This window comes from Polypterus senegalus, chromosome 18 (assembly GCF_016835505.1).
Source record: "Polypterus senegalus isolate Bchr_013 chromosome 18, ASM1683550v1, whole genome shotgun sequence".
NCBI lineage: Eukaryota > Metazoa > Chordata > Cladistia > Polypteriformes > Polypteridae > Polypterus > Polypterus senegalus.
Genome location: NC_053171.1, coordinates 24,419,674 through 24,563,852, shown reverse-complemented (window position 1 = coordinate 24,563,852; position 144,179 = coordinate 24,419,674). Strand labels below are relative to the sequence as shown.

Below are 144,179 nucleotides of genomic sequence, written 5' to 3'. Positions count from 1 at the left end.
GACAGTTGGGAAATCAAAGTCAGAGAGGTGAGATTGCACTGGTTTGGACATGTAGAGAGGAGAGATGCTGGGTATATTGGGAAAAGGATGTTAAAGATAGAGCTTCCAGGAAAAGGAAAAGAGGAAGGCTTAAGAGAAGGTTTATGGATGTGGTGAGAAAGGACATGCAGGTGATGGTGAAAGAGAACAAGATGTGGAGGACAGGAAGATATGGAAGAAGATGATCCACTGTGGCAACCCCTAATGGAAGTGGCCAGAAGAAGAAGTGTCTTCCTCCCACATTTCAAAGACATTCATATTTAATCAGTGATGATCACATGAATAAATTTAAACTGGCAAATATGTCCTGTAATGGGCTTGTGCTCCATTCAGGTTTGGTTCCTGCCCAGTGCCCAATACTACTAAAAATGCTGAAGATCTCAGCGCCCATTCTGAATCTGACTCGCCCAGTCAGAGCACAATAGTCAGAGCACAATATGCTGTTTTATAAGGTGACTTCCCTAGTGTTTCCCAAATTACAGTTCCTGTAATGGGTCAGCCTACGATTTTCATCCTTTGCCCACTACTGTTAAGATGGGCATTTCAGCTCCATGTCCCTGGATTAGGAAGAATGAACAGACAGGTCCAATGATTCCTAGCGTGTTTGTGCTCAATAGCTTTTCTTCATGGATTCTGATGTTTCTGACTTTCTGAACTTTTTGTTAGAGGGCCCCAAACCTTTGCTCTGGTGTTCTGGCTCAGGTCCCTTGGGCCCCCTTCATCTTGCTGACTGGACTGTAAGGCGTCCCTTTTATCTTTTGCTTCCTGGTGATGTAAATTACAGAGGGAGGCCTAGTTCTGGCTTACCACAAGGGCACACTGAGAACCTGCCTAGGGGCCATATACTTAGGAGGTCCTCCAGAAGGCAGAAAGTTATTTAGGTAAACATATTATTGAAACAAACGTAATAAGAAATCTATATTTATAAAATGCTGAGGGTTGTCAATCTCTCATATAAAAACTCGCAAACCCCTGGTCCCTCAGTCTGCATCTTGGTCTCAGTCGCCAGCCTATGCCATGAATTGTAACATGACCCATGAACTGGATGTTCTGGCTACCTCAGTCAAAAAATTCAGTCTTGATTCCTTTTCATGAGAGGCAGTGACACGGCCAAGCACAGGGAAAGCAGACCACCGTGCGCGACAGAGGCACTTTGTACATGCCGATCAAGAGTCACACACCACCTAAGAATTCCTACACCACATTTGTCAGGTCCGTCAGGCACGTGGTATGTCTGTCAAGACACAGGAAAACCACAACAGAACCTGTCACTGACAGGAAGAGCACAACAGGGGCTTTGGACCTTCTGACAATAGGCAGGGACACAGCCAAGCAGAGCAGCATGTGTGACGGAGGCACATTGTGCAAATCGACTGAAAGTCATACATAACCAAAGCATTGGAGGTGTGGGCTTCCTATGCCATATTAGTGGGCTTTGGGTCAAACAAGCATGTAGCATGTCCATCAAGAAACAGTGGAAGCACAGTTGAATGCACCATTAATGGAAACAGCGCGATGTGGGCTTTGGGTCTTTCTCACAGAAGGTCGTGACATGAGACACACTGCGTAGGTCGACTAAAAGTCATACATAACCAAATCATTGGAGGTGTGGGCCTCCTACACCATATTAGTGGGTTTCTGGTCTGTCGACCATACGTCATATCTGTTAAGAAACAGGACAAGCACAGAGAAATGCACCGCTGACAGAAAAAGCATGATGGGGGCTTTGGGTCCTTCTTACAGTAGGCAGTGCTGTAGCCACTCACATCACGGCAAGAAATGATGTGGTCATGTTCTGCTGCCAGAGGCACATTGCACAGGCCAACTGGAAGTCATACATGACCAAAGAATTGGAGGTGAGGGCATCGTATGCCATATTAGTGAGCTTTGGGTCAAACAAGCATGTGGCAAACCCGTCAAGAAAGAGTGGACACACAATGGAATGCACCATTAATGGAAATGGCCAAGCACTGCAGCACATGCAATAGAGACACACTGCACAGGTCAACTAAAAGTCATACACGACCAAATCATTGGAGGTGTGGGCCTCCTACGCCATATTAGTGGGTTTCTGGTCTGTCGACCATGCGTCATATCTGTCAAGAAACAGGACAAGCACAGAGAAATGCACCGCTGACAGAAATGGGTCCTTCTTACAGTAGGCAGTGATGTGGCCACTCAAATCACAGCAAGCAATGATGTGGTCACGTTCTGCTGCCAGAGGCACATTGCACAGGCCAACTGAAGGTCTTACACGACCAAAGAATTGAAGGTGCTGGCTTCCTACACCACATTAGTGGGCTTCAGGTCTGTCAGCCATGTGGCATGTCTGTCAAGGAAAAGCACAGCAGAACACATCACTGACAGGAAGAGCACAACAGGGGCTTTGACCCTTCTGACAATAGTGACACAGCCAAGCACAAGGAGAGCAGAGCAGTTTGTGCGACAGAGGCACACTGCACAGATCAACCAAAAGTCATAAACGACCAAGGCATTGGAGTTGTGGGTTTTGGGTCTTTCTCAGAGAAGGCCTCTACATGGCCAAGCACTGCGGCAAGCGCGACAGAGGCACACTGCTCAGGTCTACTAAAAGTCACACACAGCCAAAACATTGGAGCTGCAGCCTTCCTATGCCACATTAGTGGGCTTCCGGTCAAACAAGCTTGTGGCATGTCCGTCAAGAAACAGTGGAAACACAGTGAAATGAGCCATTAATGGAAACAGTGTGACGTGGGCTTTGGGTCTTTCTCACAGAAGACTGTGACATGACCAAGCACTGCAGCACGAGACACACTGCACAGGCCAACTGAAAATCATATACGACCAAAGCATTGGAGGTGTGGGCTTTCTACAACACGTTAGAGGGCTTCATCTCCTTCAAGCACACAGCATGTCAGTCAGGAAAAGACCCACAACAACATGAGATGGCAGCAACCTTGGCAAGGTGACCTGTAGCGCTCTCGTTCATGAGGCACATTCACCACCTTTCCTCAAGGATCAGAGATAGATAGATAGATAGATAGATAGATAGATAGATAGATAGATAGATAGATAGATACTTTATTAATCCCAAGGGGGTGTTGCTAGTAGACTATAGATGAACAAGTAAAATTATCCAAAAAAATAAGAACAGCACTGTAGCAAGAATACCCTAGATAAGTCTACAAGGTATAAATCACATACAAACACGTTTTCTCTTATGAACAGAGCATGTGTGACATGTCAGTTAGCACTGCTGCCCGTAGCTCCAGAGGCCTGGGTTCATTTCTGGTTCAGTCACTGCCTATGCCTTATTGATTAGGATTCTCTTCAGATGCTCCACTGTCCCCCTGAATATGTGCATTGCTTTAATCAGAGGGTGTCAGTGTGCCTTGCGATTCACTGGCATTCAATCTGTGCTCCCCATAATGTACCCATCTTACAACAAGTAGGGTGCTTATTCTATTTTATAAAATCATGCAATGAAGCAAAGCAGATGATGTGTGGAAATGCCACAGCAGACTGTTTTTTGTCATGGATTTGAGACCACAGGAGTTTGACGTACAGACGCAAGGCGTGGGCATGGCGCATCTGAATGAGCGTACAGTTAGAGAGAAGCGTATTGTGCTATAAATATCTTTGCCGTTCTGAATATGGTGTCTTTCAGTGCAAATTCCCCCCACAATACCAAAGAAATAAGATACAGGAAGACCAGTGTGTAGACTCTGGCTCTTAGGATACAGAGGAAGTGCATGATTCATGCTTCTGATGTAAACAACGGCAATGGGAAAAATGCTCTGCGCAGCTTACATAACACAACGCAGTTAGAGTGCATGTCTCACTATGTAAAAACAGGCGCCATGAGCTGCACTGGGGTCTGGCAGGATGGCTGCTGCCTTCACTTTGATTTGTCAGTTTGCAGCGGAGCACCTTGCTTGCCGCCTACTTGCTGCTAATGGTGGTCCATCGGCAATGCGACTGTCATGACCTTGGGTGTACCTTTAGCATAAAGTGTTGCAAAAAGTTCAACAAGAAGGAGGATCTGTCAAGCTCCATCTTGTAAAAACATAAATGGCAGATGAAGAATCTTTACAAATAAAAATATTTTTTTTATACAAAGTGCTCTTTAGCACAAGTTAGCTTGCCTTCCAGAAAACAGCCTATCCAGTGACAAACAAGTCCCAATAAAAACAAGCAGAGAGGTCAAAAGACAGAGCAAAAGGTCAGAAAATCCACAAACACAATAACGATAATGACAAGAACTCACCACGGCAGTACAGTCAAATGAACCCGCAAGGGACTGCTTGTTTTTTCAGCCTTTATAGAGGTGAGGCCCCCATGACAGTACAGGGCGGATGGCCAAGCCTCTTGGGGAACCACCCACAAAATATATGGCACATTGTAGGAAATGCTCAGGCGCATAGATACTAAATGATCGGCAATCCTGACGAAGAATGCATCATTATCCAAATAATAAACATAATCAACAATATTAACATAAACTAAAGAGTCAAAATAAACAAAAAAAAGACATGAAAAAGGATTCTGAACCCCAGCCAGGAGGGAAACACTGTCTAAATAGATAGATAAGTGTATCAGTATACTGCTGCTGGATTATGTGAATTTCCCTTTGGGATTAATAAAGTATCTATCTATCTATCTATCTATCTATCTATCTATCTATCTATCTATCTATCTATCTATCTATTATATAGTGCCTTTCATATCTATCTATCTATCTATCTATCTATCTATCTATCTATCTATCTATCTATTATATAGTGCCTTTCATATCTATCTATCTATCTATCTATCTATCTATCTATCTATCTATCTATCTATCTATTATATAGTGCCTTTCATATCTATCTATCTATCTATCTATCTATCTATCTATCTATCTATCTATCTATCTATCTAAAGCATAACAGTGACATCAACTTTAAGTTTTTGACAAGACTTGTTTATTTGGTGGTGAAAAGGGAGCACAATCCTCAACCACACCACTTTGCTCCCAAATGATGGTCTGAGACAACTTGGGTCACAAGAGAGCTGCACACTCATGATATATCCCTGATGTAGTGGGGTCTTCCCATTTGATAGACAAGGAATGCATGAAATTTACAGAATCTGCCATAATAATAATAATAATAATAATAATAATAATAATAATACATTTTATGTATACAGATATTTATTTATATAAAGATTTCCCATTATCTACAATAATATGATGGATGGCCAGCCGGGACGCCCCGAGAATGAAAGGATGGAGGAAGGCAGCTACTTTTGGGCATTTCCTCCCCCAAGACACTAGAGGGCAGCTCCCCTGCAGTGCCATGAATTACCAGAGGGCATCCTGGGACTTGGAGTTCACTATCTCAGCCCTGTTGAGTGCCGTGGGTGCCGCCAGGGGGTGTTATAGAAGGACCAGGGTAGTTGTGCTTCCCATATAGCTGTCAAGTACTGTTGAGTCATGAGGACGGAAATCCAGAGGCACTTCCAGGCTGGCAAAATGCTTGAATTCTCCGTCTGACCCGGAAATGCTGGCAAATCACATGGGAGAAAGAACAGAAGCATTTTTGGGTCAAGAACTCTATAAAGGACTGTTGAAGACCCAGCAAGCAAGCCTGAGTCAGGAGGAGGTGGACAACACTTGCTGGGAGGTGTGGAGGAGAAGATAAAGAGAGATATGTCTATTGATTGTGTGTATTGCCTGTGATATTGTGGCTGTTGTGCTTTGGGCACTATTAATAAGAAGGAAAAGAATAAAATGCTTCCTATTACTTTTAATTTGTGTCCTGAGCATCTGTCTGTTAGGGTTAAAGGGGCAACAGGAACCCCTAGTGTCTTTACACTGGCTAAACTGTTTCCCATTTACGCCATCTCCTGAGAATGGATATCATAGAGACCCTGATTTCTTGGTATGGACGTGGAAGTCTGGATTTTGCTATCCAGGTACAGGAAATGGTGTAGTGTCAGAAGCAGACACTTTTCAGCCTTCATAGGTGCCAGTTCAGAGAAGGACGTGTCAATTGTATATTCATCCAATGGCATGGCATAATTTTAAAAATTACACTGTAAAGGAGTAACCAGCTCTGGATGGGGCAACAGTCCATCTCATGAACCTCCACTCTCACTCAGCCATTATACAGAAGAGTTAAATGCAGATGCCTAAACGTGGGCTGTGATTCCACAATACAGACTGAGCAGCTGTGGGCCATCTGCCATCTTTAACTTGTAATAGCACAGTTATGCATAGCCTGTCATGAACTTTCCTAGCTGACACAAGAGATCTGAAGGCAAACAAAAAAATGAATGATTAGGAGACGGAAAAATTGAAGAGCAGTCAGAAATCAGGCAAGAAGTTAAACCCAGGCTAAAAACAAATCAAAAATACCAAAGCTTCAAACATCATTCAAAAAAATCTAATGTGTCCCACCAAAGTCCTGACTACTTACAGTATTTTTTTGGCTAATGTAATTGGTGGCAGAGTGGCAAGCGAAAAAGTGTGAAAATTTGGCGTACCACCCCAGTAACCCTTTTGACTTCAGAATTCAACATGGAAACCAAAAAACAGAAATAGTCCCAAAACTAAAACAACTCAGGATCAAAAAATGACAGAAAAGGCATCAAATTAATTTCCAGCAAACTTAAATAACACTCATCTGAGCTCCTCTCTCATCTTTTGGTCCTCTAGCGAACTACGCCACCATCCTGGGGTTTCGCTTTTTATGCACCTGGGACAGGAATTGGTGGGACTTCTGTTGGACCTTAATGTCGGGCTTGGTTGCCCTCACTGGGTGTGTTTTCTGGGCTATGGGAAAAGAAGAGGAATCCATTAGCAACTGGGCACCCTATTGCCTGGGAGCGGTACGGTTTACTTCAGCTGGGCTTGTTGGGGAGCCCTCTGGTGTGCACATGTTACACTAAACGATTGCAAGAAACTTTAGATCCTTTTAAGAAATATCCCAAAACCTGGACAGTAGGTTATCTGAACCACCATCTTTTATAGGGGCATGTCAATCGCTAAAACAATATGACAGCACCCATGCAACTAAATGGCAATGCACAACAAAAGAAAAATTCTTTCAATGTACTGACATCACAATAATAATAAAAATTTTCTACATGCATAGATAGATAGATAGATAGATAGATATGAAAGGCACTATATAATAGATAGATAGATAGATAGATAGATAGATAGATAGATAGATAGATAGATAGATAGATAGATAGATAGATAGATAGATAGATAGATAGATAGATAGATAGATAGATAGATAGATAGATAGATAGATATGAAAGGCACTATATGATCCAGGCTAGTTTGGCCCTCCAAGATCTCGTATCAGAAAAAGAAGGTTTGCAAAAATGAATGAAGTGATGGATGTTTCATTAAGTGATTGAATAATTTGCACTGATTTCCACAAACTGGCCCCTCTAAGCTACTGCTGTGTACTGTAAGTGTGTAAATATGATGGACCAATGACCCATCCTGGATTGGTTCCTGCCTTGTCCTCAGCTCTGAGGTCTCAAAACTTGGAATGAAATGAGAGTGGCAATGCACAACACAAGAAAAATTCTTTCAAAATGTCAATGTACTGACATCACAATAATAATAAAAATTTTCTACATGCATAGATCTAGACAGACAGACAGACAGACAGACAGACAGACAGATAGATAGATAGATAGATAGATAGATAGATAGATAGATAGATAGATAGATAGATAGATAGATAGATAGATAGATAGATAGATCTACCCCAGCCCTGATCTCCATTGCAAGAGTGTTTGTGTTGAATGTTACTTTTATAGTAACGTTAAATGCAATCATAATTGCAAACACTTCAATCATGTCACCGCTCAATCAACATTTACTTAAATTCGAAAAGTTCAGCTCCTTCACTCTCTCCTCAGAGCTCTTACCTCTCAGTCCGGGACTCAGCCTGGTCGCGCTCCTCTTGACTTTCTATAGCACTGCTTTGTCTTTTTTGTAATATGGAGCCCAAAACCTCTCATAATACACCAGGTGAGCCCTCAGTATTGCATTATGTAACATAAGCATAAACTCTGGTGAATTATACTCCACACCTCGTGATACATACCCAACATCCTATTAGCCTTCTTGATCACTTCTATACGCTGTCTAGAAGTGGAAAAAGAAACAGTACCATCAGCAATAGTAGCTACAGGTGTGGTAGTGCTTATGTCTGATGAGCCCAGAAGGTGACCCTCTGACGCACATGTGTGACAATATAAACAGCAAGTGAATTGAACACATTGGCCCTGAAGTAGAAAAACAGCAGCCTTAGCCACTGGGCTGCAATGAATGATCTTCAGGTTACAATGGACCAGAAACAGTCAATGTCTCAAAGACCGATATTCCATATTTTGATAAACACCCAATTGCCCAAAACTGATTTAGATCCCACCACAATAAAAAAAAAAAAAAATAACTCCAAGTCATTCCTAACTAACTCTGGCATGCAGAAGTGTCTGCCTAGACTTCCAGTTTTGTTTCCTTGGATTGTCATAGGATTCAAGCCTCACTTAAGTTAAATAAGCCCATCATTCACTTGTGTGCCTGCATTATTATCATGTTAGATGTTTTCTGCAGAACTTCAACTGAAAGCGTAAAATCTCAGCCAGTTACAATAACAGGGGAAAATAGTGAAACTCGGGCAGCTGTCACTGTACAATCAAAAGAAAAGCTGCACAGTGAACAGTGATTTAACATTTAAGTAAAAATAACATAAGGCAAAAATTACAAAAACATATAACTTGGTTAAAAGAGATGGTGTTGGTGGTGGTCCACAGGTAATGGATTTGCTATGGTGAATATCAGTGGTATGACTTTCTCAGGGTATACCCTTCAGGTTCATATGTACATTCAATACAACTGTTTGTGTCCATGTGCAGCTCTCTCAGGCTGTTTCTATAATTTTGTCAAGTTGCTTTTTTTTATTATCATTTATTGAATTTTTATTATTTTTAACTACCGTGACCTGGAGAGAAGCATAGTGCTGCCTTGAATGTTGGAGGCACCTGCCGGGAGATCTTATTCAATAACTGAAGTAAATAAAAACAGCGCACAATGGCACAGGCACAACAAAAAAGACAGCAATACACCCAATAAAATAGACTCTCCCAGAGTAGGGCAGTGCCAGGACTTCTTAAGAGCTCTGTCCAAGGGGGGGCTTCAGGTCCAAAGTCAGATGTCATCCTCTGGGACCGTATTGTTATATAGTACCCCAGGGTTAGTTGCCCTAACTCAGAAGGTCTCAGAGCTGTGGGGGGGAAAAGGAGAGACTGTTAGCGTGAGCTCCCCCACTCATTCTGGAGTAGTATTGCTTTCCTCAGTAGAGCCAGGAAGGTGGTACCCAGAAGCACATATCATAAATGTGTTCCATTTGTGCAAGATAGTGGCACAATAGTTAGCACTGCTGCTTACTTGCTCCATAGACCTAGTTTCAAATTTTGTGTGGGCTTGACATGTTCTCCACGTGTCCACATGCTTTTACTTTAGGTAGTCGGGTTTCATCTCATGACGTTTTAGCAAATGGGAACTCCATGTTGACTTTGCATGAACATGCTCTATGATACAGTGGCATCACCATCAGGGTTGGCTTCAGCCTTGCTTCTAGGATAATCTCGAGCACCATAGAAATCAGTAATCCCAAAACAATTGAGAAGCCAGCTACGGAGAAAGGATTTTTCAGATTTTGTATATATATTATAAAGAAACAAAAGACAAAGACAGATCCCTGGGGAACCTTGTAGGCAAACCCTGTATATTATAACTATTCAAAAGGCGTAAAAATAAATGCATTGTAGAGCTCAAAGTTGAGTCTTGCGGAAAAATCAATCAGACTGCCCAAGATGGCAATTCTTCTTATTTTGATGTTTTTTGTTCTTTATTTCACCTTGTACAATTTCTTGTATTAGGAATTTGTCAGTTTTCACATACCTCTTGGAGTCAGGGTCAGCTATTGTACAGCACCCCCAGGAGCAATTTCAGGTCAAGGGTCTTGCTCAAGGGCCCAGCAGAGTAAGATCTGTTTTAGCAGTAATGGGGATTCAAAGCGGCAACCTTCCGGATACCAGTGTAGATCCTTAGCCTCGGAGCCACCACTCCACCCTATTTTGATGGTTTCTGGGAAGTAGAGGAGGGTCCAGTTGGTCTGACCCCAGAAGTGGCATCATGGGTAGAAATACGTCAGTCAAGGAAAAGGAGAAGAGATGTTGTTATTTCAGAGCACCCCTCATGTCTCAGCAGAGAATCGTAAACACATAAGCCCTTAAACTGTTCCCCAAGCTCATGCATGTGAATATATAAAGGGTGTCCCAAAATTCACGCAAGAAGTAATTTTGATGGAGAGCACAGGTTTTTAATTGAAAATTGTACATTTTTAATTGATTCATAAAATATACTGTATAGGGTTATGTATGGAATAGCATATTGGGTAAATGGCCTCCACGGCTTTGCTGGCACATACGCACTCTTTTGTCGAAATTTTCCTTGACCATTTTCCATAAATGTGGCTACATTTCGTTGATACAGCACTAAACTTCCTCCTTCAAGGCGTGGGTGGCCTTGGGCTTGATGGCATAAACCTTGGACTTCAAAAAACCCCAAAGAAAAAAGTCCAACGATGTTAAATCGCATGATCTGGGCGGCCAATTCTGATCACCAAAACGAGAAATTACACGACCAGGAAATGACTCATGCAGTAATTGTTTCTTGGGCTGTATGGCATGTGGCACCGTCTTGTTGAAACCACATGTCGTCCACATCCATATCAATTTAGGCACAAAAAGCTGGATTATCATGTCGCAATAGCGAGCACCATTAACTGTTATTGCCTGACTAGCCGCATTTTCGAAGAGGAATGGTCCGATGATGCCTTCAGCCAAAATCTGCACCAAACAGTGACACGTTGTGGATGCATTTGTTTCTCAACAAATACTTGTGGATTTTCGGAACCCCAAAAGCGACAATTTTGATGATTAACGAAGCCATCAAGATGAAAATGAGCCTCATCGCTGAAGATGATTTTGTTCGAAAAAGTTAAATCACTATTCTGACCATATTTTGTTTGACAAAAATTGAGAACTGTAGCTGCCAAACCTTCATTATTTTTAAAATATTGCTCAACAATGAAAGCACATGGTTCTTTCGTGTAGTGCTCCATTTTTAATAACCCTGAACTGTGAGTTGTCACGCTGTCTTTTATTTTTTTCGTTGGCAACACTTTACCGCACAAATGGCGCCAAATTCAAATGCGTGAATTTTGGGACACCTGTTATATACTATGGGGCTTTGCCCCCTGCTTGCTTCGCTCGCCAACCCCCCTGCCTGTGCTACTTACCAGCAACTTCACATCTCTGACGCTCGAGTATGTGGATTTCACTTTCACCAAACAACAAAACTTTTAATTCTCGCGGATACGCCTCTTCATTGGGAAGAAACACTACTTTTCCCTAAAGGCAACACAAATTAGACGATCCACAAGTCTCTGATTTAAAGTTTAAATCCGAACAATATATTCAATCTCTTTTCGCCGTTCTGTTATTTCACCAAGTAATAATTCCGTTTGTTTATGCTAATGCGTTCTTTACTATCATTTTTTTGAGACTTTTGAATTTTCATGCTTCCATTATCTCTGACCTGCTCTGCACGTGTATCGACCAAACATTTTTGAATTCTTTACAACATTCTACTTTGTCATCAATCCTTTGTTTTTTATTTCTGGCCCCGGGCATGGTTGAATTTCTTGCCACATAGTCTAGTCACGGGATGTCTCTCTGAGAAAGTCATGTCTCGTCTCTCTTCCCAAGATTTTGTTATATATAAACTGCTCAAAAAAATTAAAGGAACACTTTGAAAACACACCAGATCTCAATGGGAAAAAGAAATCCTCCTGGATATCTATACTGATATAGACTGGGTAATGTGTTAGGAACGAAAGGATGCCACATCGTTTGATGGAAATGAAAATGATCAACCTACAGAGCCCTGAATTCAAAGGCGCCCCAAAAATCAGAGTGAAAAAATGATGTGGCAGGCTAGTCCATTTTGCCAAAATTTAATTGCAGCAACTCAAAATTGTACGCAGCACTTTGTATGGCCCCTGTGTTCTTGTATACATGCCTGACAACATCAGTGCATGCTTCTAATGAGATGACAGATGGTGTTGTGGGGATCTAGTCCCAGATCTGGACCAGGGCATCACTGAGCTCCTGGACAGTCTGAGGTGCAACCTGGTGGCATTGGATGGACCAAAACATAATGTCCCAGAGGTGTTCTATTGGATTTAGGTCAGGAAAGTGTGGTGGCCAGTCAATGGTATCAATTCCTTCATCCTCCAGGAACTGCCTGCATACTCTCACCACATGAGGCCAGGAATTGTCGTGCACCAGGAGCCACTGTACCAGCATAGGGTCTGACAATGGGTCCAAGGATTTCATCCTGATACCTCATGGCAGCTAAGGTGCCTTTGTCAAGCCTGTAGCGGTCTGTGTGACCCTCCATGGATATGCCTCCCCAGACAATCATTAACCCACCACCAAACTGCTCATGCTGAATGATGTTACAGGCAGCATAATGTTCTCCATGGCTTCTCCAGACCCTTTCACTTCTGTCACGTGCTCAGGGTGAACCTGCTCTCATCTGTAAAAGCACAGGGCACCAGTGGTGCATCTGCCAATTCTGGTATTCTATGGCGAATGCCAATCGAGCTGCATGCTGCTGGGCAGTGAGCTCAGGGCCCATTAGAGGACATGGGGCCATTGGGTCACCCTCATGAAGTCTTTCTGGTTGTTTGGTCAGAGACATTCACACCAGTGGCCTGCTGGAGGTCATTTTGTAGGGCTCTGGCAGTGCTCATCCTGTTCCTCCTTGCCCAAAGGAGCAGATACCAGTCCTGCTGATGGGTTAAGGACCTTCTATGGCCCTCTCCAGCTCTCCTAGAGTAACTGCTTGTCTCCTAGAATCTCCTCCATGCTCTTGAGACTGTGCAGGGAGTCACAGCAAACCTTCTGGCAATGACACGTATTGATGTGCCATCCTGGAGAAGTTGGACTACCTGTGCAACCTCTGTAGGGTCCAGGTATCGCCTCATGCTACCAGTAGTGACACTGACTGTAGCCAAATGCAAAACTAGTGAAGAAACAGTCAGAAAAGATGAGGAGGGAAAAATGTCAGTGGCCTCCACCTGTTAAACCATTCCAGTTTTGGGGGTCATCTCATTGTTGCCCCTCTAGTGCATCTGTTGTTAATTTCATTAACACCACAGCAGCTGAAACTGATTAACAACCCCTCTGCTACTTAACTGACCAGATTAATATCCCATAAGTTTCATTGACTTTATGCTATACTCTGATTAAAAAGTGTTCCTTTAATTCTTTTGAGCAGTATATATATATATATATATATATATATATATATATATATATATATATATCTGCATATATAAAATCCAATGTCTGTCTGTATGTCTGTCTGCTTTTCACGGAAAACTACTTAACAGATTTAGATTGGGTTTTTTCTATAATTTGCTTGAACATTCCGGTTGATTTTGCGACTTCTCTCACGATGCTAAGTTATCATAATTTGCTTGCGGCAGCGATTAATAAAGGCGAATCGAAGAGAGAGGCTGCAGGCTGAAGAGAGGGGGAGGCGGGACCTTAGGAGTAGGGAGTCGGACAGGGCCATCCTCACTCACACACCAGCCTCCATTCGAGTCAGGTCTGTATGTCTGTCTGCTTTTTACGAGAAAACTACTTATCAGATTTAGATCAGGTTATTTTCTATAATTAGTTTCAACATTCTCGTTGATTTTGCAATTTTTCTCATCATACTAAGTATCATAGTTTGCTTTATAAGCGCAAAGCGAATAGACAGACTGTGGGCCAAGGGGAGGGGGAGGCATACAATGAATCAATTGGGGCTCAAATTATTTGACATGATGTCTTGGACATACACTTCAATAAATAACGTTTTAGAACACAACAATTCAGTTCATTATCGTACAGAATTTTTGAATTTGAACTTAGCACTGAAAGTTGGACCACCGATTATCCTTTTGAGAACCTGAGCCTACCCAAACTTTACAATGGTACCTATCTCCAGGTCTGTCAGCTTCAGAACAACATCATAGAGTCGATATTTATCACAGGATGTGACATTGGCGAGAAGGTTTTAATCCCTCACATTCCTCTAATGCCCTTTCAATTGAAGAGATTATAGTTCCCAGTGAAGTTTTGCTTTGCAATGTCAATTAACAAGGCCCATGGATAAACGCTCAAGTTGGCAGGGGATGACCTTAGCTCACTGTGCCCTGATAAAACCAAAAATATTGTATATCAAGAGACCCTAGGATACAAAACCTATCGATATAAATTGTTCTCAATACAAACTGCATTTTTTAAAATAATTTTTTGGATTTTTAAAGTTTGTCTTGTTTAGCTACAATGCGGGAGGAGCCGCAGGGGACAGCTAGTGTATATATATATATATATATATATATTGTGAAATGAACAGCCTCGACACACACAAAAAGGTATGGGCAGGCCACCCATGTATTGCCCCGGCTGCAAATTAGTTTTGATAATGCACTCCTGTGCATGGTTTCATTAGAAAAGATGGCGGCTTTATAAGCCGAAAGGTGGAAGTGATGTCATCAAGAGCCAGAACCGGAAGTGATGTTAGTCTCGGATCCAGAACTTTAAGTGACATCAGTTTGGCTGCCGGGACCGGAAGTGACATCTGTCTGAGCGCCTGGACCGGAAGTGACATCGTCCGTGACACCGGAACCCAGAAGTGACATTATTGGTGGGGTGTCTGGTAGGTTTTCCCATATCTGGCCTACAGAGATAACAGAAGTGGGATTACTGCACCCTGCCACCCCCTGGCCTGGCAGGTATTTACCTTGACTTGGTCTATTCAGCTTCCTCCTATTTGCACATGTGTGACAATAAAATATATATATATATATATATATATATATATATATATATATATATATATATATATATATATATTGCCTTTTATAGAAACCACAACACAGTGGTCACCATCCTTCAAATTTCTCCTTGTTATAATTCCCCCATTTGGAGTCTCATATTGAATGTAGCAGATTGTGATTGTCAACACCCTGCAGACCTTGGTAATAATTTAGGAGCACAAGCTGTCTTCTATTGGTGGCAGCCTAATGGAGCCACCTGGATGTTGTCTATGTGTACTCTACATGGTCTCTCAATTTCTGCATGAGTTTTCCCTCCCAAACCCCCAAAGATATGAAAGTTAGCTTGACTGGCGATTCTGATGGCTGCTGTTCCTTTGGTTTGTATGCCGATTTGGAAGTCTTTTGTTTTGCACCTTGAAGGCTTAGACACAAAGTATGTGTGGGAAGAGAATCTCTAAAACAGATCTGTGTCTTTCATTCATTGTCCCATTGTCACGCATGCCCGTCTGAGGTTCGCCTTCCAGGTTCATCTGAGTAAGCACTATCACAAGACGAATCCACACTGACAAGCAGGCACAGGACAGCACATACATTCAGACAAAACTGTAATCCAAGGAAGTTGCAGTTTTAATCGAATGGTGTGTGTGAGGTGTGGAAACAAAACAGAAAGATGATTGCAATCTCCTCTGCATCTGTTTGGCTTTTTTTTTGTATTAATCTTGGTCTCCGGGACACAAAGGGGCGCTGCCACTGATGGTATTATCTCCTTTTTCTGCCATAGCCCTGAGAAACCACCACCAACCGAAGGAAACTGGCTCTGCCCCTACCAGTCCCGCCACTATAAAATCAAGACTGTCTCATGCTACGTCTCACTCTGAAGAGAGTTGACTGTTGAAGGAAGGTAGCGTTATCTGGTGGGGTTCAGACATTTATAGTATGACAAACCCTTACTTGACACTGATGTGAAACCAAGAAAGGGTATAAATCACCATTACCTGTCAGGGTAGAAGATCAGAATACATGAAGAAAACCCCGATGGGCACTGAGAGAAAATGAAAACTCCATGGAGAGAGTGGCATGGCCTTTGGGGCTATGAGGCAGCTACGTTTCAGGTCCCCCACAGGACAATCATTCAATGATTCATTAAAACTTCTTGAATTGAATTGGTATATTTTAACTGTTTCTTTTCCCTCTGACTACAGATTAGTCTCAGTCTGTGACCTGCCTTGCCGTGAATAAGACATTGAGGGCACACGGTTTCAAACTGTGTCCTAACGTGCCCAATAGTATGTAACGCAACTTGTATACTCTATTGAACGTGCAGCACCATACGTTTAGAGAATACTGAAGGCGAAGTAAAGCATCTTTAAGTATGGAAACAACTGAAGTTTAACAAGAAAAGTTAAGTTTGGAGAAGAGACATTTTTTTCACATTTTTTGCCTTTTATTCTGTTATTCTAACAGCATTTTTACTTTATTATGTGGACTGTTTACTTTGAATTTTCATTTAATCTTTTAAAAAGAAAAAAACCTTCAGTTACTATAAGACAAATTTTGCTTTGTACAGTTATTTTAGAAACAGCTAAAATACTGTTTTAAGTTTTTAGGAAATTGTAATTTTTTGGACATTTTCAGCCATTCAGTTTAAAAAGAAACAGGAGAAACAGTAAAGTGAAGGGATAAAGTGACACACTATTTTGTTGACTTGTTGCATCCATCCAGGTTTGGAACTTTGCAATAACCAAAACAGCTTCTCCATTTCAGACAATAATAATAGAAATAGTAGCCATAATATAATTCTGGCTGACCTTGCTTTATTTGGTTTTATTAAGTGTTGGTTGTGCATTTCTGTCTCTGGTCTAAAGAAAAGAAGAAAATGAAAGAAGCTAAAGACAATTTTTAAATTATGTCACAGTCATTTTAATTTAAAAGCTAGCAGGTCTAGTTGAGTGCAAATGAAATGCTACAAACGTGTAAATTCAGTGACTTGAGATGTCACACGTAGTGAAGGTGACAGAGCTGGGCACAGGCCACAGGTTGGACTTGAGAGCACAGAATGATGTGGCAGAGCTCACAGCCTGGCTTAGTAGCTGCCATCCTGCTTTGATGCACTCTCACTTCATTCATATTTATGAGACCTCAGAGCTGAGGACAAGGCAGAAACCAATCCAGGATGGGTCATTGGTCCATCATACTTACACACTTACAGTACACAGCAGTAGCTTACTCACTTAATGAAACATCCATCACTTCATTCATTTTTGCAAACCTTCTTTTTGTCATACGAGATCTTAGAGGGCCAAACTAGCCTGGATCATATAGTGCCTTTCATATCTATCTATCTATCTATCTATCTATCTATCTATCTATCTATCTATCTATCTATCTATCTATCTATCTATCTATCTATCTATCATTATATAGTGCCTTTCATATCTATCTATCTATCTATCTATCTATCTATCTATCTATCTATCTATCTATCTATCATATATGCCTTTCATATCTATCTATCTATCTATTGTGGCAGTAAGGGGCGCCAGTGCTCCCTTGAACCCTCAGGTACAACTCCAGACACCAGGTAAAAGTCCAAGACTCTTTATTTTGATTCACAGTGCACCAAGCACCTTCCACACTACTCATAAACTCGGCTAATTCCCACACAGTACACTAATCACTCCTCCACGCCCAGACACTTGCTCCTCTCCCTCCCAGCACAGCTCAGTGTCTGGACTGAGGCATCGTCCTTTTATAGCCCCGTATAGTTAATAGTTCCTTATTCCTTCCGGGTCAGGGCAATCAGTCCTTTTCTTCAACCCGGGAGCACGTCATTCCTTCCCGTCACATGACCGTGACGTAATCCCGGGTCATATGGCACAAAAGAGCCCATAAGCCCCCCCACAGCGACTCCTGGTGGCCCCCAAGGTATCCAGCAGGGCTGTGAATAAACACTACAAAGTCCATAAGGCCCTGCTGGACCTCGGGGCACGATCCTGCTGTCGGGAGAGCTCCTCCTGGCGGCCTGGGGGTGAAGACCGGCATGGGAAGCCGGCAGTCCTCCACACTATCTATCTATCTATCTATCTATCTATCTATCTATCTATCTATCTATCTATCTATCTATCTATCTATCTATCTATCTATCTATCTATCTATCTATCTATCTATCTATCTATCTATCTATTTATGCATGTAAAACATTTTTATTATTATTGTGATGTGAGTATATTGACATTTTGAGAGAATTTTTCTTGTGTTGGGCATTGCCATTTGGTTACATGAGTGCCATCATGTTGTTTTTAGATGTCTTTGACCAGCCCCTATAAAAACCTTGAAACCTTGACAACCTTTAAGAAGAATCTTGATGAGATATTGGGACATCTTAGCTATTAGCTAAACAAACAGGCCTGATGGACTGAATGGTCTTCTTTCGTTTGGCAAATTCCTTATGTTCTTATGTTCTGTGTTCTTATGGTTGTATCAAGAGAAATGCGGAAGTCCCTAATCCTTGCGCTGTGGTCTCCTACAATAGCACAAGGGACACTCTGATCGTGCAGTTCAGGCATTGACATTCTACCCTCTCATGCATAAGCTACAGAAAAAAATATTTGAAAAGTGTGCAAAGAGCCACGCTTGTACTGTCTCAATTGAAACGTTGGGCTGTGTGTTGGTGACATGTTTCAAAGCATGTCACACAAAGGTCATGCACTAAATCTTCATCAGTACACCAGTGGACACTAGACATACCTACCCTACTGCATTTATGTTGACATTTTTGTGTTTACATATTTCTGTTACCGATGATAACATTTTCTCTTGTTGAAAAAAATTCAAAAATTTTGGCTTGTTTCCCCGGGAGTAAACATAACCCAAAAGAGGTTAATGGAGGTGAGAATGTGAAAAATGAAGACAAATGATGGAGAGCTTGAGAGGCAAGTTTATTAGTGAGTTTTACTGGTTTTTGAATCATTTTTAATCATAGTGCTGAGAAACAAAACACTTTGACCTTCCACTATAGCTCACTTCCAGCTAGCTCTCTGCTGTGATCCCACCCTGTGATCACATTTTGCTAAATTAACTGTTGTGGTGGAAAGGCAGGACCCTTACCCGACTGGGATGCCTTCATAATGGAAGGACCAGGGGGGAGAGAGCGTACACAGGGCATTATCTGACTGAAACACTTGGTGGCAGCCCCCCGGATTGCTGTGACACCATGGATTCCCACAGAGCACACTGGGAATTTGTGTCCAAAGACGTGTTGAGTTCCAGGGGTGTCACCAAAGGGTCTGGAGAGCCCTACTTTATCTGGCTCCCACCTCTTCTGGACCATGCTTACAAGACACCTGAAGTACTGCCGGGAGTTACATAAAAGAAGTCTGTTGCTTCAACTTGGGAAGGCAGTGTCAGGATGAAAGAGACGAAGCCTGCATGAGGAGTGACTGAGAGAAAGAGAGAGGCAGAAAGAGGAAGACAAAGACAAAGAGCTGTTGTGTGCTTTGTACTGTACTGTGACTGTGGTGGGAAATGCTTACCAGTGAAGAATTTCCCACAATAAATCCTCTTGTTTATTTTATATTTGGGTCTGAGTTTGTCTGTGTTGGGTGCTTGCGGAGCTGGAGTACCCGCTACAGTCTACACTGTCCTCCAAAAATACCTCACTCAAACTCAGTAAAGCGGGAGCTAAAAAAACAAAACAGGGTACTATTAAATCGGAAAACAAAAGCAGAAAACAAAACTCTGACAACAGTAAGGCTGAGGACAATATCTAATTCCACAACACATAACCCCAGGTTCAACATGACATAATGTCCACTTGTCACACACTTACTTTAATACTGCATGGATGATGGAAACCAGAACCCACATGGCAGAGGACTCTAAGCAAACCAAATCGTTGATAAGATCAAGCAGAGTTTGTGGAAATCAACAGCAGCTGAAGTTATTTCAGGATAATCTTTATGTTGGCTATTAGGGATAACTTTGCTTTAAAAACCCCTTAAAGTATGGCTCTCACTAGGAAAGGGTTTTCCCTATATTCAGAAACCGAACTGATCATATCTTACAAGGCAAATCCCAAGTTTTTGGGAAGTGAAAATTAATTCAATAAAAATAAATTTTTTTACTCAACGTTTCCCTTTAAATTTAACGTCATCTGTTTCAAGGAAAGGAACTGATAGCAAGCTGATTTCTTTTCTTGAAACTGCTCAAAATGTGGACTCTTACATTGATTTACAACAAAAAATAGATAATGATGGCTACCATGTCTTATGCTTAACAAATGTTTATTGCGGGCTTCACGCTGGTTGGGCTGTAAAGGCCCCAAAGCTCATTCATCTAAACAATGAATCTCTGTAGAGCCATCCATTTTCTAAGCCTGGATGTACAAATGCTGGTCAAGGTGCCCACTCATTGCAGGGTGAATTCCAGGAGACAGTTTACCATCATCAGTCTACCTAACCTGAGCGTCTTTGGACTTTTGGAGGAAAACTACACAGACGTGGGGAGAACACGCAGGGAAAACCCAGAACGTGAACCCCGGTCTCCTTGTCACAAGGCAGCAGAGCTACCACTACACCACTGTGCGGCCCTTCAATGGCTTTACAACTTCAATTCAATTATTTGTCTGGCTCTTCCAACAAACGAAATGTAATTTGTTTTTTTGTCATATCTTATTGCTCTTTCTTTGCTGTAAAGTAAGAAAACAGATAGCACATAAGGAGGTACTGTGGTGGCTAACTGCGATTATTTGCCTTTAGATTTGCAGTAGTACAGAAAAAGTGAAAAAAAATACCAGATTAAAACCACAGCAACGTCCCTATCTCCTATCCTCCAAAATTAATGCCATTATCTGCCTGAAGGGAAGGGTTGGAGTACAAAGCCAATGCTGGAGCAAGTTGACTTCTTCCAGGTCATGGGCTTTTTTGTCTTAACGTGGAATCCTAAAAGAGTCTACAGCTCTGCTCTGGTAATGAGCCAATGAAACCACACACATCGCATAAAATCTATGTTATGGATTGGTTCAAAGTTATGCACAGTTTATGTTAAATTGCTGTTTTTGTTGTTTTTTAATTTAATATATGATTTTATAATTGTTTATTATGACTTTAAATGTTATTATGGCCCTTGTTCTTTGTGGTGGAACCCCAGAAAGCAAGGCTACTCTGATGTCACCAAACCTGAGCCCTCCCTTGGGATGTTTAAATTGGCTGAGAAGGACCAGGAGTTGGGAATCATTCATTTGCGGGAGTTTTCTGTAAGCATCGCTGTTTCTGTGTTGGATTATCTAGATATCTGAATATATCTCACTTTGTTTTAGGGACCTGAATTTTGCATATCATAATAAGACTGCTTTGCTATGGATTACCATTACTTTCTGCTCTTTTGAACCTTTCTTTGTATTTTTAATATTTCTAATAATAAATCTTTCATTTATACAGATTCTTCATTTGCCCATTTACTATAAACAAAGGGTTTACAGGCATCCATCCTCATGGCATAGTCTTCTTGGCATTAGATAGATAGATAGATAGATACTATTCTGGATTCTCAGAAGTTATCAGAGCATGCTTCTTCTTTACTAATTTTACAACCATGATTGTGGTTAATTAGTCATATGACCCGATAATGCTGGGATGGTATCCTATCCTATCATTGTGCCAAGAGGCTGAAGTCCTAGGTGTTGATGCCGCAGTTCATGCATCCCAAGGTCCTCTGCTGACATACATACAATGGGAGAAAGAGAAAGATCTCATAGATGAAATTGTGTTTATTATATTATGGTAAGGATCCAAACAGCAGGCTAAAAGGGTGCTACACAGTAATACCACCACATCTTCCAGTTTGTAAATAGAGTACCAGCACCTGTTCTTAGCATACAGGTGAGTACTGGCACAGAGCTCAAAGCTTCACAGGGGTAACATACATGCTATTCGATCGAATTTAGTTGAATCCCCCTGCTCCACAGGGGTAACATACCTGCTATTCGATCGAATGTTGTTGAATCTCCCTGCTCCACAGGGGTAACATACCTGCTATTCGATCGAATTTTGTTGAATCCCCCTGCTCCACAGGGGTAACATACCTGCTATTTGATTGAATGTTGTTGAATTCACTTGCTCCACAGGGGTAACATACCTGCTATTTGATCGAATTTAGTTGAATCCCCCTGCTCCACAGGGGTAACATAGCTGCTATTATCCCCCGCTCCACAGGGGTCACATACCTGCTATTATCCCCCGCTCCACAGGGGTCACATACCTGCTATTCAATCAAATGTGTGATCAAATTTCAGTATCTCATGATGACCAAAGTTTCACAGGGTACCTGCCTTGAGTACAGACACCTTTTCTAAACTAACCAATTAGAACTCTTTTTTAGCATATTTCTATAGTGCTCAAAGCTTCACAATTCTACTCGCCCATCAAATGTTATTGTATCGCCATAAACAGAGTACCATCAGTAATCCTGGTGCTACAGGAGAGGGGTACAGCTTTACAAGGTCTTAACAATAAGGTAAAAGCAATTACAGTATATATGGGCCTGTATTTATGCATTTGGATTTTATGTTTTATTATCAGTTTGAATTATTGTGCTTCATATTTTTTTCTCATATGCTTATAGTTATGTACTGCCTCTGTAAATGTTCCGATTCTCTAAATTGTTTGTGGGTGGAGCCCCAGAAGGCAGGGCCAAACTGACATACCCGCCACTAAATTCTGCTTCTCTCTGTAAAGGGCAGAGAAAAGGAGCAGACCATTGAGTTGTATTACTTTTTTCTGACGTTCTGTTCTTGTGTTTGGATTTTGCTTTCAGATTGTTTTTTTTTAGGACTTGTTCACTTGCATTTAGACAACTCTTTTTTACCGTTTTGTGTATGTTGATTTTTTTTTTTTCTTTTTGGTTTTTGTTAAATAAATCCTAAATCATAAAGATTCTTTGTTTGTCCAAGCAGGGGATTTACCATTGTCAACCTCATCCTTGTGAACCTTTTTTTTTAATTTTCATTTGGTACTTTTCTAGTTATTTTGCCAGCTCTCCTTGTATGAGGCCTGCTAGAGCAGAAGCCAGCACGTAGCAGTGATGAGTACCTGAATTGGTGTGAACCTCTTCTGGGCTAGCCAGTGGCTATATTTTGGTGACCTCACATCCATCTTGTTATGTTTGGGACTCCATATCACAAAAAAAAAAAACAGGTTCTGTCAGGAGTGATACATGTTTTAGGCGGAGTGGTGGCTCTGAGGCTAGGGATCTGCACTGGCAATCGGAAGGAAGGTCACTGCTATGTGCTGGCTTCTGCTCTAGCAGGCCTCACACAAGGAGAGCTGGCAAAATAACTAGAACAGTAACAAAAGTGCCAGTTCAAATCCCGTAAATGCCAAAAGGGACTCTGCTCTGTTGGGCCCTTGAGCAAGGCCCTTAACCTGCAATTGCTGAGCGCTTTGAGTAGTGAGAAAAGCGCTATATAAATGCAAAGAATTATTATTACCATGCCAATAAAATTAACAGAGTAGATCAGGGATTGATAGCTCATTTATTCTAACAGAATGTCCCAGAAGAAATGGCTCCAACAGCAACAACAATATTTATTTCTATAGCACAATTTCATACAAAGATGTACCCCACAGAGCTTTACAAGATGTCAAAGAAATAGATGCAAGAAGAGAAAAAATGAATATTAAATAAATAATCAAAAAAATAAATCAATGCATATTTACATAAAATAGATACAGGGGGTCCTCGGGTTACGACACAGTTCCGTTCCTACAACAGTGATGTAACCCGAATTTTGGTGTAAGTTGAAACACACTCTAGCCTAAGTCACTTACCTATCTTAACACATTTGCAAAATCATAAATCTAGAACATTAAAACACAAAATCTAAGCCTCAGAAAAAGGAAAAGGACATAAATATACTGTACTGTACACTGTACTGTAGTAACAGAAGAAACGAGTGAAAAAATAATCCTTACCTTTATTCCTTCTCATGTCTCAATTTTTTTAAGCTTTTATGGGAGTGAGTGTTGTAAACTCGAAACGTTGTAACCCGATGACCCCCGTATATAATTCATAGGAAAATAGAATCCTTATATATAGTATTGATTTTTAAGTCTTTAAAGTTGAGTCCAATGATCAGATCAGAAGATTGGGGGGACAGAAAAAAAAAACTCAAAATAAGTTGGAGAAAAAGAAAAACAAAACAAAATCTGTAGGGGTTCAAGGCCAAAAGACCAACCAGCTCCCACTGGACAATCTATGTAACAGAAATGTACTTAAGTCGTCCCTCATATTTTTTAAAAGATCTTTGACTAAGCAGAGTCGATGCACTGGGTCTTGTGGACAGCTGGGGTATTCACTTTCATTCAAACATGACAGGTGGCTGCACAGGACTCTGTTCAGGTGATGGTGGTGTGTAATGCTACGACAGAAAAAATGGAAAAGAAAGAAGAGAACAGTAAATCTGTTTAGGATATGATAATTCTGTACCTGTATAGCCTAACATGTGTAGAGCTAAAATGCAGCTACAAAAAAGGTCAATTCAAATATTAGGTTTTAAATGTCCCAAGGTGTTAGACTGGCATATCTCTATTGGTGATGTCTTGTAGATTTTTGTTGCAAAATATCAAAAGGCTGCCTCACCCCTTCTTTCATACTTAGGATGTGATTGGGGATGTAGCAGGACAGGCATTCCAAAATATACAAAGGAGCAAGATTATTGGAAGCTTTATGTACCATTCGTAGTATTTTAAAGTCATTTCTAAATGACAAAGGGGTAACCGATGTAATGAAGCCAAAACGTGTGAGATGTGCTCAGACTGGTTTTTATCTGGTTAGGATTCTTGCTGCTGAACTCTGGACTTAGTACAAACGATTGACATCTTTCTTGGGTAGTCCAGTTAGAAGTGAATTACAGTAATCTGGTCGACTAAAAACAAAAGCATGAATTCATTTCTCAGCATCTTGCAATGAAATAATACAGTCCTAGTCAGTCGGTTAATGTGCAATTTAAACTTTAGGTCAGCATCCATGGCTACATTTAAATTCTTCACTTTCACCTTGAGTTTCAATGCTGAGGGATCAAGTTTATTTCTAAGACGTTCACTATTTCCATCTTTCCCAGCCAATAAGATTTCTGTGTTTTTCTTCTTTAGCTTGAGGACATTACAACTCGTCCATTTTAGAAATACAAGTAAGACATTGGCTCAGAGAGCCCAGAGTGTCAGGGTCATCAGGTGCTATAGATAAGTAAAGCTGCAGGTCAGTTACATAGCTGTGGTAGCTCACCTTGTGTTTCAAGATAATCTGGCCTAATGGGAGCATGTAGATTGTAAAAACAGCAGGCCCAGAATAGATTTTGATACTTGTGTTCAATATTATGAACCTGCAAACTACAATCATCACGACCACCTCAATAAACTATTCTTGATACATTTCAGCCAGGCTTCAGAACAAATCACAGTACAGAAACTGCACTTGTTAAAGTAGTAAATGACTTGCGGGTAAATGCAGACAGAGGCCATTTATCTGTTCTCATCCTCTTAGATCTGAGTGCTGCATTTAACACCATTGATCACAACATTCTTAGAAATCGCCTTAGTCAATGGGTGGGCCTCTCTGGCAGTGTCTTAAATTGGTTTGAATCCTACCTGACAGGGAGAAAATTCTTTGTTAGTTGTGGGAATTACAACTCGAAGACACATGATATCCAATATGGTGTTCCACAAGGCTCTATCCTGGGTCCGCTGTTATTCTCAATCTACATGCTTCCGTTAGGTCAGATTATCTCAGGCTACAACGTGAGCTACCACAGCTATGCTGATGACACACAGCTGTACTTATCAATAGCACCTGATGACTCCGATTCTCTCGATTCACTAACACAATGTCTTACTGGTATTTCTGAATGGATGAATAGTAATTTTCTCAAACTAAATAAAGAGAAAACTGAAATTTTAGTGATTGGCAATAATGGAATCAGTGAGGTTATCAGAAATAAACTTGATGCACTAGGATTAAGAGTTAAGACGGAAGTAAAAAATTTAGGGGTAACCGTTGACTGTAATCTGAATTTTAAATCGCATATTCATCAGACCACTAGGACAGCATTTTTTCACTTAAGAAACATAGCAAAAGTTAGACCTCTTATATCATTGAAAGATGCTGAGAAATTAATTCACGCTTTTGTTTTCAGTAGACTAGATTACTGTAACGCACTCCTCTCAGGACTACCCAAAAAAGACATAAATCACTTGCAACGAGTGCAGAATGCAGCTGCTAGAATCCTAACTAGGAAAAGAAAATCCGAACACATTTCTCCAGTTTTGATGTCACTACACTGGTTACCTGTGTCATTCAGGATTGACTTTAAAATTCTGCTTATGGTTTATAAAGCCCTAAATAATGTCGCTCCATCTTATATATCGGAATGCCTGACACGTTATATTCCAAATCGTAACCTTAGATCTTCAAATGAGTGTCTCCTTATAATTCCAAAAGCTAAACTTAAAAGAAGTGGTGAGGCAGGCGGCCTTCTGCTGTTATGCACCTAAAATCTGGAATAGCCTGCCAATAGGAATTCGCCAGGCAAATACCGTAGAGCAATTTAAAACACTGCTGAAAACACATTACTTTAACATGGCCTTTTTATAACTTCACTTTAACTTAATCCTGATACTCTGTATGTTCAATTCTTCATAATAACTATTCATAGTGGCTCTAAAATCCGTACTGACCCCTACTCTCTGTTCTGTTTCTTTTTCCGGTTTCTTTGTGGTGGCGGCCTGCGCCACCACCACCTACTCAAAGCTTCATGATGCACCAACAATGATGGACTGAAAGCCAGAAGTCTACGTGACCATCATCATCAGGTCCTTCCATGATAACCCTAAATACAAAGAGGACTGTTTGACTTATGTTAGGTAGATTGCCCAGAGGGGACTGGGCGGTCTCTTGGTCTGGAACCCCTACAGATTTTATTTTTTTCTCCAACCTTTGGAGTTTTTTTTGTTTTTTCTGTCCACCCTGGCCATCGGACCTTACTCTTATTCTGTGTTAATTAATGTTGACTTATGTTTATTTTTTATTGTGTCTTCTATTTTTCTATTCATTTTGTAAAGCACTTTGAGCTACATATTTTGTATGAATATGTGCTATATAGATAAATGTTGATTGATTGATTGATTGATTGATTGATTGACGACTAACAATGAGTAAAGGCATCCATGCAGGTGGAGCAGTGGCAGTAAGGAAATTGTGGGTTCACTTCAAGGGTCCTCCCTGAGTGGAGAGCGCTTTAAACACTGAGAAAAACCCTATATAAATGTAAAGAATTACTATTATATTAAAGATACCAGAGAATGGCATAGGTAAACGCTAGGCAAATTAATATTAGTCCTCCTGTCAGCCAGGTGGCAGCAAGGAGGAAGCTTGGTCCCATATCGAGTGTTAAGGGGAACAAGCTGTCTGGGGGAGTAACCTGCAGCTTTAAAGATTAGTTGGAGTTCAAGAATGAATGAGCATCTGTGGCTATTTTGAGGAAATTCATAACACCAGGAGTTCCAGAAGGCATTCTTGATTCCTTAAATGGTTCGGAGGATTACCAGGATGTGAACCTTGGCTGAGGTTTAGAATTCTTTCTCATCAAATGCCTAGCAAACTAGGAGTCAGGAGGTTAGTTTGAACAAGGGTTTAAATGGGGGTAGAAGGAGAGGCCAGAGGTGTGAGGAAATAGGAATGGAGGATGAATTAAAATAGAGTTTGGTAAAGTACTGAGGCGGGAACTCCATCTAGCCACGGAGAATTCATTTTTGTTAAATTTGTACTTTTTGTTGTGACTACTGTTACTTGCCTCCCTTGTGTCCTTTACTTTTAATAAAGACATCAGTTTGGCCTCCTTGGCATTCACTTGGGGTTCTGGGACAGCTCCAGAGCACCTCCCATTGCTGACAGTGTGTATTATTATAGGACAAGGCAGAGACAAAAATTTGCAGGGAGTTTAAAGCTGAAGTGGAAGTTGAACTTTTCCATCAGATGGCTGTTCCTGAAAACCTGAAACAAACTGCTCTCACACATCTTGAGTTGTATATTTCATCCATACTGTAGGTGCAGAATGTGCCGACATCCCTTGTCTTTTTAGAGTACTAGCAAAAGTGTCACACATTTTGACATTTAAGGGATTCTTCAGGGCATCACGAATTACAACATATGACGTCTGCTTGTGAGGATCACTTTGATGCAAAACATGATCTTAATTATAGCACTTGAGTATGGAAAGCTGAGGTGAACAGCAAGCCTCCTGGCCATAAAAAAGGAGCACAAAAGAGTGAAAAACTACAAGCAATTCTGAATATCACGGAACTGAGAGGGACCTACCAAAGAATTTTATGACAATTATGAATCATAGTGAGCAGGTGAGCTCCTTCCCGTTTTTACTTGACTCCCTGAATGTAAAAATTACCCGTGACCACAGTCGGCGGTACTGCAGAGTGTTTGGAAACTCCACGGCATGTGTATGCAGCCATTTTAATCTGAGATCTCTTCCTCTTTTGACTTCCTGTTTTTTTTTTTCTCATCAACAAAATAATCTTGAGTATTCAGAAGCTGATTAACAGTTGTTGGCACAAGTACAGATTTAGAACTGAAACTGACTGAGGAAAATACATTTCCGGTTTTTATCACATTTCTTGTGTGGTTTACCAGCTGCCCTGGGACTCATTATCAGTTTCATTTTGTTATTAAGGTGGACTGCTCAAATATTTTATGCTTGTAACTCATTTTATCGTGAACTGTGTTGATGTTGTAGTGCATAGTGACAATAAATGAAGCCATGGAGAATCTCTGTGCCTAAGAAGTACAATACTTACAGTCTCAAGGATTACAGACCAGTGGTGCTGACCTCTGTAATACTGAAGTTATCTGAATATCTGATTCTCCGGCATTTCAAGTCTGTCACTTATTCTCTCCTTGACCCACTACAATTTGCTTACCATGCTTACAGGTCAGTTGAGGATGCAGCAAAAATGGCTCTCCACTACATCTTGCAGTAAGTAGACTCTTCAACTACTAGCATTTCATTTGTGGATTTCATTAGTGCATCTAACACCATCATACAAGAGCTTCTCCATGGCAAACTTCTCAGTATGAATGTGTACTATGCCATATGTCGCTGGATCGTTGACATTTTGAGCAACAGACATCACACCGTGAGGATGGGCAAATATCAATGAGGGCCCATATTTTTAAGCATAGGGTCCCCTCCGAGCTGTGTTCTGTCTCCTCTCCTTGTCTTTTGTCTCTCTGCACTAGTGACTACACCTCCAGTCACCCATCTGATAAACTGCGGTCCGGTGCCGCTAACATTCACACTGTCGAAGATTGTAATTTTTTTGGTGGCGATTCCAGGGACCCAGCCAGCCTTGGCCCGACCCGCACACACTCACAAGCAGAGGCAAAAAATAACAGGTAATAAAACAATTAAGAATGTATTAAACACTAATAAACGAAATATAACTACACGCTAAATATTCCCACCCCATTCCCCCTACGGCGATGTACAATAAACACAAACAGACCACAACAACAAACACTTAAGACAATGTCCTTATACAGTCCAATACAACAAAAGCAGGTGAAATGGTATGGTGTGAAGATGAGAATCCCGAGAACAGCTTCCGTAGAAAATGAATGAAACAGTCCTACTGGTAGTCCTGAGTGCCGAAGGGTGAGATTTCCAGGAGCGCTCCTTTTGAAGACACACAACAATTAATTCACCAGTGTAGCGCACCAGGCAGGCACGAGACAGTCCATTCATCTAACGTGAAACAATCCAGGGCACAATTTACTTTTTAGATCACATGTTGGACAGGAAACACAAGACACTACTTCCATTCCCAGCATCCTATGTAGGCAACCCCCTTGGGCTGCTGGGAAGTGAAGTGACAAGAGTCATAAAAAAGTTTGGGGCAGCCACCCATATAATATTCCCTGTCTGACAACGGGTAAATTTATAGCACTGATGTGCACAGATCAGAGTTAAAGATCGAACTGATGACTTAGTTGAACATGGCGGCTTTAAAGGCCAGAAAGGGAAATGACGTCATCAAGGGTGGAAGCAGAAGGGTCCTCTTCCATAGGCTTGGATCCGGACATGACGTCATCAGGACCAGGCGGAATTTCCCATGAACGGTCTGCAGGAAAGTGAAACAAAGAGTCAGCACACTCTGCCACCCCCTGCTCTGGCATGGAATTATTGCCATTTAGACCCTTTAGTTGCCTCCCATGCGAGTGTGTGTGACAGGTGCCATATTGGAAGGAGGTGGATCGGTTGGCCACTTGCTGCACCCTTAACAATCTTAACTTGAATTCCCTGTAAACAGTAAAAAAGAATGTGGATTTTAGGAGACGCTCCTAGCCTCCAACACCCCTAGTCATAAACGGTGTCACACAAAATCAGGGTAAGGTGAGCAACCTGGTTAAGACAAAAACCTGTTTTCATGCGCTAGTCCACTTATGGAATTCTCCTTTGGAAAAATGCCCAGGCACCATGAATTTGCCTAAAAAAAGAGTCAAACGTCATTGTCAGCTGCCATGAATCTGAAAATAAGCAGGGAGCATTTGTGTCGGAGAGCTTAGCACTATACATTTATATGAGGGGCGTTCAAAAAGTTTCTGCACTTTTAAATTTTCGTTGGAAATGGTGAATTGCAGGAGGAGTAGCAATTGGTCGTGTCTGAGAGAGTCATGTGACTAGTTCTGTCTGTCAAGCAGGCTGCCCTTGCAGTTTAGTATAAGAGTTGTCACCCTGTGGTGAAGATGGCTGCGAAATTTATCAATTGCATCAAAGTTCTGTCATGCGCTTTTTGTGGGCAGAAGGTGTGCCGGGAGCACAAATTTATCTCTGCATGTGTGCTCCGTATGGGGATAAAGTTCTGTCTCGTAGAGTCGTCGATGAGTGGATTGAAATGTTCGAAAAAGGCCCTACTAGTGTTACGGATGCAGAGTGCTCCGGACGTCAAGCTACAGCCATGTGATGATGATGTGAAAGAAGCGGTGCATCAGTGGCTATGCACTCAACCAAAACCATTTTTTGCCTATGCCATTTAAAAGTTGATAAGACGCTGGGAAAATTACATCATAAAGGAAGGTGACTATGTATAAAAATGATGTAATTTGTTTTTTAAATTCTTAATAAACAGAGTTAAAAAAAATCCATATTAAGATGAATTATTTCAATTTGAAGAAGAGAAAAAATTGATCACATCACACAGGCTCACAGAGTGCAAAGGATACGCCCAGACTACATTCTTAACTGTAACCCGGTTAAGGGTTTACATGGCCACATAAGCGGGTTACTCGCAAAGAAATCAACAGGCGTTAACCTGGAGTCTCAGAGAACAATGACCCAGATTCTCTAACCAGAATAAGGGTTAACATGACATTTTAGAATCTTTGTTTCCGTGAACAACTGAGTTATTAAAACGCATGTAAACACACTCACTTGTGAATCGGATGGAATCTTTAAAATTTCTTAGCATAACTATCACTCACAGTCTTAGCTGGGATGAAAACAGAACTGATATTTTCAAAAAGGCTCAGCACCCTAATCAACATAAAAACAACTTTTAACCTGTGCCAATCAAGGCTGGTCCAGTTTTATAGACCCGTTTTTAAAGCGTCTTCACTTTCTCCATAACTTTCTGGTATGGCAATGCATCTGCTCACTCAAAACATAAACCGCAGCATGTTATTCGGACAGCAGAAAAGATTGTAGACCTGCAACTGGACTCTACTGAGGTTCTGTACACATTAGGGGTCAGGAAACAAGCTGGACATGTGATCAAAGAGTACACTCACCCAGCCTGGCACCTCTTTCAGTTATTACCGTCAAGGAAACGGAACTGGAAACTAAAGGCAAGGACTACTGGACATCTGAACAGTTTCTTGTCACCCTGGTTAAACACGGTCTCTGGTTCACCCCTGTCATTTTCTGATTTCTAGACTCTGTCATCCAATCTAAATTATGTTTCTTTTATAATGCTTTACTTATTTACTTTGTAAGAGTGCAATACTTGAGCATTTGAAAGACACTATATAACTAAAATGTAATATTATTATTAATAACACTTTACTGCACTGTGTATATGTTTGTGGTTTGTGCAATATATTTTTCAATACTTCCATATGTAATGTTGTGATGGTTCCATGTATTATACAGTATACTGTATTGTGTTTTTTAATTACATTTACATTATTATGTGAGTGGATGTAACACAAACATAGACATTATGTTGACAGGCAGTAAAAAATTAACCTAAAGCTAAACCAAAATCCAAAAGGGTCTTGTGCTGACCATCACTTTATTTTGCCTCCTTCTCTTTTCTTTTTGGATGGCTCAGCTTTTGATGTTACATCCTCACAGTTCCAGGGACCAGAATTCACATTATAGCCAAATCTGTGTGTCATTTGCACATATCCACTGCCATTCTCTTTATGAAAGTGTGTTAACATCTTAACATGGTTATTGATTTTCACAATGCCAAAGAGCCCCTATGTCTGATCACTATTCAAGGAGTGGATGTGGAGTTGGTCCACTCCTACAAGTACTTGGGTGTCTGCATCAATGACAGGTTGGATTGGTCTCATAACACAGAGGAACTATAGAAGAAAGGGCAGAGCGGGCTCTTCTACTACAGGAGACTGTGGTCCTTAAATGTGGTTAGTGACAGCCATCACATCTTCTACAACTCTGATAGCCAGTGGGATTTTCTACGCTATGGTGTGCTGGGTGGATCACATCACTTCATGAGAGGCCCACCGTATCAACAAGCTAGTTAAATGGACAGGCTCAGTTATGAGACACACTCCGGACCCCCTGAAGGTCATATAGAACTGAGTGACATTATGAACACAAAGCTGCACATCCTCTCTGTGACACACCAACACTGAGAACATTCTGACAACAAATTATTCAGCAGATGTGTGTTAAGAAACACTAAGGGGGCTCCTTTATACCAACAGCAATGCACCTGCTTAATGTCTTACTTTAACAGGGACTATGAGGTCAGAAATTTTCTTTGTTTTTAATTTTCTTCTTTGTTCAGACCAAAGGGTATGTGTATGTGTGTGTGGGTCTATCCATCTATCTATCTATCTATCATATGTGCCTTTCATATCTATCTATCTATCTATCTATCTATCTATCGTGGCCTGCATGGGGCGCACCAGTCACTGAAACCCGAGCACAACACACGTTAATTAAGTGGGAAACGCTTCCCTATCGCTCCCCACAGCAGCACAATACAATAAAGCACTTTACAGAACACATTACTTTCTTTGCCTTCTTCTTCTTCATCATTTTCTTCTTCTCTATCTCTATCTCTTTCTCTCAGTCGCCTCCACTCCTTCCTCCGGCAATCACTGTCCTCTCCCTCCTGATTCTGGCTCTCTGAGTTGTGGCAGGTGGCTCCTTTTAAGTCGCACCAGGGAGCACTCCAGGTGGCTTGTTAGAGGGGTCTGGAATCATAACTGACATAGTGGGGCTCTGCAGTCTCTGCATGTCCCTCCTGGCAGCACCCACAGAACCCAACAGGGCTGCAGAGAATGCCAACTACCAGTGTGCCCTGCAGGAATCCTTTGTGCCCCCAGCATCCCAGGGGAGAAAATGCCCTGAACACACTCTCTCCCCCAATCCTTCCATCCAACTTGTGTCCCAGTCGTGCAGGGCCCCTGGTCATCTATCTATCTATCTATCTATCTATCTATCTATCTATCTATCTATCTATCTATCTATTATATAACAACAGCAACAACAACAACATTTATTTATATAGCACATTTTCATACACAAAGTAGCTCAAAGTGCTTTACATAATAAAGAATAGAAAAATAAAAGACACAATAAGAAAACAAAATAAATCAACATTAATTAACATCGAATAAGAGTAAGGTTCAATGGCCAGGGGGGACAGAAAAAACAAAAAACTCCAGACGGCTGGAGAAAAAATAAAATCTGTAGGGATTCCAGACCATGAGACCGCCCAGTCCCGTCTGGGCAATAGTACCTCATAATCTATCTATCTATCTATCTATCTATTATATAGTACCTCATAACCTATCTATCTATCTGTTATACAGTGCCTTTTTTATATATCTATTTTGTAATGGTACAACGTGCCTTTTCCATGGAAGGCTACTGACTTGTACTTGCTGCTGTCAGGACCAGCTTTACTCACCATGAATGAATTTATATATCTAGTTAACACATGGACACAGTGTTCAATGATTTTGCCACTTGGTTTCATAGAGTTGAGTTCAAAAATAGCCAGGTCAGTATCTGTGTAGCACTTCCTTGCTCTCTTGGGGTCTCCATTAGTTTTCTCCAGGTGTTCTAGCATTTGTACATATGCAGAAATATGCCTGTTATGTAAAACAGCCGGTCTATGTGAGCTAATATGAGTGAGCATGGGAGTGTATGACTGTGCCAAAGTCAGAGCTGGCTGGCTGGCTGGCTGGATGTCTAGGGGGATGGACGAATGGACGACTCCTTTAATGGCTTCAGCAGCTTTTAAAAGTAAAGCTAGTGCCTTTTGTGCCAGATGTAACACAAATAGGTAGTGCAGTCAATTTAAAGTATTTTTGTAGGTAAGTAAAACAAAAGAGTATAAGCCGTTTTTGTCACTTTTTATTGCTTCTGAACAGAAAGGATAAAGTGATTACTTCTCAGTCATTGTCTTCTGCGTGTAAAAGGAATTCATGCATAGATAGAAAAATTAATGAATGAATGTTTGACAGTGCATTGCATTGTATGAATGAATGACTGAATGAATTATCTTTGCACAACTGCACATCTTAATGCTGGCAGAGTGTGTGACTCCTCATGACTTTATTATAAAGATAAATATAAGGATAAAAAAATAGTGGATGGATTTTTTTTTAATTGACTAACTATCCAGATGTAAAAATCTTACACTCTTTACATCAGTAGTTTATTTGAATATATTTTTGTTATTGTACAGATAGGCACAGATCAACCAGTCAAAGTTTAACAATAGCAACAAGATACCACATATGATTGATCCATGTTCAACCTTTTTTCCTTAAGAAACAAAATGGTTGTGTCTGCCTGAGGCAAAATAAATCACTGTGCTGTCAAAAGTAAAATAAAAAAGCATTCAGGTATTCTTTTGTTGTCACCACTCAAGAAAGAGTGTTGAAGCTTACTGAAAACATGCGTTTGTACAGGCTGGAGAGAGCAGGAAAAATGTAGTTTTCTATTTACCTTTACCCCACATCTGATTTTAATCTTAAATGAGATTACCTTTGTGTTTTACGCATTTCCTGAAAATATTTTGAGTATTTTCCTACAACTTTACCTTCAGTACACGCAATGTTTTTGTTTGGCACAGCAGCCTGGTTTAGAGGTGCAGGCTTGATTACCTCGTATTATTCCTTAAGCCTTAATCTGTAAAACCACAACTTCAGGAACTTCACTGAATCACCAGTCGTCCAGTTCAACTATGGTAAATAAAAAGTAGAATTTATAATTTAGGGAGGGGAGCTGGCACAGGGTTAAAATCAACATGTTGGCCTTAAGTGATGTTGGGTAAAAATGTAGGCTGGAAGACTGCAACAACTAACATGCTGAGAAATAAATACTAAAAGGAAAAATAAAACATAAACTTAATAGACTCTTAACAACATTATACAATATACATTACGTTCAGACACAGAGAACTATTAACTAGATAAATATGAAACTATTAGTCTGTGTGTGCTTATTGATAGATAGATGTGGATGGCACTATATAATAGATAGATAGATAGATAGATTATGAGGTACTATATACTAGATAGATAGATAGATAGATAGATAGATAGATAGATAGATAGATAGATAGGAGAGCTGGACAACAACCGCTTGGATGTAAGAAGGAAGGAAAGCAGAAAAAGAGAAAATAAAGAATTGTGTCTGGGTTTTTGATTTTGAATAACCCATAAAGATATTTTGTACAATAAATCAATTGTTTGAACACAGGACTTGTGTTTGTGAGATTGCGCTTGGGGTTTGGGGTTCAGTAACGCCCCCTAGTGGTCACAACAGATTGATAGATAGATAGATAGATAGATAGATAGATAGATAGATAGATAGATAGATAGATAGATAGATTAGATAGATAGATAGATAGGAGAGCTGGACAACAACCGCTTGGATGTAAGAAGGAAGGAAAGCAGAAAAAGAGAAAAGAAAGAATTGTGTCTGGGTTTTTGATTTTGAATAACCCATAAAGATATTTTGTACAATAAATCAATTGTTTGAACACAGGACTTGTGTTTGTGAGATTGCGCTTGGGGTTTGGGGTTCTGTAAAGCCCCCTAGTGGTCACAACAGATTGATAGATAGATAGATAGATAGATAGATAGATAGATAGATAGATAGATAGATAGATAGATAGATAGATAGATAGATAGACAGATAGATAGATAGATAGATAGATAGATAGATAGATAGATAGATAGATAGATAGATTAAAGTTCAGTAACCAAACAAATTTAAAGGTGCATGCAGGTTTGCATGCATCAAAAATCAAAAACTGTGTACTGTGTAATCCACTCTCAAGGTCGAAGGGAGATGTGAAGTATTCCAGCAGTTGCAGATACACAGCAGAAATCAACCCTGACTGGTGGTCCACTTTATTTGCTCAAACTGGGCATGTCTTTAGTATGAAAGAGGGAAACAAAGTTAAGTAAAGAAAGTGCACAAAGATTGAGTGGAATATATTAACTAGAAACGGGCATTAACCAGGCCTGGATTTTGAGCCCACTCCCAAAGATGTCACCCCAAAAGCAGTTGTCACTATTAAAACTGATGAAACGTCCTTGCTGAAAATGGGGTCAATTAACACTAGAAGACGATCCAGCAAGCTAAGGCTGACCAGAGACTGGATCTCAGATGTTTGTTTAAAAACCCACCTCTTATAAGCAGACAACTGACCAAAAATTAGAGCTGGAATGTGAGACGTGGCCAGAAGACTTAAGGCGTGGTCAAGGGCGTGTCCCGGAAAGTGGCATCATAGTTCACCCTGTGTTTGAATGAGGCTACTATAGTGACTGCAGTTTCTTCCTACAAGCCACTGATGCCTGTGATTGTGTCCTTTGTGAGTGAGTCTGTGTGGCTGTGTTTCTATGTGGCTGCCCCACCCATGGCTGCTGGGACAAGGTCCTGTTCCCGGTCAAAATGGGCCAGGAATCCAATGAAAGGAATCAACATTGAAAAGCACAGTGACAGAAAATTTCATAACAGGTATAAGACTAAGAAACTTCTAGCCAAGAACACTTGTGTCTCTATGACAACCAAGAGGATTCTCTGGTCTTTAATTTTGCAAATACAAAAAATAACATGCAGCTCTTACATAATCCTGATGGTTTTAAAATAAAGGTAGCTGGAAACGATTTCATAAGAAGGTGGTGTTCGTTTTAATCATCAGGAGGTCGATTGATTCTACTGGATTGAGAAGAAAGACCAAAACAAGTGCATCTTTTGAATACTGGGAGAAGAATAAAGCCAGAGAATGGTTTTATAATTTAAAAAGGAAAAGGGATTTTAGAGGTCTTTGTGTCTGACACTATACTTGCACATGAATATGACAGTCCAGCCATACTGATAATTCTGATTCATTGCCTTCAAAGCTTTTAAAAGAATGAAAGCTGCTGTTTGTGTTTTTAATATTGAAGTGCACATTCTAAATATTGTTCTCTCATTAGTCTGACTGTAAGTCACATATACTATATACAGCTTCATACAAATTAAAAATTACAAGGGCCCAACAGATTTTGAAGAACAGTTAGAATGCAAGGTTCATTACCCTTACAAAGCCAGATTTTTTGTATATGCCATGGATTGTTCATCTCTTCAGTCTTCAAGGCATTTTCTAGGCTCCTTGCTCAAGTAAAAATGCTCTCTTCTTGAATCACGTCTCTCTAACAGCCTTGAAGTGTTGTCTCCTCAGGTTCTCCCTGTCATGAACCAAAGGGTAAACAGGCATGATGCCTCCAAAAAGGCCAGGAGCTGCTCAGAAGAGGCTCACCTCAAGACAGTCAATCCCCAACTACCACCTGCAGGCTTCAGCCTAAGCAGGCCCCAAAAATGGAGAGCTGGCTTTTAAAGTTTTAAAATTACCAGATAACATCAAAATATTTCAAAATGTCTCACAGGGGAGAGAAAAAAATTGTGAAACTCTGGCTTGTAGAGACAGCTCTCACAAGAATCTTTATAAATGAAGATATTTAATCAAAAGATCAAACATTAGAAAAGGGCAAAAAATAAGGCAAACTGGATTTGATTAAAAAGGCAATCTAAGGTGAACTACAATCCATAATCTGAAAGCAAGATCTAAAGACAGAAGAAATATAAATAAACCAGAAAATCAACAATAAAAAAAAAACTTACATTAAACTCCTACTTAATGTGAATGATCCACTGCTGGGTCTCTCTTTCTGACTCAAACATAAACTCAGAAGGAGGACCCAGCAGCAGTAACTTCAGGGTGGCTCCGCCTCTTGAGGATCCACCCACAAAGTAAAGAGAATGAACATCACTTTAAAGAGACACTATACATAATTAAAAAATAATAAACAAAACTTACTGGGATAACATAAAAATAATAATTCAAAATAATTAATAAAATAATAACATTGAAAATAAAAACAATTGGCTGTAATACTGCACAACACTCCATCCCTGATTTCACTCTCTCTTTCCCTCTCCCTCTCTTAAACAAAGGGCCAGAAATCCTTTACCACTATTGCAAAAACAGCCATCTAGCATCCCATGGTGCACTGCACGCTGACTGTACATCTAGGCCACCTTTCTCTCATACTTGTGCTGCTGATCTGCCTGACATCCTTCTAAGTCACACTGTACTACACACTGTCAGACACACAGGGTGTATTTTCAGGCCTCAGAGATTGTTATAGTATTCCCGACCAACAGAGGGTGCAATAGCTGACTCTATTTTCTTGCCTACAGACAGAACAAAGAATCACAATAAGAGCATTGATATCACTTCCTGTCCAAAGTCCTGAAGCCCCTCCTCCACCACCTCCTCCAATAAAGAATGACACAACCGGTAAGTGGCTCTCCATTGGAGAACTTGTGACTATGAGAGACGTAGCTCCTGAACAGAATCAACCATCTGATCGATGGACCCTGATAGCCCTCAGATAAAGGTGGTTTAAATAGAGAAAGCACCATTTCCATTTCCATTCACTTGTTTTCAGTATGAAAGGATACCATGTGAGTGGAAGTTATGAATATTTGACTATCTCCATGTTTGTCAGCATTCATTTCTCTGTAGATGTTGTTCTTGCATTCTGTGTCATGGAGTACGTGTGGCACGTTGACGAGCCAAAGTATTAGCAGACACTTGGCTCTCTTTGTCGCATGTACATTCTGTTTCCTGTACTTTACATTCAGCAAATGCAGGGCCTGTTCACATACACAACTGCACTAACATTCACTCAGGCCCAATTAAGAATCACAGGCTTTAACTCCTTTTCACATATTGGGTTCACCAGAGAAGGGTCTCTAGTTCATTTATACTTGTCACTTCTACCTGCCGTAAACCACTGATATATTAAATCACAAGAAGGGTCAAAATGTCCACAAAGGTGCACTGGTCAGCACAGATGTAAAATACAGAGAGCAATTGTAGGTGAAGAAAAAGAAAAATATCGTGAGCTTCTCTATGCACCGATACTAATTTAAAATGTAAATACACTTTTTTCTCAGATAAAGTGAAGAGCCAAAATTGAATCAGCCAACAGTATTTTTATGAAACAGGCAGAAGATGTCCTAACTTCAGCTTTCTAGGAGGCAACTTGAACTGCTTGAAACTACATACTACATTCAAATGGCATAACTGTCTCAATTAAAAGTTCCATCAAAAACAAACACTACAAGGTCTGATGGATTACATATTAACCAAAAGTTGACAACAAAAAAAAAGTAGTGTATGATACCGCAGATAAGGCTTTAGACTTCAGGCCACGAGGATCTGAATTTAATTTGTGCTTCTGACACTGTGTGACCATGAACAAGTTACTTAACCTGCCCGTGTTCAAGCTGGAAAAACATAAAAAATTTGACAAATGAGAGGAGACCATTCAGTCCATCATGTTCATTTGTGCAGCTAATAGCTAAACTGTCCCAATATCTCACCCAGATACTACTTATAGGTTCTCAAGGTTTCTGCTTCAAATACACATCTTGGCAGTTTATTCCAGATTCCCAAAACTCTATAACTAAAGAAGTGCTTTCTGGCTTCAGTCCTAAATGCACTTCCCCTTAATTTCCACTGGTGTTCTCAAATACATGATTTATCATTAAGCTAAAAGAATTCTGCCATATCTGCTCTATCAATGCCTTTCAGGATTTGGAAGACCTGGATTAGGACCTCACTCCGTCTCCTCTGCTTGAGATTAAACAATCTGTCACAGTAGGCCATGTCTTTAAATTCTGGGATGCACCTAGTTGCTCTCTTTTGCACAGCTTCAAGTGCTGCTATGTCTGTTTCGTAGTGTGGTGACCAGCATTACACACAATACTCCAGATATGGTCTCACTTTTGATTTACATTCAACAGTTTTCATTACATAACCCAATACGAGGGTAAATCAAAAAGTAAGGACAATTTGAAAATTATGAGGCAACCGCAATGGAATGGAAGCTAATGCAATGCAACATGTTCATGATGGCCTAGCTCAGCGCTCTGCTATTTGTCTAGTTGAAGGCAAGGTCAAATGAACATGGACACTCCACTGCTGGATTGCACCATTGTTGAACAACTTGCAATAGTGAGATTTCTTTGGGCAGAGGGAGTGAAACCTGCTGAAATTCAGAGAGGAATGTGGTGTCACTACAGAAGTGAAAACAGCAGGACTCATTGAAAAGTTTATAAATGGGTAGAAAGGTTTAACGCAGGAAGAACAGATGCAACCGATGAAATTCGATCTGGTCAACCATCAATATCACTCACAAAGGCCCACATCAACATGGCAATTGTATTCATCAGATGGCATTCAGATTATGTTGTCTGCTGTTGTTGCACATTTGGATATCAGTTTTGGATTTTCACATGCCATAGTGTATGATGGCTTGGGGTACCATAATGTTTGCACCAGACTGGTACCCCAAGAGTTTACTGATCCACAAGCCAACATCCTTCAGTGAATTACTGCAGGTTTCACACCCTCTAACTATGGCTCATTGTTCAACAGTGGTGCAAATCCCACAGCTTAGTGTCCATGTTCATTTGACCAACTAGACTGACGGCTGTGTGTGTTCGAACTGCCCATAAGCCATTGCGAATGAGTTGTATCGAGTAAGCTTCTATCATAATAATTTTCAAATTGCCTTTACTTCTTAGATTTACCCTCATGTTTTATTTGCCATTTCAATCACTTTTGCACATTGATTTTGGATGATGCAAAAATTATGTCAATATAAACCCCTACATTTTTTCAGGGGTTGCTTCCATGCCTCCATCCTTGTATTTATAATTGACGAATCACTTGCTCTCATGTGGCACTTTTCTACAGTAAATTGCATATTCCAAAGGTTGGCTAAGTTCTGAAGTTTGTCCAAATCTTTAGGAATTGTTTTGCTGCATCCTCAGCATCTGCCATTTCTCTGATTTTAGTGCCCTATGTGAATTTCACAAACTTACTAATTATATACAGATCTGTGTCATTTATATAAAGCACAAAAAGTAACAGACTTTTACTAATTAAAAACAAAAGAAATGTTACCAATTGTATCTCAAATGTTGCAATGTTGTAAGTCACCTTGGATAAAGGCACCAGCCAAATAACAATATAAGTTCTGCTACAAAATCCACTTTAGGATTGCAGGGACCCCAGTGGCTTTACTAGTAGGAACTGACCCTATACAGGATGCCAACCTATCAAAAGATGTGCCATTAAAGTGACCACCATAAGGCCTCTGAGATGAACTAAAATTGTTTAACTAGATGGGTTACTTTCTTTTTACCATTTTACAGGAAAGAATGACATTTTATGGCTCTTCATCCGATGGTAATTTCCAATGTCACTTTTAAATGTTAGAACAAATAAAACAATACCACAAATTCCCCTGCCATGCTTTTACTAGATCTGTAGCCTTACTGCTTAAAAATAGTTGTCATGGAAACAAATGTAGGGGCAACATAAATCGACTCATTTTCAGTTCATTTTAAAAGAAATACTTTTGGCTAGATTTTATTTCCAACTAATGAGTACCATAATATTGAGTAATGCAATCTAGGCAGCCAGCTTATTTTAGTTTAAAAAATGCACACAGCAGTTTCTATACATGTCATGTGATTAAACGTTTTCAGCCTGAATTATTAAGAGAAACACTGGGAAAACCTACCAGGTTTTATCTTTCAAGATACTCCCTGTGAACACCGCTATACTTGTTATATTTAGGAAGCTCACTTACGCCACTTTGTAACGCTTCATCTTGCATGTTCAATCGCTCCTCGATAGCCTTCACAGTTGGTATGATTGGAAGTAGAACTTCCAATTGGGGAACAGGTGGAGGTCACGCAGAGCCAGGTCTGGAGAAATGGCGAATGACTCGCTGCCGTCCTCGCCACTTTCGCTAACTGACGGACACAAACAGGAAAATGTAGTATGAACTTGTTATGTGGACCTTTTGAGGTATTGAATTAAAATGGTCCACACCCTGAATATCATAAAGAATTGTGCGTGCACTGGCTTGGACTTTGAATTTCTTTGGTGTTAGCCATTCCCTTTGCTTCCATTGTTTCAATTGCTGTTTTCATTCTGGTTATCAGGAAATGTATCCCAGTTTTCTTGGTCAGTTTTGAAATTCTACTTAGTTTTCTTTCACTTCAAATTCATTCATTGTGAGAGATTCTCCTTGAGATACTGGATGCATTAATTAGTGTTGTGCAAGTTCACAGCAACAAACACGTAAAACCATATATGCCAATATCCTCCAGGTCAAAAAAGAAATGAAGTAGATGGAAGTATACATATAAATGACCGCTTTATTTCAAACTGTGTGACCCAAATGGTGACTGCGGAACCAGCGTGTAGGTGAACTAACTGATTAGGCTACCGGTCAAAATTCACATCACATATTGCATATCCAATGATGAAAAATATAAAGTGGACTCGCGAAGTACAACGTTTTCCTAAAGGCGAAAGCGGAGCTTCACCGCATGCTCGTGTCAGCGGAGGTGCAGCTTAAGCACAAGCAGGCAGACACAGACAGTACCTACAGTATTTGATTTTACGTTATTTTTATCCGAATACATATAAATGGCAAAAAAATTCATACGAAATAAATATTTGTAAAAATCTACAATTTGTGTTTATCTGAATACCATAATTGAATTCAACTCCGCCCCTACATTAGCCTACAAAGTAAGGCAAAAGGTGTAATCTGGATCTAAACCAGATCCAGAAGGCCCCTTAAAACTGAACTAGCTCACGTTCAAGTTCTTCACTTGCAAATACGTTACGTTAAGCTCACCGATCTTAGAAAAATGAGCTGGTTCAATGAACGCGCTCTTTTGAACTAGTTCATGCATAACACAGGCAGTAATACTCCATTTCAACATGGGTACTCAACATGCACAAATTTTGCTCAGGTTTAATTGTTCATGAAACATGACCCATAATCCCTATAAACACCTGTTTATCTCATTATCAGCACCTAAAAGAAAATCCACCTAGATCTAGAGACAAGTTCAGATTCCAGGATTTTAACCCATGGACTCGAGAACAGATAGATAGATAGATAGATAGATAGATAGATAGATAGATAGATAGATAGATAGATAGATAGATAGATAGATAGATAGATAGATAGATAGATAGATAGATAGATAGATAGATAGATAGATAGATAGATAGATAGATAGATAGATACTTTATTAATCCCAAAGGTAAAGTCACATAATCCAGCAGCAGTATACTGTTACAAAAAACAATACTAAAGAGTAATAAAAATGCATGTAAAAACAGACAATAACTTTGAATAATGTTAGCGTTTACCCCCCGGATGGAATTGAAGAGTCGCATAGTGTGGGGGAGGAACGATCTCCTCAGTCTGTCAGTGGAGCAGAACAGTGATAAAAGTCTATCACTGAAGCTGCTCCTCTGTCTGGAGATGACACTTTTAGTGGATGAAGTGGATTCTTCATGATTGACAGGAGTTTGCTTAGCGCCCGTTGCTCTGCCACGTATGTCAAACTGTCCAACTTAACTCCTACAATAGAGCCTGCCTTCCTAACAAGTTTGTCCAGGTGTGAGGCGTCCTTAATCTTTATGCTGCCTCCCCAGCACATCACCACGTAGAAGAGGGCACTCGCCACAACCGTCTGGTAGAACATCTGCAGCATCTTATTACAGATGTTGAAGGATGCCAACCTTCTAAGGAAGTATATTTGGCACTGACCTTTCTTACACAGAGCATCAGTATTGGCAGTCCAGTCCAATTTATCATCCAGCTGCATTCCCAAGTATTTATATGTCTGCACCCTCAAAACCCCCAGCCGCGTGCCATTTTATTTATATACATATACAGTATACATATATATACATATATATATATATACATACATATATATATACATACATATATATACATATATATATATATATATATAGAGAGAGAGAGAGAGAGAGAGAGAGAGAGAGAGAGAGAGAGTGACAGATAGGGGGCACTGTCGTCCCCTTGAACCCTCAGATCAGACAGCAGATAAAAGTCCAATTATTATTTATTTTATAATAATGTGCACCAAGTACCCTCCACTCCACAATACTCATTAATATACAATACTCCAATAACAAATCAATAATCCTCCACTCTCCCAGACGCGTTGCCACCCTTCCTCCCAACTCAGCTCTCCGTCTGGGATTTCCCAGAGTCCTTTATAGTCCTTGACCCAGAAGTGCTTTAGAACCATCAGTCCATGTGACTTCCTAGCACTTACGGGTCAGAAAAAAGCTCTTCTTTTTCATCCCGAAAGTACATTTCCTCTATCCCTGTGACCAGGACGCACTTCCGGGTTATAGGGCACATAAGAGTCTCTGAGCCTCTCTGTAGTGCCCCCTTGCAGCCCCTATGGTATCCAGCAGGGCTGTGAAGGAAAACTCCAATATCCATGATGCCCTGCTGGAATTCGGGGCACCTCCTTGCTGCCGGAAGGGCTCCATCTAGCGGTGTGGGAGTACTGGCCAGGTTGAACGGCAGGCCGTATCTCACAATATATATATAAATGAAGCAACTGAAACCAAGACCAGAGGCAAAATGGAGGCAAGAAGTCAAAACCAGTCAATACATGAAGATCAATACCACAGATTGGAAAAAAATTGGTGCATTTACTGACATTTTATCCCATCCTGCCAATAAACTCAAGGTCATGACCCCTGGAGAACATGTCCCTAGAAACATTGGACATGACCCTAACAACAGTTACACAAAATATCTTCTAGTACAGGAAAAGCGGTAGAACCCTAAAATTCAGCCCTAATCATGACACCCAGGCGACAGCAGCATTGAAAAACACACTGGCTACTGCAGACTGATAGAACATTCACAGCTGAATGCTGCACATATCAAAAGACCTGAATCTCCGTAGGAAGTACAGTCTGCTCTGGACCTTCTTAGAAAGTGCCATTGTGTTATCAGACAAGTCCAGTTTGTTACCGTTTCATTCAGTAACAGACAGTGCTGGAACTACACATGTGACCTTAGACTTTATAGGTACTCTCTATAGCCACTATGGGGGTGACACAGATATACTTCATAACCAGAGCTGAAGGTGCAGACCCAAACTCCTGCTACCATGATAAACTTGCACTGATCTCCGTGTTCAATCTTTCATTGCCTTAAAGCACAGAGACTAAATAATGATGTCTTTCATCTTTTCCCCTCTCACAAAGATTGCCTATTGCTTTTCCCAAACTGAGACAGACAGAAATTCTGCAAGCATTTTGGATAGATAGATAGATAGATAGATAGATAGATAGATAGATAGATAGATAGATAGATAGATAGATAGATAGATAGATAGATAGATAGATAGATAGATAGATAGATATCCACAAGTTTCAATAATAAAAAAAGAACTGCAAAGACAGAGAAGACTTGAGGTGTTTGGTTTCCAGCAGGTATGTAACATCCTACCACAGAAGAGTTATTTTTAAACCACAAGCCACATAAACATGTTTTTGCATAATCCAAACAAACCTCATAACTAATTGCTTTTTAAAAGATACTGAACTTTTTACAGTGTGAAGTAATAAGCAATGTCTAAATTGCTGATGCCTAAAATGTAGTAAGTGTTGAATCTTTTTTCTTATCAGGCTTCCATGCCAACATGTATAGTGTATATCCTCACACTTATCGTCTGTGTTGTTATGTTGCTTATTCCAGATTACATTATAACAAAGGATTCCTGCGAGATGGCCGCTTACAAGCGCACTCATGTTGATATGTCACTAAGCTGTGTTGTTATCCGGTGGAAAGTGTGCATAGTGTATGCAGCATGATGTTTTTCGTAGTGGGCAGACACTTCCTGGGTGGTTAAGATCTAAGCATTAGTCCCAGAGTTCTTGACTAGATCTTGTATAAGCAACTATTCACAGTAACTAACATTCTTAAAAATAAAGGTGCCAGAGCAGTTCTTCAGAGCAATGCCATATAAAGAACCATTTTTGGCTCCTAAAAGACCCCTCCATCTGAAGATTCAAGAAAGAACATGAATAGATGGAAACTGATTTGTGAAATACCAATGGGTCGTGATTTTAAAAGGACTCTTGCTGCATACAGTAACACATGCTAAGTCCAGGTTTTCTTTATCTGTTCGTGTCCTGCTAAGCAGCCTACCATACCTTAAAGATTTCAGTTTTTTTTTTCTACATATTAGGAATTTATTAAAAGCACAAAGAACCAGCTTCATATGCAAAGAACCCGTCCCCCAATGAAATTATGTTTTGTCAAGCAATGATTCTATGAGGAACCACACAACCCAATAAAGAACCATACAATGTCATTAAAGAACCATTACTTTTGAACTTTAGTTAAACTATCTCAATTTTAAAAATACTGACACATTATGGTTCTTTAATGGATTGTGTGGTTCCTTGTACCTTCATTGCTTGACCAAGCGCCATTTCTTTCTGGGATGGGTTCTTTGCACTTTGCACTGTGAAAAACCTAGTTTTTAGAAAAAAAAAAGAAAATCTTTAATGTATGGCAGGCTAAAAGACAGTAACAGGTTAAGAAAAGGTTAGCTTGTGTCACTGGACATATACATTAGGAGTTATTTTAAACTCATGAACCATTGGTATTTCACAAATTTGTTATCATCTATTTGCGGTCATTCCCTGTATGGATCTTGCTATGGATCTAAATAAATAAATGGATGGAAATGGGTGTGCTGGGAACCAAAAATTGTTCCCCTATGACATTGCTCTGAGGAACCACTTTGGCCCCTTTATTTTTATCAGTACTAGAAAATGAATTTTAAAAGCAAAAGTTATAAAGTGTTTGGCAGAAATCAATAACTGACTTCTGTACCATACTGCAATATCCAAAATTCTTCCTCTGTACTGAAACATCAAGTCCTGTTTTCTTTAACTTTGGTTTAAGTGGTTTAGTAAGTGGATGGATGAATAGTTGAAAGGAGCAGCTTTGTGCTTTAAAGTCTGAGAAGGCAGACATTTCAGATAATTTTAAAAAAAAAATCCAGATTTTATATTTCCTGCCGATTCGGATAGCTTTTGATGTCTACTAAACGCCGTCAGAGACCTCCAGCAAGATAACCGGCTGTATATTTAATTGTCACGCCCTAGGCCATAAGGAAATTAAAAGTACAACTTTTATGCCGTCCACTGGTTTCTTTGAACTTAAAAACTAGCACTTTTGTGTCTTCCTGTTCACTGAAACGTATCAGAGCAAAAAGGGAAGTGAAATCCTTTGTTCAGACAATCAACAAAAGAACAGCTCAGCCAAGTAGCTCCAACAGATCAACACGTGTGAAGTCTGATTACGTGGTGGCTCTTCCTTGGGAATGGACGCTGCAGTACGCCTCGGTGCGTCTGTAACATTCCTGAGAATCGACCTCCGTTGGTAATACAGAAGACGACCGGCTAGGATTGCAGCCACTTTGCTCGGCACGCTTGCAAACACTTGTTTTGATATTTATTTATTTATCTGCATTATGTAATGCCACGTGCCAACGCAAGCAAGTCTGCTTAGCAGATGAACAGCACCGTGTGCGCCCACTTGCAGTCGAACCGGCACCCCCGGTCGCGCTGGCCAAGCCTTGGATATTCTCGATTCCTTTAAATCCAGCCCACACAAAAAGCTCAAAAACAGCGCTAGATTGAATGAGTCTTTACTTAACTATCCAGCCATATAGTTGCGAGCGGATGTTTATGTGTGCCTATCAATACATTTATACGGTAGGAGATGGAGATCTAAGCAAATATGCACACACATTTGATAAAAAAAAATAACCAAATAGATGAGCCTAGACCTTTTTTCACCTTGGTATTTTGTTGAATAAACAATGCGGGTGTCAGATTCTCTAAGGAGGAGTTTCATATATCCTAAGGTGGTAAGACTTCTCAATCAGGACATGGCCCGCAACAGCTTTCGAGCATTACCTACACCTACACACTAGCTGGTCTCGTGTAATCACACTCCTGACTCATATTTTTTTAATTGATTTATATATAGATATACTAGTAGCAGCAACCGTCTTTGCCCAGGTAAGTAATTTTAAAGCAGAACAATACAACTTTTACAAATGGATTTTCTTAACGTTTATCCACTCAGAGAGAAATTAAAATAATTTAAATTTATTTCAGGGCTCAAAAACCAGGAAATGGCACTGTCCTTAAAATTTCCTGTAGTAAAAATGACAACCCCTCAATGACAGGGCTCAAAATCAAAGGTTGTATGGTTCTTCATTACTAAACAAAGAATCGTTGCTTTCTGCTAAGGGTTATTTGTGTATAAAGCTGGTTCTTTCTGCTTTGAAAAACTGTATAATATTTAGAAGAAATTACATATTTTAATATATGGTAGGCAACCTAGCAGGACACAAACAGATAAAGAAAACCTGGACTTAGCCTGTGTTACTGTAGATAGAGCCATTTTAAAATGATGACCATTGGGTATTTCACAAATCTTTTACCATCTATTCATGGTTATTTACTATATTGAGCCTAAATCTAAATAAATAAAGGGTTCTTTTTGGACCCCTAATGCGGATGGGTGTTTTGGGAACCAAAAATGGTTCCCCAATGACATCACTCTGAAAAAACACTGGCACTTTTATTTTTAAGAGACTACTAGAAAAAGAGTTTTAAAAATAAAAGATATAAAGTGCCAGACAGAAACCAATAACCAAGTTCTATGGCATACTGCAAAATCCAACATTCTTCCTCAGTGCTCAACCTTATGGTCCTGTTTTCTTAAACACTAGGTTATGTCTCTGGCACCTTTATTTTTAACTGTGCACCCCCAAAGATGCCTCATGACTCAACATTCATGGATCCCAAAGTAGTCTAGTGTCTCTTTCTGGGATATGTGTCCAAAATGTTGTTGAGACTGGACCAAAGGTGTAGAAAAGAATAAAGCACAAACACACACACACACACACTGAGCTTTATTTATCTGATTATTTAATGAACACCTTCGTCTTGAACAATGGTTGTATGTATATTGTATCATGATATAATAACTGCACATTGTGCATGTATGACTGTGTATGTGATAATGAAATTTGCACAAAAAGTACACATGGAAATTGGCTAGTGCGCAGCTCTTAATCTGTAGGCATTCACACATAAATCATCATAACCATTTACATCAGTCTAGGGTCATGCCTTCTCCAAGACCAATACCAAATCCAGATGGATGCTCACACGCACTTATACTGTGCCAGGCTTTGGTAACCAAACACATAATTCTTTGGTGTGTGGGAGGAAAATCAGAGAAGAGGTAGACAATCCCACAGGCACACTGGGAGAACATATAAAAAAATCATACAAGTAGTATACTGAGGACTTCAGAGAGGTGGGGCTGCACTACATACACTCTGTCACCGTGCTGCCTCGAAAAGAAGCAGTGCTGATGTTGTCACACGCACTGAAAGAAGATTTGAGTGATCAGACAGACCGTTTTCAAGCTGCGTCCCGATTATTAACTGAAATATAAGAGAACATCCGATTGTAAACGGGTTTACCAGTTAATTAAAATATACTGTGACCCATGAATAGTTCCTCCTTCCTTTATCGAGGCGCAAGAAACTGTCATCCCCTCCCCGTTATTCGATTTAATCAATAATTGCGAGCTCAAAACTACGAGTGGGACATGGCCGTTACATCGCTTAGTTAATATGAAAATCTCCACCAAATGAAGATTCACATGTGTTCCATGGAAACGGATGAAGATGTTCTATGTGAACCATTTGTAGACTAGAGAAATGCAGACATTTGACGAAAATTAGCCTTAAACAAACTTAAACGAACTATTTTCCCCTGCGGCATGGGCTGAAAACTAACACAGGGGCGTCATATTTACTGCATGCAAATAAACACATTCTCCTTTAAACTACTGTGAACATGAATGTCATTCAAAAAAAAAAAAAAAACGAATAAAAGTAAACATTGCATTAATGAAATAAGGGTCGTTTCCCTCTCGACGGTCCATTTCAATCTAGCCATTCTAAATGTGGCTCCGCTTCTCTAGGCACGCAGTGTGACCAGACAAGTTTTGGTTTGCCTGGGGCACGCGCTCGTGCCCGCGCTCGTACCCTCTTCTCTCTCTCGCTCGCTCGCGCACTCACTTACATACACACACAAACGGCCGCGTCCCATTTCCTACGTATCACTGAGCGCCTGGTAGCGTGCGCTGAGACGCCACTTCTTTTGGGAAGTACGCGGACTATTTGCAGACAACTTCGGAACAAAATCTCTGTGGACACCCGCTCTCTGGAATGGGCCTTTGGAGGCTTTTAAAAGACTACCATTATTGAAATGCACGTTAGATAGGAACGTGCTCCTGGGAAGTGCAGTCGTCGATTTGTTAAAATATGTGTGTATATATATATATATTTATAAACACAAAACTGCGATGCATTGGAGTGTTTAGATGAAGGGACGCGGAGGGATCCGGACCCCAGCACTGAGGTCACGCTTCCGCCCAGTTTCTCTATCTCTCTCTCTTACTGTGTTCACTGTCGAGTGTAAAATGGAGAGTAAAAACGGTACTTACGTCGCCACTTTTTGCTGAGAGTAGACGCCACGCAAAAGAAGAAAACAACTTTTACATGTTAAAAAAAAGAAACAAACTCCGATATCTGAATAATTCCCCACACCCACGAAGCGACCACCGCTAGCTAGCTAGCTACCTCCTAGACACACACACACACCACGCACACGCAAAAATACACTTCGAGCTGCGGACAGAGGTTGCCGTGGGAACTGCTGCGATTCGAAGTGCTACAAATTTCTGCGAGTATTTTTTTAAAATATTATTTTTGCTATTGTCTTTTTTCCCTTTTATTTCCTCAAAACGCCGGCCGGATTGTACAAGAAGCTGCTTCTAAAAGGCGACGTTGAGGATGGTCACTCGGCAGTGCGGGGGAAGAAAGACGGATCTCTGGATTGTATTTCGTGCTTGTGCATTGGTTTAGGTTCTCCTGTCTTTTTTTCCTTCGGGGCGTACAAAAAATAAAAAAAGAAGAGAGAAAGAACAAAAATCCAGCAGCAGCAAATACAATTTGCTGGCGACGAGATGGTTTTCTTTTCGCCGATCCTTTTTTTCAAGTAAAACTGATTGTTGTGTCGTGGGTAGAAAAATGTTGATCTCTGGGGTGAATTTCCCGGCTGTGGCTGCATCGTCGGTGCTACTCCAAGGACTCGGATCCCGGTGAGAAAAGATGAGCGAAGAGTCGGCAAATCCTACCAACGAGTAAGTGCATTCTCTTACACTGTTGCATCTGTATGCCCCGTGCTTTGTTCGTAATATTTTAATCTTTGACATTTGGTGCTTAGGAAGTTACGACGTTTTGTGATGCGCAAGTTGTCTGTTTAAATCGAAGACGGGTTCAGATAACTGCTGTTGTGTGTTTTACGTAACCATCGGCATTGGAATTCTTATGTTGCAATGATTATTGGCTGCATACTTTATTGGCCAAACTGTATGATCATCAGGATGTAATCTGAAGTGGTCTCCAGTGTGTGCTTTGCGGTGTCCGCTTTCTCAATCGGGATGAATGCTTGTGATGAAGCGAAGTGATGGGTGTTGCAGAACAGATAACTATTCAGAAGTATTTTTATGGAGGGTCGAGTATGGAGTATACACGTCCAAAACTCTAACATGATATCAGTGCGCTTTATCTAACACGAGGAATTGCCCATTTCGGTTAAACAGAGCCACGTTAACAAAAGGCATCTCGATTCATTCTGTTAACCGTTGGGCCAATGTGAAAGCGCTCGACTGCTGCAATGTCATGTAACTCGGAGGCGCTAGGGACGCCATGTTTTTTCTCAATCACCCTCATTTGCATACCCTGGTCTCCATTCATAAAAAAGAACACCAAGAAGAAACTGCATATTTTCACATACACAGTTCAATCACCGATGGAAATGTTATTGCGGTGTGTATTAAAATCCACAACTGGCACGTCCCGATGTGCGGATAAGGACTGGAGAAAGAAGGGGGGACGGGGCTGCGGGCCGCGCGTGCTTGTTGACAGAGTCGGTGAGAAATATCAGCTCGGGGAGGTGCGGCGGTCACGTGACCGCCTCCATTCATAAAGTACCTGGCTGCCCATTCACACCAGGCTCTTCAGTGCCGAGCGTCGCGCTGGCGACCGCACGCAGATTGCATCTGCATTTAGAGACCGGCGATTGCATTTCTTTTTGTTGTTATTGTTTTTACTGTGCAGGTTTTTAAAATTGTGCGACGGCCAGTCTTTGTCAAACGAATGTATTACTTGCGAACCCCATGCTGTATTTGCTTTTATGAATCCCCCCTCGCTCATTTATTTATGTATGTATTTATTCACGCGTATGCTTGTTAAGATTATGATGTAGTTTCATAATGGCATTCACTATTAGTACCCCGCATTGTAGGGCCGGGAGCATCATCGCGGTGACGCTTAGTTCAGCATATAGAGGGGTATCTTATGGAAGTGTACAGTCAGGCAGTGGTACTGGTTCTTTAAGCCTGTCGGCGATCTTGCATAGTGAAATGTCCTTCAGCTTTGTATCAAGCACAGATAAAACCCGCACCTAGCTCAGTATCTTACATTGGAGAAAGATAAGGCCTCTCTTTGATGCTGGATAATCAGGAGTGGATGCCATTTTGATTCATTTCAGTATAAGAACATAAGAAATTTGACAAAGGAGAGGAGACCATCAAGCTCGTTTTGGTTAACAGCTAAGCTGTCCCAATAGCTCATCCAGATGAAGTATGTCTTAAAGGTTGTCAAGGTTTCTGCTTTAACTACATTGTTCTTGGTAGTTTATTCCAGATTTCCACTTTATGTAAAGAAGTGCTTCCTGGCTTCGGTCCGAAATACACTACTCATAAATTTCCACTGGTGTCTGCAAGTATGTGATTCATCCTTAAGATGGAAGAATTCTGCTGGATCTACAATATCAATGCCTTTGAGAATTTTCAAGATCTGGATTAGGTCACCACACAGTCTCCTCTGCTCAAGATTAAACTGATTTAATTCTGTGAATCTGTCAGAGTATGAAGTTCTTAAAGGAATACTCCACCCTAAAACGATTATTATTTTTTACTTGCCCATGCAGTTTGTAGTGGTGGCCAAGAAAAAGTTTTTAACTTGTGTTATTGTGAAGCAGGGACATAACAAAGATTCAATTTGATTGTGACCCAGCAGTGATCAACTCTGGACAACAGCAAACAATGTGAACATTTTGTGCTAAAAGACTATTAATATTTCCATAGAAAAGAGAGTAAATCATAATGAGGAGAAGCACATTCACATAATATTGTGCTTTTTGCATCAGTTCACTTTTCCCCCCTCATTCATTGGTGTCTGGAAGTGCATTAATAGTATTTTAGCAAAAAATGCACACATTTTATATGTTCTAAGCATAAGCATGGATAACGGACATGTGGATTAGTTAATATGAATTACGTGAGCATTCTTTTTCTTTTCTCCATGGATGTTTTTCACATTGCTTGCTGTTGTCCAATGTTGGTCACTTCAAATTGAATCTTCATGGTGTTCTTTCTGTTTGAAAACATTTGATAAAATTTTTTTCTTGTTAGCGACATAAACTGCATGAAGTATGTGGCATATAAAAAAATACATATATATATATATATATATAATTTTTTTTTTTGGTGAAGTATTCTTTTGTCCAGGGACTACACCTGGTTGCTGTCCTCTACACGTCTTCAAGGGCCGCAGTGTTGTTCTTGTAACACAGTGACCACCTCTGCACACAATACTCTAAACGTGGCCTGACCTAATACATTACAGTAATCCCTCCTCGATCACGGGGGTTGCGTTCCAGAACCCCCTGCGATAGTTGAAAATCCACGAAGTAGAAACCATATGTTTGTATTGTTATTTTTATATATTTTAAGCCCTTATAAACTCTCCCACACTGTTTATAAATGTTCCCCGCACAATTATACAGCATAAACCCTTTGTATTCTCTTAGCTATTAGGTAGGATTCATTGAAATTATGTATGTAAACACACTGTTTATATACCGTAAAACCTAAATATTATTTTAAAGATATCGAGTGTCTCCGATATCACATATGTTACAGCCATTACGATAGTCAGGCCACCAGCAATAAATACGTACAATGCAAGAAAAATTGTATACAGTAAATGTGTGTATAGTGACACTAAACATACGTACATGTACGAAGTACTGTAAGTAAAAAATTAATTATGGTTACTCACCAACAATGACACGATGACTTGTCCGATAACGATGAGTTTAGTTTTACTGCACAACAAAGGAGAGCGTTACAGCTCTTCTTAAGGAGCCTCTTCAAGCAATTGTGTAGCACCGCCATTGTTCTTCTTCTGGCAGTCTTCAATCCAAATCCCTAAAGCAGATTCCATCCAGACTACTGCCTTATTACATCCACTTACAACTCGTTTTGCACCCTGGTTAAAAGGACACTGCGGCCGTAGAACTTATATTCCTTTCCTACCTTTTAAATAAAAAGAATCGTAGCCTCATTGATACCGTAATGGCGTCCTACAGCGGTGTAGCTTTTCCCTTCCTTCAACATATCCAAAACTTTTACCTTTTCTGCAATCGTTAACATCTTCTATTGGCGCTTGGGCACGGCCCCTGAAGCAGTAGCAGATCGTTTTGGAGCCATAATGAAGGGCTTGACTATGCACAAAGATGAACACAAAAGAGCACAAAAGTTAACTCTTTACACAGCAAAACACGTTGATGCTGAATGAGTAAGACGAGACTTCCTGGTTAACGCCGCAGAATCGAATTCAGCGCTCCGTCGCTGAGCCATTCAACACACAGGAACTTAACTGCGCGCTCTGATTGGTTAGCTTCTCAGCCATCCGCCAATAGCGTCCCTTGTATGAAATCAACTGGGCAAACCAACTGAGGAAGCATGTACAGGAAGTAAAAAGATCCATTGTCCACAGAACCCGCAAAGCAGCAAAAAATCCGCGTTATATATTTAGATATGCTTACATATAAAATCCGCGATAGAGTGAAGCCGCAAATGTCGAAGTGCAATATAGCGAGGGATTACTGTATTCTAAGCATTGTGTCCCTCAAGTTATATAAAGCATGTTTTATGATATATTTTTATTTGCCTTTTTAGTTGCTTCTGCACATTGCTTAGACAGTAAAAACATAATGTCAACATAAACTCCTAACTCTTTTTAAGATTTTCCGTTCTTTAGGGTGGGGTCTCCCATCTTTTATGTATTATTGATGTGCTCATTTTGCCCTTGTGTAGTACTTGGTACTTTTCAATGTTAAACTACATTTTCCAAGTGTTTGTTCAGTTCACCTGGTGGTCTTGAGTTGTTTTTGCTGTCTCTTTAGAGTCTGCCGTTCCTCCAGTTTTAGTGTCATCTGCAAATTTCACAAGTTTACTAACAATACTGGAATCTGTAAAAGTAATGGTAGACCCCCAAGGGATTCGACTGATGACCCCACTCCATGTGGAGCATTCTCCACTTATCTGTAGTCTTTTGTCTCATGTCGATTAACCAATTTGAGACCCGATTTTGATGATTACCTCTGTTGCCTACAGCTTCTAGTTTCAGAATTAATCTTCCGCAGGAGACTGTATCAAAGGCTACGATGAGCATGATGAGACCACAGACAGACCTTTATGTTAAATGTGTGGTACATCTGTTTTATATAGAACCATAAAAACATGTGCCAGCTGCTTTGCACAGCAAGTAGTAGTAAAGCATCAAACTAACAAACTTGTCTCTCTCATGAACATTAAAACTCATGTATAAGTGCAATTAAAAATTTAGCATACACAAATGTTGAAACAACCTGCTTTGAATAACAGAGAACCATGAACACTAGAACCAGAGAGCCAAGTTGTTCATTTAATTTTCTGAGCAAGAGACTATTTAAGCAGATTTGATCACAGTGCATAAGCAATTCCTGAATGGGACACCAATACATCACGGGGGTACACATGAATACACTCAAATTGTGAAAAATCAAAAGCCCCAATTATCCTACCTTTACTTTAGTACCCTTATAAAAATTCTCCTGGAGACAGAGGGAATGTGCAATTTGCACTCCTTTCATAACTAATACCCACATTCCCAGCAGCAGAGCTAACCACTGCACCTCAATGTCACCCCAACAAGACGCCTTCAAGATAGTGTGAATTAGGAGCTGTGTACTTTTACGTAAACTGATCCTTTAATATACTGTATACAAATTGTGGCATATATGACAAAAGTACTACATTAAAAATGTAGACAGTCATGTTTTTATACTAAATAAGCATAGTAAAACCATTTTTTTTATAAATACTTGTCATTTCATATAAGTACCTAAAGACTGTAGTCTAATTTGTATAGTAATATTTATAAATAATTGTTAGTTTTCTTTTTAAGTCAGAGTTAAAAAAATAAGAACTTTGCAGAGAGAGTGCCCCAAGTATAAATTCTAAGACCCCACTGCTCAGCACCCAGTATGCTAAGATGCAAATCAACTTGGATTTTGCATCGCAGCTGAATTGAAATAGTTGTCTTAAGCTCTTGACAAGAAGTTTTAACTCCATTTCTGTATCAAAGTAGATTCCCTGCTTTGTAGTGATGTATATCATGCCTTTCCCTGCATTGTAGTGATGTATATCATGCCTTTGTTTTTACCATCACAATGAAAACGTGCAATATACTGTATATTAAAGTGGCATACTTTACCAATACTAACAGAGTAATAATTTAGTGTATTTCACCCATGCAATATCGAGTTCACCCCCAAATTAGTTTCTTGCATGGTGTTTCAACCTATTAATAAAAGCAAGACAGGAGAGTACAAAGCAACTAACAGACTAGCAAAAAATTCTTTTTAAATTGTATGTCTTTGTGGTGGGTCAATAGAACATGCTGGTTAAGTGGTATACATCCTCAAAACAGAATTAAGGTGCATTTCACCATCTGCAGTCAGCCCTAACTAGTAGTAGGGCTTCTCTTTGTCATGATAAGCTACTGACTTTTTGGTTTGATTGGCAAGGATGAGTTTCATGGAAGCGATCACACATGTCCCTACTACCGTATGTTCTCTTGTTGTTGTTATTGCCACCGAGTGTTTGACACCATCAATTTTCTCTACCTAAACTTGGTTTAGACTTTGTAACATTAAAGAAGAAAATCAAATGCAATAGACAGTGTTTTAGTGCTAAACTTCACGTTTCTTTTTCAGTTTTATGGATATAAAATTGTCAGAATAATGAAGAGAGGGTGGACCAGTGCAGAGAGTACAGGGCGTCAGTAGTTTCAGCTTGGTTTCGCATAAATACACTGTCAAATTTATAGCCTGTAAATTCAGCATAAATATTTAAGTCAAAAGGACAGATATGTGTTACTGAGCTTAGAAATCAAAATATTTATATATATGTATTAAGTCAGTCCTTCCTAGGGTTCAAAATGAAATAAACCATTAGAGCCAGACATATTCTTAGTATTGTCTACAGCTAACGTCTTCAAATGAATATATATTATATTCAGTGGTAAATTTGCTCTATAATTCTTCAATTTAAATTTCTTAATTTTTAGTAGCTTAAGAAGAAATGTCATTTGTTCCCTTTTTTTTTATTTTAAATTCTACATTCCTACCTTTGCTTTATGATTAATATACTATACATCCAATTAATGCTGCATTGGCAAGCAGCACTTATTAACCTTTTTAGTAGCCTTTTTTTTGCTTTGAAGGTTTCTTTGTTGAAATTCAAATTAAATTCTGACATCAAACAATCATTCCACCATCTGAAGCGATGTCCTATAACCACCCCAAAGTACTTAACACAACTTGCATTTGGTCTTGCAATTGAGACCTTTAGAAACGGGCAAGTTCACTTCATCTTCTGTGTGGTTTCTGTTTGCATAGTGTTCTCTTTAGGTACCATATGTTATATCTGAAAAGGAGCAATTCATAAATGAAGATAAGGTTTTTTAGGTTTTCTCCTAATGCCCATTATAGGATGACTTTCACCTGGTTTTGAACCTGGCTATGACCAGATACGTATTTGAGATAACTGAATGAGTTACTTAGCAAGGAATCATTTCAGTAAAGAACAATTCTAGAATTTGAGAGTGAAGATGTGGGCTTTTAGCCCTGACTTAAGTCTTAGATTGATAAAACCACTAAAGCAGACCTGAGGTTGATGTAGAGTGTAGCAACCACTAAACTAAATGAACATTTAAACAATAATATGGCTTTGGGACCACAAGACAACAAATAACAGAAAGTTGTGGTTGTTTCATTAGTAGAAATGAGGTAAGCAATGTACAAAGCCGTTCTTGTGTGATGGTGTTCACAGTTTTGTAAGTTGATTAAAAAAAAAATTCCTGGGATGATTTTGTTTCTGGAAAGAAGGTGATACGAGCCAAATGAGATGTAATTTAGTGGAATCATTGTCAGTGACTACATTTTGAATATACTATAGTCTAACTTGTGAAGGAGAACATGTCAGAATCATAGTAATCTGGGCAAGAGTGATAAAGGCATGACAAAGGACTTGTGCATCACACTGAGAAAGAAAGACAAGTATTACAACATTTTTGACCAGCAGAGCTGTGACTACAAAATTAAGGTTACTTTGGAGTCAAGCGAAAAACCATTTTCGACAGTTTGTCTGTATGATTAAATGGGGTCTACTATTCAGTTGGAGAGTCGTCATGCACTGATGTAGAAAGTATCATCTTTGACAGTCACATGCTTAGAATTGGTGGGTCACACAAAGAAATGATTTGTAATCCCTGAGATGGCAGAATGTGAATCAAGAACTGGGGGATGGCAATTAATCAGGCTGTTCTGCTTCCAATACAAAGTAATATTTGCTGTTATACAGCTAGCATTGACACAAAAGATTTTCCCCCACAAAGTGATATTTTAGAACATCATAAAAAGTAGTTTAATTGTAAGTGATGATTGTTATTATTTTACATGTATGGTAATCCTTTCAGCATAAAGGAAAGCTATAACTTTACTGTGAATGTATGCTATTTGTTTAAGATTAACATAAAACACATAAATGTCTTTTAGTCAGTTTTGCAGATTTTAACTTCTTTTTGTGACTTATCCTGCTAAACATTCATTTAAGCATTTTCCAAACATACTTTTCCCAGTACTGGAAAATGGGGAGCCAGGTTATATTCTAGGAGCATCAGGCACGACAGTAGTGAAGTAACCATAACCATGATGTCCATCTATTACAGAGCCAGTTTGATGTTCTTAATAAACTTGTAAGGGGTGTCCTCACAAACACCAAGAGAATGCCTAAACTCCACACAGAAGGCAATTCAAACAGGGTTCAAGCTTAGTGAATGACAATGCTGAGAGATTGCCTCCATGCTGTCCTTGCTTGACATATTCCTGTTTATATTTCAGTCTATTGACCATATGGGACCTCTTGATTTACAAATCTAGAATATAAAAGTTTAGTCCAAGCACACTACTTTTTTGCGATCTGCTTGTTCATCGTACTATGCGAGTTATTCTAACTGATTTTCTGTTATTACAGAAGCATATTAGGGATTAGGAAGAAACAAGATTAAACAAGTTGCAATTTTGACTTTAATCTCAATTTTCACTTTAATCTCGTAGTTTGTCATGATTAAGGATGAAAGTTCAACTTTAAACTCATAGTTTGTCATTAAAGTAGAACATTGTAAACTTCATCTTAAAATCAATGTTTCATTTACTAGAGTTTCTTAAACCTCATCGTAATTAAAGTAGCATGTTAAATGCTTCATTTTCGAAGTGTTCCCCGACCCAGTCGTTAATCGCTACGTGCTTCTTAAACGACTTCATCTTGCACCGAGAACAGCTGCAGGCAGCGATCATCTCACAGAATACATTAACTTTGTGACATTATAGCTCTCTGAACATTTAGAATCCTAAGATTTATACTTGATATCATTTTAATGATGAAATGCATTACAGCTTGCACATTACATTTTACAGATAAATTGTTAACTTCATTGACATAACGTATACTATTAATAATTGAACGTTTGCGGGCACTGCTGAAGCGGTGCTGCCTTGCAGTAAGGGGGTTACGTCCCCGGGTGTTCCCTGCCTAGAGTTTGCATGGTTTCCTGGTGTGCTTTGGTTTCCTATCCAAAGACATGCAGGTTCGGGGATTTGGTGATGCTAAATTGATGCTAGTGTATGTGTTTGCTCATATTCACTTTGCAATGAGCTAGAGCCTCATCCAGAGCTTGTTCCTGCCTCGTGCCCAATGCTTGCCGAGAATTAATGACTGTGTCGGGAAACCCACAGAATATGAAGCTTTCAACATGCTACTTTAGTTACAATGGGGTTTGAGAAACTAATAAATTAAACTTTTTCTTAAAATGGATGTTTACGATGTTCTACTTTATCAACAAAATAAATCACTAGATTAAAGTCAAAATCACGAAATCAAATATGAGATTAAAGGAAACGTTTTGACTTTAATCTTGAAATAGATGGTTTTTTTTCTTCACTCTGTCCCTATTTTTATTTATTTATTTTCTCTGTGGCCCTAATATGCTTCTGTAAGTTGCTGAACTTACCAGTACTGCTCACTTTCAATGAGTACAGGACCAGTACAGTGTCTTCTGTATGATATCTAAGCTGCATTAATTACAATTGTAGTCAAAATTATGTTAGTAACCTTTTGCACATGTAATTCCGGCCACTGTGACCTCATTTAATTATCTTATCTCTGAAATCTAGTATACACCAGACGTTTAAATCATTTTAGGTTCATTAAGTTCTCTTGCTTGTTTATATTCTGAATTCTAACTTCCTTTTTTTTGTTTTTCTTTTCTCAAAAAATTGCCAATTAACAGTGAGGTATAAATAGCAAGGTAGTGGGTCTCTAACCAGCCAACATGCTATAATTGATATGTGTGCACATTTTGTTTAGAGCTATATAAAATAAATATTTATTTATATATTTAAAAATATATATTTATAAATATATAAATTCCCATCAAGAAATGATGGCCAATACAGAATACATTAAAAAGTAAATTTGATGAGTTTTTAATTCAAACTTGTTTGATGTTGACCGACATGGGTGACTTTATGGTTTAATAAGGTGTTCCTTTGACCTTAATATTACAGGTTTTTAAACTTTCCTGTTCTAATCTTAATGAAAGTTCTTACATTTTCACACAACAGCAACTCTGCACCTCTGAAGTGTGAAATACAAGGTAACACACAAACATAACGAAACAAATTATATGCTGTATGTTGATTTAGAAGGAAATAGCAGAAAGGAAAAAGAAGTGTCTGCTCCAAAAAGTGTTTTTGGCTCCTTTGTCAGAAAAGTAAAGCTTGCACTGATAGGACCTTTTGACATGGCTGAATGAGATGAAATGGGTATAGCACATTAACAGAAAAAAGGGTCCACTTTTTAAGAAACTGAACATTTGAGTTCGTCAACATACAAAATGCAGACAAGCATAAGCTAGTTAAGAAAAGATGTTGTGACTGGATTGTTTGATATTTTCCCTCTTGCTTGTAATTGTGAATAAAAATGTTTTAAAGCGTCCGTTCTAACTTGTGTTTGCTGCATGTGATTTGATGACGCTTACTATCAAGATTAAAACTGAGCCACTTCAGTTTGAGGGAGACGGAGAGAAGCCCTTCAGCTTACACTGGGTTTGCAGTGTGTCTCCTTCCAGTCCTTTGTGAATCTCGTGGGAAGTGTAGTCAGTGAGCATCATTACTAGGCTCAGCAAGTCAGCTTCGGGATAGATCTGCGGATAACATCCTGTAGGTCTTCATATCCATTGGGCACGCATTCTCTTTGCTTATACCAGAGTCGTAATTCTAGCCTGTATAAAGATTTAACATGTTCCAGAAAATGGTTTTCCCTAGGTTTTTTTTAATAATTGAAAAGTACTTGTTAATTTAATATAATTGAAATTGGGTCATGTGGCACATACAGCCTAATTTATACTTAACTTCAGACACAGATCTACAGTATATATTACCTTGTTTATTACAGCATCATAAATGTATGACAAGATGTGCCTGGTTCAAATTTTGGTTGGGACGCTTCTGATGTGGATTTTTCATGTTTTTATATGTCCTTACGTGTATTTATTCCAAATACTCCAACAAAGGCTACATTCATGCCTAGCAATTCATGGTTAAACCCTAGTGGGTGGCCCAGAATATGCATTAAATATGAAAGGCATAATAAATCATTGCATACAGGACTATAAAGATTTCAATTTATGCGTTCAACTTTAAATAATTTCTCATTTTTGTTAACAACACGGTAATTCTGCATACTGTGATTTGAAGAAGATAAATAATTACAGTGTATACAGGCAGCTTTTGCTTCAAAAAACCAACCAGTTAAAAATAAATAAATAAAACAAAACCTCCTAAGTCTGCATGCGTTCCTCCCTTCCTTTAGGCTTTGCATGAAGTTTACATTTAGACTTCATTTGCAAATCATTAGTGACTTTTTAGAAAATGTTATTATTTTCCTTTGTCAGGAAAGAATTCATGCAGCTTTACAGCATTGTATAATACACTAAAAATTATACCTACAATTTTAAAATTTGAGCCTTGCAGTTAGGGCGTAGATTTGTGTATAAAAAACAAAACAAAACAAAAAAAAAATACAGAATAATTACCTAAAAATAATGAAATGACAATTTTATATTTCCACCAGTTTTATAAATATTAAAAACAATGCTATAAAATATTCTTCAGTCTTAGATTAAATAATCTATTATTTTTCCTAACTTTGTTAACAAATACATGGTTGAGGGAATCTAAAGCTTATATTGGCAGTACCTGATACAAGGCAGAAAATCCCCCTAGACTGATGTTGTGCCCACTCACTTACTTCAAATTAGCCTTGTTGGTTAATCTTACAATGTTCTTTAGATGTAAGAGGAGAATGAAGCATAAGGTGCATATATAAGCTATTTTGAATTGACGTAGGGTACCTGGAGCGATGTGACAGTGTTGCTTCAGGTACCCAATTACAAATGAACTGGCACGTGAATCAAATTTAGGAATGTGGAAAATGAATACTTCTTTTTAAATGATAAAATCATACAGAAGGCATATTTGGCATTTCACATTCATTAAAATGGATTTTTTGTTAACATTTTTTATCCTAAATCCTTAAGCACTTCTTTGCCCCTTATTAGTCTGACTCTGAAAATTGTTTAAAATAATGTAAGAAATAACATTGTATCAGATCTTGGAAGGTAATATGATTATTATTTGCCTGACAGTTTAACATCACTCATATACAAATTCTTATTGATCCCATATGTACCTCCAGGCTTCAAGTGTTACAATGCTTATGCTGAATGCAAAATGCACTTTCCAAAATAAGATCTGACACCATTTAATGTGTTAATACGTTAAGTGCTTGAAACTTTAAATAGCTTTTTTAAATATGGCTTAAAGTTGTGTGAATATTTCTCCAGCTTTTTTAAACTAATTTTGAAGGATATCTAATTTTGCATTGGCATTTGAATAGTAGCAGTTGCATTAAGAGTTATTTTACAGATTTATCCTTACAAGCTTAATGACCATCCTTTAACAGCAAAATTTTGTAGCATGCCATTTATTTAATTATTTATTAATTAATTCCTAAGAGTGAGAAGTGCAGTTACCACCCACATCTTGCCATGAGTCAATGTAAAGAGCACAAATAATTGAGGCCATGTAGGCTGCACATATTGTATGAATAGCTTCTAAAACTGTGAAATAAGATGGAAGTGTTTATTAAATTGCATAAAACCAAAAATCGATATTAGGTAAATTGTACTATATAACTGACGCCGGCTGCTTGGTTTTAAAAGTTCCAAGCTGAATTCTTTAATTTATACTGTTCTTTGTCACTATGTTGTCGTCATTGTTAAATCCTTTTCTCTTTTATACTTCAATAACTATTGCATTGTATTCAGCCTTGTGATGGTACCCACTCTTAAACATCTGATGGACTTTGTTTATGTCAGCCACTGCTACGTTTTTTGTCAATTACCAGTTATTTTATTTTTTAAATCAAGTTAAATTTTGTATTCAGTTGTATATTGTTTGCTCTGTAAAGCATTTGGGATCGTGCATGCTGTTAATGATCCTGTGTAAAATGACTCACGATGATGCAAAGCTCTCTTGCGGATGCAGGATATGTTGCCCAATACAAGATTAAAAAAAAAAGATTTTTATGTTATCAAAGTTCTTCAATTCAGAACTAAAAATAACTCATCTGCTAGTATCTTTTAACACTGACAGAAATACTGTGGTGTAAATATTAGGCTGTGAAATTATCATTATGTTTAAATTTAGTTGTTTTTTGCATTCCTTATGTTCTTCTTACGCACTTAGATTATTACTGTTCACTTTTTTTAGCCGCTGATGCTAGCTTTAGCTGGAGGAGATAAGCAGCCTCTAGAATTATGAGTGACTGCAGTTTGAGTTGCTCAGGATGAGCCAACGTTTAGTCATCACTTAGCATCCCACATTGCCGTTGACAGATTCTGAATCATAGGTTTGGTTACTGTACTGAGATTCACAAGGTTTGCAATTTTATGAAACATTTCATTTGTTATAGTTGGAACATTTAGATACATTACAAAATAAGTTTAATTTCCATGTGAAAAATAAATACAGTGGTGGGCATACCAGTAGGTATTCAGATAAAATGTTTCAGGCATTTTGTACAAATCACTTTTTTAATTTTATTAGTCAAACTCTTCTGCTTAAATTATGCAGGGTTTTATATTGGCTACTGTACCAACAGACCCTTAATTTAACATGAGTGTCATATTCATTTTGTGGCAGTGAATTAAAAATTCCTGTTTTTGCTATATTCTTAAGCAATATGTTATTGATAGTGAAAAAACTAATTCATTTTGGATAATTTGTATTTATTTTTGGTCCCACTTTTCTTGTTTAATTGGTTATGCACTCAGTAGACTTTGCTCATCCTCATGCCCACGTTTTTGGTATGTGGGAGGCATGCGGGTATGAGATGAGCCGTGCACTTCAGAAGAAGCAGTACTAACCACTCTGCCAGCGCTATGTTAAATAGTGTTTAGACCAGTACCAGCAATCATTCAGTAAGGCACTATGCATATAGTTTTTTGTTTCTGTTCTTACCAATTTCATTGTGTCAGCCGGTGCAGCTAGTTTGTGCTGCTAGTAGCTAGGACAATTTGAAACTCATTAGTTACCATTCGGTCAACTATCAAGTTTTTTAAACTCCACTGTAGAAAAAAATTGAAGCCAAATGTGTAATTACAGCATAGCTTGGAGGGAGGGATTTCTGCCTGCATGGAAGTACTTGTTTGTTCATCAGCTCTATTGGATCTTTTTACATCCTTAGCTTGAGTTAAAGTTTTAACTGCTGACTCTCCGTTATGGGTTGCTATAGAGCTTGTAAACTGTAAGAGACATTGCTTAAGGGAGTTTGTAAGAATGTTAAAATGTATTGTGCAATTTACTTTTAACACCACCTCCATTAGAATGGCTATTCAACATTTGACATACTGCATGGATATATATTTTCAGTGCCTTCAGAAAGGATTCAGACCCCTTCACTTTTTACACATTTTGCTATGTTGCCAGCTTCCGTTAATATCCTTTAAATGTATTTATTTTTTTCATCAAACAACATTCAGTACCCCAGAATAACAAAATTAAAACAGGATTTTAAGACTTTTTACAAATTTTAGATAGCTAAATAAATAAATGTATTTATTAGTGACCAATTGGCCTCTCCCTTTAATTCATTGGTCAAGAATCCTTTGGTTCAAAAGCAGAGTGTTCTGGGAAAGTGCCTTTCCAATTTATATTGTACATTAAACTTTCCAGTAGTAAGTACTATTATTCTTTTAGCAAGAAATGCATGTATTTTAATATTTATAATAATAATATTTATAATATATTTAATGCACATTTTAAGTCTACAATTTGGGTTGGGATGTTGGACATGTGGATTATGCAGCATGAATTATATCAGATTTTGTTTTCACTGGATGTTTTTCACATTGTTGTTGTCCACTGTCAGTCGCGATTTGCTCGTATTCTATTAGAATCTTTTTTTTTTTTTTATGTCATATTCCCAAGAAAACATGAGATTAACAATTATTCTTGGCCACCACTACAATCTACATGTGCTAACATATAAGTAAAATAATTTTTGGGTTTAATATTCTTTTAACTATTAAGATTCCTCCAACTAGTAGTAAGTAATATTGTACATTGACAATTGTCACAGACATGACTTTATACTAACAGGATCTAAATTTGTGCTTTATACTACACCTCTGTTCAATGTAACTATATTTTTAGCTCAAAGTCTGTGTAGTGGACAGGGCAATAAAATACATAATTCATTATTATTTTACAGCTTAGAAATGACATTTAAACAAAATGTTTACCAATAATGTGCACATGTTATAAATTGTTTAACTAACTATAACAAGAAGCGTAAGCACGTAGTTTGTTACAATATAATTGGTTAGGCAGTGCAGCAAAATGACTATTAAGTATTGAATGTAATATAAATTTTTAAAATCCAGATAAGAAGAGAATTTTCTGCTTATATTGATTTTGCTAATCAAATAGCCATATCACATGCACTTCAGAAGAGGCCATCCACCTGAAGCTGTTTGGGCCTGGCCATTATTTAAATGGGAGACCATCTGGGAAAAGCTTTGGTTGCTGCTAGAAGATATGTTGCTGAGGACAGCATGGAGTGTTTACCCTGTGGTCTGAATGTGGATCCCAATTCTCTAGTCCAGTGATGGGGACTCCATGCTGTTAAAAAAAAAAAAAATGGTGAGATGTAAACCGAGGTCCTGACTCTCTGTGGTCATAAAAGATCCCTGGGCATCCTTTATAAAGAGTTGGTATATCCTGATGTCCAGGCTTAATTGCCCTCCATGGCCTAGTCATTCTAGTCCGGTACTCATCCCCTGTCTGTAATTAGCTATCTCTCTCAGCACTTCACCACCTAACAACTCATGTGTGGTGAGTGTATTGGTGCAAAAATGGCTGCCGGTGCATCATCCTGTGGTTGCTACACATTAGTGGTGGTTGAAGTAGCTCCCCACTCTCTATGAAAAGCGCTTCGAGTAGTGAGAAAAGCACTATATAAAATGTAAAGAATTACTATTGTTATGGGCAGCACAGACTAAATACCCAGTCCATGGTTTCACCTCAATGATGTAGTAGATAATCAACTGTAGTTTTACATAAAACTTGAAATGTTATCCAGCATGAATGGTTCAGTGTTAATGTATTTGAGAAGCCTGATGTTTGATATATTGCAGAAGAATTTGATGATTAATTTGGGACCAGTTTTTGTTGCATATTGGACATTTGATGAGGCCCCTTATTTAGAACAGACCAGTAGAACACTGATGTTTAGGGGTTTTGTTTGCTTCTTTTGTATGGACTTTTTCTGTTTTATGCAATGTAAAGAGTGTGCTGAATAATTTTGTGAAAAGGGACATAATGGGCAAGTACGTTGTCAATTGTTCTTTTCAGTATGTACTGGAAGTTCTTGAAAAATAATTGAGCGGCAAAAAATTACCAAAGTATGCAATGTGTGAGTGCTTAATCATGCAATTTAAAACCTATTATGTGCAGCTTATTTTTCAATTTTGCTTTTCCATTTGGAAATGGATGTCATCAATATATGACAATTCGAAATGATTCCTACTTTTGATACAACTCTTTTAAGGTTTGCCTTAGCCAGAGGTTTTCATCTAATAATTGATACTTGTTCTAATCTTACACAGTGAGTAGGGACTAGTGATTACAAAAGTTTAGACGCTTGAAATGACATGGACTGTTACCTTAATTTAAGTCTGATTCATTTCAAATTTAATGTTACATTTTCCCAAGTTGTTAACAATATTTGCTATGATTTATTTTGTACAGAAATACCCAGTTTGCTTCATACTGAAATGAAAAATCTGTGAAATGTCTGCTCCTTATAACGAAAGTCCTTCATGTGTATCATTTGTTCAACTTTTGTCTGTCAAATCATCTTTTTAGGTGGACTTGGTGGAGTATTACCAATTATTTTATTATTTTATTTTTTTTTGTAGTAGTTGACCTGTTGTTATATTTTTCAGATCTCTACTCTCAATTACATTATATTTTATTCTTCATAAATAACTCTTTGGTAATACAGCTGTTCATACTGGTAGTGAAAACAGCAATTCTTTATTCTACCAATCTGGCAAAAATGCAAAATCATCCATCCGCTGTGCTTAAAAATTCATAAAGACAGTTTGGGATACATTATAGAGCAAGGAAGCCAAAAACACTCTGAAAGAAGTGTAGGTGGAAAATGATAAATCTCTCTTGCAGTTCAGTATATGGCAAAGATTAACTCCTAGTCAACCAAAAACTGTGCTTAGTTCTGGCTTTCATGTCTGTATATACATCTTCATTTTCTGTTATATTTTTGTTTGCAGGTTTAATCTTGTTCAGTTTTTAAATTTATTTCTAATTCTTGATGATGATGTTGCAACTGGGACAGCAGCAGCATGTTTCTGTGCACAGTTTTCTTATATATTTTATTTCTGTTGCTTGCACATGTGAAGGGTAGAAGATCAATAACTGATCCACACGATCAGTGCACCCCTTCTGCTGTTGTAGGCTATCACAGTGTAAGGCTCCGTGACTTCCACATTTCTCCTGATAACGGGGGCAGTACGGTGGCGCAGTGGTAGTGCTGCTGCCTCGCAACAAGGAGTGTAAATTTTGCTTGTTTTCCACGTGTCCATGTGGGTTTCTTTTCCGTGCTTCAGTTTCTTTGCATACTCCAGAGACATGCACATTAGGTGGACTGGCAGTACTACATTGGCCCGTGTGTTTGTTTGTCTGTGTGTTCACTTTGCGATGGACTGCTGATCTGTTCAGGGATTGCCTCTGCCTTCTTCCCAAGGCTTCAGCTTTCTCATGACCCTGCTCATGGTAAAGCAAGTTTTGAAAATGAATGGATAGATGTTATTTTTCAATTGGTAGGGAGAAAACATCAGTGAATACATTTTCCAACCTACTTAATTAAGATAATTTAAGTTGGTCTATAATGATTAGTCTTCATAAATCTTAACATGGAAGCCCCCAAAAGCCTGTTGTTGTTGTTCCCTCTGTCATGCATGAAAATGAAAACCTGAATACCTAATGTTCCAAGTTAATTAACCACATCATAAGCCAATTGGGACAGCAGCAAACAAGGACTTGGGAGGATCTTGTGAATATGTGGAGGTGTCTTTCTTCTCTGCTGTGTTGCTGATTACTTTAGCTTATCAATTCTAAAGTCAATTTAAATCAGCTTTCAAGTGCTCCTGTTAACAAAGTGGAAGAATGCATGATTTTATTGTGATAGTGCTTTCATACTGTATGTTTCATATATGAGCTTATTCTTGGCTGAAACATTAAAATGCACAATGCAAATGTGGACAGAGCATTTGGCACAGAATCCTCCAAGTATACCTCTGGGCAGTAGTGCTAACATTTACACTGTGCCATCTGTAAGAACGAAAAAGGTAGTGCTCCTGCTTATGTCTGTGAAACACCATCTTTTCTGTTAGAATATATTTTGTTATGATGTTAATAGTGAAGTGCATTGCAGTGTTTTTTTTTTTTAACTCGAGCAGATGTTGTGCCACAAATAGAACTGCTACACAGATTCTGTTCTTGATTCTTGTCCTTAGTGAATCAATGGTATATTGTGATGAAAAGTTCAATTGCACCTGCAAAGTTGATATTTTTAATGAGAAAAGCTGATTTTTCATATGTAGGTTCTAAATCCATCCATCCATTTTCCAACTCGTTGAATCTGAACACAGGGTCACGGGGGTCTGCTGGAGCCAATCCCAACCAACACAGGGCGCAAGGCAGGAACCAATCCCGGGCAGGGTGCCAACCCACCGCAGAGGTTCTAAATGATTCTGTGTTTTACATTGCAGGATATTGTTTTTAAATACTATGGATGGACTACACAATAACTAACTGGCAGTGTTTGTGTTTTGATCCCTATTGAGATTAATTTTTATATTAGTATATGGATGCAAGTCTTAAATATATAAACAGGCAATTAATGGTAAAGAATTTTACTTTAGTTTTGCAATACGTTTTGTAGTAATTTAGTTATTGAATGCTTCAACATGATACTTTTATTAAAAGACTTCACTTCACCTGCACTAAAAGAAGAGCTGAGCTGCCTGACCATATTTTATTTAAACACAGGAAGTGTATAACTGAATGCAGATTCTTTGTGTGATGGTGCTTATGGCCAGAGATTTTTGCAGTTCAAAAAAAACGTTGTAGACAATTTTAATCATTTTGTTGAAAATGTTAAATGGTTTCCAAAATTGTAAGTGCAAACTGAATTGTCATTGCATGCCGCGCAGCTGTTTGATATTGTAATACCTGAATATATGTGTAGGGATCATAAGTATTTGGTTTGCAGGAGAAATAATAGAACAGGAATGCAGAAATAGTTTGGTAGTGCAGATATTGTGATTATTGTATGAGTCAAAAAGAAAATATTAAAATTATATATTCAAATACATAATATGCAAAATATAGTGCCTTTCTGGAGTTGTAATGTAGGATGTTAATTATTACCAATTACCAGGCATTACCAATTTGCCTAAAAGATTTGTAGCATGTGTAGTGTCTACCTTTATACATTTTTTTTTTTAATTTGTGAGTTGAAGATTATTATGGCTTAATCATATATCTGACTGTTTGAGGATAGGCTGTTATGTTGGTAGGTGAATAGGGATACATTTGGGACAATGGTTGCTTCTTCTTAATTATATTCATTGGATCATATTACAAACTAGCGATTTTGCTTTAGAGTAGTAATATATATCCCATTTACCTACATAGGTGATGTGAAAGCACTCTTTTCATATGCCATAAGCACCTTCATCTGTTCCCCAGCTAGCTCCTGCATTGTGCCTATTTCTCAATCTCTCTTTTACATTTCAGGAGCCTTGTGTTACCATGATTGCAAAGTGTGATTGTGGAAAAGAATGCTTTGTGCTACTTTTTTTATTTAATTTGCATATTGCATCTAAGTGATAACATTCGCCGCAGTCTTTTAAAGATGAGTGAAACATAGATCTTTACAGATGTTTCACCCCTGCTTTTAATACAGACAGTTAATATTTACGCTTGTTTATATAAAAAATAAAAATGTTGCCATGTTGTGTGACTAATAGACAAATAGTTTACACTAGGGATGGGCATGCATAAAGAGTTCATGTAATCGATTGACTGTCTGTAAGGATCATCTACAGCAGTTACTCCTGTTTCTCTAAACCAACTCAAAAAGTGAAATATATATCCTTATTGACCCCTTTGTAAAGCACCTTTATATTAGAAAGGTAATGACACTGGTTGTGAAGAGTTTATACAGAAATTTTCCAACGATTCTTCAAACAATTTATTGATTCATCAAAGGAAATATATCTATATTACTGAAAATTGTGATTTGAATCAGCCTGTTTATTTATATTGCTTTAATTGCTTGTAAAGTATGATTATAGTTTAGTTTAATCATTTATAATAGCAAAATCCAAAATAAATTCTGTCTGTGAAGTCTTTTTTTTTCTATATTATAAAGTGAGAGAAATTTATTTATTTTAGGTTATTGATATTTAGGTTGAAAAAAGTTATGCTTGACGGTAATATACTTTCTTGGAGCTTTGCCTGGCTGCTTTCAACGTCTAGCTAAACTTTGTAATATTGTTTGCAGCACTTTGGCCGTGGGGTGAGGGCCTGTTTTTTTGAGCACTTGTCTGGTGGGCTCTAGAAGCAGGTGGCTAATTTACATAACATTCTGCCTATTTCATATATTGGGCACTCTCATCTTCTGTGGCACACACACCACTGCCATTGTACTTGCTGCTAGTACTACTGACAATTCCCCTTATAGTATGATTCTCATTGTTTACCCGCAAAGTGTTTTCCCATTACTGTACCGTTACAGAAACAAGAAAAAAAAAATTAACATCACGCTCACCAAACAAAGTGAGGAAAAAAGAGGTTGGGTGATAGCAGCATCTTTGCTGTGGGCTAGGTGGTGATTGTGGCAGTGAACAAGAGTGTTATAAAGAAGGAAAAGATGAAGAAGAAGTGAGTTCTTCAGATTCCATTTCTGGATCGATCATCTTATGTCTTTTTCTTGAATTGGGAGGAGTTTAGTGGTAATGCTAAGTGGCATCTGTGCCCAAATGAGAACAGAATAGTATACAGTACTGCATATACAGTGTATACACAAAGAAGACTGGTGCTGTCATGCACCCAGACCACACTAATGCTATCCAAAAATGCCACATTGATTCTCATAACTGCAAAGTAAATGCCTTGTAACTCATTAAATAAAAACTCCTGTAAAAGTAAAAACTTGTAAGTTGAAGCATCTTATCTCAAGCGTAGTCCTCTAGCGAAAATAGCAAAGCACCAGAACTGCAAAACTTATTTTCATCATAACTTGCAAAGTGTGCTTGGTCCATAGCAGTAATCTAAGATCTTATGTCCTAGTTGCTTGTGTTTGTCTGTACCTTTTTGAAGCACTTTGTGTATTCATTAAGAAATCACAATGCAAGAAGAAAAAAAAAATGAATAAATTCAGAATAAATGTTTGATGTTTTTGTGATATTGAATAAACAAAAGCGGTGCATGTCTTCCATAAAATAATCTTGAATGTATGCTTCCATTTTTAGATATTCCAGTAATGTTGAATCTCACATTAACTATGGTGTGACTTTGTAGGTTGAGTTGCACTTTATCACATTTATCCTAATGTTATTTTATTAATTTGAAAAGGTTTGTTCTGAAACTGACAGTTAGGTCTACATGAAATCTCAAAATCGCTCACTGTTGACTTAATGTGGCTTAATTCTGTATGATGTAACTGGAAAATACTGCCCTTATATGTCATCTTTTGAGTGATATTCAGCCACATATTTTAGCTTTAAATGTGTGCACCCATTGGTACACTGCCAAGACTACTATTTTTTTTGTGTCACACTTTTCTAGTTGTATTTTCTGTGCAAATTTCAGAAACAAGTTTATAGATAAGAATTGGTGCTTGACTTTTTTTTTTTTTTTGGATGATTTACCTGTTGGATGTTTTGTTTTGACATATTTTACAGTTCATCAACCCAGTTCTCAACCCAATCACACTTATTCACTGTCTTTAATATAATCAATATCTGCATGATCTTATTAAGATATGATTTATTTATTTATTTTTTTAACTCAGGCTCTATAGTGTTTATCCATTTTGCTCTACATAGTGCTGTGTATCCTGTATACAGTACGTACAGTATGTAGGTGTGTGTGTGTGTGTGTATATATATATATATATATTAATATATGTAAATATAGATATAGACACATATATAACGTTTTTATAGCTTGATATCTGTAGTTTAAATATGTGCACATTGCAACATGTTCAGACATTAAGTGAATGGTGATATGATAGTGTAGTTCAGAATGACTGCTCTGTAGAAAAAAACAGAAAAAGAGAAAACCGATTCTTCAATATAAGTAAAATTAGATGCCAACACAAAATATTATAAAAACCCACTCGGCTCTCTAGAGACAGGTGTCATTTAGCAATGATCTTGGCAGTGAACACTGAAGTTCATTGTGGTTTTAAATGAAACTCAGACCAGCTCATTTCTCACCTCTGACTCACTATAAACCCAAGCAAGTCATTTTTGCCAGTGTTTAATTGTTTAATTTATTTCAAGCAAAACTTTGTAACACATCCTGATGTTTTTAGTCATCTTGGGTAGAGTATGCAGTAAATAATAATTGTTATAACAAGATCATTACTTGCCTGTCCTTTGGAAAGTGTGTGCCAGGCATCACCCAAGTGTAGAAGAACCCAGGAGTGCCTGGCAATTTCGTAGCAGGAGCAGAAAACGATTGCTTTCTAATGAAGGAGTTGAGTACTGCTACTGAGGAATGGAAAAGTCAAACTTTCCTTTGTAGTCACAAAACAAATTTTCTAATTCAATTTTAAAATATTCCTGGCACCAAAATTTTCACATTGTTACCTCATTTTTAACAGTTGTGCATGCGTTATACTTTAATCCTGAGAAAAGCATGTCTTGTCTTTTTTTTTTTTAAAAAAAAATCATATTAATTTCAGTTATTTTCTGAATAATTTATGAGAGCATTTTAATGTTTTAAAAATGATTTCCTACTGAAACGTATTTCCATATTTCTGTAGTTTTCTTTCCACCGTTTGCTGTTAATTTGTTTGGTTAAGATGGTTTGTTGTAGTAGCTCATACTTGTTTCTCTTGTATGCATCTCAACATAGAAGCCTCTGCTTTACCACTTGACTTGTCTTATTTGTGTCAGACTTCGATAACTGAACTTGGTCTAATCCTGTCTTTAAGTTTTGTCTTTATTTATTTTTTTCTTTAAAACAAATTTTCATATTCAAGGAATCAGCTCTGATCTGATCAAATTATTGTAGTTCATGTACTGATCAACTTGGGGTAATAATTTTAATATGCTTAGTTGGTTTATGATAGAAGAATGCCGTTTTTGCTGATTAAACACAAATATAATGGTGAATTATAGTTGTGAATAGGACACTAGACAAATCATTTCTTTATTTTAATCTAACAGAGGAGAGCAGAGATTCTAATATAAAGGTACTTGAATGTTAGTTTTGAGCCTCTCTTGTCTAATTCTTTGTTCATTTATAAATTTCTACTTGTTTCATTAGCGTTGCTGTTTAACTTTGGTCTCACAGGAATGGTTTAAACATCAAAGCATCCTTAGACTGTAATGCAGTCCAAAATTGTGGTCGACGTTTTCTGTAATCGTAGCTCAAGTTTTTAATTTGCCAAATACTTGTGGTTTAAATTAAGATCACTTTATTATGTGGTTTAGTTGATGTTTCAGAATACGCTTCTTTTGATACACATATGGGATGCTTTAGTTTATAATTCATCTACATCAGAAGTACGGGAATATTTCATTGATTAATACATTTCTCAATTTACAATCGTATGCAATAGCAGGGAAAATATGGAATTATAATTCCAACCTCAACTGAACATATTTTTTCTCTTTTTTCTTGTTTTACAGAGTCGCTTTGTGAAACTCTGCCTCAGTTCAATAAACAAGGAAAAAAAATGCCATAGGGTCTCGGTTAAACTCATTTGCATTATTTTCATAATATATGCAGCCATCCAGCACTGGTATTTACTCAGGATATTTAGCAAGGAAATTATTCACTTATTTTTGTGCAAATTGATACTGCCTGTGAGGCATTTTTAATGCATGGTTAAAGTGCTTATATATTTCTGCATGTTATTTTCACATTTACTGCGCCAGTCAGAATCCGCATGCTTTATAGATTTGGGTTGAAGACGCATTTCTTCCACAGTTCATTTTCTTTTGTCTTTCATACTAAGTTAATTTTTTCCTTTAGAGTACAGGTTTCTATTAATCTGTAAAATTGAGTGGCCCGTTTTATGAGGTGCGTCTGTGTACTGTACCATCTAGCAGATATCCAATTAGATTTCTGAACATCCACAATTGGGCCCAACCTCAAAAAGGCACCAAAAGTGTGGTACAGTAATACAGAACCATGTTGACTTCAGCATGTCATTTATTAGCTTAAGGTAGATTCATCTCACTGGTGCTTTGTAATAGGAAGGCCATTGCATTAAACTGAATTCACTGTTGGGTTGCATGTGAGCCCTTTTTGGACTTCATGCATGATTTATTGTCTTTTTACACTTACAAATGGGTGTACTTCTGCTATGAAGAAACTCATCTGATCACCAAAAAATATCCAACAACCCTGTGGCATCAGCTGTTAGCTCTGCTGATATTATGAGGTCATATATATTTAACAAACGCACTACACCATTACAACTCCACCACTATTCTGCATTATTGACACCTGAGTGTTTCCCTATGTTGTGTGTAGTGCTTGTTTCTTAGACCTCTGTGACCATGTTTTCTTTTTCTTTTCTTTTCTTTCTTTTTTTTTTTTTTTACTGTAAGGGGTGAAAACTGCCACCCCCAACCTCTGATATGTCTAGCATTTTCAGAACTAGTGTTGTATAAGATGTTAGCTGATAGACTTTAGCCTTCCTGTTACTCTGCCCAAGTCACGTCTGTCTCCATTAGCCTATGTCATCCATGATGTGTGTTAAATAACATTAGTAGTATGCTTAAAGCTGGCATCTTAAAATGGATACACATTTTTCACTTTACAAATCAACATCCATTATCACAAAAATACTGAATGTATGACCATATGATCAAAGTAGTCAGTGCATCTGTGAGTTAGGGTTGAAAAAAAGAGGGACTTTGTCACATTCCAGACAGTGGCAGTTTCACACAACAGTACAGTTGAGCTGTGTAATGATGTGTACACATTTTGGAATAACAAGAATTCCATAGGCATATGATTGGAAACAGTTCCTAGAACAGGGTAGTGAAACATCAGTTTAGTTTATGCTAGAGGAGCTCTAATGTATTGTGGTCTCATTCAGAGTTAGCTGAAATGAGTTAGAAAGATTTAAGACGTACAAAGAATTCAATAATCAACGGTTATTTTCTCATGATGTCTATTAGCTGTCAAGTTTCAAACATTGTCCATTTTCTCTGCTACTTCCGCTTGGTCATCAGATTTCTTCTGTATGTGACACTCTGATGATGATTGCATTGTTGCCTGCATTCTTATTAGATTGCACACCTGCCTGGTGGCCTTAGTGTTTGCAATAGGTTAAAAAGTAAAAAGACGATTCCCATAAATAGGAAGGTAACAAATGACTTGCATATCCTTAATGCCAGAACAGTGAATGCCTAAACCAATCTACAGACTAATATTGTGGTGAAAAATATCACTGTATACAGTATTCTGTAGAAACCCCAAAAGGATCACTGATTGCAGTGAATTACGGAAATCCTCTCAAGTTTTTGAAAGGACTTCATGTTATTTCTGTTTTGAGTAAGAGAAAGAATGAGAAAGTGGTTCTGGAGACATTGTGTTGTTTTTATGGATAAGTTTTAAGAGTTCTGGGAACCCATGATTTATGTTTAGCTGTATAAAGATTTCCATTTTTAAGCAGTGGAAGGTACTGGCAGTAAACAGATCTTAAGTTGAGGTGCATGTAGAGGTGTCCTTTTATGTTTAGCAAGCTAACAGTGTATGAGTAGAATATGTATATGTTCGATAAATGTTGGCTGCATTTAACCTTATGCTTCAAGAAAGGGGATGAAGATATGTAAGAAATGCCTTTTTTTTTTTAAAGTAAAAATGCAGTAACAACCAAGGTACCTGTTTGGCCAGATTGCTGGTGGTGTCACCTTACTGATAAATCTTGATTGCAATCTTTGAATAACATATTGTTTATGACTTTTAAAAATAGTTTTAAAAGTATTGTTCTAAAATACTTGAGACTGAGGACACCAGAAACACAAACTCAGCTGCAGTATTTGTCTCTGGTGGCTTACATTTGGCATTTGGAATCATTACTGTGTTCTGTGAGTATGTAGTTAATTTGCTATTTATGGTTATTCTCGTGTCACTATAGGTTTGTCAATGTAATTTTGATAATAACCTCTTTACCATGTGCTAGCACTATAAACTGTTTATATAGCAGTTAGGAAAGAGGAATCGTCATTGTAAGTTATTTGGTCAAGTGTCACCATGTCACTAATGCTACTATGAAACATTTTTGCTTCTTTAGCCAGCTTTAGTTTCCTTAGGGAGTGATTTTCCATGCTTTCATTCCTTTATTCTGATAACAGAATAACTTTTTGAAAAGAAAGTCAAACAGGGTTGGACTTGTGCCAAAAAATGGGGGAAAAAAAGTTAACATAATTTGAAGTCAGCCCACTCATCCTTCTGGCCGAAGACCGCCCAAGATACCAAAATATGCCTAGTCACACACTGTGGAGATTACATGACATATGCAGCCATCCAACACTGGTATTTACTCTGGATATTTCCCTTTTTGTGTGCAATTAGGAAAGCAATTACTGAAAGTACATGCAGCAAAAACATTTGAAAATGTGATGGCAATTGGCAAGTGCTTACTTTAGACGTTTGTATTTTTGAGTCTTTCCAACATTTTTTTTTGTCTTTTTAAGCATGTATATTGTGTGCTCATTACTGTATGAAGAGAGTCTACTCCCTGTCATACAGTACAATGAACTGCAAAAACAAAATGCAAAGCTTGCCTTGTACCTGGCTTGAAACATAAAGCAATGAGAGGCACTGTAAAAGATGAGTTGACTCGAACAGATGATTACAAAACATGTAAAACTGAACAGCAGTTAAATCACATAGTATTGTTTCTGAATAGACAGTTTCCAATGACACAAAGATTGGGTTAATAAAAATGAAGGCATAAAGGTGGATCATTTATGTACTTTCTCATCCCTTGGGGTCTGTATTGTGTATTCATGTTGCTGCAGTTAAAGGGGTCAGCCCAGTTTTGAGTGCTGTAGAATAAAGTATCATTTTCCATTGTAGGTTTGTGTGTTGACTCATTATGGTGAAAATGTAAACCCCATTAAAATGATCTTTAAAAAAAAAAGAGAGAACAAAACTAATTAGGTTACAATGGAGGCCTTCACAAAGTCAAATTACTTATTTCTTTGAAGAGCCCACGTGCTTTTCTAGAATATACAGTATAAAATATACTAGAGATGCAATGCAATACAATACTTCCTTTGCTTTAGTATTGTCCTTTTCATGTTATGGAGAAGTGATGCCAAAAATGAAAAAAGGGAAAATTTTGCTCTAATTGTTTTACAGTGGTTCTAAAACTATGCCTTTCCATTTTTTGGAGACCAATAACTGTTTCTTTATCAGGTTCTTTATCCAAACTCTCTTTTGGTGTTGCCAAGGTTGCTACCTGCAAAATTTTCAAGTCGGGAAGGATGTCATCATATGCATCTTACACTGTTGCTGTTCCAGACACAGACGTGTGTATGAACACTTGAGGAAATGCTTCAGTGGTTCATTTATTTTTGCTGTCTTTAAGCTGCCAGTGTCTCAGAAGACAACCAGCGGTTAAGTTTAAAATCGGGAACTGCTTATTTGCCCTTACTGGTTTGTTTTTCCTTCTTGTGTGTCCTTACGGAGGGTTTAGGTGTCTGCATCATGTGCAGCTGGGCAAAGTCAGGTATCAAGGAGGTGCCGTTCTAAGTGTCTCAGTGGGTCTTAGGGCACAGATTAGGATCTACTGCCTGTAATTTTCATTTTTTTGGGGTTCAGTTGCTGGATTTGGGAATTTATCTGAAGTGGGTGCTTGCAGTGGTGATGTTTGTGCTCTTGGTGCGCAGCAGACTATCTGTATCTGAGCGGACAGGAACATATGCACACTGATATTAGGATAGCCATAGACTGGTGTTTGCATGTGATCAGGTAGTGTCTAGTAATTGTAAACATCGTAATAAGACCACACTTAGATTAGATAGGAGCCACGGTGCACAGCATGAAGTGGGTAGTTGCCACATTTTGCAGTTGAGGATGGAGTAAATTAGAACCCACAGCAGACTTGTGTGGTCACAGGGTAAATTATGTGGAATGTGAGGTTTTGGGCTGCTGTTCCTGGATTTGAAGAGGAAGGAGCCACATCTCTCCCTGTAAAAAAGTAGACCATATGAGAGAGCTTGAAATAAGACGAAGGGCTACACATAAATAATTTACAGCCCTAGAAAATGGACTGCACTGCTAGTATTATTTTTGCACGGAAAGAGGAATTGGATATGTGCTATATAGGCTGATTGAATTATTTATTTATTTATTGTGCTTTTAAGGGGCACATCATTATTTATGAACACTTTTTTTTTTTGCGCAAAAGTGCACTTTGAATTTTTTTTGAATTTTTGCAGAGACTCTCCTACACAGTAAGGCGTTTTTTGTAAGTAATTGCGTCTCTGCTGTTTGCCTCATTTATTGATATATAGGCCCTCTTTGGAGGGGGATACACACTTGTCTGAAACCCACTTCACACCATATCTTCAGCATGAGTTAAACCCATTTTTTTTTTTTTTTGCTAGGAGCGAAAACCTTTTACAAAACATTGGTAATGGTCAACAAACACCATGTGCAAATATCACTAAGAGAGGTGTGTTTTGGAAACTTTACAAAAGAACGTTGAATTTGTTATCAAGGTAAAGTGATGCTTATAAACTTTGGTGTGATAAATAAATAATAAAACATCTATCTGGCCTGCAACCCGAGTTTAAAAATGTTGAATTATAATGATTACTGAAGTATTTTTTTATGGAAAAAGATGATCCGCTGTGGCAACCCTTAATGGGAGCAAGAAGAAGACTGAAGTACTAATGAAAAAGCAATTTAAGATGGGTCTTCATCCATCCAGCATAAGCAAACAGATATATGGCAATAAAATGAATGTTAGTGTACACTAGTGGAACAGACGGACCTCCGCTTCTCATATAAAAGGGAACTGATAGGGGAGAAGTCCACTAATACAACTATTAACTTCATAATGAATTTTGAACTCGTAAGCTCCATGTCCTGTGGGATTATCAATAGAGGCTACCATGAATGCAAAAGATAACAAGCTCTTGATGCTGCTGTTAACAGTTTGTTACATATTTTCTGTGGTAGTTATATGATTTGAGTGCATGTGGTGGTTTTATATGCGGCAAGTACTACCTTTCCTTTTTGGCAACACAGTGTTTTGTTTTTCTCCTGAAAAAGTACTGGTCTACAGTGAGCACGTAGTTGATCCAACTTTCCCAAGTAGTGTTCTTCAAACAAACATAGAGGTAAGAAAGGAAGTAAAATCAGTTCTTACATATGGGTAGGACTTCTGAGCACTTGAAAATCTGTTAGTTTGTCTGCAGACATTTCTCTTTGGTTGTCTTGTGACCAGTATTTATAGGCCAGTATGTATGGGATTGTCAGAACGCCACACAGTGGCTCTATATTCAGTCCTACCTCTAGCTTTGGCATGTGTGCCGTTGTTTTGTCGTCTTATGGTTTCTCACTGCTTTTGGCTTGGTGTGTATCACTTCCTTTTGCGAGGAAGTGCCTAACTTACAGTTGACAGTCAGCGGATGCCGCTTCTTTTCTTGTTGTTTGGTCGGTCAACAACTGTCACCATGCTTCCTTTCCTTTCAATTATGTTGTGTGAATGCATGTCAGTCGGGTAGTGCATGCACCTCTCACAAACTGCAGCACCTCAGGTCACTCAGCTTTGGTTACCATAATGTCCTTCCATTGCTGTGAATATCTTCATGCCAGACATTCAACATGATCACTTCGCTGTTGGTTTTCATTTTAGCTATCTTGCCTGATGCACACTTTTTTTTTGGTTTGAGGGTGTCTGGCTTAAGTGTGCAATGAATCTGTTCAGCTGGCTTGCACAACGCTGGCCACTATCGGCATCTGTCACATTTATTTTCTTCTCAGGTATGTCGTGCAGATGTATGTCAGATAAGGTGGTGCATGCATTACTCAGTAACTCCACCAAGGCTACTGTCATGTTTTTATGCCTGGCATATAAGGTGATCACTCGGCAGTTGTTCCCATACATTTTCTGTCATTTGATGTGTGCTACTGTATCTTTGCATGCTGTGGGAAGGAGTCGAAGCCACAATTTGGGGCTGCACTGGCCTATACATCCAATTCATAGGTTGTGTAGCACATGTCAAGGCACAAGTTGTCGCTGAGACAAAGATCAAGCTTTGATGGCAAGAGGGTGCAACTGGTGTGTGAACCTGTGCATTTCCTGCCACCCAGTTCTCTCACAGGCATGATAAACTGTCTGTTTCCTCAGGAACAAAATATAAAGTAAAACAGAGAAGTCCTGGGTCATCCAATGGAAGAGGAATACTCCCTTCAGGCCAGGACAACACACCTGTGACAAACTTAGATTCCTCCCTGTGAACATACAGTATCTCCAAATGAATGACTTGGGAAGTGAATGGGACAGATTCTACTAAAGAGAGACAAATACATTTCAAGACACCATGACAACTGTATTCCCTTTCATTATGGAGAAACACTGTTTATCAAATTATGAAAAGAAAGAAGACCTAGCAGCTTTCCAAACTTTCTTCTGGTTTTGAAAGTGTCACTTGCTCAGAGCACATACATCCTAAATAATGTAATCACTGATACATACTATTTAGTCTCAAAACAAATTATTATGGAAGGCAGTATATCCTACTAGCCAAGACAGTGAATAGATTATAACCCAAAAGGCTGACTGACCAATTCCCACTAATGACTTATTTGTGTGATTCTGAGCATGTCCCTTAATCCATTAATAATCCAGCTGCGAAGCATGTGATATATTCACGTATGTATACATGTATACTAAATATATCATGATATATTAAATATATTCTGTCATGACTTGTGTCATCATCCTTAAGCTTGTTCGGGAAATATCTAATGAATACATTTTGTCCTTGTGTTTTTCTGGTAATATCATGAGCAATCACAGTATGTGTTTACAGGGCACAGAGTAGAAATTCATTGCCCAACTGAAAGTCATGTTTACATTAAAAAGTAAAATTGTAATATAAGGAGATTGACAGACAAAGCTATTTGATGGTAACAGATACATTATTACCTTAATGCGAAAGTGCTGATGTGGAAATTTGAGTGATTAGGCTTAAGACCTGATTTGACAGAGTATTGTTTTAAGATACAATTGAGATAGGTATTGGTGTCCCTTACCTGAAATTAACTTGTTTGTATACAACAGGGGCGATTTAACATTCAGCTCATTATCATATAGGATTACTTAAAGTACAGTAGTGCAACACATCCCACCTTACATGTGTAACCCTTGGTTGTTGTACAGACTGAGTCTGTTCTGGCAGCACTGGGTACAGGGCAATAGCCTCCAAGGTAAATGACTTCTTGTGATCTAATGCATTGTTGGTTAAGAAAGTCATTGCACATATAAATTTTACCTTAGGAGTAAGGTTTTGGCTTTATAAGTTACAGAGCAAAGCTTGTCTGGGTATAAGTTAAGTGCATCTGCAACTGGCATTTTGTTCCATGCAGTTAACACAGGTTAGTACAAAGGAGCTCTAGGAATTGGCAAGATTAACCAGATGTTTTTGTGTCAGGTCCATCCAAATTATGATATTTTATTATGAGTGGTTACACAATAAATCTTTTTGAGTCAAATGCTTTTGGTAGGACATAATTCAGATTAGAATTTGTAGTTTGAATATAATATAAACCAACATCATGAATAAATAATAATCCATGGTGGAAACTGGGAAAATAAAAATAATTTCTCAAGCCCTTATTTAAATGATACAGCTGCTGTACCCTCAAGGAGAGTTGTTTTAAATGTATGGACAATAGACAATAAGTATTTTGGATTGTCAGTGTGGACAATATTGTAAGTTATCATTAGAGTTTTGTTAAGCAGATGATTTTATATCTGCCATGAAAACAACGTACATGGGCCAAATGTGGTGTGTGTTCTCACTCAAGTAGTTGCAAATTTGACATTGTAGTCTTTCTGGATACTTAATAATGGAAGAGATGAAGGCAAAACAAACCCCATCTGAAGCTGATTAGTAGAGCTAGGATTGGACTCTGAAAATGTTAAGTTTCAAAAGAAGACTCTGCTGTAGTTGACATGTGTGGCTCAGATTGTGATTTACTGCCAAGTATAACAAAGGCATTTCACACAGGAGGATGGGAATGTTTGAATGACTCCAGGATTCAACAAGAAACATTTAGACTTTCATGATGTAGTGAAGATCTGTCTAGTTAGCATTGCAATGACAGAGGTTTGCATTTCTTGAGTTCTGATGTCATTGAGGCATTTGTTAAGTTATTCAGTTACATGTGCGTTGAGAGGTGATTTTTTTTTCTTTTAAGCTGGACAGTGTTAAGTGAAGCAAAATGACACCTTTTATTGGCTAACTGAACGTATTATAATATGCAGCCTTTTGAGGAGCAGAAAGAAAAACAAAGAAAAGGTGTCATTTTGCTTCACTTCTCATTGCATCTCTAAGGGCTAACTTGGCACATCACCCTACTACTGTAAGCTGGACAGTGGAATATGATAAAGCTATGCAGGCCATAAATACATAATATTGAGCCTTGCTTCAATTCAGAAGCATAAATGTTTAATACATGTTTAAAGCAAGGCATTCAGCATGTGGGCAGAGAGCTAGAAACATAACCAAGTATTGCAGGTTATACAGGGTGGCCCACGAAAAAGTAGCCTGCCTTCCTGTCAGGAAACGTGTGTGTTACTGCACGTGGCTATTTGAAACAATTGCTAGTGGGTTGATGGATCCGCTGCTGTATTTCATGAGTGACGAAGCCTGGTTCCATCTGTCAGGATATGTGAACTCGCAGAATAGCAGATATTGGTCAGTAGTCAATCCGCATGCGATTCATGAGCAACCTCTTCACGATCAGAAAGTCAGAGTCTGGTGTGCTGTGTCTGCAACTCGGATTGTGGGTCCCGTATTTTTTTGAGACAATGGTGAACACCAACGTGTATATGGGAATTTTTGAGGAATTTTACGGAATGTTGACGCTGGCAGAACGCGAGTACGCCTTTTTCCAAAAGGACGGCGCGACTTGTCACACGTGTCACTGTCACAAATTCGGGAGACATTTACAGAAGACAGGATTGTCACCAAAGGATTGTGGCCGCCGAGATCGCCGGACTTAAGCACTTGTGACTTTTATCTGTGGGGCAATTTGAAGGGAAAATTGTACGCTAATAACCCAAGAACTTTACACCAGTTGAAAGACAATATTCGTAATGCAATTCGGAGCATTGGCGCCCCAGAGTTGTGTCATGTATATGACAACATGTTAAGGCGCTCCCAAACATGCATTGACGCACAAGGAGATCATTTTCAGAACTTTCTGTAAAGAGTGAGTAAAGATTTTTTCATTTCAAGTTCTTTCTTTCTTTATGGAAGGGCACCTTTTTTCGCCAGGGAGGCTGGCTATTTTTTCGTGGGCCACCCTGTAGTTAGTCCAGCATAGTTCAACATATTGTGATGTAGAGTTTTGTGGCCGGTCTTGCAAATGAAAGAGATGAGGTCCAAAGACATGCAGAGCCAAGTTAAGCTCAGTTATTAGTGATAAAGAATAGGTTATTTATTCATGGTGTGTGCCATTTCTGTTCTGTGGTGTCATCGAAGAACAGACTGGAAAGGATAATGGTTGGGGACAAACCTGGAGAAACTATTCATTCTTGGCTTCTGAACAAGAAAGGCAAAATAGAGATGGAGTAAAAATAAAGAGCTCTGATGAGTTGAGTTTGGCTCCTTCATTCCAGGGAGCACTTGAAGATTCCTTGGTAGTTGTAGTGTAGTTTCCCTTGCTTTCAAATTATACTTTTCTAAATACCAAAAAGAACTCCTTAAAACTTTTAAGGATCAGGAGTTTAGCCTTTGTGAGTATCCTGAGAATGTAACGGCACATTTACAGCAAACAAAATGTTTTGGAACAGCTTGTTCTTCATCAGCTAGTCTAGACTAAATTAGTACACCCCTTTGTTCTCAATTATTGGAAAACTAAAGTTTTAAGATAGTTTCCAGCTGTGACCTATGATGTTCCTGGTTTTAATGAAAAACTAGTGGTTGCACCCTTCTTGCAACATTATTTGGTAACTCATGTCCAAAAATATTTTTATATTCAGATTATGTAAGGATTGCATTTTACAATGAGCAAATATGAAAATTAATTTACAGAAACTTGGAAATATATTGTGACATGCCTTAAACATAGCTTTATTTATTGAAGTGATTGTTAAATCATGTCTCTTGGGTAGTAATTTCATGTTTAGAACATAAGTCACCTTTTTTGGTACCATTTCCAATTTAGTGTAGGGAAATGTTCTTGGTATAGAATGGGTAAAATGACACAAGGTCTATGTATTGTTGCAAAATTAACTGTCAGGCATGTTATTGAAAATTATTAGATTCACTGTTGCTTCAGTTTGATACTAATAGGAAAATGATATTGTCGTTTTCCTACAAAATTACTGCTAGGAATTCTGTGATAGGTTTGTCTGGATTAAGAACACTAGTTTGGCTTGGATATGGGTGGGCATGACAGTCCCTTAAGTTCTTATCGACAGGCATCAGTTCTTAGGGTTGGATCCAGCATTGCTATTGTTGGAAGGACAGAACCACATCCCCATACCATTTTGCTCCATTCCCAAGATGCTTGGGTTTGTTGGAGCAGTAAACTCAACGTATACTACGATGTTAAATATTTCATTTGTTGTATATATTGTAATTTGTTTTTGGTCATGGAGTTGTGTTATAGTTCTTGTTTCTTGGTTTTAATTGAGCTAGGTCCAAAGTGGTTTTGAAGAATATGGCTACAAATAATCTGAGAGGATGGATAAAATGTTTATCATTTGCCATTTGATATGCAGGTTATGTGGTCACACCCAAGTATGTTCCAAGTCCATAATGTGATTAATGTGGAAAATTACATTAACCAACAGTAATCTGTCTAGGTCACTGTTTGTGTTACGTCTGCACTTTTTTCTTGTTTTCTGAGTACACCCCAAAGACACGTATGCTAGGTTGATAGATTACTCTGACCTGATAATGTATAAACGAGGAAGAATGTGTGCAACTCGGAAGACGTCATGCACAGATGTGACGATTAGTTGGAATTGAAACTGTTTTCAAACACAGATATTAGTAATATAATATGGTTCAGGGCTTCTAGTCATATAAACATTTATGTCCAGTGTGTTCCATCAATTGGACCTCCTTACTCAGACATTGTCTTTTATTTGATTCATATATTTTTTTTTGAATGACAGCTTAAAATTGTCCCACATCAACATCTTGTTTAAAGTAAAATTTACTTTCTTATTAATAATGCAATAAGTCAGGGTGATCCATTATCATAGTTATAAGTAGTTGTAAAGACACTGTTTGTGCAACCTTGAAATATAACTTTTATCTTTTTAATAATGTGTTTCAAGAGTGAAGTAAGCATCATGAGGTGCCAATGTATTGTATATATGAGGGCTTTTTTTGCAAGCATATGTATGATAAACACAGAAGAGGAATCTAAACTCATTAGCAATGGGGAATGAAGTCTGTTTTTTGTTTAACATAAAAGACCTTTGAATCATTTAGTAATTATTTAAACTCTATTTGTTTTTATGAAAGTGGAATTAAGGATTCAGAAGTTTAAAAAAACAAATGCTTCTTTTTTGTCATGATGCATGAAATAGTTTGCTCAACATCATCCTCAGATTCTTTTTCATTTTATTATTTCATTTTTCGAAGATTTCCCCATGGGATAAATAAAGTTTATCAATCTGATCTATAATTGGAGCTGTCATGCTCTGTGTCATATGTTCATGTTCCTAACTGTTCTTTTGCAAATGATTTTGCTCTGAAGTCTGTTCTGATGTATTGCTGATTATATTTACGCAAGCAAATTGCACTTGAACATTGAAGCACCATCTTTGAATTTTCAAGTTGTCAATGTTATGTTTTTTCTTCTTGCTTATGACCTGTGCCTTTTCTCTGCATTCATTTTTGCTTAGTTAGCTTTTCTGTGTTTTTGCCAGATCAGTGTTTTGACTCTTGCTTGCTCCTGATTATGTCATATACTGTTCTTCTTTCTCAGTCTTTGCTAGTTTGGTAGCTTACCTTTTCTTTCATATCTGTTCCTACATTCTCAATATTTTCAAATTTGTCTCTAAATAATCGTGCTCGTGATAGTGTGTGCTGAATAGAGGATGAAGACTAAGCACTGGGAGAGTGTGAAAAATGATTATTTTGTGAAAAATGACAGGTGCTGTGGCTTATTGAGCTATACAGTTTGTTCAGGGACAGTGATGAGCTGGCCATATTGATGGCTTAATGTAGTGGGCATTAAACAACACTCTTCGCATTCAATCTACTATTGTTTAAGCTTTAGTTGTGTTTAGGCAAAATTTGAAAAAGATCATTGATGGAAGATGATATATTTTGGAAATTGGACATTTTAATCTCTCTGCAGTTTCTTATTACTTGAAAATTTTTTTTTTTTATCTGATAATTCTGTTTTTGAAACAGCATGTGAATTTTGTTACCTGTGAATAAATTGTAAAACTTGTGCATGAAGTGGTTTGTATTTTATTTTACCAGTTTTGGTTACAATTGAATTGTACAATTATACAAAAACCAGTAACTGTGCACTGCACAATAAAGTGGAGTGAATACACTTGAGCATTTGTAGTTTTCATACTCTATCTCTGTACGTTTAGTATTCATTTGCTCAGAGTTTGATGCGCTTGTTTTTCCCCACCTCTTATTTCATCGGCATCTTTTCGCATTAAAACTGATTAAGTCAATATTTGTGTTGCAATTACTTAGTATGTTTTCCTTAATTTTTCAGTTAAGCTGGCACTTCAGTCTTCAATCTGCCTCAAGAATGATTTAAGATATGACGAGGTAGGGGAAGTGACGGCAAAGATGGTAGGGATGAGAAAGGTGCCCGTACGCATGCGCCACATGGCTGCTTCCGAGAGTTGATTCTAAAATAAAATAAAATAAAAATAAAAAGAGGAATAACCTTGGAGGTCAATCATCACCCCGAAAGTGGATAGTAGACGTCATGTAGTATACATTTACCAAATTCCAGGTCATTAGGTCAAATGGTTTGCGAGCTACAGGTGATTTAAAATCCTGGACAAACAAACCGACAGCCGCGGTAGCGTATTATATATAAAGATAGTGTTCATATACAGATGGAAGTTGTTTGTTTAGTTAGTTCAATTTAAAATTCTTCCTTTTTTTGTTTTGGTCTTTTGCATAGTTGTCAGAAAAGTTTGTTTGGTTAAAAAAAAAAAAAAAGGTAACAATTTACTATTTAAATTTTGTTCATCACATGATTATCTATGGATCTTTCCATTTCAAACCAAATGTAAAATATATGAACCTGCTAATTAGCCGTCAATCTGATACGGAGGCAGACCTTCAACTTTTTGTATTTTATTTAATGTGTTTAAAGTCTAGATTTCAAGAGGAATGTTTCAAGCAGTTTTCAACAGTAAACCAGAGAGAGAAAGAGAGAGAAATGCTAGCAAAGTGTACAGTGTCTTCCCTCATTGTGTCCTTCTTCATTCAGGCTCACATACATTTGGTAAAAATGTAATAAATTTAAGCCATGATCGTGCTGCTATATGGTGCCAGATTAAACGTCTTATTGGAGCGGTCAGATTTTCTGCTTGGAGGCACCAAATCATTGCAAATGACAGGCTGTGCCTGGTTTGTTCTATTATTTCTACTGTAGCAGAGGAATATTAATTTATATGTTTATTTTTGAGTTGGCTGTTGTACAGTGTTGCAGCATATTTGTTTTACTCAGTGTATGAGAAAATGGAAAGTCTGTTTCAAGTGCACAGGAAGCCTCTGGGTGTGTTGTAGGTTTTTTTTTTTTCCCTTGGGTTCATAAGTTAAAGATAATGAATGTGACTGACTGGAGTTGTAAAAATGACTTATTTTTACTCACAGACATGTAGTCTTAATTCAACCTTGTTAGGCAAACATATCTACTAGTCGATACAAACCTAATTGTTCTTTCATTTATAGTAAATGGCAATACTAAATTAAATCCAATGAGTTTTAATTATATATATATATATATATATATAATATTTTTTTTAATCTTTTAATTTTTAGTCCTGTGCAAAATAAAATAGAAATGCTATTCTAAAGGAGTACCTACCATATAAAAATTAAAGATAAACTTTTGTTTTATTCATTGCAAAGTAAATTCCTCTCTTGAGTAAATACTGTAAATCATCTAGAAATTAGTTGTTTTAGTTGCAATATTTTTTTCGTTTATATAGTAAATTCAATAATGAATGTACAGTACTTATTATCTTTAATGAATACATTACCAAGATTTACCATGTCTTTCTGGTTGCTCAATTTTTACTTAAGACCAAGAACGTGAAAAGAGTACAGCTGGGTGGAACTGGAGGACTGCGGTGATTGCAGGTTTTTGTTCCAGTCCGATTTCTTAATTAGAAGCCAATCCTTGCCAATAAGCGATCTTATTTAATTTAAAATTTTGTTCGTGTTTTTAGTCTGTCATGTCAGGTCATTCTCTTATATCATGGATTTGTTCCTTTCCAAGAAAATCATTCAAATGATTTGAAGCCTGAAGTGGATGAGTAATTTCCAGTCCTCTATTTTTTTCTCTTCAGTTTCCTTCCAAATATTTTATTAAACCATATGGTTCATGATGAATATACACAGGTGTAAAGGGAAACAGTTTAGATAGAGAGCTGCTAGTTGTTTTGTCATTTGTATCTTATTGCTAATAAAGTGCAAAGAAGCAGTGAATGTAGCTGTTTAAGAATGAAATGTGCAGTTATGGGTAGATAATCTTAAATTCCTTAGCATTACGTTTACCCTTGGAAAAATGGGCCAAAAGCATTGCATTTTCTTCCCAATAGCAAGAAAAAATTTAATGTAGCAGGAATATATAAATACAAAATGTCAATATAATCACAGTAGGAAAGGTTATGTCTACTGTAGTGTCCACTGCTGCAGTGATGCATATTTAGTATGCATTATTCATGTGATATGTTTTAAAAAACTCACAAACACATGTGTGATGTTCGAGTGATGTCAGTAGATTTTTTTTTTGTGTAATATTTTTTCTTCTGCTTGAACATGACAGGAAGACGTGCATGATCAGCATCTCCCAGAATAAAGTCAACATGTTGGCAGTCTATTACACAGCACCCAGGTACATTACACAGTATTGAAAAAAAATAAAACAAGTACAACTTGGCTTGCAGTATTATCCAGTAGTATAGAAACAGTATTCACAGATTTGAACATAATGGTCCACATCCAACCTTTTAAAACCAAAGTATCTGCAGGCATCTGATTCCTTTTTTCGGCAAAAGTTCTTCTGTGTCATCATGTTCAACTTTATTGTCTGCTACAGCTTCAGTTTCAGAATGTTTTCTGTCCATTTTCACTGCGCAAAACCTCCACTACCGCATATACTCCGTTGCATATGTGTTTAGCGGTGTAGCAACAAAAAAGAGCTCCCGCGCAATACCTCCCTATTGCATGTACTACGTTTCTTGCATTTGTAGCGGTGTAGCAATGAAAAAGGACCCCCCTTATACAGTGTTCTGCTGCGCCATGAAAAAGGACCCCCCTTATACAGTGTTCTGCTGCGCCACGGTCCAAACGTTGTTTAGGCAATTTAAACCGGTGTTGCGGTATAAGAAAAATCCATATCATAACAAAAATCAAAAAACATTTTCGGTATGAACTGGTATACCTCCCAGTGCTATATATCATAATGAGTGAAAAATGACACTTATACGTTTGCTGAAAATGGGAGTCTGCAGTACTAGTACCATCTCTGGACTGGTATAACCACTATGTTCTGCAGTATGAGGGGACTAAAACACTCGCATGTAGTCTGCAGCTACAGACAGCCAGCAACCATGATAAGCAAATAGCTTGTTACTTTTCCAGCACTTCTCAACATAGTGGCTCATTTCAATAACTATTTTGTCCACCAATCTATCATCATCAAAGTTTAAATAGTTCAGATGAGCATGATCAGCATACTGGGTTACACAGGGGTTGGTTGTCTGTAAATTGGGAACGAGTTGGTGCAAGATTGTGAGCAGTAGTATAAAGCCAACACCAAACACGGACATCACTGAATCTTGGCAGTTTGGAATCTACCAAATCACATTGTCATCAGTATCACTTGATTCGAACAATACAGTTTCAGTTTGTTCTAAAACTGTTTTTTCTAGCTTTTTGTTTCCTATTGTTTTTGGTTAAAGGCTCCACCTCCTCATGAATATTGATAAGTTACCATTAAGTGGCAGAATGCATAGACATATTCATGATTTTTTTGCAACATATTTAATCCTCTAGAAGGTCCAGAAAGTTGTTCAAGCTTAACACTGTAAAGTGGATCATTTCACATCACCCTGAGTCTGACTATTTCTTAACTGTATTCACATAGAATTCTGAGCCCAAGTCTCAATCAGGGTTAATCCCAAGGAGGTTAACAAGCAAGACAACCAAAATGAAGCATAAAATTGTATCTTGAGCAGCAAGTCCTTCAACAGTAATAATTAACTACTCGTCTAGATATTGGAACAAATTTTGGTCACATGAAAAACAAGGATTAAAGTTCTGCTTTTTTATTAAGTTAGTTTTTTTTTTTTCCCAACCACTTTTATGTTGCACAGCAGGCATTAATAGATGCTGCTTTGAAACTTGCCTGCATAAGTTCTCAATAAGAATCAGTTTTCCTGTTCCGATGAGCAATGTTATCAACCTAAAACATTCAGTATATGCTTTCAGTTCATATGCAGTCTGATGTAGTTGTGCTCTGTTTTGCACTAGGAACTATGTGTTGATTATAGTTTGATTGCCTACTTAAGAGCACATGCAGAAAAAAATAATTCATTAGTCATAACATTATCATAGGCTTGTTAAAATTGCTCCTCTTAATTACGTTTTCTTAGAAGAAACTGGAACCATTCTCCTAGGGTGAGAGATACAGTATATGAAGCACTATGCAATTGTTGCTGTATGCCCCATTTTTCTATGTTAAAAATACAAGACAGTATTATTTTTTTTTTTTTATGAATTGATTTAGCCGCCTTGGAGGTCTCAGAAATTATTCCACTTCCTGTCCGTGTATTTTTGAAGTAACAAAGGTGCACAAAGATCATGTCAGACATTTTGTTGAGTAGCTCTTTTCAGTAATCTCAGAGATTTGCATCAAGTGTTCTTTATTATTTATTTATTAAATAACCAGCTTTTGGGTCGACCACAGTTTGGCACAGGTAACTCTTTTGTTGCATACAATTTAAGAGCAAACACTGTATTATTTCCTATCACCCAGACACTATTTAGGTAATTCTGTATAAAAGGGCAGAGTGCTGAAGGAGTTTGTTATTTTGTAATTTTATTTTTAATTAAATTGGAAGAACCTCTAGAATATAACATAATAACTTTGACAAACAATTGTAGACCATTAAGCGTGTATGTTTAGCTAATAACTAAGCCGTAACTAGTATCTCATCCAGATACTTCTTAAAGGTTGCCAAGGTTTCTACTTCAACTGCATGTCCTGGTAGTTTGTTCCAGAGACCCACAACTCTTTGCATAAAGAAATGCTTTCTGGTTTTATTCCCAAATATACTTACTAAGTTGTAAGAATCCTGCTGGATCTACTTTATCAATGCCTTTGAGGATTTTGAAGACTTTGATTAGATTTCCATGCAGTCTCCTCTGTTTGAGAATAAATGGATTTAATTCTCTGAGTCCGTCAAAGTACAACATTTTCTTAAGTTCTGAGATGCTCTTGTTTGCTCTCCTTTGCACATCTTCTGTCTGTCTTTTACGGTCAAGTGTTTATTCCTAGTAGAATTTTGTTTTCTCTGTAAAGTGTTTTTTGAGTTGACAAAAATGGCAATTTAAGTGCAATAAAATCTTATTTTTTTCACAAGCACTATGCTTGCAAAACATTTTTAATGCATTGATTTACAGTAAAGAATACAGATGTTCAAAGTCACACTCCATAGCACAGCTTTTAAAGATTATACATTTCTATATATTTACACACCGTATTTTGCTGCTCTAAAGAGTGCAAACCAATAAACTGTTTAGAATTTTAAGGGTTTGAAGATGATGTAATTGAAATGTATTTTGTTTCCTGTTGGACCTGTTTTGGCAGTCAGAAAATGGCTACTAGTAGACAGCAATGCAGAGCCGATGTGTTTTGTCACATTTTTAAGAAAATGATAAATTGTGAAGCAGTTTATAAATCGAGAGGTTACATTGATTTTAACTATGAAAATAGATTTAAATTCCTAGTAAAATATTTATTGACTTGTCATTGATGCTTTGCTTTAAAAAATCACATACAAATGTCGTCAATTACCAACTGGCTTTTATTGGTGGTGTTTGCACTGCTTTCACCCCCCAAATCCCAACCCCAACCCCACAACAGTGACCAAAGTTTAAATTCTATCCATTTACTGTCTGCATGGTTTTATTTATACATTTTGCCCATTTCTAAGCAGGTTTTATATGTGTGCTTTGTCTTCCTCCCACTTTCCGTCAATCTGCGTTTTAGCTTAACTACTAAAGCTAAACTGGCCTTGTATAAGTGAATGTGCCCTGGAATTTAGTAGGATCCCAGCCAGGCTAAGTTCCTTCCTAACTTTCTTATCATGTCACAATAGGATTTGAAATTGAATGGAAAAGAACAAGGGAAAAAAAGATATATTTTTACTTTTCTCAGTTTAGCAGAAGATTTATGGTTTTTCAGCTCCAGTAGCTGGTATTCCACCTTCTGAGGGTTGACCACAGTGCTAACATCTTCAGTACTGATAAATCCTAAACTTCCTCTTTTCATTTTTTTTATCCCCACTGTTAGAAAAAAAAAAAAAAAACTTGAGCCATGCATTTTTTTAAAACATATTTTAAGAATAACCCTAATTTGGGGAACTTAAATAACAGAATCAGCACAAAGCAGCTGCTTGTCATTACAAAGTCTTTATTTCTTACATTTGCTTGTTAGGTAATTGAAGGAGAAAATTTCTAGTCTTGACTTGTATAGCATGTTTCTTGTGTCATATGCTTCGGTGGAGGTATTGTGTGAGGATAAAAACTAAAGGTTGAGATCTAATAACATGAAATTCCACCAGAGAAGGAACTTTTGAGTGGGAAAGAAAGAACAAGATGGACCTTGGCCTGGTGCCAAAGCTGGAACTGCTTCCTTAAGAGAGGCAAAGCATGGAGAAAACACACTGAATTCCCTTTTTATTCAATCAGTAGAAGGTCTGGTAGATACACCCAGCATTTTTATTTTTTTAAACCACTGATTTTAGAGTGCCAGTTCCGTTCTCCCATCTGCTATTGTAGCAGACACACAGGGACACCAAAATAAGCTTTTGGTAAGGTCTGTCTTGTTACTTAAAAGTAAATGAGTACCTTAAATAAAGTGTTTCCTGTTAGTCATATTTTATAAAAAAAAAAACAGTTTTTAAATAAACAGATGTGTCTGTCTATCCTCTGAGCATGTTCTTTCCAGGACCGTGTGTTAGAAATCTGAAGCTTCTCTCAAGCAGCAGTAGATATAAATCTGGAATGATCCAAATTATTGCAGTAGTCAGTTAAGAATTTGCAAGTCAACTCCCCTCTGGAGTAACACCACACTGTTCTGTATGGTGTATTTCTTAAGTGAACGTTTTCCTTGGATACAATACAAATAAAGAACTGCTGTACAATTGTGTGTGTTTTTTTTTAATTAACACATGTATATTCTAGATTTTTGTTTTTAATGATAATTTCACAAAACATTTTGTTGTCAAGAAATACAGAAGCATTGGTAACTCTTAGGATTTTGAAGTCAAACGTGCTTCAGTATTTCTACTGTGAGCACAAAAAATGAATGTGTGATAACATAAATACAAGGAATGACTACATACTGATACTTTTTGTTACTCCATATGTTTATGTAAAGGTGTTTCAGATTTTCAGAATTACGACTTTGCTTTCCATTTTAGTTAAACATCAGTACTGAGGAAAATTTAAGTTAAAATAAGTGAATGTTGTGTTAAACCTCTATTCATCCATCTTCCTAACCTGCTTATCTTAAATGTATTGACTGACAATCTTCTGCTCACAGTGAACTTGTATCCCATTCATATCACAAGCCTCCATCATTTGTTTTGCAATCATTTTCATTTGTTATTTGTTGTTCTTTTGTCTTTAATGTCCTTAACAACAGACATAATTCATAAATAATCGAGTTTAAATCATGAGACTGTTTTGGCCATTACCTGCTTAGTAGCATTTGAGTGTGTTTCAGATTACTGACCAAGCAATTCATTAGGCAGAAATACAAAAATTCTTGTTCATAGGCAGACAGGATGTTTCTAAGTACTCTTGTAGTGGTTCTGCTGCTTCAGTTATTAGTTGCTTTATCAATAAAGATAAGTTAGCTATGTAGGCCTGGGCCGGATCTATTATATCTTCTCTCAGAAGTAAAGCTTTCATAGTGAGCTGATAGGAATGACATGGCATTTGTAGCATCAAAATTCACTGAAAGCCAATACAAACACTGAAAACATAACAGGATTTTAACAAGAATATAAATACTAATTAAGTAGTGTTGTGTGTAGGGACATGCATCAGATGCTGAAATACAGTTCGTCTTGTAGCTCTTCTCTTAAATGTACAGTGATACATTGTATAGTATACAGTCATTTCAAAAGTTACATATCTTCATTAACAATGCCCCAGTTGTGCTGAATGGTCACAAGTGCCATCAACATATATTTTTCCTTTTATATTTAAACACTGAGCTTGGTTAGATTATAAGGTTTATTTGTTCTGCCCTGTTTTGCATAGAGGATGACATCACTCCTCTAATCTTGTTGCAAGCCATTTTACATTCAACATTATGTTGAGAATCACCAGAACAACAAATATTGGGTTCAGAACAATCTTATGCCTAGGCTGTCACATTATTGTAGTTACAAATAATAACAGTTACACAAGTGAGTGAGTAAATTTATTGGGTAAGAGATGTGCTTAGTTCCCTGAGGAAACTTCTTTTCATTTATCATACATTATTCCCAAGTGTAGCTATTTTGCAAAATATGAAACAAAACAGGTTTGTGTAGCCTTTCATTTGCTTTTTAATTCATACAAATATTTTGGATGCAGTTTCTAATTGTGTACTCCCCTTTTTTTATCCGTCAGGGTTACAGAGTTGGTTCATTTTTTGTAACAACAATTATGTCCACTTTTTATACATTTAAAAAGATTAAATAAAATTGCTTGCTGAGATGAATTGAACTTAATCATGATCTTTCAGCACCACATTGTGCACCTAATTTTACAAACATCATTTAAATGGAAACTGTTTATATATATATATATATATATATATATATATATATATATATATATACACACATACATATACATCTTTATATATATGTATATGTATGTGTGTATATATGTATATGTGTATGTATATGTATGTGTATATATGTATATGTATATGTATATATACGTATATATGTATATATATATGTATATATGTGTATGTGTATATATATTATATGTGTGTGTGTGTGTATATAATATATATATATATATATATATATATATATATGTATATATGCAAGTTTAGCATAGTGTTGTTTGTAAAATGAGTCAGTGTGGCAACATGATACTCCTGTTTGTTGAGACAGAAAAAGACAGCCATGGCTTGAATGACAGTGTAGGCACACAAGCACTATTCTTTACTGTCATTTCCTGAAACTCGTTCCTTATCTGCATCAAGGACAGATTACTTACTTAGTGTGAAGAGGAAATTGACGTGATGCAACTTCACGTACTATAAAGTCAAAATGATATTATTCAATATTAAAGTGAAATTCAACATGGCAGCTGGACGAAAAGCAACTAATAGGCATCAAACAATTAAACAGAATACTTTTTAGATTGATCCTTCTACTTTTAGAAGTGTATGATGGAGATTGTACCATACCAGCATTACTAACTGCCTCTCTGTCTAGTGTTGTTTTTTTCTTTTGCAGTTGCTGCTGCACTGATAAGCTCCAGTTCCTAGACACTAGAACCTGGTAGCTGTACAGTATGCTGCAGGAGTGGATTTAGAAAATCACAGAATATTCCTCCATTACAAAATAGACTGTGTGCTGCTTTGTACATTCCCATCTGTATGTTGCTGTAAGCCAATATAGCAGAGCTGAAGTGAGTGAGACTTTTACACATGTTATACATTTCATAAAGTGCCATCACTCTCTCACAGTCAAAGGCTCAAATAGTCTCTCTGAATAATAGCTAAATGAGCTCAATGAAACTTCTATGAAGGCTTTATTTACACCAGTCAAAGAAAATGTTAGGACCCAAGTTAACATCCTAAAGATAAAAATTCTCAAAAGTCCACTGTGACTGTTTACCTCAACAGTATGCTGTGAAGAATGCATATAAAAATATGTTAAATAAGAGCTGAATAGGGACAGTTTATCAATCAATAGTAATGAGAAAAGAGTCATTTAATCTAATGTAGCATTAAATATAGTATTCCTGGTGCATAAAACTGTAGTTATATTTTAATATCCAAGGTTTTTTTTACATTAAATGTAGTAGTAATGCAGTTACCGAGATCAAAGACTACCTCTAATGTTTTTGCTAACTGCACACTAAACTTGTAGTGCAAAGTTAATTGAGGGGATGTGAGGAGTCTGAAAAAAAATATAAAATTATATCCATAAACTGTGTGCTTCTTTGCCACTGTAACTAGCTAGTGATGTCTTGGGTGGGGAGTTATATGGTTAGTCCTGCTACCTGACAGCTTGAGAGTGTTGGATTTGGCTCATTGCAAGGTCACTGGTTTAGGGGAACCTGTACATTCTCCCTGTGTCTGCATGGGTTTTGTTTGGGTGAATTTCATTACACATCCCATAGGCATGCTTGTTAAGTTAATTGGCACCACATGAGTGGATGAATGTGTCCTGAGATGGACTGTGTGTTCAAGACGTTCCTTCTAATTATACCCACTGGCTCCCTATGACCCTGAATTAGAAAATGGTTTCCAACCTGCCATGGATAAACAGATTAAGAAAATGGATAGATGGATTTTACTGACATAGTTTAGAAGTGCTGTACAGAAAAATGTTTTAGGAGTGAGTTGATGATTAACCTGGTCACTAGCTCATTCTTGGGAGTCATTAGTCTATATTAACAAGTAATAAAATGTTCAGGGAATCGGGGTAAGGAACTGGACCTAGCATGTGACCCCAATCAAAAACTGTATATGGGTACACTCATGAATTAAGACATTATTTCTTTGAGTACATCCGAGTTGTAATACTTGGGCTTAGGAAATTTATTTTTGTGGGTCGACTTATGATATTACTGAAAGAAATCCTTTTTATAAATTTTAAATGTTTGAAGTGTTTTTATACTGACATGTTGCCAATTACATATTGATCTTTCTGTGACACTGACCAACAAAAAAGCTGGTATCGATAATGGATGAATATTTATGACAAAAAACATTATTTTATTTTCCTGAGGTTTTTGCTGTTGGGTGTTTTTTGCTGAGTCCACTGTGAAAATGTATTATTAGATATTATTGCTATGGCTACTAGTAAATTCAGCAAAGGTTTAAAAAACTACTTACTGTGGCCGTCTTAGCTTGGGAGATCTAAAGATTGGCAAAGATGCAGATGCATCCATTTTCTTAAAGGTTTTATAGGTCATGTGATACTATTGTTGGAATAATGTTAAGGGGCAGTTTTTGCCAACACTTACTACAAGTCAGGGGCATTCGGGACATTTTACGTTTTTAGAATGGTAAAAATCTACTACTTAGTCTCATCTATTACAGGAAAATTACAAAATAAGCAATATAAATAGTTCATTTTTGTAACAGTTTTGCAACCCCTAAGCAAATACATTGATCCAATCAAAGGAAAATGTGCTTCATGAAAGTCAAAGGTACTTGGAAATGTTTCACACTGAGGAAAGATTTGCTAAAGGCAAGGATACAGCCTACCTCAACCCTAACATTGCTCTAGAGGTGCTGTACAGTTGTGAAAAGAGAATTTCTCCTTATGGACTAATAAAATATATTAAAATAAAAAAATAAAAAAATAAAAACAAACCCCAAGGTCAACAATCACTTCAGTGTTGCCATTACTACATCTATTTTACTAAAGGTATTTGTGTAAAAAAAAAAAAACACCAAAAATGTATTACATTGTTGAAGAATTTACATTTCAAAGCTCCTGATTCAGCCATTATCCATAATAACCACTCAGCCATGATGATAGTATAACATTTGGCAGCCTGACAGCAGTGATGCAGCACATGTCACTGGACACATGAAATTAAAGGATTGCAGTGGCCGCAGGTGGGCTTTCCAGGTTGATATCAAAGTGAATTAAAAAGAGGGACCTGCTGTGTGATAAATAAAGGCTGGACTGGAGAGAGACTGAGTTTGAAAGTGTCAAAGGAGATGAGTGTGGGTTCATCACAAACAGTGAACAGGAGTGGATCAGGAAAGAACAACACTGAAGTAAAAGTTGTTACTGTACTGTAGTACAGTGTTAGCAAGTTCCAACCTGGAAAGTTATAGTAGTCAAGGATTCTGATATGAGAAATCTCATAATGGAACTTATTTTGTTTTATGCCTTGATAGTGCTTTTATTGTGCCACGTTAAATTCTTCTATTGTAGACTCCCAAGGTTATAATTAAAATGATTCTTGGCAATTTGTCCCATGGGCTAACATTCATTTCACAAAACAGTGCACCGCTGAATTTTTAGAGAAATCTGTTCTAGTCACTTGAAGGTGTTTTTGTATGGACATCTTTCATTTTATTGTAAAGGACATTTACTATAGTATCGTTTACATGATTTTCTCACTTCTTTGATGCTATTGTGACCATCATCTTAAACAGATATTATCTAGTCCCGAGTTCATGTACTAGTAAAAACTGTGATAATTTATTTTTAATGTATTTAATCTAGACATTCTGGTGCTATAAGAACATTCTAGTATTTTTGGGCATTTACATTTTAAAATGCAGAGGAGTAACATTGCACATTGCCATGGATGAAAATAAGCCTACACAGAAGTGAAAATCATAAGGGTGACTTCTCCAATTTGAATGTATTCATGTTGCTATTGCACATATTAAAAGAGAATCTCAGCTGGAAAGGGTTAACAACTGCCTAAAGTTTTATTTACTTAGAATAATTTAGAGAATATTCCTGAGGACTCCTGACAGTTTAATGAATGCTTCAAACAATTTCCCAAATAATAATTATGTTTACTTAGGCTTCTCCATGGTAATCTGGCATCATTCACTTGGACTGCCTAAGAAGAGGGAAAACTTTATTTATTTATTTATATATATATATATATATATATATATATATATATATATATATATATATATATATATATATATATATATATATATATATATATATATATATAATATCGTTTGTGCATGTATGAATAATCTCTTCCCCCTAATGTGTACAACCCCTCGGCTGTATATACTTTGTGAATGCACAGTTTTATTAGTGCAGATGAAATTAATTTTAAAAAAATGTGCATCACTTTAGGGATCTATATAATAGTGACATCTAATGGAGTACAGTGGAAACATGGAGTAAGTGAGAGTTATGTATTTTGAGTTCTTCAGGATAAATGGGAAACCTCCAAGTATTACAAACAGCAAACTTAAAAATATTTGGAATTTTAAAATCCTAATGTGGCTTTTGATTAACAGAACCCAGTCATAGAGTGGTTAGTGTTGATGTTTTTGTTTTAAAAAGTCTAGGCCCAATATTTCTGGAGTTAACCCTGAGGCTTTCTCAATGTATTGATTGGTGACTCTAAACTGCCCTGATTGAGAAAGTGTGCGTGTGTATACAAATGTACTCTGTGATGGTTTTCTTCCTTTTTTGCATACAGAGAATTATATTGGTCAATTTAAATATAATAGTTTTAAATTTTAAAACAGGTTTTAAAACAGGTAAAATTGCAATTGGTTCACATGTATCTAGTGTAAAGATTATACTGTCTAGGATTTTATCACTAGCACACTCTGCTCAAATTTGCATTGATTGGGAGATTATTTTTTTTTATTGTCTTTTTATTTGAACTTTTAGGCTATTTTTAATTCACTTTGTATTTAACATAAAATAACACAGTATCCAAGTAGTTGAATGGATTGTGCACAACTGCTCAACTATTCACAGTTGTTTTCAAAAATGCACACTTTATAGGATAGACAGACCATTATATAACTGTAGACATGATCATTTGCTTGTGGTAATATAGCTAATTTAAAACCTGTGGACATTACAGCAGTTAATTTTATCAGCAAAGTTTAATTGCCTATTTATCAGGACCAATTTCTACTTCAGCAAGTAAAGTACATAAGTACCCTGTTTCTTTTTAAGAAGGTTTGAATGAAGAATTGTATTTTTCTTTGTGTATGCATACAAGAGATCTAGGAAATGTGCAGACTTCTTCCTGAATGATAAGAGGCTCTTCTGTACATACAATACAGATTCTTTTTGACATGCAAAAAAATCTGCTGTTAAAGAAGATAAAATTTCTAATGGCATTTAAATCCAGGAGGGTTAGACATTGTAAAAAAAAAAAAATAATAATAAAATAGAAACATGGGTGTAATTTTGCTCTCCTAATCATTATTAATAGCCTGGACGTTTACTTTTTTGGTTGACACCTTTGACCAATTTGACTTACGTTACTTTTACTTTTGGTTACATTTCTTTTTCCACTTGGAGCTCATGCAGGTTCAAAGACTTGCTCATGGTCACACAGTGTCAAGTAGTGAGATTTAAACCCACAACCTCAGTGTTTGAAGTCCAAAGCCTTAACACTATGCAACAGTGCCTGCTTATAACATTTGTAATTGCCACGAAAATTACCCTAGACAAAAAAAAAAATTTTGATTTAAATTTTTAATCTTGGTTGGGATAAACTGGACTCTGACACTTTGAGGAATTGTTACTATTAATAGAGTTTAAAATTGAGCATACTTTATTCTGTAGAAGAATAGCATTGACAAACTAGATAGCAGAAAAAGAGGGTAGGAGGATTATTATTTAAATTACACACAGGACTGAAGTTATTATAATAGAGAATACTGTTGTTTTGGAATAGTCCTGGAGGGTACTCGGTCATTTCCCAAAGACAATCATCAATTTACCCACAGTTATATGCACAAGATAAAAAAACTAAAAAACTTCTCTCCTACTTATGAGTTATTGTAAAAACAGTATTTAAAGGAAAGAAAACTTAGCTTTACCACAAGACTACTTATATTGTTCTAATATAGAAAAAAAAATGAATACCTAGTAGGCCTAATAAAGGTACTGTATTTTGAAAATTAGTCTTTTGTGTCTAGTTCATCACACCTAAACAAATAGTGTCTCTGTTCTGACTTCACTTAAATTATGTGTCTGTAGCGGTCCTATATTTTAAGGTAATAACTGTAGACTTGGATATATAGGCAGTGTGGCTGCTTTAGAGAGTGTATACAAAGATCATGCAAGTTGTGTGAGGTTCTAATTTGCATTGGACTAAGAGCCAATATAGAGGAAATAAAAAAGCCAAGCTGGAAAAGACTAATATGACAATAGCCAACTGGATGAAAAGGCTTAGTATAGATACAATAAATTATCTGCTTATGAGAAACTTAATGATATAATTTGTGTAGAACAAATGGTAAAAAATGACCAGGTGAAGTGGTGCCCTGTGGCGCAAGTAGAGGAACAGAGCCCAGCCTGGCAACAGGATATAAAATAGCTAGACATGATGAAGAAGGAGGGTCTCACTGGCCAATACCATAACAAAGAAGGAAATCTAGGATCAGTCCAACTCTAAATAGATAATTGACAAATTGGTGGTGATTGTCCACATCCTGTTTAGACTGTAATTGGTGTCATTAATTTTTTTAAATACGTGTTATGTGTAGTAGAATAAGCAATAAATTACATGTACATAGATAAGATTTATGGTACTGTTGATTTTTTTCATCATATCTTGTCTATTATGATTCATGACAAGAGGAAATATTGACTGTTTTATAATTGTAGTCTTATTTGTACCCTTAATTTTTTTGTTTAGTTGTTTTTTTTTTAATACTAGCCACCTCTTGGATAAAGAATTAGGATTAGTTTTAATTTTCCAGTGTAATTTGTTTCTGTTAATGTATCTTGTGTTACATATTTACCTTCACTCCACCTATAATGCTTTCTCTGGTTACTTTAGTCCTTTTGTAAGTGTAATATAGAACATAGGCCTTGTTTGTCACAGTATTTTGATTTATGGGGAAGGGGTGGGTTCTGCTTGAGGATATCCTCTTAGTGGTTTTGGCAATATAATGTTCATGCAGTATTGGCTACAGAGCAGTTTGGTTGGTTGTGTATTTTTTTTGGTATCCTCCCTGCATGAACAGGGAGACAGTAACTGGATCAAAATAACAACTCTTGCAACCTAAAATGTTTGTATTGTGACATCTCCTCAAACAGTGAACTGTAATAACACATTGATTTTCATGAAGATTACCATACCCATATGCTCATTAAATATGACTTAAAATACAGTCCAAAATGGAATTTATAAAGATAATGCAAAATGCCTTTCTCCCTATAATCAGACATTGTACTGTAACATATACACATCAAAGAAGAAGTGATTATAAACCTGTGCAAAGCCATATGTGGATCCTGAACTTCAATATATTTTGCCATGAATTCTGCTGAAAGGATAGACTGCCTCAAATGAACTGGAATGTTTGTACAAAGAACTTCTTTGATTTCTTCACTTTAAACTATTATATAGGTTGTTTGATGAGCTCTTATCACTGCTTTTGCCTGCTTTGTTTATTGGCTTCCCACTATACTGTACATGAAAAGCTTTTTGCAAATTTATCTGTGGTCCATTGTCATCACCGGTTTAACAGCAGTTTTTTGGGGTTACCCAGGTTAGTCATTTGCTCCCAGATCATTTTCCTGTAGATAGATAGATACTTTATTAATCCCAAGGGGAAATTCACATTGAAGTAGTAAAAATTGTCCAGGGAACGAGTCTACATAAAAGAAAGTGGTAGGAGTGATCAGTGAAATAGAGAAAAGTGTAGAAAGATAAAGTCGTACACGGAGCTGCTGGAAAGGCTGCCACTCGCCTTTAGTCATTATTCCACAGACCTGGGCATGTTGTTAGGTGAGACCATTTTTTTATGTCTACCATATCTACCACCATCCATTTACTTTGGTCTGTCTCTTGGCCTCATCCCCTTCATGTCCATCACTGTGCACTTCTTCACCAATTTGCCCTTGGCCTTTGCTCCATATGCCCAATTCAGCTTAGTTATTTTCTCCTCAGCACAGTACCAATTGTTTCCACACCATGTTTTTCTCTTAACTCGGCATTCATATTACTTTCACATGGTGGCAATTCACACATCCACCTAATCATTCTCATTTTTCTTTCTTCGGCATTGCTTCATGTTCTGCCTTCATTGACCTCATGTCACTCCTATAGAATATACTACTCCAGATACATCCATCCATCATCCAACACAGGGTCAAGGGGATTTGCTGGAGCCAATCCCAGCCAACACTGGGTGCAAGGCAGGAAAAAATCCCGGGCAGGGTGCCAGCAAACCGCAGGGCACACACACACAAAGCACAAACTTGAGTCAATTTAGGATCACCAATGCACCTAACCTGCATATCTGTGGACTGTGGGAGGAAACCGGAGCACCCGGAGGAAACCCACGCAAACCCAGGTCTCCTTACTGTGAGGCAGCAGTGCTACCACTGCACCACCGTGCTGCTTATACTCCAGATACAGCTTTCATAAATTTTTTCTTTCAGCGCCAAAGTGGCTCCCAAAGAAGTCAGAGTTTGAGATACCTCCTGGAATTTCTTCCATGTACCTTTGAGTCTTGCAATCATTGCAATCATTGCAGTCTCTGCACTCAATATGCCACCTCAATAAAATCAAGAACTACTTTGTCCAAAATCGCTATATTGGAGATATTTAAATTTACACCTGTTAGTTCAGCACTCGGCACCCCACACACACACACACTTTTACCAAAGATGGTCACACCCACTTCTGGCAGCATATGCATTGAGTTGAGTTTCTCTCAGCACCTACTGCACACATCACATAACCATACACCCACCTCTACACCTCCTGCCCCTTACCATCAAGCCATCACCTTGACCTTTCCTGAATTTACCTCGAGGCCAAGATACCTTTCCACTTAAGTTATATTCTCCTTCAATTCCACTTCATTGTTTGGTGTTGATGAGGGATCATCAGCATAGAAGAGCTCCTCTAGTACTACTTCTTACACATATATGGTCACCACATCCATTACAAAAAGAAACTGCATCAGAACAGATCCATGGTGCAGCTCCACCTTCACCTTTAAATTTTCACTTGGCCCTTTTCTATCCTGAGTACTTTTTTTTCCTTTATACATTGGTTAGTGTCTATGGTGATGTAATTCGTCCACACCTAGTTTTCTCAATACCCACCTCGCCACATCTTGTAGCACCATATCACCAGCTTCTTTCCTTTTGCCAGATGCCTTTACTGAATGTGGCTGATATCAAAGATGACATCTGTTGTTTCTTTCCCTGGCATGAAATGAAACTTCATTTTGATAACTTTCTCCAGACTTAATCTTTTTCAGAGTTTTTCCAACATCCTCTTTTGAATATGTAAACCTCTGTTTTTCTATTTCCTCACAACAAATATCATCCAACTTCTCCATGTCATTTTCCAGGTTTCTTAATCGAATTATCAATCTTAATTTTTCCCTTCAACATTTTTCAAGCTATTTAAACTTAACTATATCGTGCCTTTGTTTTGCTATTTGCTTTGCAATACCCCACATTCCTCATTCTGCAGCTCACATGAAAATTGTCTCTTAGCTTTTTGCACACTCGCAAGTGCCTTTCTAGTATTTCACTTTGCTTCCTTGTACCTTGTCCGTGTCACCATCTGCCTTTGTTTTCTGACACTCCTTATAGTATCTCCTTTCTGTCTTTTCGTGAGCACTCCACCAGCATATTTCCTTGTGTCATCACGGCCAGTCCCTTTGTTCAACTGCAGACCTTTTTTATTTATTTGTTTGTTTGTTTTAACTAGTCATTCTTCATTGCTTTTCTCATATGCATTTTCCTATTACTTTTCTTCATCCCTTTGATTGAAATATCTCCTACATCCAAGCATTGTTATGCACAGCCCTTTTCAAGGGCCACCTCTTTTCCACCATGCCTCAATCATCCTTTCTCTCCAACAAATGTATTCAGTAAACCACCAGATTCCCATGCCGCGACTTGTTTTTCTCCTTTGTAAACGTGGTGTTACACACAGCCATTTACATCACATTAAAAAGTTTGTGGTGCCGAAGCTAAAGTCCTGTGGACTTCCTCATAACCATTTGCACTGGTTCCAACATGCCTTATCAATTCATCACCGATTACAATCACTTCCCTAATGCACTTCAGAAATCCAGTCCATTAACCTGTACTAAAACTAATCTTTCTCATTAGCAGTTCATCACTTCTGCCAAGCTGTGATGCATATGGCAAGACTATATTCATGAGGCTTTACCAACTATTGTCTCAACAACTACAACACTCTTACTTACCCTTTTCACCTCCACTTTGTCCATCCATTTTCCTGACACAGGAACACTAACCCCCAACACTGTCATTAATGCTTCCTCCAGGAAAACATGTACCTTTCACTGTTCCCACTAAACGTTATCTCACCTTTACCATTCCTATCTCATCTTCTTTATGCTGCACATATCTATTCTTCTTCTGTGTTCAGCAATTCAACCGACTTTTAAATTTCCCTGTCATACTTGCATTATTCCAATTTGCAATCCTTATTTTTTTTTCTTCACACCTCTTACTGACTTCTTCTCAAGAACAAACAAACTGGCCTTTCCACAGTGCATTAAGTTTGAGACCATCACAAATTGGGATTCCATCGTCTTTTGTTTAGCCAAGGTTCCTCGACTTTTTGTTTGATGTAGACTGGTGGGGGCACCCACTGGTTACTATGGGGTGTGTTCTTCCCATGCTTTCTAACTCTCATCTTTGTATCTCATCGTCAAAGGGTATTGGAGCAGAAAGTTTTAATGCTGGATGATTTTCCATGACATCAACATCCTTTCGCCGTCTTTTATGATACACAGGAGGGATAATGTCTGTATTCTAACTCTTTGTCATGGGGTAAATTTATCAGTAGAGCTATACATTTCAGGGCATACCCATTATACTGAAATAATTTGAAAACATTGTATGAAAATGTTTCTCTAGTTATATAACAATCACATTTAACTTTACTATAGGTTGGACACCACACTAAAGAAAATCATTTTATCAAAATCTATTTATTAGCCAGAGATTATATTTTTATATTGTCACAAAACTATGGCTTAATTAGTTTAACTACTACAATTATGACAGTATATTGCAAGCTATTTCAGAAATTGGAATAATTTGAATACCAAAAATAGCATGACACCGCAATTTCTATAGCAAATATTTTAGTAGATTTATCTTTGTACAAGTTCATAGTGCTTCATATTTTTTTCTAATAAAGAGACATAGGAAGGCAGACACAGTAAGTAAACTACAGTTTAAAAAATCAGTTTGTACTGCTATGAAAGGATTTATTTAGAATTTTATTTGTGAAATTTATAAATTAGTTATAGCAAAATCAAAGTGATTCGACGAGTAAATATCTGGTTTTGGATGACCTAATGCTTATAATTATATAATTCTTAATGCTCAACTTATAGAAAATAATTTATCTCCATCACTACATACTGTATACATGTCAACAGCTTATTAGATTCAAATATTGTGTGTTTTTAATTCACTTATTTTTTGAGTGTTAATTTTTGATTGCCACATTAGAAGCTGACCAGTCTTGCACTATATGTTCCCACATTGTTTCTTTTTTATTGCTACAAATGGTTAAAAAAAGAGGGTTGACAACATATTTTAAGGATTTCATGATGTTACATCTTTTGCAATATGAAATATCAGTTGTATTTTTTAAGAAATTTTCAGAGGATCTCAAAATGTAATGTAATACCTTAATTGTTTTCAATGTGAACACTTACTTGGAGATACTGGGTATTTAGATACCACATCTCACCTGACCGCTCACTCTTTTTAAAGAGATTCCATACATTGTTTCAGTGTTCTCTTTATCTTGTGATTAATATTGAGGGCCTGACCGCAACATGAACTTAATGTCTCAAGTGAATGACAGGACCTGTGATCTAGAACATAACTGAAGTAAATGGAAGTTCTTAAAACCAAAAACAATAATGGGCAGGATTTGCAAACTGTCATGCTGTCAAAGTATGTAGCAGTTAATATATTAAAAATACAGTATATGTTGTATCATTTTACTTTTTACATTTAGTTTTTGTAATTGTGACAAACCCCAGCAGGAGAAACACATTATTTCTGAAGAATATTTATTTTTAACTATGTGATCAGTTCAGCTGGTAAGAAAGCCTGCTCTTTTGCCTAAAATGTAAAAAAAAAATGAACAATTAAAATTAAAAATGGGCTTATTATTCAGTTGATTTATCAGCTAATTTATTGAATAACTGTTGAATGCAAAATTGTCTGTTTTGAGGACTGCCAGGTACAAACACCTTTACTTAGTCAATTGTCTAGATCCTCATGAGACATCATTGACCATTAAAAATAGCTTTATAGATATGGTAGCTAAAACCGTGTTCTTTTTTATCATGAAAAGTATCTCAGCCTCAGGCAGTAAATTACAGTTCAGTAACAATGCTACCACCACCATGCTCATCGCAGATGATGTTTAACTAGGTGGTGGTATGATATGTGTCTGACTGACACGTAGGTGTTCTGGTGACACTTGAGCAAGATGCCATGCCATATACTGTATTTCTTCTTGAATTTATTATTATTATTAAACTGTAAGCGCCATGCAGTCTCATTTTTTAGCTTGTACTAAACTTTGCGTTATTTTATTTATTTTTTTTATTGGTAATCTACTGAACAAGCATACTTCAAGAGCATTTTGTCTTGACCCCCACATGGACCTTGTCACCGTCTTCTTTGCAGTTGTTAATCTCGCTGTGACGTCTCCTTTTAGATGCACAGTCAGGTCAGCTCTTGCTCATTTTTCCAGTGAACCACCTTTCACATTGTGTTATGTATAACATTATCTCACGTGAACCTTGCATTTTTCGTTTCTTCACATTTTTGATATAATATTTATAGACAGAAATCCACAAAAAGAGAAAATAAATCATGTATCTTAAAATAGTCTTTTGTTCTAGAACCTTTGACTCTGGTCAGGTGTCATCATCACATGAAAATGATTAGACATACAGGAATCAAGGCAATATATAGCAACTAGGGGAGGTGGGTGAAATAGTAATGTGGAGTTCATGGGGGTGTTAGTCTTAAAGTCTTTTTCATTGTTTGGACAATGTTCTTTTTAAACCTGCATATGCTGTGTTCATGTCCAAATGTCTGTTAATGGCGCTTTCATTTGATAGCCACAATTTTGCCAGCTCTTTGGCACGCTTAGTATTTGCCCTGAATCTCACTTGCACTGTGTCCCAGTTAAACGTGTGCCCAGTTGACTTCAAACTACATCATAGACCTTTGCACTTTTCTGTGTGTGTGTATACAAAATACATTTTTTAAAACTTTTATAAAAGGTATTAGCTAGATTGCAAGCTGCTTAATCTTCATATGTTTTTAAAATACTTCCAATTCTGACAGATTATAAATAAATGTTGTATTATTAAATTTAAATACTCTGGTAGTTCAGCTAAATGTGTCTTGAGACTGAATTTTGTAGTAATTAAAAAAAAAAAAAGTGCTAGCCTTTAAATTGCATTACCTTTTCCAGAGACTCAAATCTAAGAATTATGTTTCAGTTCTTTTGTAGAAGTATGCCAAGATATCATTTCTTAGTCATCCAAGATCAAATAACCTTTGAAGAGCAGTTTTTCTTGATGTGTAAAATGTACACAAGGCTTTATTTTGAAACTCTCCTTAAAGTAAAGGTAAATATGTGACATGATACATCTTTGATTGATCCCCACATCAAATTTAAACCTTAAATATACCCATATACTGTATTTTGTGTACAAAGGGGAGGATACCTATAGTGAAGTTAAAACATAATAATAATTAAACAATCTTTATGGTTTTGTACTTCTGGACATAACAAATACTCATCCAGTTGTTACCAAATCCTAGAAATAAATAAATCTGTCCTTCAGTAGTAAGTAAAAAGTTTAACTTTGTCTTTTTGTCAAAAGAAAATATTAAAAAAATAGGCTTAATGGCTTCTTCCCCATCAATTATGCAGATAATTTGAGTTAAGTGAAAGTTCCCGTCCCACCTGCACTGATTAACCCAAGGCTAATAAGCTTAAAGCAGGCCTCAGTGTTCCAGAGCTATTAGTAGACAGTACCAGGGATCTGACATAATAGAATCTGACCACTCTCAAGTATCGATTTCTTTTGACATGTTTCAGAGTTGTGAATTGATTACTTTGACAACTTTGCATGGATTATTTCAGTGCTAGATGGTCCTAAAATGAATATGCAGTGATTAAAACCTGAACACTTTAAAGACACTTTCTGGTGTCCTTCACCCTACATCTGCATGCTTTGTACATACAGAGGGCTGTATAAATACAGAAAAGACCTAATTGGTACACTGAAAATCATTTTTATTTTTCCTTTAATATTTGGAGGAAATACAGGGGCATGTCATCAAAATTTGCTTTACATGGTGTTTACTACTAAATCAAAAGACAGCAGTAATGAAGATTTCTTGAAATGGCTCCAAAAATATTAGAATTTCATGCATAAGAAGCAATTCTTCAGTCCATCAGGTTTTAACGTTTAGCTAGTGGTTTAATTGTCCCAGTAACTCATTTGCATATTTCATATATTTTCTTTAACCATTTTGTGGTAACACTAACACATAAATGTTTGCTTTAGTTTACTCTGGTACATAGCTCAATTGATTTAATTTAAAGTTATTCTTATTGATGACACTTCCTTTTATGAATTGATTGCACTGTATGATAAATACAGTTATAATACGTAAAGAAAGTATGATTTGCAGCATAACATATCAACAGGGTGATGTTAAATCTAAATTCCTACATTAGCCACATGCTTAGAGAGTCACTCCATAGGCAAGCAATGATGATTTAATTTGTATATTACACATCTGAAAATAGGTCCATCAAATGTGATAACATACCCAGACAAAGTGCAACCACAGATTTTATTTTTTCTGTCCTCTAAATAAACATCTCAAGATCACAATGTGCTCCCTGAAGTGTAGGATCTGGAGGTGTTAATCCTTTTGTGACTTTATATGCGAGAAGGCTTTTAAATGCAGCTCTAAACTTAATTGGATGTCAGTGAAGTGATTTAAGAACTGGAGTTGTATGTGTCACACTCCTTAGTTCAAGTTGTGATCCTTTCTGCATGTTTTGATCTAACTGAAGAGTACTAAGTGAATATTGGTAAAACACTGACCACAAAGCTTTAGGAGAGTATTTTCTACTTGAGACAAGTAAATGAACACATTTCTGAAGAACACCGCTTCAGAAACCTTTATTTTGCAGTATTTTTACGCTAAAGAAACCATATTTTTAGAAAACACAGAAATTGTGTTTGGATTCACTTGAATCATTTGTTTTAAATCCTACAAAGAGAGTCAGTATTATTTTTGGAATTTTCTTTTTGGACAGTTACGTGGAAATTAGTGATAAAGTATATGGAATGTTTTTACTCTGTAGATTAAGTATAAAGTGTAACTATCTCTAATTATTTGATATGTAATAATTATCGTTTAGATTCATGGAAGTTTCCCAAAGTTTATGCAGGTTGAGAGGAGTACAGGACTGTGTTGAACAGAAGTACTCTTTGAAGCTGGTTCATTTACAGTGTACTAAACCAGTTTTACAGTTTATGTAATTGGGAAAATGCAGGGTCATTCTGGTGCCTGATTTTAAAAATCTTATTTTGAGGTTCATGGCCATATAATAACCAAACAGAATCAAAGCCGTGCTGTATCAGCTTCCTCATCTCGAGGATGCAATGCTTTTGAAATATCTGAAAGACTTAGCTGCGATAGTGAAGTACAGTCAGAAATCATAGGCATTTTAAGCCTGTCAAGATATTTTCTTGTGCTATCTGTTTGATGGTTTGAAACTTTAATAATTTGAAATAACCAAAGATGTACTGTCATTCCAGCACTTAACTGAATTTTAAAAGATGTATTTAATGTGATATTTCCTTAAGGCACAAAGATAGCTTGCAGTATATGCATTTTTCTAGTATGGACAGAGCCAGGACCGGGAATAATTACAATAGGTCAAGACTAAAGGAAGTTTAAAATGCAACGTTTCATTTAATTTCTAAAATATGTAGCTATATTGGAGATTGGCGAGTGGTTTAATTTCTCTATTTAATATTTTTTTTTTAGATTTCAGGTACTGCAAAGTGTTGTAACAAGCCTTGTAAGATTTTTTAGAAACAACACTGACAAAGATGTAGCCTTATAAGTAACATTTGAAGTTAATTGATGTCATTGGTTATTTTAAAGTATTGCAATATTTGGTTGAAGGGAAGATCAGATGTGCCTTTCTAAGCGCAATGAACGCTCTGTGCATTCTTTGAAATAATAATGAGTGCTCATTTACAAGGATGAAAATTATAAAAGCCTATTTGAAATCAGCAATGTCTTGAGAAAGACTCCCAGCGCTTATTCTGCATTCAATTAAAAATACTTTTTGCAGGATAATTGGAGTTTCTAAAAGTTATTTGTGAATTTTCAACTAAGAAAGTGTGTCTGTGAATCTTTAAAAGACATAAGCCCAAATCATTTTGTAATGTTTGTATGTATAATAGTCATCATGAACCTTGTATGGATTCTTTTACTGAGGTGGTGGACAGGGAAGAAGCAAAAAAGAATATGGCAGTTAGTTATCTTGTGTTAGTACACTGCGCTAATCTTGTTTGTAAGAGTAAAAATTTACCTTCAAATATCTTAATGTGTAGTTATTACATGTTTTCTTTTTCAGTAGGGTAAAAAGCCATAGCCCTTTGTCATTTACAATACTGTATGTTGAACCTGTCTTAGAAGATTCCTAAATGTGGTTTTAAGCCTGCATTTTGTACATATTCTTGTGAGGGATTTCGATTAAAATAAAAGCATTGAGATCTCATTTTCAAGTTGTCTCTTACAAAAAAAAAATGTTTTAGGTAGGCATATATAGTGTCTTATATTCCTTTGTTTGCTTTTATTAATAACATGAAATTTGAGACTAGATTGGAATAGCAGCTCAGTCACAGACTCTGTAAGTTCTTTTTCTTCCCACATCCTAATTATGCAAATGTTAGTTTAATTGGCAACACTAAAATGTCCTGATTTTGAATGAACATGTGTTTACACGGTTCTGCACAGATGTGAACTAGCATCATGTCCAGGGTGGGTCTTGCTTTTCACTCATTACTCCCAGGGTAGATTGTGTCTCCCTGCAATTCTGAAATAGAATATGCTGCTTTAGAAAATTAATTGATGACTATATAGTAGCACTGCAGATTTTGGTTAGTGTTACACTTTTGTCTGTGTAAAGAATGCATCCTACATATTGCACTTTGACATTGTTTAGATAAAATATCATTTTTATGTATATTTCAAACTTCTGGTGCAAGCAAGGACTGCATTTTCAGCGTTATAATACCTTATTATTACAGCCATTTCACATTTCTGTTTGCAAAATGGAAGCTTTCGGGTGCCTCATTACAGTAGTCTTAAACTTGGTCATGACTACCTTAAGAGTTTTTATGGTCTATAAAATTTGACTTTTTTAGTCATTCCTTGTAAGTATTACTGTATCCTGAAGCAGACCATATTTTATATTTAGGATTTAAAAAAACTTTAAAGCTATTTACTACTTTCAAGACTGAAATATAAACTTTTAAATGTATTCATCTTTTACACAAATTTACCTTCCCATTTTTAATTTTTTTTTTTTTTGTTATTGCACGGTATACAAATACAGTTTTATATTAAAACATGATGACTTCCATCCATCCATTTTCCAACCCGCTGAATCCAAACACAGGGTCACGGGGTCTGCTGGAGCCAATCCCAGCCAACAAAGAGCACAAGGCAGGAACCAGTCCTGGGCAGGGTGCCAACCCACCGCAGGACACACACAAACACACCCACACACCAAACACACACCAGGGCCAATTTAGAATCGCCAATCCACCTAACCTGCATGTCTTTGGACTGGGGGAGGAAACCGGAGCGCCCGAAGGAAAGCCACGCAGACACGGGGAGAACATGCAAACTCCATGCAGGGAGGACCCGGGAAGTGAACCCGGGTTTCCTAACTGCGAGGCAGCAGCGCTACCACTGCGCCACCGTGCCGCCCTCATGTTGACTTTCCAGTGTTAAAATATGGAACTTAAAGACTGTGCTACCTCACCATTTGTTTCTTTTCACTTTCTCCTAAACATGTTCTTCCATACTTTACAGGAATGGTTCAAAAATATTAAGTGTTTGATGTCAAGTAGGTTCTGTAAGTTATATGACTAACAGGGGTCAGATAAAGTGTGCCAGTGTAGTCACTTTGTATGCATGTTGGCTTAGATGGCGCAGATTTGTACTTTCTATTGCGTTTGTTGTTTAAGCTTCAGAGTAGTAGAAATGGTTAATGATTACCTGTTATGCAACAAAAAGCAAGCATACTGTTATTTAACAGCTTTTTATCAATAACCTTTGATGTACATTTGAATTGGAGTAATCTGTTTTTCTATTAATTGCAGAAGGTTTGGTTAAAACAATGCAGAAGGCTCTTAAACTAGAGCAGTATCTTAGTAACAGTTTACATTGAAACCATTATATGAAATGTAGTGAATAGTTTTTAAACAGCCAATTTATGTATACACTTTAACTCTGTAATTACTCAAAAGACTATTTTTTTTAATGTCTGATTTGTGCACAGTTTTCCTGATGTCAGTCAGTGTATATGTGCTGGAGTGTACAGAGGTATCCATGGCTACTGCATTGCTGCACCATAATGACTGTTTTGTGAGTCATCTGGAAAGAGTTTTCTGTGCTATCTCTTCCCTTTAACTGTATGCTTTGTTTGGGAAATGAACAGAGTTATGCTTATAAAAATCCTAAGAGAACATCATTTTTTGGCAAATGAGTGATTATATGAGATGCACAGCATTATTATGCATTCTTGAGGAAAGTTAGGGAAGTATGAATGAATAGAGATTAATATTGTGCAATATGTACTTAGCTTGTAAAGATTTTAAAATTAAATTAAAATGCTAGACAATTTTGCACACAATGCTGTAAGCACTGAGCTAAATTTTTAACAAGGCTGGTGATACAGTTCGCATCACTTTCCAAACTGTATTTTATTTAAAGATCTTCTTTCCAAATGGAGAAAGTTGTTTTTGTCAACTGGAATTCATTGTCTAATCTGATAAACTGGCATACCAGCTGTAGCTTCTGTTTCTTAAAATATGGGGTGGCATATATGAATTTAATTGCAGCTGTAAATTTGTATTACTGTGTAGGATATATCTAATAATGTTCATCTAGTAGAATGGAAATTGTAGATGCATAGTGATTTCCCCTGATTTTAAAAAAAAATATATTTGGTAAAAACTATTTTGATAGTATACTTGACTGTCAAATGGCCCTTATTTAAGTGCTTTTGTATCTAGGTAAATTTAAAAAGCATTCTGTTTTTAAATTTGCTTTAAAAAGATGATATAAAGCCACACCATATTAAAAGGTAAACATTTTATTTCGTAAAAACTTTTCAGAGGAGGTACTTCATTAAAAGTGTTTTTTTCATGTTGATGACTAGCAAAAGGTCTTTTCAGTAAAACCCCTCCCAGATAACATAGCAGATGTGCATTTTTGATTACTACTATCTAGTGGACAAATAAAATGTTTGCGGTGTTTGTTAACTTGTATGGTATTTTGTGTCATATATTTAGAAACAAAAAGAAAACACCTGTCAACAAATGATATTTTTGAACAAAACTGCATTTTTTTTAATATGCTGAGGTCCACAAAGTTGAAATTGAGTTTACAAAAATAATTTCCTTACTGCCTTGCTGTAAGTAAAAATGACTATTACTTTCAGTAATAAAATGTACAAAAAATTCTGTTCTACAATGTGTGTGCTTCCTGCAAGCAAGGACCTTGACTTATGAAAACCAAACACACTTATCTCTCGTCTGAATTGTTAACTAAACTTTTTGTTTGGTTTTTTAATGAATCTTTTTCTCTCTTGCTCTCTCCTTCTCTTTCTCTATGGCAGTGATAGTTATGCACGAGTGCGAGCAGTGGTGATGACCCGAGATGACTCTAGTGGTGGATGGCTGCCGATGGGAGGAGGTGGACTCAGTTGTGTAACAGTGTACAAAATCAAACATCAAGATGAAAACGGCTGCGGTGATTTTCTTATTCATGGAGAGAAACTTAAAGATAAATCAGTAAGGAACTATTCACTAAAATAAACTGTGTCTTTTCATGTACATCTAGTGATATTCACAAGATCATGTATATAAAATCCTAGAATACAAAATTGATATTCTCTGAAGGTTGAAAGAAGTATAAATATCTAAAAAGATAATTTTAGTGTGTTTAGTCTTGTATTGAAAAACAAACCGTGATCCTTTAGTAATTGATTATGTATTGGTAAGTAAAGGCTGCAGAATAGACAGTAGTAAAGACAATTGTATTTATACCAATTATATATAATTTTTTTTTTTTTAAACTTTGCATGTGCCTTAAACAGTAAAAACTAAATAAGAGTCAAATGTAAATGCACAAAGTGTCAGTTGTCTCATTTACCACCCAGTGAATTTTTAAATTGTTATAGTTGAGGAATATTTTTTTAATGTATTTATTTATTTAACTACTGAAATGTACAGCCGTCCCCAGGGAACTTTACATATCTTAAGCAATGCATCATGTTTCTGTGTAGGAGTGTCTACTTTTTTTTTTTAAATTAATTATAACCATTCTAAAAAGACAATTAAAACATTTAGGGGCTCAACAGAGTTAGTCTTACAAGGTAAAGAGACTTTAAAAGTCTTCCTATACACACTACATTTTAACATTTAGCTTGACTGTTTGTGATTTGCACCAAAGCTGGGCGTTTGTTTTGAGTTTTTAGTATTGAACATAATTAATGGGGTAAATGTTAAAAAAAAAAAAAAAGAGTAAAATTTGGTTCCTTTTTATTTCAATATTGGCTAATTAATAGCTGACATACAGTAGGTAACACCAAACTAAATATAGAGCAGCATCTGCTGTGCTTGTAATTTTATTTTTTTTATGTCCTTCACCAAGTGGAAGTTGAAATGAAAAATAGAACTTTGTCAACACCCTTGACAATTTTTTTTTTTATGTTTCATTTTTATTCTTTTCCTTTCTTTAGGTTGTTTTAGAATGTATTCTAAAGAAGGACTTGATATACAACAGGGTTAACCCAATATTTCACCACTGGAGAATCGATGAAAAGAAGTTTGGATTAACCTTTCAGAGTCCTGCTGATGCAAGAGCGTTTGATCGTGGCATCCGCAGAGCCATTGAAGATATCAAGCAAGGTATATTTTTATTCACTGGGTGAAGGTTAACCTAATTTATTATTTACGATGTTTATAGATAACTCAATTGATACATTAACAAAACATATTTTTTAGGATTTGTGTTAAACAAATACGTAAATATAAAATAGGGAATCTTGCATTGTTAACAAAAAGCAAAACGTTCAAATGTAATGTTTTTTAGTACAAATGTCATAACAAACTTTTAAATACACATTAAAATAATTTTGAACTTGTTCGACTGTGTGACACCATGAAATTCAGCATAGCATGACTAATACTTCATTTCACTTCAGCTATTAATTTTAGTTTTGTATAGACCCTGACAGAGCATGTTGTGCTGGTTTTGACTGTTATAAAAAGATTTTGCTTGCTGATTAGCTTTTTCTTTCTTTACTTGTTAACCGTGTTAAAAAAAGGAGCAAAGAATCCAATGTGTTTTGTTTAAAATGTAATGCTTAAAATATTTTTTGAATTTATTCTGACAATCTGGGTTACATATTGAGTCAGAGGTGGGGATCTGTACTGGCAAGTACGTGACATAAAGTTTATTGCCTTGCCATTTGCCTGGACGGAGGCTAGAAGGGGTGATTTCGCTACTCGCGCAGTGTAGTGTCCCACAGGCGGCTCCTGCCGGCAAGTGGTGACGCGTAGTCCATGGTCCCCGGGGGCCACAGCTATTACTTGTGTGCAGGACGGAGGCTTAATGGGGCGGTTCACTGCCGCCGCAGCTACTGCTGCTCACTTGATGCAGGCTGGATGGAGCAGAGGGGAGCGTTCGTTCTTGATGGGCAGCTGGTAATGCTGCAAGCGGTGACCCGGTTGTGGCTGAACGGAGGCCATTGAGGGTGAATGGAGCAGTGGGGGGGTAGCAATGTACAGTGACTGCCTGTTGAATGGGGGCGGTGGTGGGCGATTCACTACCCACCTTTGGCAGCACCACGTTCGTTCTCGGTGGGCGGACGCTACAGGCAGCATACTTGTAGTGGAAGTGACTGTGTGGTGGGCGGGTAGTGAACCACCCTTCGCCGCCCCCATTCATTCTCAATAGCAAGCCTGCTTGTACTATTACGCACATAGAAGGAAGTTGTCTCTTGTCAGTACATCAAACGTTTTGCCGATGGGTGCCTTCCTGCTGTGATAGCGTGTACAGTTCTGTGCAGAAGAGCTCATCTTAACCTTTTGTCTTCACCCTTCAACAGTGTGTCTGAAACACAAATCTGATGCAAGTGCTGGTGATACAGTAAAGAAGAGTAAAACCATCACCATTGAAAATAAAGTAGAAATAATAAAAAGGCCAGAGAGAGGTGAAACTCCATCATTCATTGGCAGAGCACTTGGTTACAGTTGGTCAACAATAGCATTTATTAAAATAATGTACCTGTTCTGAATTGCATACAAATTCAACTTAAGTGCAAACCCACAGTCCCTATCTCGTACCTAACCCGGGGGCTGCCTGTACATGGTACTATGCTTTATCTTAAGAGTAGTATAAACAGACTGCTGCAATTGTTATGTGTGGTAGCTGTGTGTACTTTGCTAGAGCCTTTGGGAAATTGGTCTAACCTTGTTTAAGAAAGCACGAGAAGAAGCTAGATGAGATCGTCTTGTCCATTGCGAGAGATGGACATCTGAGACGGTGCTCTGCTGGCAGAGATGTTATTTAGCCAATTTTGTTATCTATCTGAGATATCCTGTATTTAATCATCCTGAGAGGATTCAATTACAAGTATATTAAAAGCATGAGTGTGAGAGCAAGGGTCCGAAAAAGAAGGAAAAGGTAGCTAAAGCTACATTAAAGTCTAAGCCGGTCTTATGTTCACGTCATGGCCTGCCACAGATTGAACTGAAAGAGACAGGCAAAGGATTGGATCATCTGGGACATCACTCTGCAGCATCTGCTCCAGCCAACAATGAATGTGGGAACAAAACTGCGAGTTATGAGAAATCACTGATTTCAGGAAGGATATCATGACTGAGCATGGCCTCTTTATCCCTGCTGTTCAAGTACTACTAACACCCCCTGTGAATCAACAACATCAACTCCAACAAGTTACATAACTCTGCCTTCAGAGCACAGAGAACATGAAAATGAACTATCTGAGCTGAAGTTATTGATTTACCACACTTGGGGTAAAAATAAATAGTGCAAAGGAGGAAGTAAAGAAGGATATAGTGTGAATACCCAATAAAATAGACAATCTGCCTCAGGATATTAAACACCAGCAGGTACATTTAAGCAATAACTTTGATGTAAACCTTAAAAAAATTAGCAAGAATTGATGAAAAAAATAGAGGAAAATGTGAGCAAAATTCAGAATAAAGTCACAGTACTTGGTGCTCACCTGGAAGAAGTTAAGCAAACGTTTACAAATACTCCTATTGAAGAAGTTGAACGATTGACATCTGCTGCTGACAAAAAAGCAGCTTCTGTAAAATCTGAATGCAAAGTGCTTAGTGATAAATTAGTTGCGCTTGAAGATAGATATAGACGGAACAACGTCAGAATTGAAGGACTTCCTGAAAACTGTGAAAGTCCAAATCCTGATAATTCATAGCCAAACTATTTTCTACAATAATAGGAGAGGACTTTAAGTTGGACACTGAGATCTCAGCAACTTTTCGCAAATGTGGATCGAATGCGTTAAAACTGGAAGTCTGATTTGACAAACTACAAATTAAAGAAAATTTGATGTCAGTTCTCAGACAGAAAGTGGAGATTGTATTTGAATATAACCACATTCTTATTTTCCATGATTTCCCTCGCTCAACAGCTTCCAAACGATCAGCTAAATTGAAAGTGATTATAGATGGCCAATTCTACACTTTAGTTCTCCAGAAGAATTAGAAAAAAACTTAAAAACACTGATCCAACATCATCTAAAATATGAACATACGTCATAACTTATCCTGGTAATGCAATGAAGATTCTGCCTTCAACCTGATCTATTTGGTCATTTTTTTCAGTCATGATAATAGAATAAATATATGTACAGTATATTTTGTCAACCATTAAGTACCTAGTAATTTAAATTGTCATTAGTCATAAAAATGTCCTCAATTTTTTTTTATTCTCCCCCACCCCGGGGGACTGTTTAACATCATACCTTATATTATTGTATCTGGACTGTGCGATCGTAGGATAGTACATAAGATAGTAAGATATTTAAATTTTAATTCTTACCACACTGCTGCTGGGGGTTTCTTTTGTTTTGTACATGCCTTGTCTCTTGGCTTGCCAGAGGACTTTGCACTCTGTTAAGTGTGGTCTAGCCTGCCTTCCAAATGCAATATGGGGAAGGGCTGGGCAAGTTAGTTCCTGTTTATCTTTTTCACCCCAACAAATGTAAGTGCCAATATAATAATAGGCTCCTTAGCCATAATATCTGGCAATAATATGAAATCAAGGTTAAATCTATTTTATAAAAAGCCACACTACTTTTACATAATAATATAACATGTCCTGAAAAGATCAGAAGCAAAGTCTCTTTGACCAAACAGTGAACTTTGTAAGCTGTGATGTCAAAGGTCTCAGTCTTGATCTAAAGAGAAAAAAAGTATTCTCTCACCTAACAGGCCTAAATGTCAACAGTAGTACATTTAGAAGAGAATGGCTTAATATGTAAGGACCAGTTTCTATTACAAAGAGATTTGATTGGACAAATTTTTCACTCCAGCTTTATAAAAAAAAAACTAGAAGTGTGTGAATCTTAATACATGAAACAATCTCATTTGCAGCATCAGATGTAGTACTTGATCCTGATGGGTGAATATGTAATGGTGATGGGTAATTAATTTTAATCTAAAATAATTTTAATAAATATCTAGGCACTTAATATGGATGATAGAGATTTTATCCAAAATGTATTTAGATAGATACTTTATTAATCCCACGGGGATATTCACAATTATATGTGCATCTATTTCCAATATGAACACTCATAAAATTATAATGGCTGGAAATTTGAATTGTGTCTTAAATCCAGACCTGGACAGGTCTTCAACTACTGTGGCGATAACATTTAATACTTTAAAAACAATCACACAGTTTGTAATGGGTTATAACTTATAAGATCCATGGAGATTCTCAAATCCAAATTTCAGATAATGTTCCTTCTTCTCTCCAGTACATCATAGTTACTCAAGAATTGATTATTTCTTTATTGATAATAAATTATTGCCCATTATCAAATCTTGCAGGTATGTTTTTTTTAAATGTACAATGTTTATATTCCCCTTATTTCAGTGGTACTTATGAGTGCTATAGGATCAGTATGTGCTAAGCTGATATTGTAAGAGAATTTCTTTCCCTCATTAGCTGTGCAGCTTCCCCTTGGCAGCAGTGTTCTGTATTTTCATGACCAATGTCTGATTTTAAAAAGTGGGCTTCATTCTTGATTTCATTTGTATAGTTTGTTTAAGGCAGGGTTGGTGTTATTTCATGTGGAATCTGAGCAACAGCTGTTACAAACTGTAAGGACTCCAATATGTGTGCCTTGCATCCCTTTGGATGTGTGTGGTGTATTTTGTTCTCTCTATGTTTCTTCCAGTGAGTGAAGAGAGCAGTTCACTCACAGTAACATTCTTGATATCTCATTGTCTACTGCAATACAACAGTGGTATTATAAGTTTGTAAAATTATTGGTGTTTACAAGTGTCTTGATTTTGCTTGTTCATAATACTCAAAATTATTTAACATTTTCTGTTTTAGGCTGCCCTTCATATAGTGAACCAGAAGGTGAAGAAGATGGGTCACAGGTAAGGATTAATTCCATTTTTTAAAGAGTACCGGCTCTTTTATTTTAGCTTGTTTTCTGTAAGATGTTAAATCTTTACAGTGTGCAAAATGCCAAAATTGTTATCTGTCAAAGTGCATATGGTTTATTATATACAGTAGTTACACCAGTTTTACCAATATAATGATTTTTGTATAGTCCGTCTATTGCATAGTGTAGGTTTGTTTAATAACATACCAATGCTGACTTTAATCTCACATTTTATGCATTCTGTGATATTTAGTGGAAAAAAAGGTATTTAGTACATAGATATATTGTAATCATATCTATTATACAGTATGTGCTTATAGTTTTAAGCACCTGTAAAAATTGAATAGTGATACCAAAAATAAATTAATCATTGTAGTAGGGCCCTCTATTGACTAATTTCAGCAAATCCTTTAACTATAGATCCACCATCTAAATAGTTGAAATAGTCACTTAAACTGCACAACAATTTATATTCCTATTATGTGTCCAGAATACAAAATGTGTAGTTATCATCCAAACATAAGGTAAATCACACAAAGTACAGGTTGTTCCCAGGTTGCGGACATACGACCTACGACATATGAATGGAGCCGCAGCTGCAACGCATGCGCCTCAGTAACTGCTGCTCCATCATCTTCGGCCTAGGAACTCTGCAAGCGATGGTTGGACGGAGGCTGGAGGGGGGCAATTTCGCTGCTTGCGCAGTGTAGTGTTTCTCAGGCAGCTCCCGGCGGCAAGTGGTTTCACTGCCCTCCCACCACATACGGCTGCCCCATTCGTTCTCGGTGGGTGGCTGGTAATGCTGCAAGCGGTTGTGGCTGAACGGAGGCCATTGAGGGTGAACAGGGCGGCCGGGGGTAGCATCGTAGTGTGCATCGGATGGCTGCCTATCGAATGGGGCGATTCACTACCCGACTTTGGCCGCACCGTGTTCGTTCTCGGTGGGCGGACGCTGTAGGCAGCATACTGTAGTGGAGGAGACTGTGAGGTTGGCTGGTGATGAACTGCCCGTCAATGCCCCCATTCATTCTCAATAAGCAAGCCTGCTTGTACTGTTACGCACATAGCAGGAAGTTGTCTCATGTCAGTACATCAGATGTGTTGACGGGTGCCTTCCTGCTGTGATAGCGTGTACAGTGCTGTGCAGAAGAGCTCATCTTAGTCTTTTGTCTTCACCCTTCAACAATGTCTCTGAAACGCAAATCTGATGCAAGTGCTGGTGATACAGTAAAGAAGAAAAACAACATCACCATTGAAAATAAAGTAGAAATAATAAAAAGGTCAGAGAGGGGTGACACTCCTTCATTCATTGGCAGAGCACTTGGTTACAGTTGGTCAACAATAACATTTATTAAAATAATGTACCTGTTCTGACTTACATACAAATTCAACTTAAGTACAAACCTACAGTCCCTATCTCGTACCTAACTCGGGGACTGCCTGTAGTAATATTAATCTTAATTGCATTGAGTAAGCAAGAAGATAACCTCAGACTTCATTCATACTGACACTTCAACATGGCCTTGAAACCTCCTTTTTACTCTTTAATACAGGCAACTGATGTGAATAGCAATGGGTATATAGTTTAAATAAAAAAAGAGAGAGAAAAAAGTTGCACTGCACAAATATCGCATAATCTCTTTACATCCAGTTGCTTGTTGACAGTTAAGCAACTTTCTCCAATCTAGTAAATCCTAAAACTGGTGGTAGCTCAGAAATATGAAGGAATACTCCGCTCAAAAATTATATTTTTGTCTGTTTTGTAAACTGTGTTGCCTGTAGTGATGGTATGACTGAAAATCACTGACAAGTTCATCTAATGTGACATAGGCTTAATGGGAGTATGTTCAAATGGGAATGAGCTTCTGAAATGAAGACCTACCCATCCCCCTGATTTGATGGTCAGCAGCCCAGTAGGAGCTCATTTATTGGGTACAGTGGCTCTTCATATGACATCAGCATTGGAAAGGGTGATCTGAGAGAGGAGTACAATTAGAGATTAAAAGTTAGAGAAAAGCAAGTTAAAGACATCATCAGATGGAAAGTATGCTTTGTATTTGTGCTTATTCAAAGTGTGCCAACAAGCAGAAAGCCTATTTTCTGGCACAGTTTCACAAACAATGTTGAAAAACCCAGAAATATGGAAGGACTAATGAATGAGGGGAAAGGGGAGCTTTATTTTAAAAGCTTGGTCCCATTAATGCGCCCACCTGTACACATGTAATGAAAGACTGTAGAAATGGTGAAACAAGTAAAGGATGCATTCACTCACTTTGATGACTTCATTCTTTCTGTGCACCCTATCTGGTGACAATCGTATCATGCAGATATCGGAAAGCCACTGCTAATGTTATGATTGACAAATGTTAAATATGTATGCATCGATAGCAATGTGTAGTTTTGGAGAATAACTAAACAGTTCAATTTGTTTCCTTAATCATACAATTTACATTGTAAACAAGCAGATAGATATTAAGGTGTTTTAGTATTAACAAAGGATTTCATAAATGTACAGCTGTTTTAGTCACTCTCTTTTGGCATAAAGCCACTGTTTTTGATCAATACCAAGTCTGCCTTGAGGTCTGTGTTTGGGAATTAAACATTTCAGTGAGCCACTTACTGGTATTTATCCTTGTCAACTTTCAGGAAAATTAGAGGAAATTGAAAGTAAGAATTTTGGCCATTAAATATAATAATGCGTGTTTGAGGTTAGTCTCAAAACAGAGTGAACATTTAAATAAAAAATATTAGTTTGCTTACAACTTCGATTTGTCATCTTCAAATTATTCTCCTCCTTTATTATATATAGCTCCCTACAGTCATTCCATTTTCAGAATGCATCCTGGAACTTGTTTTGTGGAATGACGCATGTGTCCAATACCAGAGTTTCTTCAGTCTCTTCTATCATTTGAAATTGGCAACCTTTCAGGTTGTTTTTCAAGTACTTGAACAAGACAAAGTTAGCAGGAGCCAAATCTGGAGAATACAGAGTCTACGGGACTATAGCCATCTCGTGCCTCACCAAAAATTCATAGACATGGAGTGACAAGTGAACGGGTGCATTGTTTTGGTGCAGCATCCAGGTCTTGTTTCAACACTCTTAGCGTCTCTTTCGTCACACTACCTCTCTCATACATTTCACATGTTGTTCAAGTAAAACTGTCCAGTGACTATCTGACCATGTGGAAGAAACTCATGATGAACTATGATCAATATCACTTTCATTTTTGATTGACTCTGACATACTTTTTTTGGTCGTTTTCACAATTTCCCCTCCCACGGCGACGGCTGCACTTTTGTTTTGATATCATATCTGTACACATACAGAGCATCAGAAGCAAAGTCATAGCATCACCTTCAATGACACATTTCAGAAGCTATTCACTTGAGTGATCTAACAATCTAACAACTTCCAGCTGACTATGACATGATTCAGTTTTTACTCATTTGTCAATAGATGTGACACAAATTTTGCAGCAACATGATATAACTGCAGTTTTTCAGTCAAAATTGTATGACACAAACATTTACTGATGCGTTCTTCTTAAGCAATTTCAATGACAATTAAGCAATGATTTTCATGATTCAAAACAAGCACTTTCTCAAATTGATCTGGAAGGCCATCCAATTTTGGAATTATATTCGTTCTTCCCAATTTCCAACATCAGTGCCATTTATAACATTGTGTGCAGAATAAACAGTCCTCTCCACAAGTTTGCTACAACATCTGAAAAGTCTTGGTATACGTTTTTACCAATTTCACATAGAATTGCATGGAAACATATTACTCTTGAAGATCCTTAATTTTTCAACTTGTAAAAAATTGCAAAAGGCACAAGAGACAAGTTCATTCTGTTGCATGGGAGACTAAAACTCAAGGACATCGCCACTATTGTGACTCTGCTGTGTTGGCTTGTTGGCACCCTATTTAAAAAGTCTGGTTTATTTTTGGACGTACCTCATATATGTGTCTGTCTGTATACACTTTCCAGCTGCGTTATTAGGTACACCTATTCAATTGTATGGTAACACAAATATCTAATCCGCTAATCACAGGGCAGCATCTCAATGTATTTAGGCATGTAAACATTGTCAAGACAACCTACTGAAATTCAAATCGAGCATCAGAATGGGGAAGAAAGGTGATGTAAATGACGTTATTTTGTTGCTAGTAGTGTTGCTTGACAGATGTGAGATCTTGTTGGTTTTGCAATGCAAATTCTGAAATACTACACAGTAGCTTTATATAGTTATTGAGGTATTGGTACTAATTGTACACCCTTCTAACAATAACTTCAAAGATTCAGAGACATTGAAGGAGCTACCAGGAAATGAGGACACAATATGTCTTCATTTTGTTTCCACTTAATTTTGTGGTTAGGTACAGTATAATACTGTGTTTATCTGTATCACTGTTTTGTTTTTATAGCTATAATGGGCTTTTTCCCTGATTATTTGTAGCTTAATTTTATCTGTTTGGTGTTATTTACATGAAAATCCCCCTTCCACTACTCATTGTAAATTGATGAGAGAGTTTGTAAATTTCCCCCAGAGAAAGTAATAGACATACTTTGGTAAAATATTTTTCCCCTTTATGTTGTCATAAGCATTTTTGAAATACATAAATAGTATTTTGTGAAACTGTTTTGTTTGTCTCTTTGAAATGGAAATAATCAGTAAGCTTTAAGGGTCCATTTCAACTCGTTTGAATTCATGCTTTATTGATACCAATTGTGAAATGTTAAAGAATATGTACAACAGATGGCGCATTGCAAAGATTACAACTACTTTTACGAATCCTGTACCAAATGATATGTAAAAGAGACATATCAACAGGACGGACACACTGCACTGCAATTGATAAGGTCTACATTGATTTACTTGGATTTCAAACTGTCCTAGACGGGTAGACAGCTAGTTTATTTATATAAATAAATCAATAAATAATAAATATAATTAAATAAATAAGCTTCACCTTAGCTTCATAACAAACCAAACATCTAAGGTGAGTGATGTCATGTGACTTTTATGAAAATAAAATATTATGTTTGAAAAATGTTTAACTTGTGCTTCAAATTTGTTTTAATCTATATATACTTCTTCAGATATTATTTATTTAAAATGTTGTGGAAACTAAATAAATAGAAGAGAGTAGTTTGGTAAGTATCCAACCTCTTCATAATTATTCCTAATAAAGCTCCAAAATCTCACAGTAAGACCTTTGGCTGTCCATACTACTTGGTAGGGGCTCAGGTGATTTCAGGATAATTTTAGTAGATGTTCTACGTTTTCTGTGCTGATTTCAAAATAAAAATCTAATCTTGAATATTAAAAGCTTTCAAATGAGCTCAGAAACAAAGGTGTACAAAGGCATAGATCAGAAACTATGTAAAGGCATAGATCAGAAACTATGTGCATGAAGTTGTTAGTGGACTTGAACAGTGTATTGTGTATGTCTGATGTTGGTGGTCCTCCAGTCTTATTACACAACTCCTGTTAAATGTTAGTTTGTGAATCTCATTCGTTGTTACATAGTGTTTCAGTGAGTTTGTGAGACTTCAATACCTCTGATATTAAAATCAAAACTGTATACCCAGCCATTCACCTCTTGATATTTAACACTGTTTCTTGTATGGTTTTCTTGTGTAATGAACTACTTTCTTTCCACAATCTTTTGTTTTCTGTGTTTGATTGTGTTTTTTCCAGTATTAATACTGTATTCTTTTGTGTACTTGAACTACAGTGTTAATTGTGCTCTACGTGGAAATGTCTCTTTGATACAGTATTGTAATGTTATTTTTTCTGTAAAGCATCGATGATGATGAATGCTGTTAATGGCACTCTTTGGTAATTGATTGAAGTAGTGTGGAACACCTCCATAGCCTTACCTAGACAAAACAGTTCCTTCAAACTGGTTGGTTAATTATCAATAGATACATCACAACTATTATCAATTTTAAGTGTGGCACTTAAAACAAAATGAGCATGTGACAACACTATCTCACACTCCCCTCAAATTCAACTTATATGGCAGAATAACATGAAAGGAGGACCTTACCCAAAAATGTCCATCATGACTCATAATCAAGCATGTTCAAAGCATGCTTTGTACATAATGCAGCTTAACCTTATTTTCATTCTCTCCATTGCTACTACTTCTAAATAAGGCACACAGCCAAATGGTAAAGGAAATAGATGATAACGTAATTACGCATTGCCGTTGGCTCTCATCCTCAATCCAATTAACAAGGTATGGCATCACTTGATGACCTCTCCAGTTGTCTTAGCAGATCTTGAACAATATTGTAAGTACAAAACTTATAGATTACCTTGTTGAAGAGTGTACGGTACAGACTTTCTTTAGCAGGAAGTAGTTGTAAATTTTGGACAATATTATGTCTCTGTGGATAAAGCCTTTTCAATTTTATCTTTTTAGCTCTCCATTACAAATGTTAACATTCAAAAAGGGACCAAGTTGCAAAACTGTTATTTAGTTGCATTAAACTATGAGCAGTTGGAACAGGTATTAGCTTTATCCTCTCACAATTCCAGGGACATGGATTTCTTCCCAGCAGGATCATTGACAGTGTGGAGCTTGTACTTTGTTCTATGCCGACATGGGTTTTCTCTTTTTCCCTGTACATCCCAGTTATATCCATATTAGGTAGTTTAATGAGTCTAAATTGGCCCAGTATGAGTACTATAAGTATCGGTGAGTGTGCTCTGGACTTTTCTCCATGCTTTCAATCTAGTGCAACAGAGATGATTGGCTAAATTGGCTGAGTTTGAGTTTACTGTATCTTTTGCCATGCTTTGATATACCGGCCACTCTCATTTTTTTTGTGCGAAATATTTGTTTGCTGGTGTTATTTAGAATGCAAACCTTTCTCAAGATTGGACAGTCTAAATGTATAATAAAGGCTAATGAAATGCAAACTCTTTCCTCAGCCGAGTTTACTTTGACTTTAGATCTTTTAACAATATTAGTCAGCTTGTTACAGTAAATAAATCATATACCATCAACCATTGATTTGTCCAGGTTAAAGCTAATATGATGTCTAAGATATTTATTGAAAAAGACCTTTTATCTTTTTCCAGAAAGTTTTAAAAGTCCTGAAAACGTACAAGTGCTTTACAATAAACTTTTGAAGTGCTAAAATATAATAGCTGAAGAACTATTTCTGCTCAGAAAATATGGCTGAAAGGGGAATCAGTGCTATAATTTAGTTATAGGTTTAGGAATGCCGAGGAGATGTTTGTAGGTTTAGTTGTAATGAAGGAATCTGTCCAAATATGTTGCCCTTAGCTTTATATATATATTTATATTTTAATGTATTAATGTGTAGTATTTATACACTATTTAGAACTTTCCCATTATTCAAGTTTAAGGAGGATCTATAATTATTCAAACCTGGGCCCAAAATTCATTAATGCTCATCTCCAATCAATGGAAAATATTTTTGAAAACAGTTGATCACATGCACCATTTGCCCAACTGCTGTTTTCATTTTCTATTGGTTTATTACTATAGCTAGTCTTTTAATATTGTGTTAATTTCAAAGTATATGTTCCATTATATTTAATCTATTTCTTTATCACATGCAAGGTCATTGAAATAATAATTCATAATGTTAGTGTTGTATTTTACTACATATTTAAAAATAAGTACCCCCCAACCTCACATACCTAGATTTGAGCATCACGTGTAACTCCCCGGTGTTGTTTCTACTCTTTTTCCTCATATGTTTTTAAAGTACTGATTTGTTAAGTACTTACCATTATTTTTCATGATATGGTGTCTATTTGTTATCACAACAGGAAATTAAATGTGCTACGTACACAAAAAGGATTACTGTATATAGTAGGGCATTGTAATTTAGACCTGAGAAGTTATGGTAAGATTTTAACACAGCATCTCAGTCCTCTTTATGCTGTCATTCTAGTAAATCCAGCTTCAGACATCATGATTATAAATTGAACCTTTTGATTTGTGCAGTTCTAAAATAAGAGACTTTTCTTACAACTATACAACTGTGAGTCTGATATCTGACGCACTGCCAAGATAAAGTGTGGAAAGAGAAAAAAAAAACGAGTTTAAAAAAGAAGCAGTTCCAGTTTTCCCTACAGCTGTCATCTGGCTTTAACATCTGCAGGACTTCTACAGCTGGAGTTGTTTTATTATTTTACCCATCATTCCATATTGGCCAAGCATGCAAAACTGTTTTAGTAGACTGAAAAGGAAGTATCTCTTAGCAACCATAGGACAGTAATTACTATACCAGCAGTTGGGAGCAAACCAGATTTCCGTTGTGCATTAAAAAGCTGGCGTGGGTTACTTTACAAACAGCACATACTAACCAGCTCCAGCGCTGCACTTCACAGGCTGTGTGGTTACAGAAGATTGAACGTAGGCGTTGTCTGTTTGTGTTTCATATCAATTTGGTCAGCTAATAATATTTTTTAAATGAATATTTTTTAATTGTTGTTGTTTTGTGTCACTTAATGCAGTTTAAAAATCCATCTGCCAACCATGTCATGAGATTCAGTTATAGTTAATTTGATTCTGAAACAAAAATACATTTAAGGTATATTATACAAGCAATTTAATGTGAAACATGTTATAACTGCTTGTATGTTAATTATTATTGTGAAAACCTCAATTTTAGCAGCTGCCTGCAATTTTAATTATCTCATTTAAAAATAGAAATGCATATGTCATAATTTGACAACAGCCATGATTTTTGCCAAGTCAGTACTTCTAAGCCATGTAAAGTTAGATAGTATAAATATTAGGAGTTGAGCATAAAAAATAAAATAAATGACCTTTAAGCATTATACTTACTGCATACTTTCCTGCTAGTCAATTATAATCACATTCATCTATGCAATTCTAATATGCTAGCATTGATTTTCACTAGATTATGTTTATTTACACTGTAACCCTTCTTAAAAAGTTGTTTGTTTATAGCATATTTAGAATGAAAATACATTTACTGTACATATTGGGCAAATCAAAGTATTACACTTTTCAAAAAAAAGGTATTACGTATTCGTTTATGTGGTACAGACCTTAGTTTCTCTTATTATTGGAAATTTAGCAGTTCTGTAATTTATTGAGAAATGCAATGTTATAGAGAGTTCTCAAAAGATTAAGTCAACTTACAGACCAAACTCTTTGAAAAATATTTGTTGAAGATGGATAACATTTAGATTTACTGTCAGTGGAAAAGTGATCCTGTTAAGTTTTTTTTTTTCTTGCATACGTTCTACATCAGCATCGTCATCTTATAGCTGTCAGTCCTCCACAGAATTTAATTACAATAAGAGGTATGCTATGCCACCTGGTGGGGAAACCATGGTATCATGGGAAATGTTGTTTTAATAAATATTGTTTTTAACAGAGATATCTTTCTCCTTTTTGTGTTATTTTAAGGTTTCTCAAGATAAAACTTCCACTTGCACACCAGTTAAAGAATCCTTTTCTCGACACAACACTGTTGTGACCAATGAACCTTTCAGAAGCTGCTACATTAAAACTCAGCCACTTGACGACTTCAGTTCTCCAAGGAGATTGTATTTTCCTCCACCTCATAACCAGGTATATTTCTTTTGTTTTTAATTTATCAAATATTTGTAAAGTGTTTTTTTTTTTAAGTTATTAATCACACATCAGTGTTACACTTAGTAAACAAAATACGGCAATACTTAAGATATCCATTATAAGCAACTGCTAATAATCTGCATGTTATAACCCATATTATCAATTTTTTTTAAATATATAAAACAATAACAAATGACCAGAATATTTTTCAAAAGTCATCTTACTATATTGGCTATTCATTAGTCTTAATAGGATAGTTAATGAAATGTTTAGACTGTTAATAGCTTCTTTATAACTAAACATTTTACGTTAGTATTTAGTTTCAACAGAGCTTAAATACTTATACGCTGTCATTATAAAAAAAAGAAATGTTTGTTCCTAAAAGCCAATTTGTACAAAATATAGTAGAATATTTAAGTATGATTTGCATTTATGTGGTTATTAAAATATTTATTACAGTGATGTTTATAGTTAAAATTACATGTCTCATACAAAACATGTAGCAGTTCAAAGTGCTTAACCAGACGTTAAAGAAAAAAATACAATAAAAAGAAAATAATACAAACTATGTAATAGAAATAGTAAAGTCTTTAAGTATGGATTACATTACTATACTCATTTTAAGTTCTTTGATGTTTAATAATGATTATATAGATAAGTTTAATGCTATGGTCGGATTTCCAGGGAGGGTAGAAAAATAACAACTTCAGCTGGCAAGATGCTGGTGAAAATAAATCTGCAGGGGTTCCATGACCAAAAGACCACCAGAAAAGTTAACAAAATAGTAGAGGTTAGAAGAGATTGCATTATCTATAGAGTATAAAATGTATACAAATCTTTAAAAGTGGGTATTTAGTGTTGTTTTGAAATGACCCATTGTATTACTGAAACACATCTGTGTCGGTATGGCATTCCAGATTTTAGGTCCATAACAGCGAAAGGCTGCCTCGTTACAGTACTTCTGTTTGGCCTAGCTTTTGAGATAATAAGCAAACCACTGTCTGAGGATCTATAATTATGACTGGGAATACAAGGGGACAAGCACTTAAATATAGGGAGAAGCAAACTTATTCAGAGCTTTATATATGATTAAAAGTGTTTGAAAATCAGTTCTAAAGGATACAGGTAATAAATGTAGTAATGCTAAAATCTAAACAATGCTGAGATTTTCTTTTCCTGGTGATGTTTCTTGCAACTGCATTTTAAACTAGCTGTAGTCTATTTATGTCTTAGATAGTCCTGATTGAAGTGCAATACCAATATTCTAGTCGCCTGAAACAAAAGTATGAATTGATTGATGTTATAGGAGGTCTAACCTTTGCAGTATTTTTTTAAATGAGAACACTGAATCTTATCAGTATAGTTAATACATGATTTGAAGTTTAGATCCAAGTCCATAATAATACCTAAATTCTTTACTGCTGGCATTGATGCCACTTTTTTAATTTCTTCCAATGAGAAAATGACTACTCATTCATTCTGCAATGACTGTAAGATGAAGGCACAGAGCTGCAGGTCATCAAGTGCTATAGATAAGTACATCTGGGTGTCATCTGCATAGCTGTGGTAGTTCATCTTGTAATTCAGAATAATCTGCTCCACTGGAAGTATGTAGATCTAAAATAACAGTGGGCCTAGATTAGATCCTTTTTGTGCACTGTATACAGTGTCATGGACCTCTGACACAGAATCACAACAACTTACAAAGAATGTTCTACATCTTAACTACTGGAAAAAATGCTTTTCTAGAATTATCCTTAAAAAAAGAAGGTTAGAGATATGTCTAAAATTATCAAAGACTGAGGATTTAAGATTATTTTTTGTATGATTGGTTTAAGTGTTGCAGTATTTAAAGAAAACATAAACATATTTCATTGTAAGGTATAAATAATGCGTTAAACCATTTACTTTCTTTACCCTGATGTGATCCTTTGGATAGGTGTACAGTAATTCTACAGTTGAAATACCTTACATTGTACATGTGAAATACCTGCTGATTACAAGAATTGGAATAGACAAAGAAAACCTTAGAAATAAATATAAATAAAAATGCAATTGAAAATAATCAGTACAGTATGAACATTACATCAAAAACTTTGCAAGGAGAGAGATGAAGAACTGTAGCCAATACTAAAGTCTATGTGACAGAAAAGATAGCTAGTCATCATTTCAAATAACGCCTTCAGGAACAGACAAGTGTCAAGCTGATTTCATTAAAGCTTCCTGTGTTTTAATCTACTTTTGATCACAGTCAGTTAAGCAGTTATCACCATAACTTGTTTTGGTGTTAGGATGGAGATTAATTCCTCTAGTACTTTCCTGGGTTAGTTGTTTTGAAGTATGAAAGTAATGCTGAAATTTGAAGCTTTCTTCTGAAGGTAATGATGGTTCAATTTAATCGGTATAAGAATGCAACTTACTTTGTTATTTAGCAGTGAAAAGATTCAGTCTTTAGTGGTCATTTTTCATTTTCAATCTGTACAAAGAATCATGGCATAAAATGAAGTATAACAGTACACATTAAGGCACTTTTCCACAGTTAGAGTGATATGATTCACTTAGGTCCATTGGCCAGTTTGGATAAGTTTCAAATGTACCATTGCCTATTTTTGTGTTAATGTTTTTTCTAGTAATTTGCATGGGTGTTTTGTTGAATTAGTTACGTTTTCCCCCAGTGATTATATTTTTTTTTTGATACCCATCCATCCATTTAACTGACTAATTTCATTTCAAGATTGCATGAACCTGGAGCATTGTGAATAAGGGACGAATCAAAGTCAAACACAATTCACATTTACGCACACAATCACACAAACTCTTTTTTATTAATTAATTTATAGTTAGTTAATTTGTAATTACCAATCATCCTAAAGTGCACATCTTCGAATTTTGGTAGAACACTACACTCAAAAACAGTGACCAGAGCAAAATTCAATTACAGTTTTCTAGTGAGGTATAACTTTCACCATGCCTTCCTTACTACATCCCATACCTTTACTCCTTTCTTTCTTTAATAGACAGCTCCATAGATCTGCAGTGATTAATTGAAAGTCCAGTAAGAAATCTAATCACCTCTCATTTTCTGAAACCACTTTTCTGGTGACGGCCATGGTGGCAGCGGCGCAGAAAAGTCACCGTAGACTTCCCTGTTTCCAGCTATTGATTCCAGCTCTTCCTAGGGAATACCTAGGCATTCCCCAGCCAGCCAAAAGGGATAAACCCTCCAGCATGTCCTGGGTCTCCCCCCAGTGAGATATGTCCTTAGAAGCTGTACAGGGGCCTGTGTGGCCCCTTTACAACATGCCCAAACCATCTCAACTGTCTCCTCTCAATCAGGAGAAGCGAAATTGACCAATTCACTTGTAGTTTTCTTCTAATTAAATTGCCTTTAACTTAATATTAGCACTAGAACATGTAATTAGGATTGATGAAGCACTCTCGTAATCCGGTTTATTGTTGAAAGATTTTTTTAATGGGTTTAATTTATTTTCTCTTTTTTTCCCCTAAGGTACCATTTAAACCAACACGACACGTTAGTTTTCAAGATGAAGATGAAATTGTTCGAATAAACCCACGGAAGGACGTTTTAATCAGAGGTTACGAGGATTATCGACATCCAATTATGTGGAAAAATGACTTGGATAGAGATGACACAGATTCCAATATTCAGTTTTCCAAACCAGACTCTAAAAAGTCTGAATATTTATGTCCTTGTGGTGACGGACCAGAATCCAACCCAATGAAAGACTCCAAGAGTTTAGTGGTATTCAAGAGCCAGCCTTCACCCTTGCCAAAATCAAAAAAGTCCAGGCGAAGAAAGGAGGACGGGGAGCGTTCCCGTTGCATATATTGCAGAGAAATGTTTAACCATGAGGACAACTCAAGAGGACAATGCCAGGATGCCCCTGACCCTATTAAGAAATGCATTTATCAAGTGAGCTGTATGCTTTGTGCTGAAAGCATGCTGTACCACTGCATGTCAGACTCAGAAGGGGACTTCTCAGACCCCTGCTCATGCGACGCAAGTGATGACAAGTTCTGCCTCCGATGGCTAGCACTTATAGCTTTGTCTGTCATTGCACCATGTATGTGTTGCTACCTTCCTCTGAGGGCATGTCACCATTGTGGTGAGAGCTGCAGATGTTGTGGGGGGAAACACAAAGCAGCTGGATGAAATCAATGCATAGAAGGAAGTGAAGCTCACCATCATTTTTTTATCTCTGGGCAGCATCTATCTTGGATCGTTCAAGATTTGTTTTGGCCAGCAGAGGAAGTTCTGCGTAAAGGAGCCATACGATAAGCTCAATCAGAGGAAGCAGCAGAGATTTCTAATGTGGAGATTACTAATCAAGGCCATCAGGCCTGACTTTATTACATATGCATAATGTAATTTATTAAGAGGGTCTGTGTTTTTGTTTTGTTTAGACTTTTGGTACAGAAAGCACTTTGAATTGTGCTTTCTTGTGTAAGAAAAGAGAGTAAACTATATGATTGTGCTAAAAGGGATATTTGTGCATTTTCTGCAGTCAGGTAACAAGACTCTGCATTTTTAGAGTATCTACTGACAAAGTACTTACTAGATGAATATTTTGCAAAATAACAATCGATTGAAGTTTGTTTCTGAAGGAAATGCTGGTTCTCTTTAATTGGTATCAGAGTGCAACTTCTTTTCTTGTTTAGCAGTGATAAGATTCAGTCTTTAGTGGACGTTTTGTATTTTTAACCTGTACAAAGAATCATGCCATAAAAATGAAGAATAGCGGTACACATTAAATCACTTTCCACTGTTAGAGTGAGATGCATTCACTCAGGTCCTTTGGCTGGTTTTGACAAGTTTCAAATGTACCATTGTGTTCAACATGTTTAATTCCACGTGTAGTGCATATTACTCCTTCTTTTTAGCAAGCTTTGAAGTGAAAATGGTCACTCAATATTGATAGTTATGTATTTTGAGCTACAAAGACACTGATGTTTTTGTAAACCGGCGACCAATAACTTGTTCAAGCAATTAAGATGTCATGCTTAACCATGTTTTTATTTACTGAAAGTATGCATTTGTATTTAACAAAAAAGTAAGGCATACGTTACCTTTAGTTCGACCTGAACGTCCCCTGTACCTACACTGGCTAAGTTTGATGGAAGCTTTTTTGTTTACGTACACGTGCGTTTCTCTTGTGAGTACTAAATTCCAGTCCTTTTAACTTAATGATTAAAGTAAACGTTGCCATAGATACCCGGATTCCTTGTGTTTAAAAAAAAAAGTGAAGCACTGTACAGTGTATTATCATGTATAGTTTTCCTTGGTAGACAGACTTTGTTTTTGTGTTTTGCGATTTGTGTAATCTGAAGTTTATATTGGTCACTTTAAGGTTACGTATTTTTTTATATATGGTACTGTGTAGGTCAAATTGAACTGAAGGTGATCATTTGATATTCCCATTTATTTATGCTTGAATGTTATTTAATCATCAATGTTTACCATTTTAGGTATGTGGTACTTTTAAAACGCATCCGGAAAATAAAGTGCAGATCTTTGCAACTTTTGTTATGAAATCCATTCTCTGCTAAATTCTTAAAGTGTAAAAAGTAACCTTTTGCTGTCACTTTGTTCTTAGCCATATTCTACGTATTGGAGAATACTTGTATGCGCCAAAAGACTCGGATGCAAAATGTGCACAGTTTCTATGGCTGTAGCTTTCTTTGCGTGGAAAACAGTTGACTGTGGGGAGCCTCTGTTTCAATGTTATGTACAAAACCACACATTGAGAAGTAGACCAAGCGGCCCAATTTATTGTATTCATGAGTGGTGAAAAATGTTTCGCACTAAGTATTACTTTCCTTTTCTATGCAACACGTATCAGGAGGTTAGGGGACTGAGGAACATGTTTCTGCAGTCTTTAAATGATGGATTAATGCTTTGAATTTAGATGTTAACCAAGTTACCAAAATATAAACACTTGTAAATAAATAACACTAAATTAAGTAAATAAATTAATTAAATAGCTAAATAAAGGAGAAGTCCCAACACAAAGTCATTAAAAGGAAAAAGTATATTTATCATAGCTGTGAGTAAATTGCTTAAACTGACAGCATTATGTACATAGGATGTATCTGAGTATTATTTCACATTGAAAGTAGAAGGGATAAGTAATCAAAATATAATAGAGGTGTTGTTAAAGAGTTTATTTCTAGTTTTCTACTGAACAGTGCTTAAATAAACTGTATTACAGTAATGGCAGTCCACTTATTATTTTTGCGGTTCAATATTAACACTGCTTGAAACAATCATTAATTTCATTTTACCAGATGTCATTCAACCTTTTTGCTTACAAAAGACTGTTAATGCATTCTTTTATTCTAAAATGGTTTTAAATCAAGGGAAACGGATGATTTTTATTTCTGATTTGTTTTATGTTCTCTATCTGCTTTTAATTATGTTTTATTTCATGAGCCAGTTACAAACATAAAATTGTCTGGCTCTAAACCGACATCTTTCAAGGTTTGTATGTGATTTGGAAAAGATTCTGACTAACAAGATTCACTCAGAGGCATTAACCAGCACAGTGCAACTTTGGTCATGTACTGTATTTTATATGCAATGTGTATCTGTCTGACTGAGATATTATATATTCTCATCAGCAAACCTGAATGGAACAAGTACCTTGGAAAATGGCTGGGTCACTGTGTGTATATGTGTAGAGATATACAGTGTATGACACACACGCACACACATATACATACGTGTGTGTATGTGTGTGTGTGTATGTATATATATATATATATATATATATATATATATATATATATATATATATATATATATATATATATATATATATATATATATATATATAATTTAAATATACCCACATACGTATGCACTATATATGTGTGTGTGTATAATGTATTCTACTCCTAACAATGTATAATTTATTTTTAACCACTTTGCTGCTAATTCTATATTTTTTCCTTGAAAGGACCAGCACATTTTTAAAGCAAAGAATGCCTTCTCATTTTCAGGTTTGAAAAAATACATATATGAAGTTGATAATATTCATTGTGATAATTAGTATTTTGTTCTGTTCAGCAGCCAAGTGGTTATACCATTTTTCTTATGCTTTGGTGCACTGACATATATTTTATTTTATTAACAGCTTTTGATGATGTAACTTTCATGTGACTAGTTCAGAGAGTGTTAAAGCATTAATAGTATGAAACCTTGTGTTTAAGCTGCAGTATATTTGGCTTTACTCAAACATTTTTTAAACATTGCCTATATTTTGCTATATTTTCTACATTTTTTTTTTCTTTTTTCATTTTTTTTTTCCTTAGTGCCATTTGCTTTACACCCTGATGACCTCAAAGTGCCTCACAAATATATTATAGTTTCCATTAAACCTTAACACATCTTGTTCTGGTTTTATTTTTGTTTTAGGTATTTTTATGTGTTTAAAAATACCCAGTATATGATGTACAATTTAAGGTTAATAACTCATGCTGTAGTTGTATTTTCTTTATACATATACAGATTTAGCTTGTTACTTTTGATAAGTATATATTGTAAATATGCATATATATAAGTTTGTAACTGTTTTTATGTTACACCATACACTTGTAATTTGACATATTGAATAACATTACCATAATAAAACAGTGAGTTTTAAATAGTTGTCTGTCGTTCCTTGATCATTGTAGAGTTCATCTAACACATTAAGGAATAAAGCACATTACTTCATCCAAAAAAAAAATTATTAAAACTGTTTCCCTATATTTCCTCTTGAGGAAACTTATCCAAGGGGTGCTACTCACATACAAGTTAATTAGCTAATTTGTTAGGTATATAGGTAAGTACAGTGGCGTGCAAAACTTTGGGCACCCTCGCTTAAAATGTCTTTTACTGTGAATGGTTAAGTGAGCAGAAGATGAATTGGTCACCAAAAGGCATGAAGTTAAAGATGACATATTTCTTTAATATTTTCAGATTACATTTTTATTTCTGTCATTCACAGGTACACAAATACCATAATAATGAAAAGGGCCTGAAGCAAAAGTTTGGGCCCCTGATATGGTGAGTACTTAGTTAGACCCCCTTTGGCAAGTATGACAGCTTTCAAGCACTTTGTGTATCCAGCTAAAAGTCTTTCAATTCCTACTTGGGTATTTCCACCCATTAGTCCCTGCGAAAGGCTTCTTAATTTTGCAAGATTCTTGAGCCATCTTGCATGCACTGTTCTTTCGATATCTTCACAGATTTTCAATGAACTTTAGATCAGAGAACTGTGAGGACCATGGCAAAACCGTAAGCTTTCACCTCTTGTGGTATTCTGTTATAGATTTTGAGGTGTTTCAGATCATTATCATTGTTGTTGGGCCCATCCTGTTTGTAACTTCAGCTTTTTTACGGATGGTGTGATGTTTGCTTCCACAAATTGTTGATATTTCTTTGAATTCATTTTCCCTCTACCAATGACACATTCCCTCTGCCACTGGCTGCAACACAAGCCCAAAGCCTGATCGACCCACCGCCATGCTTAATAGTTGGAGATGTGTTCTTTTCCTGGAATTCGGCACTCTTTTTTTCTCTAAACGTTCCTTTGCACATTGTGGCCAAAAAGTTCTATTTTGACTTTATAAGCCCACAGGACATTTTTCCAAAATGCATCAGGCTTGTTTAGATGTTCATTTGCAAACTTCAGGTACACCATTTTTAGGGTAGAACACAGAAAAGGTTTTCTTTTGCTAAGTCTACTGTGGAGGTCATATTTGTTCAGGTGTTGCTGCATAGTACAGCAGTGCACTGCCACTCTAGAGTGTGCTAAATCTTCCTGAAGGTCTTTTGCAGTCAAACAGGTTTTATTTGCCTTTCTAGCAATCCAATGAGCATTTCTTTCAGAAAGTTTCCTTCAGACCTCAACTTGATCTCCGGCATTCCTGTTAACTGCAAGTTCATAATAACATTACGAACTGAGGAAACGGCTACCTGAAAGCGCTTTGCTATCTCATTGTTGCCTTCTCCTGCTTTATGAGCATCAGTTCTTTTATTTTTCAGAGTGCTAGGCAGCTGCTTATAGGAGCCCATGGTTACTAATTGTTGGAACAAGGTTTGTGAGGAGTCAGAGAATTTACACAGCTTAGCAATTTGCATCACCCGGGGGTTTCCTAATGATGACTGTAAAGAAGCCATAGTCGTAACAAAGCTAATGAAGATCTGAGACCACCTTAGTAAAAGGTATCTGAGACCTCAGATATCTTGGGGGTGACCAAACTTTTGCATATTGCTCCTTTCTGTTTTTCACTGTAAAATTGTACAGAACAAAAACAATGCACTAATCTTGCATAAAATGCTGAAAAGAAATGTGTCATCTTTAACTTTATGCTTTTTGGTGAGCAGTTCATTCTTCTGTTCACTTAACCATTCATAGTAACAGACAATTTTAGGCAGGGGTGCTACTGTAGGTAGGTAGATAGGTAGGAAAAGCACTGTGGATGGATGGATAGATACCTAGACTGTTAGATGGGAAAAGGAATGTGTACATTAGACAGACAGATGGATACATTTATAAAGCACATTTTTTAGACGGACAGATGGATACATTTATAAAGCACATTTTTATACAATCAGAGCACTTCACATAGAAAGTAGGGAAGCCACTTCAACCACCACAAATGCATGGCTTCCACCTGGATGTTGTGTCAGCAGCGATTCTTAAGCTAGTACACTCATCACACATTAGCTATTAGTTGGTGAAGGTAAGAGAAAGATAATTAGCCAGTTATAGACAGGATGATTAGGGGTCCATAAAGGACAACAAGTTTTGCCATCTGTGGATAAATTGACCTATATAAGCACAAAGAATATACCACAGCCAGGTCATATGCCATGAACATCATTGTGTTGGGGTTGAGAGTTAAAACAATACAAATTTAAGGTGTTAAAGTATGGCTTTCCTTCTTAAGACAAAGTTTTCATGATAAGTTCTTTGACCTCAGAAATCTAAGTTAAATCTGAGTCTATTGTACATGCCTGTTTTTTTTTTTTTCTTCCTGTATTCTTTATAGTCTAATTAAGTGTGTGACTGTATATGAATCTGTAAAGTATGTGTGTATTATTTCATTGCAGGGTCATGGAGACCTGAAGATACCCCAGACAGCATTGGGGCAAGGCAGGCATGCACTCAGGATGGAATGTTCAGTCCATTAAAGGACATACTTACTCTCATGAAGCCAATTTACAAACAACAGTTAACATACAAAAATGCAGGAACAGTAAGCAGGCTCTACATGGAAAGTGACCAGGCCAAGATTTCAACACAAATCCTGGAATCTGAGGGGCTGCTAATCATTTCATTATTTCATTCATATGAACCATGATCTGTGACTTCAGGCACATCCACCTGGTCACCTTTGCATGTGAGCCGTTATCTCTCTCTCTCTCTCTCTCTCATGCTTGGTGGGCTTTTACTGCTGCCAGAGATCTCTGTCCTCTGTATCCCCACGCCCATTATGCTGTACTGCTGAGGCTAGGTTATTTTAGAATTCAGATATTAGTCTCTGTTTTTCACCTTTCTTCCACACTACCCCAGCTTTTTTAACCCCTGAACACGGAAACTTTTGAAAATGTGTTGTGCAGTATGGATTGGTAAAAACGTAGCCTTTTAAAAATGCTGACTCTTAATTTCACTTTGAGTAGTTTGTGTTTATTACATGG

At 37.1% G+C, this 144,179-nt stretch overlaps 1 protein-coding gene across 1 annotated transcript; it reads left to right on the top strand.

Moving 5' to 3' along the window:
- Positions 1–50,879: 50,879 nt before the first annotated feature.
- On the top strand, positions 50,880–138,732 carry spred1 (sprouty related EVH1 domain containing 1). Its single transcript, XM_039741116.1, has 6 exons — positions 50,880–52,007; positions 117,811–117,985; positions 118,936–119,104; positions 123,816–123,862; positions 133,304–133,468; positions 136,980–138,732. The coding sequence occupies exons 1-6, from the start codon at positions 51,976–51,978 to the stop codon at positions 137,643–137,645; spliced, it is 1,254 nt and encodes a 417-aa protein (XP_039597050.1). The 5' UTR covers positions 50,880–51,975; the 3' UTR covers positions 137,646–138,732.
- The last annotated feature ends 5,447 nt before the right edge of the window (positions 138,733–144,179 follow it).

Excerpts from the sequence above, each read along its gene's own strand:
- spred1 (XM_039741116.1), top strand. The coding sequence starts at position 51,976 with ATGAGCGAAGAGTCGGCAAATCCTACCAACGA. Across the intron at positions 119,105-123,815 it reads CATTGAAGATATCAAGCAAG|GCTGCCCTTCATATAGTGAA; the intron begins GTATATTTTTAT and ends TTTCTGTTTTAG. Across the intron at positions 133,469-136,979 it reads TTCCTCCACCTCATAACCAG|GTACCATTTAAACCAACACG; the intron begins GTATATTTCTTT and ends TTTTCCCCTAAG.